Genomic DNA, 121,896 nt, shown 5'->3' with positions numbered 1-121,896 from the left:
TTAGTGATACCACTGGATGGACAAAATAATGAGGTTTGGAATTTGGAAGACCGAGTCAGACCTACCAGTATTCATTGTGTTTTGTTATTTAAGTCATGTTTCCCTCGTTTCTATGTGATTTACTGCATGGCAATTCGGGGCGTCAAATATCCTGAATAATGTCAATATTCAGTCTCACACACTTGACAGCCGAGCAAATTCAATTGGACTGACTCCGCCTTGCTCATGCGGGACTTGTCCACAGTCTTTTTCACACCGCCGGCTGCACGTCTGGTGCGCTCTAACGGAGAGAGCTCTCTTCACACTCTCCGGCCACTCACCCTCATCACCAGTGAGCAGCAGTCTGACGCACAGGACCAGCAGCAGCAGCAGCAGCCAGGACCCTTCCTGGAGGGGTGGGGGGGCGGAGTGTGTGTGTGCGTGTGCGTGTGTGTGTGTGTTGTGGCCGCCAAGCAACATGTTCCCATCGTGGAGAGGAGGAAGACGCACGGGGGGCTCGACGGTGCAGCTGCGGACCGCGGTTACGGCTGAACGGACTGGACAGGTCAGGATGGTGAGGGTCTCCTGTTGGATTCTTCTGTCCGCGACATGTATCTTCAGCGCTCAAGCTCAAGGTAAGAGATGCGCAAGTCACATTACACAGAGTGCATTGTTTGGTGCTACTACTGGAGCGCACAAAACTCTAGGGATGTCGGGTAAATGCACAGCATAGCCTATATAACAGCAACACAAAATTAGGGTTATTTCTGACACACTACATAGTTATTTTCCTGAAGGAATAACAGGTGAAAGGTTGAAGCACGTTACCTACTGTGAAAATAAGAATACCTGCATATTCCAGCCTGCCTTCACAAATACTGGGTGGGCTACATGAGCCAAGTGTTAAAGATGGCATGTAAGAGTTGTGTATCTCAAACTGAACTGATATGGAAACATGATCGTTAAGCAAATGAAGCATATTCATTTATAGATTCCCAGTACGCTTCATTAGTTTGGATGATTTCGTAAAAGTCCTCAAGACCTGTAAATGACAAAGATCAGTAGCTCTGACTGAGAAACCTCACTAAATTTTAGATGGAGTCTGTTCTGCCTATAGGCCTTCTTAATAGCCTTGGAGAAGCAGTCATAAACCTGCATGAATCTAACTGGAGGAAAACGAATCAGGGTCATTATTTGAATATTGTATTACATTTGCGTAATGCCCACTTTTACACTCTTTAACACGTTGAAGGTAATGGTACATATGGAATACATCACATTTATATTTTATATCTGCTAGCTGTGAACAGGAAATCTACTAATCATACAATTACTGTGAAACTAGTATGACTTGTTACTTGTCAGCTGTCGGTAGATGATCTGTGCCTCTTGACCGGAGAAGTGATAATGAGATATATAAAGACTGCTGAGAGCAAATCTTTCCTGCTTCCATTATTTTAATCATATTAAAAATTACAGTTGTGACAAGAAGTTAAGGTAAGTTGATGAGGGACAAGGAATATTGTATAGGCTTGCCTGGGTTATAAATTTCATCAGCAGTCATGATGAATAGCCACATTAAATTGGCGTTTAACCTTACGCTTCTAAAGTTAACAGCGAGTCTGGGAGGGGGGAGGTTATTAAAGAGGGACACGAGAAAGAAAACATATGTTAGACAGAAAAATCTCTCCGGCATTTAATTTAATGGAGAAAAGCAAGTTGATTCATATGAGAGGTGCCTCTCTTTGCTCTCCCCCATCTTCTAATCACAATGCTCAGTGCTCCAAAGTGCTAAAAGCAGCATAATCCCTTTGCTTGTTTGTCTCTGAACAGGTCGCATTGCTCTAAAGTGCTCCCAACCTTATCTGAAAGGAGTCTCAGGCGTCTCTTATTATGCAGGGCACAGTTCCTCTAGCGGTTATTACCATCCTTTTCTCAAGGTAACATGCCTAGAGTGTGTGAGGATATGTTGAATGCTTCTAGGCTACTTCACAGGGCTTTACCTTTCCCCCATAAACAGACCTCTTTCTTATCCCTGCAGTTGATATTCAGGCCTCCTTCAATGTTCCCGGCTGCGCATTAGCATTGGTGAGAGATGCGCTTCTCTGTCTGCCTGCTCTTTGAATTGAGAAGGACCTCCTCTATGGTGTACGATGGCTACGACGCTCGGTTCTGTATTGAAGACGCAGTCGCAGTCTTTGCAGGAGGTCCTCTCAGGAGCCACAGAGGTCTTGTTCTCCTGAAGTAGGAAGCAGATTTCATCCTCATGGGGAATACATGTTTGCAAATGACATGGCAGAGGAGCTGCGCCTGAGCATAAAGTTAGAGATGTCATTCCCTGAGTGCAGAGAACCTCTGAGGATGTCAAAAATTAGGCGACACGCAGTCACATGAGGCCCCAAGGGAACTGGGGGTGGCATGTACTTGTTTTTCAGCAGGTTCCCGCTGAGGCTCCTGCTGTGTTTAATACTGTTGGCTGCTCCAGTGCGCAAGAGGGTACCTGCTAGAGTCCACAGGGGAACCTTTCTGCTGCCACAGGCTGCTCTCAGCAGGTCATTTTAAGACTCATTTAGACCCCTCATCCAAATACCAACTAAATAGATTTGAGGTTTTCCCTGCTTTTTTTTTTTTTGGTTAAATCTCAGCGCTTTCTGTACCTCCTCGCCCCACCTCTGAGTCTCTCCCTTCTGAAAACTACTGCTGTGTGCTATGCAAGTGTGTTTCTATGCACTTCTGATTGTGTGTGTGTGTGTGTGTGTGTGTGTGTGTGGGTGCAAATGCGCGTGTGTGCTCGCTTGCTTGCTGGCGCTTATGTTCCTGTCTATTGAGCTTTAATCTAGATAGCAGCATTGACATTCTGCCAACCGGCATCTGTTATAATTTTCTGGACATACATTATTATGCTGCTTGACAGCTGTCAGCCATTTCCAAATCTTTAAATCTTATGATAATCCACCGTGCTTACAAAAAAGCATTTGTTTAAAACACTCTGAATCCTTGTGTGATTAAAACTCCCCGCTCTAATGCAGGCACCGGATCATAATTCATCTTCATCAGAGACACACTAACACGCGTGCGCATGCAAACACATCCACGGGAAAATAGAAAAATCAATGTGTACAAGATTATGCGACTCCATCAAAGAAATATAATACAGTTTTAATAGAACCAAAGGCATCTCCTAGTTTCAACAAAGACTGATGACAAACCCGATAGGCTGCGCCCACACAAACACTATCACAAACAATGGAAGGCTTAATCTGTTTCGCGTGTTGCTCGACAAAAGTAGACCTACATAGTCACATTGATGCCACGGTCGCCCCCGGGCATCTGATCTTAGACATGATACTAAATCCTGAGCCCTTCAGGTGATGAAATCATTGCATTTCCCTGAACTTACAGCACGTTCATCGTGTCACTTGTCCCATATGGTTCCTAGTGACACGAGAGTGGGCGTGTGCTCTCATGTCACTTCTTCAGCTACGACGCCGGATTGTCGCTCGGCGCATATTGATGCCATTTCAGAGTGAAATAATGAAATGTATCCTGCTCTGGAGAGAGCGGCAGAAATTTGGGACTAAATGCTTGTTTTCGCTGCGATGTCACAAGAAAGACCAGCAGAGTGGCTTGCACAGCCTCAGGTGAAACTCAGTGGCAGCTTGACTTCCAAATCAGACCCCTTGTGCGTTTTCACTGCTCACCCCCCCCCCCCCCCGCACACACACACACACACACACACCCTTTTTTTCTGGTTGGTTGCTTCTTCTCCTTTTCTTGTTGCCAAATGCTGTCTATACATGTTTATTCATGTTGCCACAGGATGCTTTCTTCACCAAGATGGAACATATCACAGCTGAATTATTAAAAACAAGAATCGTGCTCACTAGCAGCGACTTTGGGAAATAAATGACTGGGAAATAAAGCAACAAAGCAAAATGAGTAATAGTTGATGGTAAAGTGTCAGAGAGGAAAAGGAAAACAAGCGCTTCAAACCTGTTTAAGGGTGACAAATGATTACAATCTAGTTGATTGTTGAAGAACAACAGGGATGCTGCGCTGTCAACGTTTCTTAGCTTCAGGAGGCCTTTAATTGGCTTAGTCGAGCAGCGAAACTGTGTTCATAGTTCATAATGGAAATGTAATCAAATTAACTCGTACCACAGGGTTTTGGCATTCGCCCTTTGCCCAGTAATTGCCATTTGCCCAAAGCTCTATGGTAATGGCTCTTTGCATGGGCTGCATCTCTGACCGTGTGTTGAGATGCCTTTTGCTTATTATGCAGGTGTTTGGTTGTGTTAACTACCTTGATTCTGGAGTTAAAAAAAAAAAAAGCCTTTAGAGAAGAAGTAGACTAACTCTTTTCTAGTCTTACTGGATGATAAGTACCAGTTTGGTAACTCAAATGAGGTTTTTTTTTCAATAATAGCAACATTTTACTGCGGAGACTCTTTTGGAGCCTGTTTTAATCACATAGCTGAGAGTGATTTTTGCTACTATGTCTCCTGTTTACTGATGAGAGCGAAGGAAGAGGCGCTTCAGGGGTGGTGGTTGAGGGAGCAGACAAATACTTCACATATCAATCCTCCTGGCTAAAATACTAATCAATCTGACACAGTACTGGAAAGCATCTCAACCTCTATCAAGAACAAAAGCACGCGTCTCAAAGAGGCGAGCCGGGACAGAAACTGAAAGAGGAAATGACCTTGGAAAGGGAGGAGGATGCAAAAGGGACGTCGCTCATTTGATTTGTCTAATAACATTTTGACAAGGGAGCAAAGATGTTGTGCTGCTCCATCAAAAGCGTCTCTCTCTAAGAAGCCATTTGAAAGCCCTCAGAAATGGTGTCATTACTTTCATCCGGGGAAAAGAGGGATTGTTCTGAGGTTTGGACCATACGTCTGTCTTCAAGCCCCCAAGCTGTTCCGTGTAAACATTTAAACAACACAAAGGCAACTCAAGGAAAACTGTGGTGAGAAACAATGCTTTTTACAGCATAATGTGCGCACTGAATCTCTGCTTTCATTCAGTTTGCCCCTCCTGGGGACTGCTGAGTGTATTCTTGTGTTGTGAATAAAATGGAAAAAAAAAAAGAAAGAAAGGCAGACGAATGGAGGAGAATCTGTTTTGGGCCACATGTTATCTCTCCTTTCTAGTTAAAACAAGCTGTGGTACCAATCCATTTTCGTGGTACGTTCACATGAATTAATTAATGGGCTTGATATTCTGCTTCAGTCCGTTGACCTCAAGCCAACCACAACCTTTATGTTTCCCCACCACATATATCCCTGAAGTGAGTGATGATGTGGATATACATCAATATTACTGTCTCGCTCAGGAGAGTCAGCAGTGCCGATAATGGCAATATTTACACCATTTAAACTGAGTATTTTTTCTACATCTTGCACAAAAGTGATGTCAAGGGTCAGCAAGTATTTCGGTCCACACCCAGGTGGTGATTGGCAGCAATCTTTCCATTCGGGGGGTTTCTGTTTGGGTTTCTCCTTGTATCTCAATACCCAGCACCGTGTATTTAGACTAGTGCTGTCTCTCACCCTCCGTTGTCCCGGTTTTGGCGGCATGAGACCCCCACATTGAGTTCGATATCACTTTTGTTTCCCAAAACCTGCCTCCCTTCTCTTCGTCAGACAGGCAGAGCTCAACGCCAGAGTTTCCCAACTGCTGGACAGTAGGCTCCTCCTCAAGCTGTTCTCATTCCCTCCTTGTACTCATGAAAAGTAATGCACTACAACTCATATCATCCATGTTCTTGTGAGAGAGACACTTTGACACTTGTAGCTATTTTATTTAGATTTCAAGGGTTAGATCTTTCCTGAACCCTAACCAAGTGCTGTGCCTAAACCTAACCGGACGTCAACCGCAGTGTTACCACAGCTATCTTCAAATTCTGCATCTCGCACTGAAAATAAAAGTGATCTTTTGCTTGAGTTTGTGACTGCAGGGGTTTGTGCAGGAGTACTTATCACTCGCCTTGCTGGGCATTCATAAGATTATACAGAGAAATTGTTCTTCATTGTTTTGAAAGATTGTTCTTCACTGCAAATAAATGGCTTTCGAGGCCAAGGGATGTCACGGCAGATGCTGAGATATTTAGACCGAAAAACACAAAGAAAAACGCTTGGAAAAAAAATCTATAACATGTTTATAAGTGCCGTGAAACGTGAAGGTTGGATGAAAAACTTCTCTGTGGCAGATACTTGAATTGAAAATGGAAAAAAAAAAGAGGGTAGATCCTTAGTTCCCAAATACAATGACGAGTCTTTGCTGTACTTTCATCAAACATGACATCAAAAATCAATAAACAACGACTGAAATGACATGGCTGTCATATGGCGTGGCATGTACACTGTTCCCTCAGCTCAAGGTAGAACAACCCATTACAATCAGGTATTAATGGGTTATGTTGTGGTCAAACAAATCAAAAAAATGTTTTTTTCATATCCCATTCAGTTGCTTTTTATTTTTTTCAACAAGGAGTTGGAGGCCTGTCGGCAGCGCAGACGAGAGACAGTCGTCATTGTGGCATTGCAGCGCTTTAATGTACAAATATCTTTGATCAGTGTCCTTGCCTCTAACATCAGCACAGTGTCAGTTGAGAAGTGTGATGTTGATGGGAGCTGTCAGTGGAACTCGCGGCCTGGCTGGCTCATGTCACATCTGGATTCCCTTTCTTGGCCCCTCAGCTTTGGTCTTAAAAACACCTCAGGTGTGAGACTGAAAGCATATGGGGGGATTCAACCTCTGGTTAAAGCTCAGGAAAAGCTTTTGCTTAACACTGCTTTCTGCTCTTTATGCAAATTCCGTGTGAGACTCGTTCAAGCGCGCTTGGAAAAAAAAAACCTTGTACATTTTTGTCATGTCCGTTTGAGTTTTGTTTCGTTTTTTTTTTTTTAATATCCTGGTATTGTTATGGGGATATTTATGCAGCTAAATTTCTTGAGAACTATCCAGTGGTGGCATATTTGTCTGTAATTTCCTCCCCCGATAATGTCGTGAATCATTACGGTTTCATTTGTATTCTAAAGAGCGAATTGACCTGTGAGATGTGAAGTACTTAATCGAAACATACACAATGAATGAACCAAGGCTGTAGAAAAGAAAAAGTAAGGGTGGTCTGAGAGCTTGACTGTTTGAATGATACGAATTATATAAGTGTGCAATACGTGTGAAAATCAATACGGCCCAGCAGCCGCGTTTGAAATCAGCAAATTGTGAAACTTGTGGTATTCACCCTGCATCTACATACTTACAGGATTAATATGTGCAGGGCCACAGAGAGCCAATGTTTGACAATGAAGCATGAATCCGCCAATACACAAATTGAGTCCGCCATGTGTTTCTGCCTCAAGTGATTTAGGATCGGTTTGGGAGAGCTCCTTGGAGGTAAAGTGGGAAGTCTGTGGTGCATAACACCTCTGAAAGAAACCAATACTGACGAGGATTGAAGAGATCCTGTGCAGAAACATTTGTGTATTTGTTTAAATTGTCAAGACAGCTTGATTGAGGAATCCAACTAAAATGAATGTATTGCTTTAATGCGCGTTAGCAGATGCGCAACCACTCCAGTGTACAAACACATTTTCTTCCCCCTGCATCGACACCTCACATATTGTTTCATTATCGTTAAATGGAGCTTTCTGAAAAGACCAAAACAGGATTTGAATGCTGTTTTCAGCTCAACTAATGAAAGTGGGACACAGATGCGAACAGACAGCTTTTTTTCTGTGACGCGTTATGTACTGATGAGGGTAAAATACTTTCCAATTGAACCCGTCTCCCTGCCACATCGCAACTGCTGCCAGACTGCATGGAGGTGGTGGAGAAATGGGGGAACAGAGAGAGAAATGAATATTGTTATGGACATTGTGAGGAGGCATAGGCAGGCAGGCAGGCAGGCAGGCAGGGAGGGAGGGAGGGTGGGTGGGTGGGTAGGGGTTGGGGTGGTGGCTGGGGGGGGCAGGAGGGTGGGGTATTGATGGAGGAGAGAAAGGAGAGCGCTGCATCAGTGGGGTAGAGATTGCTGTGGTGAACAGTAGCACAAATCCTAAATTCTGTGCAGATCTGACGGTAGCTAGGAAACAGCTGACAGTAAAATGGGGGGGATCAAAGGGATTAGTGTGTCCAGATTGAGCCCAAACAGTAACCCCTTCCACTGCCAGCCTGTTTATACATTCACCCCTGCATTTCAGTGGTGTGCTTGGCCTGTGAGACACAACCTCATTCCTTGTTGGCTAATTTTTAAACTGCGGATCATATTTTTTTATTCACTATTTAACTCTCTTAGGAACTCTCAAGGACAGGAAACATGTTGAAAAAAGACCACTAAAAGGCTGCAGTTGCTATTGCAGAGATTGAGGTTGAGTGGAATAAGGTACCCCCATTCCAACACACACGTAGAAACATAAATGCCCACACACACACACACACACACACACACACAAAAGACATTGCATCTTTGGGAAGAGGATGCAAATGTCAGACACAATCAGTGCTGCCTTTTGTGATCTGAGTGAGATTTCCTGTCACTGGGGCTTGAGACACAGCCTGTTTAATTCTGCAGGGGACTGCCATGTCCCAAATACCACGGTCACTGTCTCCTCTTGTCTCAGAGCCAGAGAAACGTACCTAAACAAATGAGCCCAAGAATCCCCTATTGGGGACACGCTCTTGGAGGACATCTGACAGTGTTGCCCCCCCCCCCCCGCTGCTGTTTCCATATTGGAGATGCTGCGGACATGCGAACACACTCCAGGCTGACACAGAGCCTTCCCCAAGAGAGGAAAGCCAAATCGGATCTACATCACATGTGACGTACATATGACGGTTCAAAACTGATTTGTGATGCCTGACTTGGGTGGGAGCATTGTAACAGCAGCAGCAGCAGCAGCAGCAAAGGCAAGGATGGCTGGATGTCCTTGCTGAGCAGATCCATGCGGACACATGATGGTTGCAGCTGCTCTGACTTGTGTTGTTTGTGAAGCTTGCACAAATGTCTTGTCAAGCTATTTTAATTTAGAAGAAGGAGAAGGGAGGGAAAGGGGGGTTCAAATAATACATTCCTTGTTCTCTAAAAGGAAATGTTGGAGTGCGTATCTTATTGTAGCAATGTTGGACATGTTCTGTGCCTTTGGGTACAGCGGAATTTGGAGAGTCAGATGGATTATATCAGTTTAATGAAGTTGCTTTGGCTGATGTTTAATTTCTTGAAATTCAATTAAAAAGCTTTATTTCCGTTTCTGTAATCATTCAATGGGTCACCGTCATTAGATTATAGAGAAGGAATTGTGAGAGAATAATTGAAAAATGATTTCTTTGAATGTTTATTATGCAGATGCGTTTGTGTCTTTCAAATGATTTAGTCTGACAGCGAGAATTTAGACTTTACAAGAGAGAAAAAAGACCTGGCTGCAACGTAGGAGGGAGAGGGTTGGAAGAGACAAAATAGAGGTTTGTAACCTAAAATATAGGAAGGAGTCTAACTGTTTGACCTAGACAATAGATGCAATCACTTAAGCACAAGACCTACCTTTTCTCCTTTATCCTCCTCTGTGGACCCTGAACTTGATGATCTGCTTTTATTGTTGAGGCTCCTGTTATTGCTCTCTGTGTTAAAGTGGACCCCGCTAGTTCTTTTTTTTTGTGTTTTGTTTTGTTCTTTCCCTCACTGCATTAGGGTGGAATATTGAGGAAGAGAGAAAGAGACAAGGCAAAACGGCACAGCGAACATGTGTCGCACCAGCCTACTTACAAACACGGACTGCCGAGCTGACATATGCAAACTCAAAGGGTGGCGGTGTTTAAAAGCTTTAATCACACCACTGCGCAGAGCCCCAATGTGGCGCTGCACTCTGCATCATTGAAAGCTTGTTTTATTAATGTTGTCCAGAGTGAAGTGCGTGGGTATAGTGGGGTTGGGGGGGGGGGGTGGAGGGGCGGGGAATGCATTGTGCTCTTGATTTAAAGTGGGGTGGAGCAGAAACAATAGCCATGAAAAAAACATGGCGAGGCTGTGAGTAGCAGCCCACTTCCATTACTTTAGAAGGCACGGAGCCCAAAATGGTGTGTGAGATGGTGGATATTCAATATAGAGAAAAGCATTTACTCGTGACAAGTCTTAATGATTCTTAAGAAAACTTTATTGTTTTGTAAAAACAATCATGTTAGTTGAACATACTGCGTCCATAATTCTCCGCTGATATATGGGTTATGCCCCCTAGTGTTCAAAGCAAAGAAACACATTTCTTTATAGATGAGAGGGTAATTCAGGGACTCTCTTTTTTATGTTTATGCCGCATAGCTGTGTGAAATGGAGGTGACGGATATCAGGTTTGTAATTGTGTGGATATCTGATATGCCGATTTACTTGTCGCATTGTTTCATTGTCTTAAAACAACACAAGACAAGCAAAAAACAACTCATTTAAATACTTGGTGGTAACGAAATGTTGTTTTTTTTGTTTTAAATGACCAAATCTGCTGATAATGATGATGTATCCACCTTACTGTGCATCCCTGGAGTAAAATATGAACCCGGAGCGCCACGGAGGCTGCATTAGGCTTTCAGCCAACTTGTAGCACGGAAGCATCTTTTCACTACCACGTGAGATTTCATCAAAATTTATGACAAATTTTCTTAAGTTTAAGGTAAATACTGGGCCAAACATAAAGTGAAAGCTTTGTTAAGGTTTTGGATGTCGAGGACATTCCCGCAGGAATTAATGGACTTGGGGGAGAAACATTCACAGTGATATGTAGAAACAAGGCCTAATTAGGAGAGCAGATTTCTCCCAGATATCTGTCATAAAGGACGGCTTGACTCTTGAGCCTCTGGTTTACACTATAGAATATGTTCATCATGTGCTTTATGACACATACAGCCTAATCAAGGCAATGTGTGCTGTCTTTTAACGAGTGGGTGAAGTTAAATCTCGTGTGAGCACGATGCCTAATTGCTCTCATTAGCAGCCGACGTTCACACCAGATATTCCGCGCAATTAACCGGCTGCCACCAAGATATTATGAGGCAGAATATTGCAGCGGGTCAAGAGGAGAAAATTTTTTTTTAAAAAAGGTTGTAATTAATTCTCACTTAAATGAATGATTTCATATAGCAAGGGTTGGTACACTGGCATTTTTGCTGAGATTCCCCAGGGAGGACCACTGATGATTGTTGTTTTTTTCCGCATGTGTCATGTGGAAATGAGGAAGTCTGCACAGTCGATGGAAATCAGAAGCCATTGTTGTTTGACGGTAGGCACCTTTGCAGTGATTGCCCGTGTTATTAATTTGTGAGATGAGAGAAGGACGGCTCCTCCACCTCTGATGGTTACGCACCACATTAAAGAACTGCTGCTATGAATGACACTCAGGACTAATGAATATGAATACATTTTTAAAAATAGGCACGGGCTCCCTTCTCATTGCAGATTGGGAGTGACAGTCACATTGGCTGGGCATGGCTGATGAGAGGGAACTGCTGTCCCTGGAGATGGAGGATGTAGCAGGGATCAGACAAACAACCTACACACACACACACACACACACACACACACACACACACACACACACACACACACACACACCTGCTCGAGCATGACATTCAGAAAACCTCCAACATATAAAAATGTCATTTTGTGATCATATATTGGACACAAACTCATGTGAATACCTCATCTTCCTGAGATAATAATTATCCCAGCAGCCATCACAAAATAACTAAATGGTCCATTTTTGCTTCAAGTCACAGAAAAATACATCATGCCCATTTATGATAATATAGAACTGTAAAAAAAATAAAGCCCAGAAAAAGTTATTTTACTTTTAAAAATCCACAGGTGTCATATTATTAGCTAGTGATTTATTTCAAAACAAGCAAAAGATTTAAATTCCCCTTCAACCAATTTACAGTGTTTCCTGAGGAAACAAAGTATAGTTACATCATTGAACCAGTTCATTATTTCCAAATAACTGTGAGGGCAGGAACATATGTCAATGTATTCTTTGTAGTTTGTTTGGCCTTTGAGCAAAGTCATTACCTCACATGGTCATTTATAAAATACCAACAGGAAGGGATTTGTTCTTTTTGAATGCAATTTAGAAAAGCTTCATTTTGTTTTGTTTTGTTTTTTAAATTTTGTTTCCAAAGCTTTTCTTCTTGGTTAGAAACCATCATTCATCATACGTGCAGACGATTTCACACAGGCTCGTTTCACAAAAGATGTTTTTCAGTTTCCGATTTAACAACAGCGAAATCATTCCACCATGCAGAGAAACCTGCTATCAGTGTTCTTTTCCTTTACCACAAACGAGAGATGAGAGGCAAACAAGGATATGCAAATGTGTTCATCTGTTTCCCTCGGTAGGCAACAATTTTAATTGATTAATTGAAGACGTTTATTTGATTGATTGCGGCTCAATAATCCAAGATGTTATTTGTCAAGCTGTTTGGTTTAGGTACCATAGTGTGACGCAACCCCCGCCCCCACTACACACACACACACACACACACACACACACACACACACACACCAATCCGCCTGTATGCTATTGTCTTTATTTCTTTAAGTTCCAAGCACAGGCAGGACAGATATTACTCGATGGCTTTGATGGACGTAACCTTGGTGAGTGTTCTCTGGCTGCCACTTGACGAGCATGGCGGACTGTGAGAGCCGGACATCGGGCATGACTTACAGCACGGTGTTAACCTTGAGCAGGGTTCCTGTAGAGCTGCGGCTCAGTGTTTAAGGCCCAGAGAAAACTCATTGAGCATCTGACTTAACTGGGTTAGACTGCACCCGTGGATGCGAGCCATCAAACTGAACTAATTAACAACTGAAACAACCTTGAAAGCTGCAGACAACAGTGTGTTAGCACCCCCCCCCCCCCCCCAATCAATCCCAACCTCAATTTCTGGTGACTGTGGTATGCTACTCTATTTATTTTACAATTTCAAAAAATTAGAGAAGCATAAAAGACAGGTAAAAGTGCTATGTTTTGCACTTTAAAAGTTTGGATGAGAGCGAGAGTGTGAGGAAAATGTTCTATGATTGTCATCAAGAGCCACTTAAGAGAATTATTTAATTCTCTTGTTATTTGAGTGTTAGCCATTCAGGATGTTGTCCAAGTGACAGACTGGGAACATGATACAGGTTCATGAGGCTTGCCTTCCACTAATGCGAGCAGGCAGATTTACTCAAAGGGGAGCAACATCAAATTCTGTCAGATTTGAACTCACTGAACATCCCGATCCTCCGGATTCAGCAAGGCAGCCATTTTCTTCTTAGGTTAGTTCGGCGAGAGCTGCTGCTCAGGGTCAGGGGCCAATTTGACATTATTGAATAATAAATAAATAGAAATGTGTTCCGGCTGTAGCTGATCCCTGTTGTTTCTTCTTCTCTCAGCTCCCCAGGCAGACAGACAGCAGCTGGGGCCTTGTATTCACTGTAATGGCCTGTATATATGCAGGGTTTCATATTTCAATCACCGCCATGGCAGCAGAAATTGGTGGTTTAAGATGAAGTTGAAATTGGAAAGTGGCTATCGTGTCTGCATGAGGAAACACATTTGAATCCCGGTGGAGAAGATGCTTGGCATGTGGGCCGCAGACTGACTAGTCCCCAGGAGTGGAGTAAAAGTTAAAGACGCGAGTGCTCGAGTGCTTTTCAAGCCTTAGCCAAATTATTTTCTAGCAGAGGTCGGATCAGGGACATGAGATTTGAGGAAGTATTTCATAATAGACCCATAATCAATGATTCATCTCTGGAAATATTAATGAGTCATAAATGATGTATTGGACTCTGATGAGGTAGATCACATCGTTAAATGTCAACGGGCTGTTCATTCATGATAAGGTATTTATAATAATTAATGTTCTTTGACTGTAAAATAAAATTATATACTAGTGCGCACTCATTTGTTTTTGTAGTAAAACTGTTGAAAATGAGAGGTTCACCTTCCATTTCTTGCTGTCACCATTGCCCACACACTCTCTTCTCCCTGCTTCATTAACCGAATATTCATTATGTTGCTAATAGTGGCGCCTTTGAAGAGGAATGATCATATTTAATTTTCTAGCTAGAGAAGGAAAAAGTAAGTGAGGAGTGTGTAAGAGAGGAGTCTTTTAGAAAGATAAAGTAGAGGAGAGTGAGAGAATAGAATAAAGTGACATGCAGGAGCAGTGGAGGGGTTTCTGGACGGGGGGGAGCTTGAGTCAGTCTCCAGATCACAATATGATTATATCAGTCTATCTGCCTGATAGCTTTGATTGACCCTGCACCTGTGTCTCCAAAACTCCTCCATCCTTCAATGCCAACTCCTGCTTCTTCCTTTCTGTTTTTGCCTTTACTCTTGGCATGGGGGGGGGGGGGGGGGGTCAGATTATGAAGGGAGGGGGGAGATAAAAGCCCTCAACCAACGGCCACAGCAGTATTTCTTCGCTCCAGCAGCCGCAGTACCCTGGCTGCGTTTATCGCTTTATCGATTACCATCTCACGGCAGTAATTTGCCGGGACTTGCAGGGACATGATTAAAGATCCGCAAGCGATGCATGGTGGCTCAAGTTGATTCTGGGGTGTCATGTTGATGAACATGCGCTGACACACTTACACAGACACCGACATGCTAGGAGGTAGGGAGCGCTCACAGGAGGGCGACGGTGTGTGCATTCCTGTCATAGACATCAATGGCTTTAATTCTCCCGAGCTAACCTTTTAATGCTCTCAGATGCTTATGGCTGGCTGGATAATTGATTGTGTTTGGTCTAATGGGATTAAGAGGCAGTAGTGGCCTTGGGCTGGACACGGTGGCAGCAATGGCAGAAATGGTAGTGGAGTGCAAGATAGAGAAGTAGATAGAAGAAGTGAGTGAATGGTGTGTGGATTGACTCGAGGTATGAGTGTACGTATATGTGAGAGAGAGAGAAGAGAGGAAGAAAGATAGAGTAACAGACACAGGGAAAAGCAGCCGTTTTGAAAAAAGACAGAGACAAGGGGATAAAACCGGGGTGGATAGATAGCTGCAGGTCTGTTTCTTCGTCCATCCCTAATTAGCTGTATGAGAAAACCAGGGAGCTGATGGTATCCCCAAGTGGAAAGATTGTTAGCGTAAGAGATGCTATCTGGCGGCTATTGGTTTTGGCTGTGTGTTGCTCACCGTGTGAGTCACTGGGTCTGCAGCGTGCAGAGAGATGAAAGCAGCAGGGAAATTAGAGCCAAGGTGGTGAGGCCCCAGCCCTCTTATCACCTGGGATAAAGCCTGTCCCATCTAAACTTATCAACAGCCGCTGTGCTTTAGCTTCATCCTTTACACCACAGCTTGTTTGAATGTGTCAGTCTGCTAGCCCCCCCTTTCTTCTCTGAATTATTTTTAACATCGCTCCTCACTTGGGATGAGATAAAAGCAGAAGTTTGTGTGGGAGCACAGTGAGGAACGAGGCTGTGATTAGTACATTTTCACTAGAGTTCTGGTTTTTTTTGTCGCCTTGTACATTGCAGTTGTGTGTCTGGAATAGCTGGTCTCTTTATGCAGCGCCGGGCTCTATCATCATGAGGACACCCACAGCACAGCGCTGTCATCACCAGTCAGCCAGTCCATCAGTGTTGTATGTGTTTGAGGGTTAACAGGGTCTGTCATTGCTGGATTGCTATTCACAAGTCCAGCCAGCCAGATCATGCACAGATCCAGTTTTTGTCTCCAGTGAATAGAGAGGCTGCTGCAGCCCACTGGCCCTTTATACTGGGCCACCTTTTCACTTTGGCTCCGAATATGCCAGGTCAGGATAACTGTTGCCATTTTGGTGGGTAGCACAAGGCATTTTGCCAGCTTCCTGTGGTGAGAGTAGTAGAGCTAAAGTGTGTTATCGAGTGTGCATCAGCGTGAGTGTTGGTGAATGAAAGACAAGAAAAAGCACAGCAGAGAATAGAAGAGAGGGCATGAGGGATGGCGGATGATGTATTCAGTGTGTATAGTGCAGGCAACGTGTGTGCTTATGTACCGATGAGAAGGAAAAAAAGAGAAGTGGGGGACTACGCAACACATGAAAAATCCTCCTGTGTGTTTGTAAGTTAGAGAAAATGTGTCACTCTGACCTGGCTGTCTGCCTATTTCTTTCAAGGAGACGACAGGTGAGGGGTTGCTATGGTTACCTGGATAGGGGTAGGGTAAAAAAGCATGTTTTGGGGTTCTTTTTTTTGCCTCGGCCTTGCAATTTTACCAAACTTGTTAACACTTCACATTCTAAAGTGTAGTGTAGGTGATGGGTGATATTGTATCGCCATATGGGTGCAGCAGGTGTTACTCGTAGCGGAGTGCCAGTCTGTGCGCATAGTGGGTGTTAGAAAGAGCCATCAGTCAGACCCTTTCTCGCTCCGCAGAGACTTCTCGGAGAGCTGTGTTGTCCCTACACCAGCCAGATGCTGCCTCGGTTTGCTCTGCTTCCCTCTTTTCTCTCTTCCCTCGTTCCCAGGCCCACATCAAACATGTGCAGTCCATTTCCCCCACAGCTCTAAATCTCTTTAATTCTATCATCTGTTGCCCATTGAGAGCAGCAATTTAGTCTTTACGCAGCATTTTAGTGTGCCATTAAAAATTCTGTGAGGTTGGTGGCCAGGCCCTGTAGCAGAGAGGTGGCTAGTCCTCAAACTGTGTCTCTGTGTCTAACCTCCGCATTGTCGTCCCCCAGGACACATCCAACCATAAAGATGGTGTTTGAACAGCTCTGCCCGGGCACATAGAGAATACATTACAAACGCTGCACACGCCAGGCTCGGCAACTCCATCATGACGACTGTACGACACCATTGGCTTATTGTGATAACTAAACCGTCACTATGGCGCACTGCTGCATGAGTAGTTATCACATACTTATTATTTTTTATTATGGATCTTCTTAATCCCAGAGGGGACATTTGATGCTACATTTTTACTCATTCTTTAACAGGGAGCAGTTAGATGCCTTGCTCAACATAACCGGAGCCTTCCGGGAGGGGAAAGCGTTGCTCTTCCACTCCCCCGCCCACAGGTTTCATGCTGGTCCAGGGGACTACTTCAGTAACTGTTCAATATCGGGCTACCATATGAAATCTGACCTTAACAAACATCTGGAGAGCAAGGTTATATATTTAGAAGTACAGCAGGGCTTTTATAGACACCAGTTTTATGTAATTTCCAGCAATTTCACCATTACTTTTACAGTAATTGGAAACTGGCTGTGCTCACTTAATGACTTCCCTGCGTCTCTCCCCAGATGGAGAGCGACACCCACACTTTAAACAATGACAGAACAATGACTTGCACAATAATTCTGTCACACAGAATTATACCGGTATGAATTGTTTAAATCACTACAGCAGCATTACTCCAGACTAACCTGAAGCAGCTTAATAAGCAAGCAGCTTTGCCCTGGATTGTGTCAGGGGTCTTCAGAGGTTACATTTCACTGGTTCCCCCTTAATAATGGAGGGTGGAATGAACCGGCGTTGACCCTCTGCTACTCTGGCCGACCACTCTCCTCCTCCAAGGTGAGAGAGAGGCTATGTCCTTAGCAGACCTGACATTGACACTAAGAGTGATTGGCATGTCTTAATCAGCAGAGTGCCTTGTGGCAGCAGCGGCCCTATATGCTTGACTTGACCCGTCCTACTGCCCTGCTACGCTGTTCTCCTACTGAGTAAAACCTCCTCTTGAGATCCTAAAAAGCAATAGCACTGCACTATAGTCTTATTCCAAATGGCACATGATTGGAAGTAGGGTCACAATGACCAGATCAGTGTCAAGTGTCCCTGAAAGGTACAAGACAACCTTGGAACAATCAGTGACTGAGACATAGACAGGCACCATAATCAAATAACAAATAAAACACGGCATGTATTCCTCAGTCATGCGCACATGTATTCATGGCTACTGTCATGCATGTTTATCACGTTCTAGTCCCATTTCTAACTCATAGCATTCCTGCCTGACTAACACAACAGAGAAGATGCTTATTGCTGAGAAAATAGAAGCTCCAATTGTCTGTTTGAGGAGATTATTATCGGTAAATATTTCTTGTCTACCTATTTACTCTGGTATCTCAGCAGCAGCGGCATGTTCCCAACTGAGAGTGTTTTTAGCCCTGTATCTCATGGACAAACATAAACACGGGTGTTGTTTGCTGGTGAGCCAACGTAAACACTGGTGATGTCACTGATAGCTGTTGTAGCAAACAAAACCGTGAAACAATGATACGAGATTAGCTGCCCGCCAATCGGGGACAGCCCAAGGGTAGCTGAGAGATATGGGTTTACCACATCCTGTTGACAGCTGTCTGTCCACATGTCATCCAGGGAACCTAATCCAAGGCTGCCTAACACCTCTAACATACAGAAACAGTTAGAGCAACAACACGCTCCCCCTCCCTCTCACACTAGAAATGCTAGGTGCTGGATTATTTGTTGTGTGGCAGATCATCCGCAGCCTCTCACCCACCCAGTCAGCCTCAGAGGTGGATTAGAGGCTTGATAATCTGACTGTGTGTGGTGACACATGTCAACCATGGAATGTCTGGAGAGAGGGTGAATTAGAAATGGCTGGGTAATCCAGACGATACAGCCCCCAGAGTCTCTGAGTTCATAGTCGCACCCACACGGAAATGCACACACACGTATGTCTGCACATTTTGCACACAAACACTCATGTACATGGGCCCGTGGGCTTCCTTGACATTACCTCCTCAGCACAAACCCAGTCTGGGATTCTTGTCACATCCTTCTATGGGCAAGAGTCACATTTTCATTATGGTGGAGCCAGTGGCAGCGCACAACCTTTCTTTCCTCTTTTCTTTCCCCTCTCCATCACCGCGTCAATCATCACAACGCTGTCACTTTGGATCTGTCTCTAAGCTAAGCCATCTCTGAGCTAAGATCCAGATGCTCTTGAGAGACTGAAGCAGGCTACTCACTCAGACGCATCTTTCTTGAAGTTCTACCAGTATTTCACTCCTTTCTGCCTCTTGACACTTCCTCTTTCCTTCCCCGAGATTTCCTCCAAATTTCTTTTATTTTCTACTGATCTAATTTGCAATATTTCCACATATTAGATGAAGCCTGTACATGCGGAACGGAGTACACATAGCCTGGGAATTGAGAAGTGCAAATAATTCCCTCATGTGGAAAGGCTGCAATTAACTGGGGATGTCAGCCTTTGTAAAATATAATTGAGTTCAGGACGAAATGAACGTCTCTAATCCGGCCGACAGAGCACTGTCAGTCAGCGTTCCTCGCATCCCCAAAACCAACTGTCATGCTTGTTTATGTCTGTCCCCCTACAGAACTTTTGGACACTAATGTTCTGGCAGCTGCTCTTTTAATGTGTGGGTGACTAGGTGACTTTATGCATGTCCAATGAGAGCTGGATGCTGCACTATGGGAGACACTGGACATCTGTTTTCTCCGGTTGGCCTGGAGATAACATTGCGCACCCAGGCATGATGTCAAACACCTGTGTGATTGCAGAAACATTTTCTCTGTTGCTGGGAATGAATTGCCTCTTGTGACTGATAGCAACAGGGAATGCAGCTATTAGCATAGCATGTCTGCACCTCAATTCAAATAACAGTTGGATGTTCAGGTGTCTTTCTAGTCAATTGACTTCTCTCTCTCCTGTAGAGGCTGCATATGAACTAGCCTCCTTCCTTACCTACCTACCTACCTTCATTCCACTGCAGTGAAAGGTGTCTTGAAGACATTCCCCTAGAAATGTCAAGCATTTATAGCTCTCAAATATTGCCTGTCAGGGCATAAAGATGTGTGTTGACCTCACAGTGACTGGATAAATGAGTGCACTTAGAGAACAATCATTTTTTTGTCCTTTTAAACTTCTCGCCACATGGCATAACTACTTCAAGCTCTTACCTATGACCTTTCCTTACTGGGTGTAAAAGACTGGGATCCCATCAGGTACCTCGGTGTCACTGTGAACATGTTGCTGTATCTTGGCGAGTGTGTGTTCTGTTTTTATATGTCTAATCATTGTGAAGTTCACATAGGAAGCCCTTAAAAAGACAGACTCCCAACAGGCTCCAATGGAAATGGATTAATTACAGGGCGCCTGACTAATAGCTGCCCACAGTTGTGGCAGATTTGTAAATTCTCTTGACTAATCAGCAGAAGACAGAGCCTGGTCACTCAGCATGACTTCATCTCCGGCCTAACACTGTAGCTGAGGCTCAAGGACCTCTAATCAGAGATTAATTGCCCTGAACTATCAGTGGTGTTCTTCACTAATTGATGCTGTCATCTCAGGGCTGCCGACAAAAGGAATCCTTCTTCACCCCTTATGTCTTTCTAGTCTTCTTCAAACCCTTTGTTTGCAAGAGTTTTGATATCTTAATGGAGTAGATTTAAAGTCTCTACGACTTTATGTGCAGACTGTGCTCGCTACATATACTTCATATACCCATAAATTGCAATGCACTGAAATGCGTACTTAGGCCTTGTAATTGTGAGCCAGGAGCAAGACCTCAGGACATTTATCTGTATTTTAACCCAAACCACAATCTTTCCCTGTCCAGTGTTTTTTCTTCTAAACGAAAAGAAAGAAAAAAAATCTGCGAACTGTCTCACTGGAATGTTTTCAATTTATACACACATTTCAGTCCATCTGATCTTCATCAGATTTAAGGACAGCATCACAAAATCTGTACAAGTTTGCACCTTTCTGTGACAAGCCTGCCATACTCAAGTGAGTACAAGTCCTTAGGGGACATGCGCCTAAACTGTACACCAAACTTTAACCACAGTGTTGTCACAGCTATTGTTAAATGGTCAAATTTCCACTGAGAAAAAAAAAAGAAAAAGGACCATCCTGCATTTGGTTTTCACTGCACGGGTTTCGTGGGTGTTTAGGATTATGCATGAAAAATTGTGCATAACTTATTGTAAGATATCATACAAGTGTCTCATGGAACTACCTTTATATTTCTGTTCTCACATGCTTTCTCCCTGGGATTGTTCAGCAGGTGTATGCAGTTTTTTGTTTTCCTCTGGATTATCAAGATTAAAATAAACATTGCTCTTAATACAGCCAAATGAAGCTATGTCCCAAATGCATAAATATTCTCCCCTATTACAGTTATAAATAGATAAATGTGATTTATTACAAAAAAGTGAAGAGCAAATATCTCAAATGATTCCACTTATATCCCTAATAAACCACATTCAGCGTGTTGATTCCTAGATTTCACACTTAAGTGTCTTGCGGTCTGTTTTCTCAGGCACTTACCTCCCATATGTTTGTTTTGGAAGTTGCGCTTCAAAATTAGGTGCTCACAACTGAATATTCATTTAATGTATTCAGTCTGAATTTTTCAAAATACAGTGAATTGCCTGCAGCATTGTTTATGAATTTGAATAACCCTCAAATCATAAAATACAGAGCAATGCCCCAATGTACCTCCAAGAACAGCTTTGTAAGTACTGTAGATATGAGTGCGTAGTGAGAGAGAAAGAGAACAGGAAGGCAGACGAGAGAGGGTTGGTGGGGTGTTGGGCATGCGTGATCCCCTTGACTGGGATCCAGATCCACAGGCGGAGAGCATGGAGCCCCTCAGTCAGCACATCACATAAAAGCACCAGGCTTTGCAGGATTGCAAAGTGGGAGTTTATTTTTTCCTCAGTTGTTTTCCTTCCTCTCAATGAGGACAGGTTTTCCACTATTGTGAGGAGTACACAAAAGAGTCTACCATTATCACAGCCGTAATCGACCATTACAGTTTCTCTCCCACTAGAGTGCTCGTTAACTGCAGGACAAAAAGCCTCCAAAACAGACAGCGTGTTCTGGTTCAAACAACAGGGTGGTTCATCGTGCCAGCTTAAACCAACAGCTTGTAAATTGAATCCTGTGGCATACAGTCAAGTTTACAGTGTTCAGTGGAGCTTTGCCACTATCAACCAGCCAGCAGAGCCCCAAACTGACCCCGAGGCTCAACAACACCTGGCTCTTCCCTAGTTTATCACAGGCAGGGATCCAATCAGAGGAAACAAAAAAAAACCAACGGTGTCTGCATGGCAGTCGTCTCATGTTTGACATGAACCGCGCTTTTGTTACTGTTTTGCTTCAAACGTAACAGTTTTCCTTCATATATTTTACATCTTTCAATTCTACGTCTGCTGTGCGGCATTGAGTATTTTTCAAGTCTTGTCTTATTCACAGTGATTGCAGATTTTTTTTTTGTTCCTTTGGTCAAAACCTATTATTGACGCTGATGGGTTCAGATGACACACATGATTGGAACTGTCAGCATCTGGATTCGTTGTTTTCAAGTATGCGCAAGTGTGTGTGTGTGTATATGTGTGCGTAGTGGACAAATTGTTACCTGTGTGCATGCAACTTTACCTACGCTTGGGTGGCTCATTCGGGGGGTACACCCGCGACAAAATGCACTTGCATCAAAGAAATTACGCGCGACAGCAATCACTTTACATTCTCAGAACAGAGCAGCTGGAGCGTGATATACAGTGAAATAAACACACTGTTGAATGTAGCACTGGTAAAATTAAGCCAGCTTTTGGGATGGGGATGGGGGTGGGGGGTAGCAAAAAGGTCAGGGAGAAAACAAGATTAGGCAGGGCTTTGTTCAAGGAGGCCTACTGCGTTGATGGATTTAAGGTAGAGAATTAATCTGTTGATCAAAGTAATATTTGTCCCTAACACCATGTCATCCGGTTATTTCTCAAACACATACACACATCTCTCCATCCTTCAGATGTCTTCTACTTTTTGCGTTGTGGCCAAATGGGATTAAGAGGGACTGGACCACATATGGCCTGTACTGACCCCCATCCTGACTGTGGATGTTAATCCCACCCCAACCCCTTCTGTCCTAACTCTTTATCAAATGGTGAGCATGTGATGTAGTCGAACGCCCCTTCCTTCACCTTAGACTCCGTTGAAAAGTTTAATCTCCCTCAATTTATGACTGACCAGCATGTTTGATACACGATATTTGGTGGATTGGGGGACAAAGTGGACTTGCAAGGAGATTACAGTGAGGGAAGTAGAACAACAATGTAAGGATTACAGGCAGGATTTGTGTGAGGAACACATGATATCCTCCCTCATCCCTTTATCAGATTGGCCGTGATGGAGAGGCAGGAGTGGCTGCTGGGACCAAGAGGAGGAGGAGGTTTGGATTCATTAGGACAGAGCCAGATCAGGAGTGACAGTGTTGATAGCACTTCACGATTCAATAGAAGATCACAGTCAGATGACGCAGCTGGCGGGGAAAGCTCTCACGCTGGAATATATTCTCCTAAACAAGCGAGTAAATTTGACAGTTGGATTAAACAATTGCAGCAGCCTCTGCTACACATCCTCTACTGTATGAAGTGCAACAATTTCACTTAGAATGACAAGACATGAGAAAAAAACATTGTTTTTTATGTTGTTGGGTTTTTTTTTTGTGGCTGTCATTGTTCAATTTCCTTCTTTGTTTTTGATCTGTGTTTTGGTTACAATAGCCGACACTGGAGACCTATTTATTGGAATCGAGGGATTTCTGAACGAGAACTAACAAACCCGCACAGGATTCACTTTCCCGGAAATGACTCCCTCCCAATTATCTCCCATACTGAAATAAACTGGAGACGTTTCAATTCACTTTGCAACAGGGAATGAATCCATTTTATTTCGTTGTGAACGCGACACACATCAGCAAACTTTGAAAAGAATGAATTTTCATAGTTGACTCAGATTTGGCAAACCAGTACAATAGTTTGAATATTCCCTGCTGGCTGGAATGTCTGTAGTAACCCCTCAGAACTCACATTCTATGGCCAACAACAACCGGACATCAGGTCGACAAAAACTGTCGGACTTATCCAGATAGACTTACCACAGATGAAAATATTACAACTTACACTGGCACTTAAAGAAATGGAGCCTGTCCTAGCTGTCTTTTGGCCAGAGGTGGGATAAAACCTGGGTGGGTCACCAGTCCATTACAGTGTGGACACATAAATAAAACTTTCACCTTTTTTCCACACCCACTTACAATTTAGAGTCTCCACTTGACCTAACCTCCATGTTTTTGCTAGCTACCCAAAGAGAACATGCAAACTTCACTCCTAGTTGATTTGAATCTGCGAGAACTGGTGAACTGTGAGACGGCAGCGCTACCTAGTGCACCGCTGTGCCACCACAAAATATGCAGGAAATATACATAAAGAGTAGAGGTGCAGCAACAGCATCAGTAGTGCTCATCTTCCTGAGATAACTTCTCCGATGGGAGTGACAAATAAACTCAAATTATTCTGCAGCCAAAGACAAGCTTGTGGCAGGTCTGGGCTCAACTTGAAGAACCTCAGTCGACTCAGGGGTCTGCCAAATGACTATTGGAACAGTGACTGCTGTCGGGCCCTCCTACCAGGATCGTGGCGCTGGTAGAGCAGCATTTACCAGTACCCAACTTCTGTATGTTGCCACCCTTAATTGAAGGATCACCCTTCAGACATTGGACACCAGTACAGTTCTTTTAATTCTTGTTGCCACTTACTTTTAGCGACAAAACCAGAAAGGTTGTTCCCTCCAGCTATGAACATTTACAAACTGACCTGCAAACCGATTACAATGCATCAAAGCCTCCTTTGGCTTCGGAAAGTCAACCCTTATTACATGTGAATTTAACAACTGATTAACTCCGGCAGTGATATAAAGAACTCTTAACTTGTAGTTAAGACACTACAGCACACAAAAACAAGAATTTACAGTAATTTAAGAGAACACAACCACCATTTTTCTGCACTTAAGTGGGTCACATAGTTGTTGGATGCATCTCAAATTTCAGCAGTGAGGGAATTAGGATTTAATCTCTTCAGACAGAAAATCTATTTTTTTCTCCCATGAATACAAAACAACATTTTTTTACCTTCAGTTATCTGTATTGACCGAGGGGAGAATAAATAAAACAGCTCCCTGTTGTATTTATGGCCCGTGTTCAAGTGAACCCAGTTCTGACAGCATCAAACCGACAAGGCTCGTTCCGTCACTAGTCACAAACTGACACACCTTCTCACAGCGCTGTCCTCCCACAACTTTCTCTCCGTTCGTGTTTGCTCAAAATAGCCACAGCTGACGCTTCCTATGCATGCAATTAAAGACAAAAACTCCCTAAGCTTGACTTTCTGCAGTGAGGTTCACCCACAATACCAGACAGAAAGAGTCGCACAAGACAAGGCAAATGATCGAGGCGAGACTGGAAATAGTGAGAGATAAAGTAAGTAAAGGAAAGACATGAAGGCATAATAGAGTGAGGGGACCGGGGGAAGGAAATGGATCCAACAAGAGGATGCCATGACAATTACAGGCAACAGAGCCCCTAACGTAACAGTGGAACCCTATTTCTGGGAGCTGTCTATTCTTTCCAATGCGAGACAGTAAATACCTTGTTTCTATCTTCCCCAGACGTCATTGTAACCACCAATGCCACAATAGAAACCCTGATGAGGAGCGCATGCAATTGCTCTCTTAATAAAATCTCACAGTTCTCAATACACCCCGACACAATGGGCTTCTCGCCTGGCCGCTGATTGAGTTCCTACTCTGGGAGCTATAATAGCCCTCAAGCCCCTCCCTCACTTCCCACCATCCTTTTTACACCCGCTTCCCTTCCCCACCTTCATCAACCCACGTCCAGCTCCTTCCCTCTGCTCGGGCTTCGCCGTACGTCACATGTGAATGAACTCGCATCAACTTCTCTTCCTTTCTCTCAAATGAAGGAAGAGAGAAAGAGAGAAAAAAAAAACAGCTTCATCGGCTGCTCGAGTTGTGATCGATAAATGTCTACATTTTAAGTGTTCCCCCTATATTATTGACGCAAGGCACAATTATAAGGGCGGCCTCAGATGGTATACATGCGGTCTGTCGAGGAGCAAAGCTAATTGTGAGAGATTTCAAGGAGGTTGGTATAAGAGTCACGAGGTGATTTAGATTCCTTAGCAGGGGAAAGGGCAAGAAGTGGGTTGGGAATTTATTTGAAGTGCCTCCTTCTCTATGAGTATTAAGCAACACACCTTGAGGGAGAATTCAACCTGAACTGTGAACACAACCATTGAATGCTGGGAACAGTGACTATTTAATCCCTTTGTAATATTCATTGTTTGAATTAGGTCAGTTTCTTTACAAAGTTGCATGAAAAAAAGTTTTTTTTTTATTAGTAGTCAGCTAAAGTCATAAAAAGGTATAAAAATGAGTGGAACCAACCATATAATATACAAGTAAACATTAGTCCTCACCAACACCGTATTGGTAAAAGTATTAATTCTTCTGTGACTACAAAGTAATGTCAACACATATTTGCCATCTACCCCATTTCAATCCACCACATGCGGCACATGTCATCAAAGTCTTTCTAATTACAACAAACCAACAAAATAAACACTCACAAATATACTTCCAGCTCTAAAAGTAAATTATACTCACAGACGCTGCCAATCAAAAGCCAGAAAATGCAGGATGGACACTGATGAGATTGTATTTTCCCTCTAATGGAAAACAGCCATTTTGGTACAAAACAGGAAATGAAAGGATACAACTTCCTCTCATGCATGCTGCTCTCATACTTGGGTGAAAACTGCACTGCCAAAACTCAACACTGGACGGATGACAGCCAGAGTTTGACTGTTTGGGAGTCACCATCTTGTTTTGTTTTTTGGTTGGTTTTTTTTGTTTGTTTGTTTGTTTGTTTGTTTTTGCCAAATAAGGACACATTGGAGCCTGGAGAGGAATCGAACAGGGATACGGATGTGTCAATCACAGGTACCCACACCTTAAAGCTCACTCTGCCTTCTATTTTACTCTAACTGCTGAAAAATGCTTGAAACTAGCGACTGAGACCATTCACTTGTCAGGAAACTGTTGACTGAGGAAACAAATCAACTGAGAATTAGGATCATTTTCACAACCTTGCTATCTAAGCTGACGATCATCTGTTCCAAGCCAGCCCACCCAGTTATCTCCTTCCAGTTGGCTCAGCTGATCCGCTTCCATGCTCTCGATCATTCAGGGCGCCTTATTTAAGCTGCCTCAGTCAGACTGTTCTTATTGTTTCCTCTGCATGCCATCTTGTAACCCACCTCCAACCCCCAACTCCTCCTTCCATGCTTTATCAAAATCAATCAAAGTCACGTCTTTTCAGTCTGTTATTTTCAAGGAATAAAAAAAGGATGCATCACATTTAGCAGGAAAGGTAATTTTGATCTTTTTTTTCTTATACAATAAATAGAAATGAACTCAAATACAGTATAAAAGGCACAATTAAAGTGAGCAGCAGAACTACAACCACGGAAGTCTCCCCTCGCTGGTCATTCTGGACAGACTCACTTTATTGCCTTAAAAAAAATCACAAGATCCTTTAAAGCCCTTTATTTCTTAGCCTCTGTAGCAGACAGAAATGGGAAATAAAAGCTTAGACCTTTGGCTTGTATGTAGAATGACTTACTGTTCATTGAATATTTTTTCAATCAATACAGTGGAAGGTCTTAATGGGTAGGCACTTCCGCTTCACTTATCAGAACATGGGGATTCACACACTCATCATACACTCTTTGGTCAATATGAGACATCCATAAGTATTACATTGACCATACATAAATCTTCTTTAGGACAGATTTTTAATTCATCATGGCCTCATTTGACCTTTACAGTGTTTTGAACATTGGCTGAGTTGTGTGATTACTGCGACTAAAAAGACGTACATGAAACTAATATTGCATTTACTGCATTCCACTGACTAACACCCGCGTTGAGGGTTGTCACTGCATAGCACACATGTGGTGGATCAAAAAAGGTAATTTTCTGTTCCTTGTTGACTTGTAATGATGTAATCATATTATATGAGCATATGCACTGTGCATTTTATGTCCGCACAAACACACACACACACACACACACACACACACACACACACACACACATATATATATATTGTGACCTGGCATATAAATACACACACAAATACCCTCGACACAGGTGGTAACCCATTAGAGACCTTTTGATTAGCTGTTTTTGAGATATGAGTCAGGTGATCTCAGGTACTCCCTGCTGCTATGTGACGCTGGTAAAGGTCAGCAGCTGGTGGCTTTGCCTCCATGCACAGACACCCCTGGGAGCAAGGTTTGGAGAAAAAAAATTAAGAAAATCACTTGCTGGTTTCATGTAGAGGCAACACATGTATCCTCCAGAGATGACATAGGGAATAGTAAGCAGGCAATCTTTTAAAAACACATGCGCACGCACGCACGCACACACACACACACAAAAAGATATGTGTAATTTTATGCGTTACACCACTAAAAGTGTGGTTTTTGGATATCACTTTTATCTGGCAGGGCTGATTTGAGATTTCTAAACTTGGCAGGGTGTGTTAAAGCGAAGAGGAGCGATAGAGTGAAAGAGAAATGTTCATTCCAGCTCTGTCCAGTCCTCCATTTAACTTCAGTGAAGCTGTTTCATCTTGGTCAGAGATCTGGATGCGGGCTTTCTCTCACTCTGATGCTCGATGGGCCTGGCATCAGCTGCTTATGTCATATTGATTTCATATGGACTGGTAGATGGGCAGTCTTTGATGTACTTCATATTGATATTTGTGTGTTACTTATATTTGATACAGTTGGTTGACTTGTCTACGTGTTAGGAGAGTCATACCATGAAGATAAGGGTGTCAGATCAGGCGGGTGCCATGCTTTATTTCCCCCCTCGACAAATCCGCTGAAGTTTTCACATCTCATCCCTGCGCCACAATGACAGCCCAACAGGAGGGGTCCGGCCCAACGCACTACACTGATAGACAGCTCATGCTGATATTAATTCCTCTGTTGCTCATGTTGATGCATGTGCACATCTCTTTTCATTTTATTGAGAATGTTTGGAGAGAGAGAGGAAGGAAGAGTGAAAAGGTGGGGGAAAAAAAGGACGCTGACAAGCATCCAGTCATGCAAAAAAAAAGAAAAAAAGAGCGTGATGGTAATCTTAAGCAACACCCTTCTGCTGCTGCGTAGGTAGACTGTCACACACACAACACAAGAGTGTGGAAGCAACTTGGAAACATGCTGCACAGTAATATTTTGACACTTCTAGCAACGTACAAACATATTCCAATACAAATTATAGAGGTCGCCAGGATGTGTGTTGTCTGTTAGCAGTGTATCTCTGAATTTGGGGTTTGATTTGATTATATTAGATAGGTTGACAGAAGTCAGGTTGAAAAATGAATCGATTTTGGAGCTGATCTGGTCCTGATGACAGAGGCGTCTCTTATTCACTTCTTTTTTGTGTTGCACATCTAAAATCACGTCAGATAAACAATCGTGCTAAATAAAATGAGAATGTAGCGTCAACCTTTTTTGAAAAGGTTGTTATCACCATCCTCAACTCATTAATATCTAGATGACAAAGCAGCCAGAGAACTCAAACAGACCCTCAACAAGGAGAAAAATACCGCTCTTTCTTGCAAGAGAAGTCTTCAGTAGCCCGGATCTACAGTTTGATCCCGATAGCCTCCAAAGTTGGTACCAGGCCTCTTTCCAACTTGCTAAAAAAAAAAAATGCTAGCGTACTTGTTCACTCACAGTTCACTCACAGGAATTACCAGCTCCAGCCTAAATCCACTAATTTGCTAGCCAGCTTCCAGTGCTTGAAATCTCCAGCCCAAGAGAGGTTCACGATATCAACAGTATACAGTTGGCAATGAAAGCTTGTCACCCCATGCTGTTTTTGTGATTGTGTTCAGTGACTTCCAACATGACAACAACAGAAAAAAAAACAAACAAAACCCCCCAAAAAACAGTCAGGCACCTCCTTGACTACTCTCAGTGGGAATGGGACAAATGTGTTTTTTTTTTTTTTCAAGCCCTTTTATGAAACATGCGTGTGTGCAGTGCATAAACGATGTTATACCCTATCTTTCCGCCAAATCTCAGCAGAATCTGTCCATTTGTTTGTGATTTTTTTTTTTTACTTTAATTTGCCAGAAGTTAGAAATAAAAAGCCAGCTACATCAGCTAATACGTGCTGGAAGTTCTTCCATTTTGTTTTACTGTAACGCTGACTCCTAGGACAATAGCCAACAATCCCCTCTGTGCACCAACGGTATATCACACATCATATCATTCCTATATGGAAAATACTGAAAAATAATCCTCTGTTTAGCCTACCTTATACCGTTGGAACAGAATTGTCAAGTCAGGGCAGGTTTAAAGTAATATATCAGAATATTGCGTAGGATACATTTGAGAGTAGTGAATAATGAATATGATCTTTGCGGAGATGCCCAGCAGTGTTAAAGACACACGGGACAGCTCAGCGCAAAGTTCTCAATATATAAACATGACATTCCCAGGCTGATATGCCTTGGATTAGATCAGAGTGGATTAGAGGAATGTGGAGGCAGGTTGGTGAGAACAGATCACCTAGATTGAAGAGGGATTTCTAACACTTCTAAATGAGATATGGGCTTGCATTCGGAGATAAGAAGCCACATATGAAAATGGGTCAATTGTTCTGCAGGTTTAGCTTGTGATTAAGAAGATTACGTTGCACCAGTGAATAACAATGGCAAAGTTGACAGCGGCCCAGTTGTACTCAGCCACTCCGTCAGCCTGGCTGATCCCTATTCTGTCCTTTCACCAGAATTCAGACTTTCATGTTTTGAGCGATGGGACTTAAGTACTGAAGCTGTGCCTGTCAGGCAGCAGATTTTCAGAGAGAACAGAACATAACAAAGCACAGTGTAATTTGCTTCATTCTCGGAGCAAAGGCTGGTTTGATGAAGGTTTTTGCAAGTATGTTTCTGGTCCCAACATCCTCCTTTTTTTTCTGAGGAGAGTGATTAGAGCAGGGGCACTTAGGCCGGAGCTAGTGGACTTCTATTGATTGATCAAACCTGGCCTTTCAGTCCTGGATAAGAGGCAGCGTTTCAACACAGTATTCTGTGCCTCTCTAATGAAAGGGAGGCAACGCTTGCTGCTTCCTTTGATCCATGCGGGATTAAAATAGTGTTGCTTATGGCAGTGGAAAGATCAGGGCTGTCTGTTTCTGTCTGTCTGATATACAGCTGGGAAAGATATACAGTCCTCTGTTGGGGGTGCAGAGGGAGGGTCAGTTCACTTAAGGGCTAGGAGTTCTCATTCACTACATGGTCAGACCACCTGAAATCACCATGCTTTAACCACAACATCTCTTGCTCATCCTTCTTGTTTTCCATCTACTGTTTTCTCTTTACTGTAGATTCTGACATCTTGAAATATGGGCTGTTCTTCACTTTCTCTATTTTTCTTTTCTTTTCTGTCCGGTTTGTGTTGCTGCTATTGCATGTTTCCTCAACAGTTGTCTTTGTGAAAGGCTTGTGATGCATTACAGAGGGCAACAGATCTGAGGGTTTTGACAGTCCGTCTGTTTCGAAACAAGGCAGGTTAGAGTCAATAAGATCATTTTTGATATGCGCATCGACGCTTTTGGACGGCAATTTGAAGGAAGTCCTGAAAAACACTAATAAACTTGAAGCCACGCTGTCAATAATTAAAGCGGATTTTCTCCGAGAAAAAACATTTTCGAGGGAGCTGGTGAGGTGGAAGGCTTTGATATAGCCAAGCGGCCTTCATAAAAGTTTTACACATAGGGAGAGTAATTGACATTTTTCGCAAGTTGGCAGTCAGAATCACATATGCTTTGCCAAGTGGGCCCTCAAGTCTGTGCGGTCAGTCTTTCTCTTTCTCTCTCTTTCTCTCTCTCTCTCTCTCTTACACACAGACACACACAAACACTTGCACACTTTCCGTCTGCCTTTTCAGTGTGATCTTTTTTATGGATTTCTCTCACAGCTCAGTTGAAAAATTCAATTAATTGAGCCATGCTGTGAAATACCTATCAGATCAGAATACAGTCATTTTTCACAGTGTGGACCATATTCGTGTGATGCACCCGCTGCAAAAACATAAACCGGTTGATTTATGCACGTATCTGCAGCACAGATTTATCTGTATTGTAACACACATGCACACACACACGCGCACACACACACACACACACACAGTCAGGCACTTAAGGTGATGAAACAGGCAACCAGATATTTACATTTTCAAGCTCCTAGGCATTGGAATGCCCAGTGGTATGTGCTGTGACATGTGGCGCCGCCATTAGCTGTATACTTGCTGTTTGCCCTTGTGCGATCACTGTTTGTGTAGCCTTCAGGCTGTTTGGAATTATGTTATGCTAAAGCCAGCCACCAGTGTTTTCTTCTGTGGCCACTTACACACACACACACACACACACACACACACACATATAGAGCAGACTTTCCCATATATGTTACCACAAAGGGAAGTTGGACTTGTTAAAGAGACACTGATAGCCGCTGGCAGAAGCTGTAGCTTTGTCTGATCTCTCTCTCTTTTGGTGCGTTGTTCATGAGAGAGCCAAAACACAGCAAGTGGCATCAGACACAGAGAGAATGCTGCTTTTTGCTGCATGCATCCAACTACCAACTCTCCCTCCAACTACCTGCTCATTAGGCTGGAGACCGGAGCTGCATAGGACCCTTTGTGCCTTCCAGTGAAAAGCTTGACATTATCACCTATTTATTAGAAGTAGCGGAACTCGTCATCAGCCATCAATGGATCATAAATCACTTCAGGCGGTTTTGACGTGTGTAACATTCCACTGGCTTGATATATTATATACTCCTTTTTTTTCCCTTTTTTATGTGCTGGATTGATGTAGTTTATTGAGATAGTTACTGCAGAACATAAACTAGAGATTACAACCTGGTGCATAAAAAATGTGCCCCAGAGAGAAATGGAAGCAATCTGTTTTTAATATACCATACTTCTCTTTCTTTGTAGTTTCTACGCTTCCTTTTCCATCACTCAGCCTTCCCTTCCTTGTTGTCTGCAAACGTATGCAGAAACTGGCGGTACAACATTGTTTTTATATCCTATTATACCCCCCGCCACTCCGCCCCTTACCTTTCTACCGGGTAAGATTTCCCGAAGCAGATGCTGTTATCTTCCAGGCTTTCAACAACCTGTCACATCCACTCCCTCCTTCAAAAGCTTTCTCCCAATAGCTCACTGGATGCCCTCCCTGTAGAGGTGCTGCTGGTCATGTCAAATCTGGACAACTGTGAAAGAGTGGAGGAACTGAAACAAGGGTCAGAATGATGGAAGGAAGTAGGAAGACTATAAGTGAAAGACTGAGGGGGGGGGGGTGCCACAATAAGGTTGTTATTTATTTTTTTTCTTTACTGTTTCCAAAGCTGGCTTTATTGATTTTTCTAACCTGACACACAGCCACAGTAGAACCTTCCATCGTCCTATAGATTGGAATTGATTGCCTTGAGGCTCTCTTGTCCTGTAAATATTTGCAAGGCTTTATTGATTCCATTAGTGGCTGGCAATGTTATATGGTATGTGACAATGCTATGGATGGTTGCTGTTCGTTAGACTAAACTAATGCTGCGAGCTCAGTATTTTCTCTTTTTTTAACAGCAAATTAAGGTCTTGTTTCACACATGTATAGCTGTATACGTCCTGTCCTTCTAACCATGATAGACACATGGTCACCTCCTTGATTTATATGTAACTTTTTATAAAGTGAGCTATTCTGGTGGATGATTTACTCACATGACTTTTTTTTTTAATTCATCTTCAGAGGCATCAAAACTACATTTATTGCCAAGATGTTTCTCTGTATGAAACCGCAAGAACAGTTTTGAAAAATTCTTAAATCCAAAGAAAACCTTGTAGTTTTTTTTGCATACCTCATATGGCATACACACACACACACACACACACACTCACACTCACACATATACACGCTTAAGTTTGTATAGGCAGTCTGGATATTCTGCTAGTTTCAGATGGAAAATATTGATGCGGCAGCAGCAGCCGATCTGATGTTGGCACAGTCCATTTAATTGAGGGTTACACTGTCCAAAATGGTCAATAAACCTCTTGTACTGTAAAACAGGTGCAGTGGTCACTTCCTTCAATCCCCTCACATGGATCCCCATCCTCTTTTACTCATAGATCCAAGTAAATTACTGGGAATATCTTCGGCACCAGTCGTGATCCTCCAGTGCAGCTCCATTCCAGAACATTTCTGTCTTGTGCCTGTTCACACATGACACGGCAGCGCAGGTAATAGGTGACGCAAGATGTTCCCTGTGGAGAAAAGTGATAGTAGCATCTACAGTACACTACTAAATCCTACATGGAATGAGTTTGATGTGCGGGGCAGACGATGTCAACAACACAGAAGAAAGGCTGTTTTTTATGCTTTAATGTTTTCCATATTCAACACAAGACAAACTTTATTTTGTATCATTTGAAGTTCGACAGAAGTTGAAACAAATCGCCAAGCACTGCTGTAAACAAGTTACAGATTGTGAAGAAGTTATTCATCAGTTGCTCGTCACTTTCTCAGTAATTTTCCCTCCTTCTCTCACAACACAGCCTTCCTGGAATATATGGTACACTGTTTCTCCTGTAGTTCTTAAAGTGATACTTCACCAGAAAGTGTATTTGAGTACTGACAAACGGATGGCAAGCTTAGAAAGATGTGCTTTTTCCCTCCTGAATGATTTCTTTGTGACTCTATAATGCAGAAACAGCTTGCCACATATATTTAGCTTGCGGCCACCGGTGACCCTGGAACACCAGCTACTCACAACAGCCATTCGCTTCAAGCTAAATATACGTGGTTTTGCTCTTTGTGCAGCCTTACAAAGAATGAATGTAGCAGATTAAAAAAAGTGTCTTTCTGAGCTTAAGACACCCTTTTGTGAGGCAAAATACACTTTTTGGGTGAAGTATTGTTTTAACGTAGTTGTACAGGTTCCCCAGAAAATCTATATTTGGCTCTCATTGACACATGACTCTTTTCACATGGGAAATTCTGTGTGTGAGAACTCGGCTTAAGATGCTGATGATGAGATGGGAAAGACCTTCGACCAAGTTTTGGTTCTGTAAAGAGGGAGGCAGGAGGCCATTTCCTCAGTAAGAACTGAAGTCTCACTCCACTAAAGCTGAGACACAATTAGGCCAGTGATGTACAGTGGATACAGACTCTAGGTGTTTCAACTAATCTGAAGAGAGGCTTTGGGAGTGCTGCTTAAGAGCAGTGAGGAGAACTAGTCGGACCACACGCTGCTGCCCTGTTAACCCTCATCTCCTCAACTTCACTTCCTCCCGCATATTCTCCTGGAACACAAAGACTATTTTCAGGCATCGAATCCACAGAAGAGTGGGAAACTGCAGCCCTGCAAGCCCCTAAAAGCCTTCATGACTTTTTAATCGGTGGCTCAGGGCTCTGCGTCCAGCGGTTGGAGAGTGGACCGTACTGCCAGAGCTTCGCTCCATGGAGGGATCATATCCCCCCTGCCTGAATCTCAGGCCTGTCAAAGCAGTCAGGCATATAGGCAGCGGATGGGTGGTATCTGAAGGTTGAAGAGGGAGGCAGAGACTTGGCAGTAAAAAATAGTGGTTTGCAGTGGAGAAGGGTGACTGGTAGGAGGTAGCATGGAGGGAATGTTTGTAAAGGGAGGAGGAATTTATGGGAAACTGTTGAGAGAAGGTATAGCCTTGCACCGAAATATCAATTTCTGAGGTGAGGAAGAGTTTGCTCAGTGGCGTTGTAAGAGAAACGTGTGTGTGTGTGTGAGTGTGTGTGTGTGTGTGTGTGTGTGTGTGTGTGTGTGTGTGTGTGTGTGTGTGTGTGTTAGCGCGTGCGCGCTTGTTACGTTCAGTAGGGGCAACATCGTATTTGGAAGTGATGGATTGTTACAGCATACCAAACAGAGTGGAAAAGGTGGGTGGTGGATTTTATTGGAGAGCTGGAAAGGTTTTGTGATGAATAATAGTCATGAGTGAATTGGTCATTGTCAGAGCCCTCCAGAGCCTATTGAATCAGCAAGGCTAGGGTTTTACAATGAGCTTCAGCCATGAAGATCAGCCTGTTGGATCGTAATAGATGGAAAGTGAGTTGATGGAGGCAGGAGGTACAATAGATGAGGCTAGCTCTCACTGCTGGAGGGGCATTTGTCTGTGGGGAAATGGGCCTCAGGAGAGACCTGTAATCCTCCCACACACTGTGCAGAGATCAGAGAGCAAAATGGATGCATTTGATGATCATGCGCGCGCACACACATGCACAGGTGCATGCCCACATAAGATGAGCAGAGTAAACATACCGCGCGAGTAGCATGCGGGCTAATGATGCCCTGTTGACCCATCACTAATGATTTCCCTCAACTCAACCAGGAACATGATGGGCTTTGATCGTCTGTCATTAAGGGACTGCAGAGTGCACGTACATCTCTTTAATCTGTTGAAGTATCTAAATATACATGCATCAGTTTCCTGCGCTCATCCATTCACAAGCGGGTGTCCATCCATGTAAATTTACATCCAATGAATAATCATACAAGCACAAATTACATCTGGATGCACTCATAAACATCTGCATTTAATGTATGAAATGGTCATGGCCACGCACATACACACACACACACACAAACACGCATTTACTGTATAAAATGGTCATGGCCACGCACTTACACACACTCACACACACACGCACGCGCGCGCACACACACACACACACACACACACAAAAACATATGCAGGAAAGCACAAAAACCCTCAAATCAATGACAGAGATTAAACATGCCATTTACTCTTGATGCTAAAAGAGCAGTAATAAATAAAACAGCTGATTTATTAAAATCCAGAGTTGTAATCCACTGCATTATATGTGTATTAAAGCACATTACTTAGCATAGCATGGTGAGCGTTAAAGTGCTTCTAATAAAATTCTAAAGTGCCTACAGGCACTTCAAAGCAGCAGCAGATCTCTGAGCAGTATCTCCTCAGTGTCTCACTAATGGGACTGATGTAAATATGTTCATTTGTGAATCTTCCCTCCAATTTAGCACTGCTCATATTGTAGATGCAGATTATCCAGGGATTATGAGGCTTGAAAAAAAAACTGTATTTGATGTGTATTTATGCACGGCTTATAGATGTAGTAATATGGAATTAGGTCCCATCATGGGTGGAAAATACAAATGTGCAAAAAAAAAAAAAAAAAAAACTGTCACTCCTTCCTAACCATCTGGCTCCCTGTCAGGTTGTCATTTGGTGATATTCATTTCCAAAAGTGGAAATTTAACAGACGTTTATGATGCAAATCACAGGCTATAACTCTGTGTGGTGTGGAGGGCTGCATTAAGCCTTCAAATCACTCATGCCGCTGCTTGGGCGCCAGTAACATTAAGTCATATTTGCTTCATCGTTCGCACATATTTCAACGCCAACAACAATCAGCGCCTCTGGTTAGTGGGTCCTCGGAGTAGAGAAAGTTCAGAGAGTTACCAACAATTGTCTTCCCCCCGGTTTACTCTTGTGTGTTAAGTGCAGTGGTGGGGACGTTTCAATAACATAGCAGAGGGAAAAAAAAAAGTTTTCACTGAATACATTAACTTGATGGAAGATGGTGTTCCTATTTAAATTTATGTAATGTCTAACGATAACCTCCAGGATATACCTGACATTGTGTGAAGACCAAAATTGCTGCGGTTGTAATTTCTTTCATTATATATAAAGAGCTCGTGCATATGTATAAGACCATGTCCAAAAATAGCGATAACCTTGGTTTTTACAAATTCAAAACTTCTTCGCACCTTTCTCTCCCCCCCCCCCCCCTCCGCTCGCACTTCACATTCTCTCGCTTATAAAAATGGACACGTTGAGATTCAGTAGAGTGAATCCAGGATGGGACAAGGTTGATTTTTCCCTCAGCAAGGTTCTTAATCTTTGCTCTCAACCGAAATGGAGGAAAACAACCCTGCCAACCTCACTGCAGCAAAGCTGACAGCAAAGTTAGCCCGAGTGCAGGCTTAAGATAATTAGAAAAAACATCATTAGCCTCGTGTATTAGATGGCATTGTTGGCACCGGGTTCTGAGCTCTAGTCTGTGCCAGTGTTATGATAACAATTGACCAAGAAGCATGGTGTTCTTGTAAGGCTGCTTGCAACTTCTATATCAAAATGACAAAAAATTCAAAGAGGGAATGAGGACAAGTTTCATTAATCGTGAGATGAATAGATAAAAAGCATTTTGGAAGGAGAAGGAAGATTAGATCTAAAGAAAGGCTGATATTTTTAATATAAAAAGATCTAATTTAGAGAAATTTAATCACCTAAATTTGGCACACTTAACCAACATGCAACTAGAAAACACTCAGAGGGCAGACACCTTTGTCAAGGCAAACATTCAGCCCCAAGCACTTTTCAAGTTCAGCCCCTAATTAAAGCTGCTTGTAGCAATGAGCAGACCCTCACACTCCCGAGTGTGTTGGAGTGTGTGGCTGTACTCTGAAGTGACATAGAGGTAAAACCTGATAATATTTAAATTTTGCATGAAGGAGCAGGCTAATGTTTTCACTGTGGTGCGTCCACTAGGTGGCTCTTAATTCAGTGTATAGATGTCATCAGGACAGGACTCTTGTCAAACTTTTGAAGTTTGGAAACGATTGGAGTCCAATTAAAACAGTTTTGTACCCTTCAGCGAAATATCAAAGTGGGACAAATCACCACGGTAACATTGTCAACAAAAACAACACAGTTTTCAAAGTACAAATCTGAGTTGGACCAGGTTTACCCACTTAGAGGAGTGCATCACTATCTAATTAAAAAAAACAAACAAAAAAAACATGTAATTTCCTGTTACCGCAAGGTGGTGCACTGACTAATCAGTGCCAAAATTTGGGTGGCCCATACTACACCCCTCTCTCATGTCTGGTGAAAACCTTGGTTTTGTGTAATTCTGCTGACAGACACACAAACAACATCAAAAGCAGGACATCCTCAGCAGATGTGACCAGGAACAAAAGCACAAATCTTCACTTCTGTGGATACTTTTTTGTTTTCTCAACATGTTTAGTTTCATAATCTTCATATAGGATGTCCATCTATCTATCCATCCATTTTCTACTGCTTATCCAGCGAAGGGTTGCGTGGGGCTAGAGACTTCAGCTGCCTTCAGATGAGAGGCGGGGTTCACCCTGGATGGGTCACCAGTCCATCGCAGGGCCAACACATACAGACAGACAACCATTCACACTCACAGCCACGCCTAGGGTCAATTTAGAGTATCAATCAGCCTCGTCCCCTCTCTTTGGACTGTGGGAGGAAGCTGGAGTACCAGAGAGAACCCACGCAGGCACAGGGAGAACATGCAGACTCACACAGAGCCGGGGCTAGAACCTGTAACCTTCTTGCTGTAAGGCGACAGTGCTGACCACTGCACCACCATGTCACCCCATATAGGATGTTATTGCAAATCTAATCCAAACAGTGTTTCTCACACTAAACTAGACTAAAGGATTATGTGAGGAGAGCACAACAATAGTTTATCTGACTGAGATTTTTCTAGTTTTGTTTGAGTTGTATGCGTTTCACTCAACACGAGTTAGTGTATCCGATAATTGAGATGTGCGATGTGGTGTGAAGTCATGTAAGAAACAGCGAAATGCTACTATTAGCATAATGTCAGGGCGTTCAGATCTTTGTCTGTGGGTGTTGTGAGCTCGTTTTCCTCCCGTGTTTCTTCTGCTTGAGAGAGGTCGCTTGCATCTGTGTGGATCAATCAAAGGTCAAAGATGTGGCAATGTGGACTGCTGGGTTGGGAGGGCTTCAAGGTTTCCATCTGAAGGAAGTGATTTAGAAGGTGGTTATCACACTCAGAGTGGGATTGTAGCATGGATGATGGGAGAAAATAGAGGTCAGAGGCGCCTTTTTGTAATGTGGCGAAGCGAGGCGGTGATGTGACAAGCTCCATTCTGGCAGCTCTCACACTCCACAGTTCTCAATTAGGAACAAGGACTCTATGCTCCCACAGGCTGTCCTGATCACCCAGGTGATGATCTAGCTGTATTTTACTCCATACCTCTGCCAAAACAAGAAAAAAACATCCATCATTCCCGCCATAGGGACAATGTTCCTTATGTATTATTAAATCTGTGTAACTGAACTTAGCGAGATCCAAATTCCCAGAGTGGATGATGCATTGACATCAAAGGAGGTGTTTGTCTTCTGTGAAAGGTAAAGAAAACACTGCCAAAACGGATTGCTGTTCACACCTGGGTTGAGAGAAAGGGAGGGAGACAGACAGTCAGGCCGCGTAAATGTAATGAAGGGAGATAATAATTCTTTTCTCTGTCAGCTGCTTTCTGCCATTAGCATTTACTGCCAGATCCAGCCACTCACTGCTCTGCGCCCATGCACTCTGCCACACTGATAAGAATCACAATCACCAGCCATTCCACACACATATATTACAATGACAGGCAGCCTGATACCTTGCGCCAAGCAAAACGCTATTAGCATGCTAGTGGTATTTTCTCCAATTCAGACATTCAAAGTGATTGGCTGGAGGGAATCGCATGGATGACTGTTTGAGTCCATACATTTTGCCTGATAATATCCCGGCACACGAGTCACATATCTGCCAAGATGAGCGCACATGCACACACGTATGGAATGACGGATAAAGGTGACGGGTTGTCAAAAGAAAGGATCTCTCTCTCTCTCTCTCTTTCTGTCTAGCTCTCTCGCTCTCTCAACTATTTTTCTCTGTCCCTCTCTCTCTATTTCTCTCCTCCGAAAGAACTGTATGGATTTTCATGTGGTGCATCAAGCAATTAAATCATGACCTGCCGGAGAGCTACATCATCTACACCCGCAGAGGTCCCAAGATGGACAGGAAGCACAGGCATTGCAGGTGCATTTGATCATCTCCATCCCAATGCGTGTGAAATAATGTTTCCCTCACCATACCATCTACTAATTAGGATCTAATTATCCAGGCTAGTGTAAACAATCGCGGCAGATGGCATAGCGCGCAGTATTAACTCTAATGACCCGGGGCCCTGTGGAATTAACATTTCAGCGCGTTTGTTTATTTTTCTCCATTAGTCTTTGCCCTACTTTCTAAATTCACCGAGGTCTATTTCCAACCTTCACATGCCTCAAGAAAAAGCTGCCCGCCTCCTTTTCCCGACGTTGCTCCCGTTGTTGTTTTTTTTTCTTTCCATTTGCGATTTCTCCTACTTACTGTCGTTTATCTATTTTGTGTTGCTTTCTCGTTTTCTTTTTTCCCTCAAACAATGTCAATTAGTTCTCACAAAGATCAAGTTGAAATTTGTAACTATTTTTTCCACCCACCCAGCCCCCCCCCCCCCACACACACACCCCCCACACACACCCCCCCACATACACACCACCACCACCACTACCTCCACCAACACCATCGCCAACTGCTACCATCTCCAATCTCTCTGGTGAAATACAGAAAAGAGGAAAGTCAAAAAAGATGTGATCTACTGCACAAAACCTTACTTCTGGCTCCAAATTGTAGAAGCCATCTGTCACACTGGGAAATAATACTGCTATGTCAGTTGCACACGCACTTTAACGGCTGGTAAAGCCTGGATCTTTTCCCATTGTTTTTTTTTGCCTTTTTTTTCCCGTTGTCCATAAGAACTCTTCAAAACCTTTTCTTCCTTGAGACAAAACGTCTTGTCGTGAGAAAGTAAAGAATTGCCATCGAGCTCGGACAACATTTCTAAGTAGATACATTGATCTGTTTGCTTCAAAATACAGGACAGATATCTTATTTGAGTGCCTGACAAAAATCCCTGGTTTATCAGTTACAAAGCTATGATTCCCTCTGTGTATCCCTCTGTGATTAAAGGTATAACTTTCTTACATCCAACTACACGAGCTACACTTGTTCAGCAGTAGTTCTCTCCACATATCAGACGTGCTGATGGGAGACTTGACGCTGCGGAGGGCATGTAATGGTGGCTGTTGGTGTGTGAGGTCTCATTAATTGAAAACATGCCTGTGTGCCGGTGCTCTTCTTCGTGCCATGTTCTCTGCCAGGAGCTGGACTTGCTAATTATGCTCCTGGATATCACAGACACATCCCTCGGTACATTATACAATATGCAGCTCGTGACTCAGAGACAGAGTGCTGAAGTGAATGAAAGAGCAGGGGCGAAAGGATAGAGGACGTGATGGAGAGACAACTCAGCAAGAGGGGACGCAGAGAAGCAGTGTATGAGCGAGATGACAACTGATAAGAGAGCATAGAGAGAGAGAGAGAGAAAGAGAGAATGAAACCTACTGTATTGGGAGTGATCAAGGATGCCAAAAAAGAGAGACTGCCACAACACAGAGAGGGGAAAACTGTTATTGTGGCAAAGACAGAAGAAGTTAAGATGGGAAGATAAAAAAGAGGAGAGAATCATAAAGAAAAAGATAGTTTGAGACAGGCGGAGCATAGCGGAGAGGTAGAGGAAGCCACTCAGAGGTGCAGCGAGGCAAACGGGGAAGAATTCCAAAGAGAGAGAGAGTGTGTATGTGTGTGTGCGCGCGCGCGCGCGTGTGTGTGTGTGTGTGTGTGTGACTGTGAATTTTTCTGTCCTGCCTGCTGGAATGTGTGTCCAGATAATTCAATCTGCTGCCCATTGACTGGCCTCCCCGCTCCGTCTTCACTCCTAATTAAATCTCCATTTGTTGGCTGGATGATACTGCTTCTAATTGTGTTGCTGTAGCATCAGATAGACACACTTTTAAAAAAAAAAAAGCATGAACACACACACTCACACACACACGCACCAGCCGTCGAAATGGGATCCCAGACACTGCACCGCTGTACTTTACACCTCAATTGATCGCATCGATTATACATCAATTAGCTGGTGCTGAGCTGCAGGTGGATTTCATGTGATCCTAGGACTTCTTCTGTAACATCAAAGAACTTTTTTACACATCTCAACATAAAAAATCCACAGCTGTACAAGCTTTTTAAAGCATGGAATTTAGGCTGTGAAGTCTCTATTGCCACAACATATAATAAGAAGTCTTAGAGAGCGTGTAGCCTCACGGAATGGTTGGGAAACTTGATTTAGGGGCTATAAATACAAGGGGCATGGGTGAGCTGTGATGGACTGGTACTCATATACAGCATGCAGATGCTGATCCACGGGTCGTTTCTCTAAATGAATGTAGGGCTAGATGGAGGCTTTCAATCTCTCCAGCCCTGTCTTTCAGGCCTGGTCTGCTTATTTAGTTTCTGCTGTAATGGGTCACTTCACCTTGCTGCCTAGAGCTGGAGGACGCCCCCTTCTTCCTTTTCATTCCTCTACTTCTCACCCCCTCTGAGTCACTCGCCCTCCTGCCTCACTTCTCAATCTCTTTGTTTTTTATCATTAAGCCCGGCATTTGTCTCGCCATCTGTTTCAATGTTGCCCTCTCTTCCCTCTCTCCGTCTTTTCTTGTCTGTTGTCTTTTTTAATCCCCTCCTTCATGTCCGACTGCTTTCAGACTCACCTAAGTGATGGAGTGTAAATCAGCGGGTGGCTGTTGTCACGGTGTCAGGAGCTGGTGACAGAGTGACAGATCATCCTGACCTTCAGGAGTGTTTTCACGGGGTGTGGGGGGGTGAAGGCGTGAATGATTGTGTGTGGTTTTTGTGTGTAGTTATGTGTTGTTTGTTTTGTTTTTTATGACAGCTCTTCATGTCCAGGTTCAAACATTCATCCTGCATTGTGCTGTGACAAAAATGATTTTTGATGCTGACCAGTATGCATGAATGTATCTGTCTTACTTTTTTATATATGCTTGCATCTATAAGGGAGTTTCCTCTTCTATAAAGATGAACCCCCCCAACCCACACCTTCTCACCGACCCATTACGAGGCCAAGGTCACCTCCATGACTGCTGCATAACCCCCATTAGAATGGCTAACCATGACCCATCTCGCACGTTAAAGTCCAGCTGGAGAGGCAAATGATAGCTCTAAATTTTCCTGGATGACTTGATGCACTGTGCATTAGACTGCAGTTGGTAGACGGAGTGGGGAAGTTATGTGCATATATTTGTATCTGTGAAGTGAAAAAAGAGATGGTGTGTGGGGGGGGGTATAGATAGCGAGGTGGAATGAGTGACAGAGAACAAGAGAGTAGATCTTCAGATGTTTGGATCCACTTTATCGTGCCATCTCAGTGATAGAGTTTTGCTGAGTGCCAAGCTATCATGTGGTTGCATATAGGCTCAAACACAGGTGGATTAAAAAGAGGGCAGGAAGAGCTCCTCGCTGCTGGAGTGGAGCTGGAGTAAGGAGGCGAGGCACAAAATAAGCAAGAGGCATGAATACAAGACAAAAGGCGAATGTGAACACCGTCCGTGTGATTGCATGCCAGCATGGAGCGATGGGGAACACAATGGGTCTTGGTTTATAAAGCTGCTCTGGTGTTGTAGTCTTTGTCTCGCAGCCATTAAAATTCTGTGTATGCAGCAGGGGACCTGGCTGGAGCCATGCCACCATTCAACCTCAGCTGTCAGGTTAGAATAAGGTGCTTTTTTTTTTTTTTTTTTAACCTGCGGTGAATGGGCCGTGGTGGTATAGCCTAACTGTTGGGGGGGGAAATGTTCCACACAGCAGCCACATCAAAGCCCTCCTGGTCCTACTTTGACAGTTTTTGGTCCTCCTTAGATCTGCTGAGCTGCTTCAGTTGGCTTTTATCAATGCTGCAGGAATTCCCAGTTCCAGAAGGACTTCCCTTTAGGTTTCCAATTGGATCTGAAGCCTACGGCACACATCATGCACCTGCCAAACCCGCTTCTGTCCCTTTGTTCCTCAATGGAATGGAGGAAGTGACAGTTCCTTCTTTTACTGTGAAACCAATCACATTTTCTGGTCAATTAAGTGACCTTCTGGTCTCTTATGTGTATATATCTACAAGTCTAATTGTCTGTAAACATGCATAATTGTAGGAACAATCGGTTTCGTTAAATCAAGTACCACTCCTGACACTTAATACAGATCAGATCAGTGCTGACGATAACAGCAACAATTCTCGTTTACATTTCCTCAGACACTGAATAACAAAGCTTTGTTAGTTGGAAGTTTGCCGCTTGACTAAAAGAATAGACACAGGTATTCACATGTAGTTGTACAAACGGAAGATTTACTGTATTTACCTGCAGTTATGACACACACACACACATACACACATACTCCCACTGGTGCCACATGCGCCACATCTACCACGCACACAAACAAACCTGTGTCAGTTTGGTTTGACCTCAGCAGTTCAGTTCAGTCCAGCAGAGGATCAAAAGCACCATGATGAAGAGGAAGGAGAGAATGAGGGTCAGACTCGAGGTTCTCTGTTGGAAACTCATTAGGTCCCAGAACCCAACGTGCAAAGCAATTGGCCCTGCCCTCAGATGCGAGAACACTTTGCGGTCATCGGTCATTTAAGTTCCCGCTGAGTCTAGAGGATCTACTTTGTGCTACAGTACATTCGTTCTACTACAGAAAGGGGATGTTGTTTCTGCTTTTCCTCTCATGTTGAACATTTTTTTCCTCAACCCCAGCTGCTTTAATTTGTTCTTGAAAATGTGGGCTTATAAAAAAGAATTTGGTCATGAGAAGTACATTCAGGGATTCATAATTGAGACCAAACTGGAAGGGTCATTTGAATCATGCAACCATGAACACAAGACTTACTCTATCAGGTAACCGCAGCGATGATTATTACAGTGCAGTCAATTCCCTGTTCTACAATTTCACGTAAGAAAAGTGTTATGCATATTCCTTGCCTCAGACAATCAATGCTCCAGTCTGGGTTTGTGGGTCTCTAATGGTGGCTTGTTCACTGAGCTTCATTGCTAAGTGCATGTAGGGACTGAGCCCCTGAACCAGTTGGAAGTAGTTGTATGTTGCTTGTGTGACGCATATATTGTGCGTGTGTGTGTGTGTGTGTGTGTATGTGTGTTTGTGCTCCCGTGGATGTGTGTCAAGTGCAAATGCATTTACTAGTGGATGGAATTACAGCAAAGCCACCCTCCAGTGGATAGTGCCTGGCAAAAATAGGGATGGCTCTTGTATGTGGGCTCAGATGGGGGATCATTTTCAAGGGTCTGCTGGGGTGGGAGTGATTGTTTTGGAGACGCTCAAGCAAGGATGGCAAAGAGAACAGATTATCCAGGTAGTGAAGTATTGTTTTCACCAAATAGGAAAATGTAACCGACTGGTTTTGGAAACAGAAATTGATGAGATTGCTGCTGTTTGTTTCCCTGGTTGTAAGAGTGGTGTGTTTGTGGGTGATAGAAAGACTACAGCTGCCAGAAGGGAATTTTGTAGGTCTGTCGTGTATCTGAGTTTGTGTATAAGTACGCTGTTCTTGCATGACTGCTAGTGTGAGACACAGCGGTGCAAAGTCATTCTTTTATTTACAGTTTCAAGCTGGTTCAATTTTTTTTCATATCCCGACTCCCGCACGGCAAAGCTGCCCTCACATTTCACCCAGTTCCACCATATCGTCCTCTGCCATAAATCTCTGGTGTGAACTCACGTATGGGCGTGGAGGGAGTGGAAGAGAGAGGCTCCAGTAATCAGCCATGACAATGAGTCAGCTAGTGCGGTAGATCTAGAACCGGGCGTGCTTCGGGCCTCGGCGGCTTACTGCAACTATTAATACAGACTTTAATTAGCCCACCACAAACACCGACACAATCGGCTCAGTGTCGCCCGTGGCTGGTGAGGCAGACAGATCAATAGGTCCGATCGTGCCTTTTTCATCAGCTGAAATGAAAGCGCTTTGTCTCCGAGCTGAGCCCTGGACCCTGTGTATCACCTTAAAGGCTTTCTGTAGCAGCACTGTGCAGTGTTGTGGAATGGGCCTGTATAATCTGGCTGCATTAGGGAACTATAAAGATAAATAACAGGGGGCACAGAGCATAACTCATCCTGTCAGAAAACGGGGTTTTAGCTGGGAAACTTTGTGTTTTTCAAAGCAGCCCCGGCCACCCCATTCCCAATGGCGTCCTTGTTTCTCACTCTCGTCCTCTTACGTGCCTGCATTCTTTTTTCTCCACCTCCTCCTTTTTCTCCATCTGCTTCCCGCCCTCCATTCTCTCTTAACACCTCCCTCTGTGTCTTCCCCTTCCTCTTTTACTGATCTAGAGGTATGGAAGTGTTCATTTACACTTCCTCTGCTGCACAAATTGCTCCTTTACTTCTTTGCCAGAACATTTCAATTTGAAATAAAAGAGTAAGCTGCATTTGCAGTAACAACTTATTCTGCGTGCTTTTTTGGCAGGCTTTTCTGTTGACCTTCAAGGTCCCAATCAGTGCAGAAGAAAAATGGAAATAGCCTGTTCTGAGACCTCATTTCCTGTGAATTGCTAGAATTGTATTGTATGTCTGCTCACAGGGGTTACTGAATCACTGCCTTTTTACCAACTAGCCCGTCTCACAATTTCTTTCTTTTTTTTCTCTCTTCTCTCTTTGGTTTTCTCCTTGTTTTCCCCCTCCTTTTTCTAGATGATGTCCCACCTTATTTTAAGATGGAGCCTCCTCAGACTCAGGTTCATCTGGAGGGGAACCGTCTGGTCCTCACCTGTATGGCTGAGGGCAGCTGGCCCCTTGAATTCAAATGGATCTACAACGGTACTGAGCTCACACGTTTCTCCTTGGAATACAGGTAAGGAATGCAACCTTGCCTGCCAGAGCTGATTCCATTTTGCGTTATTCAAATGTATTATCATCAACTATAATTAGCTCACTACATCTGGATATTTTAGCGTCATTTAATTGTAACTAATAGCTCGATTGCTCATTTTTATTCATATTCCAGGCTCATTTCTATGGATTTATTCAGGACTGATTTGACTGCATGTCTCCCTTAAGACGTAACATCTTGTGTTCATGGGATTGTCAAATTTATTCTGATTTGTATCTGGAACTGTATTGCAGAGTTGGAGCGGACGACTCATCTTTCTGCTTTGCTTGTTTGTTCAGAGCATCATCGCTGTCACAGAAATCATACAAAGCATATTTTTTCATCAGTGTGGGCCGGCTACTTTGCTCTGTCAGCAGTAAGACGCTGTTTCACTGACCATGGAGTTCCTCTTCTTATTACAATCCTCGGCCTCTAAACACAGTGTTGAACAATTTGCTCCAACAGAACAGGGTGGAAATCCTCTGCTCGTGCTGACACGGCCTCTGTGTGTACGCCGTCTCCTTGCGTGCCGGCGTGCCTGCACGTGTGTTCACAGGTCACAATTGCAGAGCACGTTGAAAGTCAGTTTCTATCTAATTCTAGCCTTGTTTTTTTTGCTCTCTACACACAGTCTGACTAAGACATGGACAGGCACTCTCAGGTGGCACTGTCTGATTGCTATCAAACGGGCTACCTCCCCATACACCTCTCTCTCTCTCTCTCTCTTTCTCTGTCTGTCTCTCTCCCCCTCTCACCCACCCTCCCTCGCCCCCAGTTTTCTTCTTTCCCTGTCTTTGCTCAGCATTTGGCTGTGCTCTCACGTGGCTTAGTCTCTGGGTCTGCCTCACAGGCCAGCCCTCTGCTTGTTATTCTTCACCAGCCCTGATCAAAGAAGAGAACTGGAATCCATTTAATCAGAGCCCCCCACCCCTCCCCCTTTTTCCCTCCCACCCCACTCTCCCCTTAACCCACCACCACCAACCCACCCGGAATTGCAGTGCAGGGGCAGCACGGCAGAACTGGACTCGACACTCTTAAGTGGCTATAGCAAACCAATTAAAAAGGGACTCTGCTCTGGGGTTATCAATCTAGCATTTCACACACACCATTTAACATGAATGCACATCAGGGGAGAAATGTAGCTATGGCTGCATCTTGTATGATTAGATTCAACTGACTGTATGTAACAACTGACTCCTGCTAGTCAGAAAATAAGCTGCCTTCGCTGCATAACTTGCTACTTTGTTTGGTGCTACATCAGCATCAACACTTCCCTATGTTTTTGTCTCATTTCTAGTTAGAATGCCATTTAATATCTCTTTTCAGGAGCCCAGCGAAACATCTCAATTAATTTAGCATATTGAGCGCAGGATATAAAAGCAGCAAGATGACGAAATGTCACCGTTTGTCATGTTGATGATGATTAATGGCAACTTTGCGTTGTGTCTGATAGGTACCTGATCCCCTCACTGGACCGATCACATGCTGGCCACTATCGCTGCATAGTGAGGAACCGAGTGGGAGCCATAATGCAGTGTAGTACTGAAGTGCAAGTTGCTTGTAAGTGCAAGTATCTTTCCATATATTCTCAGTTATGACAGAAAAAGGGGAGGACACTGTTTTGTGAAATGCTTGTCATGCACAGTATGTGGATGAGTCACTCTGGCTAAAGGAGCTTAGCTTTAGAAAAAAAGGTACCCTAACGTCGTAATAATAACATTTCTTTTTATCTCCTTTGCTGCTGGCATGCCTTTCCAACATGTTTTCCTTAAATATAATTTTTTTCACTTTTTTTTTACTTGACGTCCTTGTCTCTTCTACTTGCGTTTCATTTCTCCTAGATATGAGTGGTTTTGTGGAGGCTGAGAGGTCTCAAACTGTATCCCAGGGTGAGGGCGCTCTCATCTATGCACCACAGATACACAGCTTCCCCAAACCGCAGATCACCTGGTTCAGAGATGGACGTAAGATTCCTTCCAGCAGCCGTATGTAAGTCGAACTTCACGTTAACGAGGTTTGATTGGTTTGAGCAGAGTGCGAATGCGTGCTACGCATGTTTCTCTGTGTTTGAGCATGTCTTCTTATATATGAGACATCGGTGAATACTCAGCTGCGAAAGCGGAATATCTTTCACTTCAGAGAACTCTAAAAGGTTTCTCCAATCCCCCCCCAAACTGTACAAGTGAAGTTGAGCAGAATAGTAGATGAACGAATGTTGGCGCAGGCTCTGTGTTCATCATTGAATCACCTCTCGGTGATAAAGCAGGTTATTATATCGCCCCTATTGACTTTGCAAGCGGAATGATTGAAGGGTAGAGATAGAGCAGGCAGCAGGGGAACCAATTAGACAAAATTGGACAAAAGGCCTCAATTGATGATATGTTTGACTGACAGCGCTCACCCCTGGGTGGATTTGTGTGCTGGAGCGTTTGTGTGGTACAAATTTCTGAGATCTATAAATCTGTACAGGCTGTTGTGCAAGTGTGTGTTGCTCAGCCTGTTTAGTTATGCACTTTTCCTGAAGAGTCAGTGTGAAGGTAATCACCTGAGATTAATTTTGCCATCCAGACAAATAGAGGTAGGGGGTTGTGCTTCTTCATTCTGCATCCATTATTTAGCAGCTAGTGCTACCATGTCATAGCTGACATGAGGAATTTTACCATGAGTCTTCTTAAAAGAGGAGATTGGTGCATATATCCTCTGCCTGCAGGGCTTCACTCAGTTGAGATTCTGTTGGAAAATCTAAACCTTTTTCAAAGAATGTTCAACCAATTCGAGAGCTGGTTAGTGTGCAGCCGACTATTATCAGAGGAGAACTGGTGAAGCTTTGCCGTGTGACAATAAGAGGCATTGGCTGAATGCTCAGCGTTTACTGCTCGTATGCTCGCTTTGTTGCTGGACCACATTGATATTCACGGGCATGTGTGTGTATTAGTGTTTGTGCTTCTGTATAAGTGTTTGTTGACTCTGAGAGCCACGTCTCCTAATTGTCCAGGAGTGTGTCTGTTTATCCTGCACCCATCAGACAGATGCTGGCAGACACGGAGCGCCTAATCTGTCCGTGTGCTTAACGTCAGCTCTCATTTAATGGGCCCGTCTCACATGAGACCATCAGCCTAACCAGCATTCAGCCATTCAGTGTTGGGTTCAACAGTCGCAAACAAGATTTTAAAGGGATAGATTGGAATTTTCCACACTAGTTGCTACAAGGATAGATGTCATTTCTATACCCATCTGTTTTTTTTTCCTCTGCATGTCATAATTATTGTAATTTTTTTAAAAATCCGTTTTCAGTGAGAACAACATTTCACAGAGCAGCCATACAGACAAGATCAATTAGTTTCAAAGGCTGCAGTAGTGTAGTGTTTTTGGGTTGTTGTTTTTGTTTTTTCTGTATAATTAGGGACTTAATCTGCTTGTCCTAGTTGTGGCCATTTTAAGCAATTAGTAATTTCTATATACTAGGGCTGAACAATTAATCACAATATTATCAACAACTGTAGCACGTCTGAGCACAATATCCAAATTGTAGCAGCAGTAATTGTTGCTAACAGTAAAATATGTCACAACTTACAATTAAAATGAAGCATAGCGTCTCGTTACGAGACACTCAGACTCCAAAGATCTACAGAATGAGGGGACATGCTTGTTTAGTTCAGACCCCAGCAAAAATCGCATCAACCTTTCCATATTATTTTTGCAACACTTAAACGCAACCTTTACCATCCCTACTGAGTCATGTCACATATGTGTCAAAATATTCTCAATATTTTTGCACACTATTCACACACACTGACTCAAGTTGCACTAAAATTAGTCTTCCTCAATGTGTTGTACAAAACTGTTGTTTGTGAGACAAATTAAGGAACTATAAAGATGTTTTTCCACTTCAAAACATGGCCAACTGAGCACCTTCTTCCAGGTAAGTGTGGCCGACAGCATCTCACTAGAGAGCAGAGGGAGACAAAGGAGCTAAGCTAACCGCTAAGTAAGCTAGCAAGCAGATGTAATTCGAGTGTAAACAGCTGTGAAATTAACACAAGCAAGAAGGAGCAATTTGTAATTAGGCAGGACTACTGTAGAGTTGAATTTATAGTTGGCTATTGAGTACTGAACAAAAGCACACAATTTAAATGATTTGAGTGGGAGAGCAGAAAAAGCCCAGCTTACTGCAGTACCTGAAGTTTCACACCTTCAAGAAATAACGGCTGTTGATGTACACGTGCTTGTACTTTTCCTTGGGTTTTAATGTGTGTGGTGTGTTTGGGGACACATTGTGGAGTATACACAAGTTGACTGGGGATGCCTCTTTAATTAGGAGTCAAATCTATTTCATTTAACTACATTTAACACCACGTGAGGCTGTGTGACTTCAACTTGGACTGTCAGGGGTATGTCGAAGCAGGATGCTTAGCTAATTTGAGTGTTTTTCATTTATGTTCACTCAGTGCCATCACCTTGGATAACACGCTGGTCATCCTGTCCACGGTGGCCCCTGATGCAGGACGCTACTATGCACAGGCAGTCAATGACAAGAATGGGGAGAATAAAACCAGTCAACCCGTCACACTCACAGTGGAGAGTAAGTACACGTGCAGTCATAAACCTACAAACACAAACATTTAAGCAACAGGCTTCCTCGCCCACTCAGCAGAAGACACAATTCACTTGCAGATTGTTTGTCATCAGTAGATTGCAGCAGGCTTTAGCAAATGTAAATGTAATTTTAAAAAAGTGAACGCAGCAGCCACACAACAGGTGGCTCAACCAAAGACAATAAAAACAGACAGAGCGCCCTCCACTGGCATGCCCATCCCAGTCATGCCCGTCTCAGTCCTCGCCGCACTGCTCCTTTCCGGCGAACATAATCAGATTCAGACTTCCACTGGATTACTTGTCCTCTTGTTCTGTTGCCTGTTCTAACCCCTGGCTCTAAGCACTGGATTCCAGTGACAGAGGGCCTTATTCATGAAATGTTCTTCAACACAATTTGGTTCTTATGGAGCTTTTTTTTTTAACCCTCTGTTTAGTCTTTCAGACAGACAGGTAAGCCTGAGTGTATTTGGAACTTGTTGCTCCAGATAAATACTGTGTTCATCTTGTGAGATTAAATTCTTTGCAGGCCTATTGTGTTTACAGCTGGGAATACGTCGCGCAAGGACTGATCATAGTGCGGTCAGCTGCTGCAGACCAGCCATCCAACATTTATTCTCATTACAACGTCAGACATTATAACAGTGACTCGCCAGGATCAACAGCTTGCTTGCCTGTTTGATGCGTCTTCCTCCTTCCAACAGGATAGACATGATGAAGAGAAACGTTTGCATCAACAACCGCTTCTTAAACCTCTTCTTAGAGTTTCATGCAAACTTTTTTGGGAAAAAACTCTTATGTCTATGTTTTTTTCAGTGTCAGACAAGCAGATAGGTACCCCTCGTTCCTCTCTGTGTGCATTATTGAGCTCCAGACCCCCAGCGGATGGCTGACTGGCGGTTAGCTTAGCTGCATCGAATGCTCGCGGTGGGGTGTGGGAGCAAATTGTCTCAAAAGTCAAATACACTTTTCTCCAAACCTTTGCCTACATCAATAGAACTAGGGTTGAACTAGGGAGAGAAGGGTCTCTCGGTCAGGACATTAATAAAGATGGAGAGGACCCTTCATTCTGGCATGTTCCTCAAATAAATATTCAAATGAATCTTTGTAGAGCTCCAGGTGCCATGTGACTCGTTTCCACCATGTTTGCAGGAAAAAGCCCAAGCAAAAATGAATGGCAAGACTTCTTCATGTTGAATCTTAAAATGCCCTGAATTGCTTTCATGAGTTTTAAAACCCTTGGAGGAGACCGCAATCCAGATCTGCAGTCTACATTTCCTACTCCCAGTGTCCTTTCAGCTTAGTTACGTTTGCATAAGAGACAGTGTAATGTAAGGTATTGAGGTTAGGTTTAAGTTTGTACCTGATGTGAAGTGCAGGTCGTTTCCCAGCATGTTGTTTTTTTCTGCTTGTGTTCCTCTTTTTAGAGCAGTAATTCAGTTCTGTCGTCTGTTAGGATCTTTCAGAATTGAATAAAACACTGGCCTCTTAGTGTGTCCTTGACTAGTCTGCATCCTGGTGCATAGCAGCAATCCACCATGGGCAATTTTGACAAATGCGGTAGATGAAGAGTGGGGTTAGTTGCTAGGATTGTATGCCTGGCATGACTGTTGCATGCTGGGATTGCGTGACTTCAGCTGGCGGAGCTCTGTTGATAGTTACCATCAGCCAGAATGATCTGCAGATGCATACCAGCCACCAACATATAGAATATGGTTTGATACCCAGCCCATTCATGATTCCTGAGCTTTTAATTTGCTTTAAATAGGAAATTGTTCAACATGAGATCAAATACACAAAACACTTCTCATATAATGCTTTGTGTTTCTTCTAAAAATGATAACCGTGTTTCAGGTGGAGCTTCAACTGTACCTCTCTGACTGGTGAGATGTACAGACTCATAAATTAGACCTTCACTTTGAGTCACTGCCCTCAAAAGGCAGATTTATGAAAATGACATTGTGCAAAACAGGGAATAAATAATCATACACACACACACCTGCACAAACACACACACACGCACACACACACACACACACATAAAAAAAGACAGGTGGCCTCACTTCGTGTTCAAGTTTAGCCTTGTTCAGCCAAGCATGGTCACAGCAGAGCTGGACTCCTTCCTGCCCTCTTGTTACTAACTGTCATCTTTAAGAATAACACACGTTCTTTTTCTGACTCTGACTGAGTATTAAAAAGCATAAAGTGAGTGAGGTGATCTGATTTCCCATGATTTTATCAGACGGGGGTCCTTGAATCACATGCGGAGGTTCAGTTTTGTTTTACCATAGCACGGGTTTATTTGGTCAGCATGTTAATACTGTGTTTGTAATTCAGTGCTCAGTACGCATGACACAGCAGTCTGTGGGGATCAGATATCACTGAATATCAGTGGACCTGACCTTGCAGATCACGCAACCGTATATCCATCTGAAAGTCAATAAGGTTTTTACTGCTGCATTTGTTCATTTGAGCAATTCTGTGGAGAAAAGGAATAAAAATATGCCGTTGAGGGAGAATGTCTTTTTCCAAAGGGAGCATACAAATGAGTCAGAGCTGAGTCTGTGAGTAAAAAAGCAAAAGTGACAATAGGAACCACTTGAAGGGGGCATACGTATTGTTTTCTTTATTCTATCATAGTGTGAAATACATCACAGATAGCTTGGGTTATACCATTCTCTTTGGGCAGACAAATCCAAACAATAAGGTGACATTAATAGTAAGAATTTGCTATGCAGGTCACCACGTTGTTTACTTTTCCCATTTAATAAGAAGATTACACACTTGAGGTATTCTCAACGCTGAGAATTTATGAACCGCAATACATTAATTACTGTCTGCCAAGGAACCAATCATGTCTCCCAGAAAATAAAATGAGTTCTAGTCGAGTCAAATGGATTCACAGTTTTCGGGGCATCAGCGGCAAACAGATCTTTTTTAAACTTAATTTCACAAACCAGTTTATTTTTTTTAAGTTTAAAAAAATTTGTAATATCAACCTAAGCCACTTGTACATAAATGAAAACATAAGAATGGGGATCATTACAGTTTTCAAGAGGTTCATCGTGGTTGCACTGGCAATTGACAACTGACTAAGTCCTCAGTTCATTTGCTCTCTTAGAAATCAGGAAATATACCACTGTAGTTAGTGACCTTGGTAACCACTTTGGCTACTCTCCAGCTTTTACTCTGCTTGGAGGAATATCGATGGTACAATTCTTCTTCCTCTCTCCATCAATTACCTCTACCTCCTTTTTCTGTATCCAAATAACTGTCAGCAACCACGCAAGCGCCTCCAATGAAACTTTCCACATAATTTCATCCGTTAATTAGGCAACACAAACCTACATCGATCGGGCTTTTACTCGAACCTTAAATTTTAGCCAATAACTTTTACCTCGTACAGTATTTTTCAAGGATTTCATTTGACCTGGAAAATCATTGCAAGCTGTTTAATTTTGTCAATTTTTTGACAACAGTGATAACAAAGGTAATTTTTTTCTTCCTTTTTTACCTTTAGAAATGATTAACCGGGATGTTGAAAAAGTATTGTTACTGTAAACCATTCATTGTGCAAGGGTGGTACAAAACACGTCTACTTACTGAACAATCAATCCATGAATCATCCTCAAAATATTTTCAAATCCTGAAAAGGACAGATAACACTGTTCTCTCTCCAGGCTGAGTTGTTTGGACCATCCTGTAGTTCTCCTGCAACATAGTTGACAAAGGCCTCTAAATCCACTTTTTGTCCACAATTATCAAATGCCGTGTCTCAAGGCTGTCACTATGATTTTAGTCTGAAAGAAATATATTAAATTACAAATGTCAGTGGCAGCCTGCGCGTGAAAAGTCTGGAGAAAACATCATGAACAGCAGATCATTTCTTTTTTAAACTAAGCGATTGTAGTTATCAGTGTGTACTTGAATTATTTTGCGTCACTCTTCGCCATGTTTCTAAATACTGATTCGAAAATGTAAACCTTACCTTTTGCATTTTATTATAAAAGAGAAGAAGAAAGGAAGAAAGAAGGGTTGTGTAAATACAAACTTGTTCCATGTGGCTTGTATAATAAACTGACAAAATGACAATACTGCAGTTGTCTTGAAGAATGAAAAGCTGAAATGAAAAGGGGGAAAAAGCTCACACCTCTGGTTACATTGTTCAACAATGTGCTGTTAAACCAAATTTGACAAATGTTTACATCAGCATATATCAAATTGTTTCAACCCATAATATCACAACATCCACTTCAGTCTGCATCTTTTAGCAGCATGTGAGTAAACCTGTGTGCTAGGCTAGCAACAGAACCCTGAAACACTGGCACTTGTTCTCAGAGGCTAAGTCATCAGAGGTACCTGGGTTCTGAGATTGGACTTTTTGCTTCCTCAAACCCATTTTTTTTACCGGACTGATGGGTTCTGGGACTACATGGAACACAAGATTGGATTTGTTGGTCTTCTTGATGTCAGTGTTATGCTAGGCTTTGGATATGCCTGCTTTTCACCTTTCTAATTTCCGCTACTTCCTCTTACTTTCCAGCTTTTTATCCTGTTTCAATCGTAAATATGTCAAAATACAGCAGCTAGACCCTCCAAAAATGCCCTTCCAGCTTGACTTTAAAAGCTCACTTACTATAAATAAAACAAGCAAAGGGCTGCTTCTTCATTCAGGTTGTCTTTGTAGAGGAAATTTTGTCATTACACTACTGAGATTCTACAAAAATAGGCCCTGTAAGGGGTTGACTCGCATTGAAGTGGTACAGAAAAATAATAATAATAACAAAAACCTGCTTATAGACCCTATTAACCCAAGGCAGCCCTGCACTAAACTTTATAAATGATTGTAGTTACCCGCAAACACACATGCACACACGTGCAACTCACCGTAAATGCACACGTAAAATCACTCCAACACATCGAGAGCAATACTCAGGGGAGGTGGAAGAAAATGAGATCAGATTCAGAGAGAGATCACTGATTGAGGGCAGTGAATCGATGGTTGGCTGGAGGCTCTGTGAAACCTGTGAGTGATGGTGCTGCATTTAATCGCCTTTTGTGTTTGTCTCAATTATGCTACATAATGGCTTCTAACACCTGGGCTAACACCGTATTGGGGAAACGCTGTGTGCTCTAGAAAAAGGTTCCAAAAGTAAGGACAGGGGTGTTAATAGTTGGTTGATAGCGTGCTGAATAGCTGCTGGGGATGGTGACAGATTGTCAGTCTCCATGTAAGTATCTAGTCATGCTCAGCGGGTCGCATCAGGCAGATGCACCAGGCCTAATCTGAGGTCTGCATATAGCTTATAGATTTTCACCGTTTTCAATCTACCTGTGTGTTTCTGTGTTTGATAGATGTGGGAGGACCTGCAGACCCCATCGCCCCCTCTATCATTGTTCCCCCTAAGAACACCAGCGTAACTGTTGGGAGAAACGAGGCCATCATGGAGTGTGTTGCCAACGCGAGGTAAAAAGACACATGAAAACACACACACATGCACGTATTATCAAAGCTCTTCCATTTCCTCTCATCTCCGCTATCTAATATTTTGTTATTTAAATGAATCTGCAAATCTTTTGTTTGAACATGATAGAAAAGTGTTTTGTACATCTCTTATTTTGTACCTTTCTTCCATTCTTCCCTTTGATTCAAGGCTTCACTCCCTATCTCACGCAGTCCCAGTCCTGAGTTCTGACTATTATCTCCAATTCAAAGACTTAATCAGAATGACAGATGTATCCCATTGCTCCCTCAACGCTCCGTAACCTTGAAACAGAATATGAATTTGTATTAAAAACCACGCTCCCTGTCTCTTGTTCTCTTTTTCTCCCTTTTCATCTTTTTCTCCTCCAGACCACTTGTCAAAATGAGTATTACTTGGAGGAAAGACGGAGTGGTGGTCAATACAGGAATCCGAGATTTTGGTCGTAGATTGGTCATCAGTTTGCCTGCGGTCAGTGATAGCGGCTACTATGAGTGCGAGGCAACACTCCGCAGTAGCAGCGTCCCGTCAGTCGCTGCCGGGGCCTATCTGCATGTTCTTGGTAAATACCTTACGTTTAAAACTCATGGAAAGCAACTAAGCTTAAATTATCTACATGTTATCCAAATATTGCATCAGTATCATTAGAGCAGCAACTCCCGTGTTGAAAGAACATTGTGTTGCTTTTACATATTTCACTATTTGACTGGTAGTTCAAACGAGAAGGTTGGAGAAAAAAAGTGCAGATGGTTTGTGAGTTGTTTTTAAATGAGTTTTGTTTGGGGTTTTTTTGCTCCAGAGTATCCTCTATTTGTAAAAGAGCCACCGAGTCACATCACTGCAGAGATGGAAAAGGTGGTGGATATCCCTTGTCAGGCACGAGGTTAGTGGTGGGTTGTATCCGTGTGTGTGTGTGTGTGTGTGTGTGTGTGTGTGTGTGTGTGTGTGTGTGTGTGTGTGTGTGTGTGTGTGTGTGTGTCTTTGTGTGTGTGTGTTGTTCCTCATGTAGAAGAACAAGAAAGCAGGACAATGACTAAAAAGAATAGGGTCACAGTGACATAGGGTAAAAAAAAAAAAACATCCTCTCTGTTGTCTGCAGGCACACCACAGCCTGACATAGTGTGGTATAAAGATGCTCTGCCCATCAGCCCTGTGAAGATCCCCAGGTACAGGGTTTTGGTCGGAGGCAGTCTGCAGATTAACGGTCTTCTACCAGATGACACGGGGATGTTTCAGTGCTTCGCTCGCAATCGCGCCGGGGAGATCCAGACCAACACCTACTTAGCCGTTACGAGTATGCCCCCTTGAAATGTTTTCAAAGCTATCTACTGCTTAATTCTGCTCATATCCTGTCTCTCTCTCTCTCTCTCTCTCTCTCTCTCTCTCTGTACCCTCCCTCCCTTTTTATACTTAAATCCTCCCCTCTGTTTTTGTTTCTAATCCTCTTTTCTCCCTCTTTGTCTTGCCTCCTACACCCATCTATCTATATATCTTTTTCACAATGACAGATTTGTCACCTTGGATGCTCGGGCAATTATTGGCTATTTTTGTGCCAGAGAATGTGCAGGAGAGGCAGAGAGATGGCGTCGCCTTGTCAATGTCTCAAAGCTGTCCCGCAGAATGAGACCTGACAGCCGCCCCTTTTGTCAAGTCTATTGAGCTCACAGCTGCCATCTGCTTTATTAAGCAGAAATCTGTTTATGTCTGTCATTATCACCTCGGTTTTACCTAAATTTTGTGTGTGTTTGTGTGCGTGTGCATGTGTGCGTTTGTGTATGTTTGTGTGTGCGTGTGTGTGTTTGTGTACATGCACGGCTGACCCCACCCCTCTCAGGTATCGCTCCCAACATTACCGCTGGCCCCACTGACAGCGCAGTGATTGACGGCATGTCAGTCATCCTGCACTGTGAGACCTCCGGAGCCCCAAGGCCAGCTATCACCTGGCAGAAAGGTGCGTGGGCTAACAGCATGAGCATGTGAGGAAGGGGTGGGGGGCACATTGTGCTGCCATTTGGATCTGTCAGTTAAACAATGGAAAAGATTGAGAATATGCATTTTCTTTGAACAAACTTTTTTTTTAGGGGGGCTGTTTTTCCTCTCATTTGTTTTTGCTGACATTTCTCCAATATACTAATATACCTCCCTTCGTTATACATCTCCCGCCATCCATCACGTCCACCCTGCAGGTGAACGCGTCTTGGCCAGTGGCTCGGTCCAGCTGCCCAGGTTCACCCTGCTAGAGTCGGGCAGCCTGCTAATCAGTCCCTCCCACTTGTCTGATGCTGGTACCTACACCTGCATGGCCAGCAACTCCAGAGGTATTGACGAAGCTTCAGCTGACCTAGTGGTCTGGGGTAAGCATCACAGAGATGGAATACACAAGATACATCATTCATGTTGTTTGCATATTTCCAATAAATAAACCGATTCTGCATATAAATACAGAATCTGAAGATAAGGGAGAAAACATCCTGACAGGGAATCTTCTGGTTTTATGTTTGAGTTGCTCTGACCAATCACGTTTGAGCAGGCCTCGGTTGTGTCCACGTAAACAGTCTGTGTGGAGTGCAAAAGATACAGAACCCATTATCTGAAATGCCAGATTGGAAAAATGGCTGTTGCCTGACGATTCAGCAAGCTTCTAGTGGTTTTAAACTGTTAACTGAGTGGAAACTACTAAAACAATCTGCTCATATTCTTCATCTTTCATCTCAAGTTGGATGGAAAGAGGGAGACCGGATAGCTGCTGGCTACATCAGAAACACCGAAATACTGGTCCTTGTTCCCAGAGGCTAAGTTGTCAAACATAGCCGATAAGTTCAGAGATTGTTATTAGCATCCGCCAACATCTGGTAGAGAAACAGCATTTTGACAACTCATGAGTTAATTTCATTGGAAATATCAGTACCTTGCTCCTGCAGGTCATTATCAAAAAATGTTCTCCCAATGTCTAATGTTCTCCCTGTCTGTCTAATGACTCATCCGTATACTTATTTTCTGTGGACAGATTTCTACGACTAGTCCTTGAGAGCTTTGCAAAAAAAAAAAAAAAAATCCCATCTGAAATAAAGTATGATTCACCATGTTTCAGACGGACATCGAGTGAAATCTGAGACCAGTAAGCTCAGTTCAATCTGCTGTTCAAACACAGTCCCTGAATAACAACCTGTGTGTGTTTGCAGCACGGACGCGCATAACTAAACCACCACAAGACCAGAGTGTCATCAAAGGGACCAAGGCTGTTATGACTTGCGGTGTGACTCATGACCCCAGTGTTACTGTCAGGTAATGATTGCGTTGCAAATAAAAATTTTCGTTCTTTATTTGTTTTGTTTAAAACATTTAGTCCCGTTTCATCCATCACAGAACTTTTTGTAACAACTTCCCGATGCGGTCTAGAAAACAAGCTTAGTTATCAGCGCTTCACTTAATGAGTTTGTGAAATCTGCACCATCTCTTAATGTTTATCCCCCCTTAGACGACCTCCTATGGGAAAATTTTGAAACTCTTAGTGTCAGATTGACAGTCTTGAGCCTGATAGAGTGTGCGTACTGCATCTGCCTCACTGGGAGGGAAGTGATGTCTATGGAGCCCAGTGATTGGAGTGCCTGTCACCTGTGGGCCTCGCAGCATTGATCAGATCGCAGGGTATACAGCGCAATATCTAAACAGAGTAATAACTTCAGACAGTGCTTTTAATTAAACGCAACACAGAGGAGATTAACTGGAGAGCCCAAACAGTCGCAATTAATCACCGGAGCTCCTAGAGTGTGCATGATGGGGGTAGGGGGTGTGTACATATGTGCAGTTGGGTGTGTGACAGGAAGAGAATCTCATAAAGGAGAGATTTAGTAGAGTATGTGTGACACTGAAACATGGTTTTCAGATTCAAATCCCTTTGCCATCACGAGGCTTTTCATCGATGTCAATGCGGACACAAAGGGTACGGATTTACTGTCACAACCCTCACATACAGAGTGTTAAAGTGCTATGTATGTGCCGTGTGAACATATCCTCAGGTACTTGTGGGAGAAGACCGGCGCTGTGATTGACGTGAACACATCACCCCGACTGCGCCTGGATCCCGACGGGACCCTTCACATCTCCCAGACGTGGTCAGGTGACATCGGAACATACACCTGCAGGGTGACCTCAGTGGGTGGCAATGATTCCCACAGTGCCCACCTTCGAGTCAGGTCTGAATATTTGCCTCACATTCCCCTCCCCCATCATATTGAGCTCTTATTTCTGTCTGATAAGGCCATGATGGATGGATGTTTGCGGTTTATCAATAGGAGACTCTCAGTGTTGTCTAATTCAATTTGTTTTTATTATCTTGTTCCTGGCATATGCACACCCAGGCAACTTCCCCATGCGCCAGAAAATCCAATAGCAGTTCTGAGCACAACAGAGAAAAGAGCCATCAACCTCACATGGGCCCAGGCCTTTGACGGCAACAGCCCCCTGATCCGCTACATCCTGGAGGTGTCAGAGAACAGTGAGTGCTTCGGTGTCACCATTTGGAGGACATATAGCTTCAAAAACGTTTATTTGTTGTCTTTGCTACTGTTACTTTATGGAAGCTCACAGTGGTGGACGAAGTAAACAAACTTCTAGTACTTGAGTAAGAGTACAGGTAATCTTAGCAATCTGACTTACTTTTAAAATACTTCCCGGATTATTTATAGCGGTTCCTTTATAATATCATTGCATTGCCGTATCATATTTCATAATATATTTACAGATCTCGAATGTGCTTTTTCTGCTTGGATGTACTTTGTTCACAGGAAACAGTAAAAATTTGAAATGAAATGAATCCTTTTTTCACTGACTGAGATATAGCCGCAGGTGCTCGGGTTCGGAATCGTTGTAATTTTCTGCCGTTGCTGTAATCACTACCTTTGAAAGTGGATGTGCCTAAGATGTGCTGTTTCACACCGGAATGTTTCTGTTTTTAAAACAAACTAATTTGACAGAAGGGACTTTGATTGTTTTCTTCTTTTTCCACAGCTTGTGATCCATCACATTTAAAAAAAAAAAAAAAATTTAAATCAGCAGCCGACTTCAAAAACTTCACGTTTAAAAGTAATGACAAGCTTAAATACTCATAAAAATGTACTCAGAAGGAGTACTCGAGTAAATATCCACTGCTTGAAACATGGATTAATATAAGCATTTGCATACTCTCTTACCTCCTGAAATCAATGTTACTAAATAGCCTAACCTGTGCACTTGATTGAGAATGATCGAGGGAACCAAACTGTGTCCATGTCCAATGTTCTTATCTTCCTGTTGTTTGATAAAATCAAATGCTTCCACCCATGGAGAGCAAATCGTTCAGCCATTGCTCATCCAAGCTCTGGCTAACTGAGAAAGATGACAACTCATTAAGAGGAAAATTAATCTGAGGATGCAGATGGGAGATGGTTTTTTTTTTTTTGGGATAATTGAATTTCACTCTGAATTTTTTTCTTTTTTTTTTGGGAAGTTGGAGTGTACACAAAATAAATCAGTTGCTATTCATCAGAAGTTGCAATGTTATTACTGAAAATGAACTGAACAATAATAGTCGGGAATAATTATATATTTTCATGTTCTCACAAGGTCATTGACTGTTTGTGTTTATCTCAGACGCTCCTTGGACAGTGCTGCTAGCCAACATCGAACCAGAGTCAACCGGGGTTACCGTCGGTGGCCTCATCCCTGCACGTTCCTATCAGTTCCGCCTGTGTGCAGTCAACGACGTAGGCAGAGGCCAGTTCAGCAAAGAGACTGACCGGTGGGTACTTAGCTGTTGTGCATTTACTAAACAGACGGCATTGCATTTTGAAGGCTGTCACATTCCTGCACCTTTCTTTTCTCCCTTGTCTTTTGCAGCTGAGTAGAAAATACAGTGATTATTTCCTGTAAGTCCACTTTTAGGTCTTCACTCCAGTGGGAATAAGAGAGAGATGAGCTGGCTTCGGGATGGGCCTTTTCAAGATAAAGCTGTGAATGAGCTGAAATTGCGCTTTGTGAAGACTTGATGGGAGCGCTGACCCAGCTTCATCTCTCTCCCTCCTATTAACTCGCCGTGCTTCCTGAGTAAAATACGTAGAAGCTTGAAAGAGGCAGAGCTTCACACAGACTCAAATCTCGAGTGAATTCTCTTGACTATCAAGACCACGCAGGAACACCCACCACACATTGATGTATACACACGAACACACGCACGCATACACGCACGCACACACACACACACTATTAGAACACCGCTATTTACCTTACGCTTCCCACTGTCTGAGCTTGTCCACATCAACACAATCCATTTGCTGCTTTTACACCTGCAGTAAGGAACTCCCTCAAACTGAAAGCCATCACTACGCATCACATGCACGCGCACAAACATTCACACACACGCACACACACACACACACCCCTTTTTCACAAAACAATTCAGAGCTGAATTCCTGCGTGATTGTGCCCAGACAAGAACACACCACAGGAGGGTGGCTGAGCGTCGGTGAGAGTGCAGGGCTTTTCTGAGGCATCTCCGTGGCACACCTCTTTGATCCTAAACACTCTGCTTTATCTCCTCCAGAGCAGTGCTTCGGTGCACTGGGAAGAAATCAAGATGTCATCTTAAATTGTCTTAAGGGAAAAGTCTGCCTGGATCTCTCTTTCGTGTTCTTTTATATCTTTCTCTCACTTGCCCCATCTCTCTCTCTCTCTCTCTCTCTCTCTCTCTCTCTCTCTCTCTCTCTCTCTCTCTCATGTTGCTCCATTTTCGCCCAGGCGTCTTTGATGCTTGTCATACAGATGCAAGATGTCCCTCTGTGGACAGTATTACAGAGATTTTTTTTTTTTTTGGACAAAGACGCAACATGATTTTGGTGATCTAAAGAATACAAAAACTAGCTTTAGTATCATTTTTTGATGTCTATGATGAAATGGGATAGAAAAATGCAGAAACTGTTGATAATTAATGCATGGCCTCACTTTATGTGCCTGTCCTCTCACCTCTTTTTTTTCTTTCTTTCATAACTGCGCAGACTTTCTCTCCCTGAAGAGCCTCCCAGTGCTCCCCCTCAGACAGTCATTGCAAGTGGACGTACCAATCAGTCCATCATGATCCAATGGCAGCCCCCCCCTGAGAGCCATCAGAATGGGCCACTACAGGGCTATATCATCAGGTGAGAAGACAACGGAAACCTGCCTGATTTCTTCCTACTCAGCGGGCACACAGCTGTCCACCTGTGTCATTAATGCATTGATCCATCCATCCGTCTTCTACCACTTATCCTGTTAAGGGTCACGGGGGGTGGAGCCTATCCCAGCAGCCTTCAGGAGAGAGGCAAGGTTCACCCTGAAGGGGTCGCCAGTCCATCGCAGGGCCAACACATAGAGACAGACAACCATTCACACTCACAGTCACACCTACGGTCAATTTAGAGCATCAATCAGCCTCGTCCCCTCTTGATGTCTTTGGACTGTGGGAGGAAGCTGGAGTACCAGAGAGAACCCACACAGGAACAGGGAGAACATGCAGACTCCACACAGAAAGATCCCGTGCTCGAGCTGAGGCTCGAACCCGGAACCTTCTTGCTGTGAGGTGACAGTGCTAACCACTGCACCACCGTGCTACCTATTAATGCATTGATATTTGTTTGAATTAAAGTTGGAATGAAAAGTGACAAAAATTCAAATTGCAGGATTTGGTTAAAGAACATTATCTCTAGAAGAGCAAAAATAAAAAAAAGTTTCAGCTTTTAATGTGTGAATTTGAAGTCAGACAAACGTTTGATATTTCACATCAACACTATTTTCATTTTAGGCTATGATTTGACATTAAATTGATGTTTGGTGCCAGCTGGGCAGGAACAGGTGTCCATCTGGGCCATTGCTGTTCAGATGTGATAATAACTGATGTGTCATCTCCTGGTCTTCCTTTCCATTTTGCTTCATTCTCACCTTCCGCTGCAATAAAATAATTGGTGCCTATTAAATGTTCAATTCACCTTTTGGTTCTTTTTTTAACAGACATTTTAAAACTTTTCTCCAGGGTTCCATCACACGAGAAAATCTTGTGGTCTAATATCATCTGTTTTTTTCCCCCCTCCCCTGTCTGCGTCTATGCCTCCCTCCCTCTATCTATCGATTACTCCCTCTGCTGTCAGGTATTGTTTGTCAGGGCTTCCAGTGGATTGTCAGCTAAAAAATATCACCAATCCAGACCAGACCAGTTTACTCTTGGAGGACCTCATCATCTGGACCAACTATGAGATTGAGGTTGCAGCCTATAATGGAGCGGGCAGGGGAACCTATAGCCATAAAGTGACAGAATGGACGCTACAAGGAGGTATGAGAAGCAAACGCAGGCTCTTTTTTTTTCCTATAACACACAAGTATTTAACCCAGGCAAACTACCTTAACTGAGAGTCTTAACATCCGGTTGTGGATTTCAAAAAATACCCCCGGCTTAGTTGCTGTAAGTACAAGATGGCTTCATTTTCATCTACCAAATTCAATTCATAACCTGCAGCCTTGCCGTGCTGCTCCCCCGGCTAATGTTAAGCCCGAGGCATGAAACTTGTGACTGATGATACGTAATCCAATCACTTGTTTTTTGGGTCTTTTTTAACAATCAAATTACAACTTGTACATCCATGTTATCTCCACAGTACACATTTTTACTCCATGGCTAACCTTAAAAAGCAATTTACAAGTGATGATTTTACTTCTGCCTCTGTCACAAGTGTTGGAGGTACATGTTAAAGGCTTTTAAAGGTATGTAAAGAGAGATATGGCCGGTGCACTAGGTGCCACTTGCATTGCTTATTTTTTTCATGCCAACAAGTGGTTTCTACAAATTGTGTTCAGACATGAGCTGATAATTTAACCAGAGCATTTTTTTTTTAAATCAATCCATGCATTTGCTTCTTCCTCTTGTCCAGAGAGATGGTTGCGTTCCATGTTTTTTTTATCCTCCATTTTTGAATTTACAAAAAAAAAAGTACTCTATGATTCTCAAGTACAAGAGAAGAATTGATATTAACCACCAGGAGACTCTGGTCAGCCTATTCTATTACATATTTAATTGGTTCTGCACATAGATTACCAGGTGGTGACGTGAGTCTGACTTCTGACATACCTTTTGATGTTTCCCAAGGACCCTACCTTGCTTGATTTCTTTTCTCATTGCACTTGCTTCGTAATATAATTGTGAACCTTCCCCGCATGTCAAGCAGCTACATTAGAAAGTAATGGAATCTGTCTTGCCTCAAATCCCTCTCCATACAGATTATTTTTGTCAGCAAATATGAACGCGCATTAATATTCAAGGTTTAAAATCTTGTACCTTGGAACACACAGAGGTGAAAAGTGTGATTTTACAATGGGACGTAACCTTTTAAACCACCTATTAACATGCTGACTTTTTATCAGGAAATATAGCCAAAGTAGCCTTTAGCCAAGGTATCAGCATGTTAAAAGGTTAATCCATGTTTCTATTACATAAAGATTGAGTCATGTGCACTTTACTGCCTTCTCTAAAAGTCAATTCATAGATTGGAGTCAGTTTGAGGTGCTGCTGGTGGTAAATGTGCAATGCCCTGACAGAGGTTTGATCTAAAATTCTTTGTATGTAAAACTTCGTAAGGCTTAAAATTCTGACATATCTCATTTTTGTGTTCGTCATGTCAAATCCACTCCGCGCGCAGACATACTGTACAACAGACCCACTACATATTCTCAAGAGCACTCACAAGGAATTGGAAGGATTATTCCGCTCCATTCTTTGCTGAGAGTGGTGGAGGTGCTGTGTCTACTGCTCACATACTCATCAAAAACACATATATCATCTTCAGGTTTATTAACATATCTTTTTGTGATGCTCAGGTTGAAAAATGGACAAAAAAGACACTTAGATCATCAGCAAATCATAAAATTCTTGACTGGGGTGAACAGAGAGCTTTTCCCCTAAACCAGAGGGGTCAAACCTCACCTCTCGACCCACGCAGCCACACGCATAGGCACCCCGCTACAATAATTACCGCTCGTGTAAACTTCAGCAGATGCTGAACAGCTTCTGTAAAGTTGTTTTCTCATGATATGATTTAATCACGAGCAAATGTGTCCTTCTACGTTTGTCACTTTCTCAGGAAATAGCGTAGCTTGTTTGATAGCTGATAAACAATTAATGAGCAGATCCAATTCAGGCTGTTGGCATTCGTAAATGATTTTTTTTTTTTTTTTTAAAGCTCTGGAGTGTAATTAAAGGAAATGGCTCAATATGACTTTTTATGTTCTATAGCGCAATTGAGTACCTGTATAGATGGATGGATGGACAACATCAAACTCAGATATTCTACTGACAAAGAGCTATAACTCACAACGTGACTTGTTTCTCCACACGCGGAACATGCAGAGGTATTTTTGGTCCGTTTCCACCTGGTCCAAACTTTAAATCTCAGTGTTTAGAATAACAAAGGCATTGTAATTTAGTGCAAAATACTGGCTATAACTTCCATCCAGTGATTTTTGTGTGTGTGTGTGTGTGTTTGCAGTATCGGATTGACGCATCCCTAATTATCAGCAAAATTTTGTAACCTAGAAGGTATGGCAGGCATCACTATTTTATTTTCATCTCACATCCCTTGCCAAAAATAATAAACAGTTTCATCATCCAAGTGGCTGTCAGTGAATAACGACAGTCATATTGTGAAGCTCGACTCATTAATTGGTGGTTTCAGTTGTTCAAGCCATTAAAAACACAACAGCAGATCATAATATGCATTTAAATCCATTCAAAGAGAATTAGGGTTAGTATGAGAGATATGGTGACCAATACTGGTCAGTCAGCTTTGTTAATGTGTGACTTCCCCAACTGTTTTCCGGTGTTACATCAGGATAGCATGCTCAGTTCAAACAAACTGCTGCAGGGTTCACCTGGAAAGCGCCTGAGGCAACTGCTCTCACACCCAGTTTGATTGGCATGTTCTTAACTCTCCAAATGAGCCAAAATAAAAATGTTTCAGCCTGATTCTCATAACCTAAAAGAGGCTCTTGTACTTTTTAAGGATTTTGCTTTCGAAGTCTCATCACTATTCTCTCCTCCTCTTCCTTTCTTTCTAAATCTCTTCCTCTATCTGTTTGTTGTTGTTTCGGGGGTTTTTTTCCCCTCTCTTTTTTCCTCTGGATCAGTGCCCACTGTGCCACCAGGAAATGTTCAAGCTGAGGCTGTCAACTCCACCACAGTGCGCTTTACCTGGAATGCCCCGAGCCCTCAGTTTATCAATGGAATCAACCAGGGATATAAGGTGGGGAGACCCTGTCTGTCAATTGGTGCACTCTAGTGGTCAGAGGTGAAAGAGCACCCTTTCAACAAAAAAAAATCTCATTAGTGGCAGCATGTGAAATGGATTGCACAGAAACCACCCTCTTCTCTCTGGATCATAAACTTAACAGAGGTTCACAGCGTTTATGTGAACTATTTTTTTTTCTCCTTTTGTAGATTAAATTTTAAACTTCTGTGACTAAAATGTACTCTCTATCTTTTTTCTTTTTTTTTTTCTAGCTGTTAGCATGGGAACCAATGCGTTCAAATGAGGTCACCGTGGTAACGATGCGTCCCAACTTCCAGGACAGTGTTCACGTTGGTTACATCTCAGGTCTTAAAAAGTTCACAGAATATTACACATCGGTGTTGTGCTTCACCACTCCTGGAGATGGCCCACGCAGCCCGCCTCAGTGGTTACGCACCCATGAGGATAGTAGGTGTCTTCTTTCAGCTTGATATATATTTTCTGGTTATTGTTCTGTTCGTTTAACACTTATTTCTTTATCATTTTTACAGCCCCCGGTGCAGTGGGACACCTTAGTTTCACAGACATATTGGATACCTCACTAAAAGTCAGCTGGAAGGAGCCACAAGAGAAAAACGGTGTTCTCACAGGTCATTTTAATTTTAATAACAATAGAATGTTTACTATCAATTCATGAGACATCAAGCTGTATTTAATATGAGCAGTGTTTACTATCTGGAATTTGCAACTTCTTCCAGGTTATCGTATCTCCTGGGAGGAGTTCAACAGGACTAATACTCGCGTGACCCACTATTTGCCCAACTTGACTCAAGAGTACAAGGTGACAGGCCTCACCGCCCTCACCACTTACACCATTCAGGTGGCAGCAATGACTACTAAAGGTCAAGGTCAGCTCTCCGCCTCCACAATATCATCTGGTGTCCCCCCAGGTCAGTTCAGAGATAAGAAGTGAATCAACTCCTAAACACAACAACTGGTCATCTGGTTGAGTCTTTGCTTAGGTAACAATACTGATCATCTGTCGCCTCCGTCATCTTTCACAGAGCTGCCTGGTCCCCCAACCAATTTAGCCATCTCCAACATTGGCCCTCGCTCTGTCAATCTCCAGTTCAAACCTGGCTATGATGGCAAGACATCCATCTCCCGCTGGCAAGTGGAAGCCCAGGTGAGATGCTTATTTAATAATATATATATTTTTTATCATAAAAAAGTCCATCTGGTTTTCTTTTATAATCTGCTCGATGTTTAAATGCCGTTGCTTTATTAAAATTCCACCTGTTTCTTTCAGATCGGTGTAATAGGAGAGAACGAGGAGTGGCTAATGGTTCATCAGCTAGCTAATGAGCCTGATGCTAGATCAATTGAAGTACTGGACCTGAACCCTTACACTTTCTACAGGTGAGCACCCACTAGTACACGGTTGTAATACATCATGAAAATACTCCAAGTGTCCTCTCAGCCATATGTTAATATGTCACTAATTGTTCTCTATCTTCAAGCAGAGGTTCTATAAATGTGATTTAATTCCTTATTAAAGCAGCTATTTGCTATTCAGTGCAAGTACGCAGAAAATGAAGTCACACCGTGTATGTTGTAATGCTCCAGGTTCAGAATGCGTCAGGTAAATATTGTGGGCACCAGTCCACCAAGTCAACCTTCCAGGAAGATACAGACCCTGCAGGCCCCTCCAGACATCGCCCCCGCTAACGTCACCCTCCGCACAGCCAGTGAGACCAGCCTGTGGCTTCGCTGGGTGGTAAGTTTTCAATGCTCATTTCACAATCTTTTTTGTAAAAAGAAAAAAGATTATGGTGTTTATGAGATAAGGCTTTGTAAACATTTCAATATGATGAAAAAAAAAAGTTGATGACAGGTGCATGACATTTGCTTTCAACTCAAATGAGACACAAGTATTCCCTTTCATGTAAAACTTCAGTTTAGAGTTTTGCTCACTGAATGATGTGCGGGGGAGGGGGGGGGGTCATATTGCAATTATTTTGACAGATAATGTGAATGTGACGTGACTTGTAATTTTCGTGGGAACAGTAATTTTTCCATTTCATTTTCACTGAAAATAAAAAAAGAAAAGGATGATTTTGCTGTAAGCATGTTCCTATACATGTAGACATCTTTAACTATGCAAACATTCCTTTATAATGACATGTTGTGGCATAGTTTCTACTGTGATCAAACAACTGGAGCTGCTTTTGTTTTACTGTAGCACTTTATAATATTTTCAATTCAATTATCAATTGTGCAGCCCTGCTTTTAAATGCTTTCTTTCCATACCGTCGTTTTTCTCCTGTACAATTGTGTTGCGAGGGATAACGTGTTTAACACAACAGTGCATCACAATTTGGCTTCATTGTCCCTTGTCCCTACATGAGGGGAGTCTAGCAGTGAGACATAGAGGATCTTTTAAAGGAATAAAATGGATGCATGTTACCTGGAGTTAATAGCAGGATGTCAGCCGCGTGATATGTCTCTTCAAGTTAATGACACAGCTCAAAGACTGTGGTCCTTCCTTTTTAATGCTGGTTGTTAAACTGCGGTATAATTTTGTGGACAGCTTTGTGGCTGTGGCAGCGACATCTCAGTATGAAATGAGGCAAGAAAATTAGCATGTTCATAGACATATGCTTGTATAAGCTGTACATGCATTTGTGTAAAATTGCTCAAGTGTGAGCTTGTATTAAATATAAAGTCTCTATAAAAAATTGTATTTTCAATTCAGACTGACTGAGTAACTCTCTAAGTGACTGAGGGGTTATAAGCACCATCAAATCGCACTTGTGATGGCACAACACTCCATTTAAATTGATTAATGTGCTAAAATCACTCAAAACTGAACTTGCCCCTCACATAGCAACCATGATTAGATTTTTTATTTTTTTTGGATAGATTTACAGGAAGTATATTTCCTATTGGAATACAAATACTTGAATGTTTATTTATGATTATTGATTTAACAAATATGTGGCCAATTTCTCTTACAGTGCAGTACTATCATGTTTTATTAATGCAGTACTAAGTGCTTAGAGGGTTTAAATGCTCTTCCCATATCGCTTCGCACCGTTCCTGACAATGCATCTTAGCTTGTCTGAAATAGCTGTAAAGTACCACCTCTCATAACTTATTGCTTCATTATGCACCCAGTTATGATGCCATTTATAGTAATCTTGTTTTTAACTGGGGGTATAACAACAATCCCTCTTAGCCTCTTCCGGAATGGGAGTATAATGGGAATCCAGAACTTGTTGGATATCGGATCCAGTACTCCAAATCTGGGGCGAAAGGAGGAGTTCTTTCACATGTCATCATGGACCGGCTTGAGAGGGAATTCACTATTGAGGATCTTGAGGAGTGGATGGAGTATGAAGTCCGAGTTCAGGCCATCAATGGAATTGGTTCTGGACCCTGGAGTCAGCCTGTCCATGGCCGGACCAGAGAGTCTGGTGAGGTAGAACACTCTGCATGTGCATCACTGCATTCTTAGTTCCACAACTAACTCTGTTCTTTACCTCTCGTGTTTTAGTGCCATCCAGCGGCCCCACCAATGTCTCAGCCTTCGCCACGACCTCTAGCAGGATCCTGGTGCGATGGGGGGAGGTACCAGACACTGATCGCAACGGACTCATCCTTGGGTACAAGGTCAGCCGTCTCTAGCAAGTCAGGCCATCATAAACCTTGTTTTACATCGATGTGCAAAATGCAATGAAGCCACTCCTCTGTGTATTTTAGGTGGTGTATAAAGAGAAAGACTCAGACACAGCTCCCAACTTCTGGACAGTTGAGGGGAACACCAGTCACAGTGTCCAGCTGAGTGGTCTGGGCAAGTACGTCCTGTATGAGATCCAGGTCTTAGCCTTCACTCGGATTGGAGACGGAAGGGGAAGCTTGCCGCCCATTCTGGAGAGGACCTTGGATGATGGTAAATGGCAGCTAAATTAGTTTATGTCACACATACATTACTCTTGCTGGGTTCAGACTTTGCTCATTTTCTGTACGATAGTTCCAGGACCTCCAGTCGGCATCCTATTTCCTGAAGTCAGAACCACCTCAGTCAGGCTCATCTGGCAACCTCCTGCACAACCAAACGGCATCATCCTGGGTCGGTTACAATCTCTTTCATCTTTGACCTTTGATAGACATCAAATAAGACATTCAACTAATGACTGACATTGTAGAAATTTTTGGACAATATTCAGCATTTTAAACATGTTTGCCTTTTAGCCTACCAGATCACATACAGAAGAAACTCCTCAAGTAGTAACGCCGCCACCGTAGACGTGTTGAGCCCCAGTGCGCGACAATACACAGCGACTGGACTCAAACCAGAGCTGGTTTATATATTTCGACTCACCGCTCAAACACGAAAAGGTTGGGGTGAGGCTGCTGAGGCTTTGGTCGTCACAACAGAAAAAAGAGGTAAGTGCTGCAGCTCTTGGTTAAATTATTCACCTCTAAATAATAAGTGTGAGAATTACAGTTTGTGTTTGCCCTTCAGCCCGACCCCAACCCACGAGCCGTCCTGTAGTGCCTCAAGAGGAAGTCCAGGCTCGCAGAGTGCTGTTGTCATGGGAACCAGGCAGCGACGGTCTGTCCCCGGTCCGTTACTATACAGTCCAGTATAGAGAGCTGCCAGACAGCAACTGGACAGTTCACTCTGCATCAGTCAGTCATGAGACACACTCCTACTCAGTAGACAGGTAATTAAAAACCTCTTTTCTGTTTCATATCAACACCCTGATGCTTCACATGAATCACACTTTCCTTTTTTCCTCACTCTAAAGATTAAAGCCCTTCACTTCTTACCAGTTTCGTGTGAAAGCCACCAATGACATCGGAGATAGTGAGTACAGTCAGGAGAGTGAGGCCATCACGACGCTCCAAGATGGTAAGGACAAAGAGAGTAGACACAGGCAAAACATGTCACCTGCATTAGCAGCAGCAGCACACGCTCATTATCTATTGATTTTCTGTGGAGTTGCACACCATGTCTGTAGCGAGTGAATGAAGATGCCCGTGCACTTTGGACGCTGGACTTTCACAGAGAATACTTGATGTCAGCAGCACTTGTGTTTACTCTCAGGCTGCTTCATCGTAGTCTCCCAGTGTTGGTTTAATAAAATAGTTTTCTTTTTTCTCTTTTTCTTTTTAGCTCCAGACAAAGCCCCAACAATCCTATCTGTCACCCCGCACACCACCACATCCGTGCTAGTCCGCTGGCAGGTACGCTGTGGAAAGAGTGTGTTAATGAAACATGAAAGTCACTGACAACACAGCTTGTGTTTCAAGTTTCATCTCCTTTTTTTAGCCTCCATCTGAGGATCATATAAACGGAGTCCTGTTAGGGTTCAGGGTCAGATATCGGGAGTTATACTACGACCGGCTACGCAGCTTCACTGTGCGCACAGTTAATAGTCCCTCTAACTGGGCCGATCTCACTGGTGAGTTCCCCGTCTTTTGTAGAAAGTGATCCATCTCTTAAATATCTTTTGGCATCCATGTATAGCGTCACTGTTTTGCAAAATCTGTGGATATGTTTGCTAATGTTCCTATTTCCCTGTCCCTTGAATCGCTCTAATTCTCCCAACGCTTCCCCATTCCTCTATCCAAACTCCAGCTCCTTACAGCATCAGGAACTTAAGTGAATCCTCACTCACCCAGTATGAACTTGATAGTAAGTTTTAATCCTCCTTTATCATTTTCTTCCATCACTCTCTGTCTGTTTGCATGTCATCCACTGTCTTTTATTTCTACCAAGTATGTTATTTGTGTAATGATATACAGCATGCATGCGTCACGCCACCCTCCCACTCAGCTGTACCCGCTGAGGAGCCTCTACTGATTCTTATGATGTTTATATGACTTTAATCTCTCCAGGCTGCCCTGTCGTTATTTACTGTGTTTTCTTTCTTTTTAATCACTGACAAATCTTCCCAGTGTCCCCACAACAACCTCGTCTTTTCATCACTTTGCGTTCTAAATTCACTCCTCTTCCTTTTTGTTCAATTTGCGATGTTGTCTTGCCACAGGCATCATTACGACTGTGCGTCTCTCTCTCTCTCCCTCTCTCTCTCTCTCTCTCTCTCTCTCTCTCTCTCCCTCTCTTTCTCTCTCTCTCTGGAGTAACATGTTTCTGCTCTTTTATCTTAAACGTTCTGTTACAATGCTGCTCTGGGTCCTTTTCCTCGCAGATCTGAGTAAACACAAACGCTACGAGATCCGTCTTAGTGTGTACAATGCTGTAGGGGAGGGTCCTAGCAGTGCTCCACAGGAAGTTTTTGTTGGAGAGGCAGGTGTGTTCATTTTCATGTAAATCTCTAATATTTCTAAAGTTGTTTTTTTTTTAGAGCATATCAAATTTTATTATTTTTAACATTCTTCCCTATTGTGTTCCAGTCCCGACGGCTCCGCCTCAAAATGTGGTGATTCAGTCTTCAACCGCCACACAGCTGGACGTCATATGGGACCCTCCACCTCTGGACGCTCAGAATGGGGACATTCAGGGTTACAAGGTAATGAAAAAAAAAAATCCTTTGTGTGTGTGTGTGTGTGTGTGTGTGTGTGTGTGTGTGTGTGTGTGTGTGTGTGTGTGTGTGTGTGTTACTGCACATCGACCGAACTTACATCATACTTCTTTTTATTGGAAAAATACAATGAATTCTGCATCCTGAAAATCTTTTATTCTGTTTATAGATCTATTTCTGGGAGTTTCAACTTCAGAATGAGACCGAGCGTCTGCGTACTCTGTTTCTGCCGGAGCTCGGGGTGAAGCTTAAAAACCTGACAGGTTACACCACCTACATGATCAGTGTGGCCGCATTCAATGCTGCAGGGGATGGACCCCGATCCCTGCCCACCAGAGGGCGCACTCAGCAAGCAGGTGAGTAACAGTGAATCCAGATGTGGATAGGGAAATTAGAGTGATGTTAAAAAGACCAGTGATAGCGGGGACTACTGCAAGCTAGAGCCATCCAGCATTTCACAGCTTTTGTCTGTGCTTATTGACTGCATTATTATGGATTGAAAGAATTACTATCTCAAGGTTACTCGCCTTTTAAACTACTAGATGAAGTGTGCTTTTATCTCAAGTCACTGTGTCAAACAGAACTGCAAACATCACAAAAGACAAATAATGTAAAAACCAGCAAGGAATATTCTCATTAAGGAGTTTAGTTTCATTCTGTGACATATTGCGTAAGAGATCAGAGTCTTCTTGGCACCTCCTCCGGGGTAAGCCATGGGAGTGGAAGCCTAATGACAGCGGAGGAGAAATGAATACAGAGTACGAGGGACACATGTAGATTAGTTTTTTGGCCGCAACTGCACAAAGACGTCTCTGTTTACCAGCTAGTGGGAGTCCCTCCTCTGCGGTTTCAGCATAAAAAGGGTTTACAGTATAAATGTCTCTTGTCTATTCCACCCCCTTGAAGGCTGTGACATTGGCGAGAGGTACAAAGTGCTGAGAACTTAAAAACACAGGCAACAATTTTGGCTCTCTGCACTGTAGGGTACTGGGAAGACAGCCAACACAAGCTTTTGTGAATTTTATGCAGAACTGTGGCTAAATCCCGACACTTAGCTGGATGTGGGATGGGTCAGCAGACAGAACTCTCACAGCTCAATGCAGTTGAAGGTCACAGAATGAATTTCCACACATGTAGTTTGGTTTTTATTGACACATTATTTTTTAATTTACGCATATTATTGTTCCTGTCGTGTTTTATTTTTTAAATTTCCTACTATTGCTGTCTCTACCGTCATCAACTACCATGTTTTCAAATGAAAATATCAAATTGCCTCAAATTGCCTGCTGCAGACCACCAGAACGGCTGTAAAGCACTGCAATTATATTTAATTGCGTGTGTGTATGTGTGTCTGCACTCAAGGGTGGCATATTCCCTTCACTGCCTTGCATGTATGTAGTGTTATATAAAAAAACAAAACAAAAACCTGAACCTTCTCCTCCCCTGTCTCCCCAAAAAGCACCCAGTGCTCCCAGTTTCATCCACTTCAGTGAGTTAACCACCACCTCAGTAAACGTGTCCTGGGGAGAGCCCAAACACGCCAACGGCATCATTGAGGGCTACCGCCTGGTTTATGAGCCCTGCACGCCAGTGGATGGTGAGAAACTCTGCCTGGAGCCTAATCACTCTGCCGTGTCTTGACATTCCTCACCTGGCTTTCTCAGACAGTGATTTAAAACTTGAAGCCTAGTTACCATATTCTGTTTTAACTCCTGCTGCTTCAGCTCACGCACTAATCTGCTGCAGATGAGAAACATCAAATAACAGAACATATATGGCTGATAACACATGTTGCAATATCCTGGTTAAAAAAAAAACAACTTTACACAAGCTTTCCTGTTTCCCACTAAGGGGAAACATGGCTAATAGCTGGCTAAATGTAGTTGCCTGGACCAGGTTGTTAAGTAATTGGGTGCAGAGGTGGAATGCTGAGCTGAGGCCCCTATGGTCCCCCAGCTAATGGACTCTGAGAAAAGCTGAACAGAGCTGCAAAAATATCATATCTGGTTTATTATAAAGAAGCATCCTGATGTCTTTCCCTATCTAGATATCAAGAAGGCTGCTGGGAAAACACGTAAAGATGTGTGTCTTTGATAATCTGTCTAGTTATCTAACACTGTGGTTGTGAATGTGCTTCTGTGTGTCACCTCATTTGCACAAAGCTTGGCTATGTGTCGCTTGTAGAAAGCAGCATCTAGAGTCTTAGTGTTTTCTGTACAGACTCCTCTCCTCGCACTCCAGGTGTCAGTAAGATAGTGACTGTAGATGTCAAAGGCAGTGCTCCTCTCTGGATGAAGATCAAAGACCTGGCTGATGGCGTAACCTATAACTTCCGAATCCGGGCTAAAACGCTCACTTACGGCCCCGAGGTGGAAGCCAACATAACTACAGGACCTGGAGAAGGTGGGACTGTCTAAGATCTCATGGTATTCATGGAAATACATATGAAACTGTCCTTTCTGACAACGTTTGTCCTCTACCCCTTCCAAGGAGCCCCAGGCCCTCCTGGAGAACCCTTTATTTCTCGTTCTGGCACCGCCCTCACGCTGCACTGGACTAGTGGTGATCAAGGCCGTGCACCCATCACCAGATACGTCATTGAGGCCAGACCCTCTGGTGAGCCAAATGAGGAAAACATTCTTGGCTGTGCTTCCAACATCTGCAGCTGGGGTTTATGTATTTTCTCATTTTGCCTTTAGATGAAGGATTATGGGACATTTTTATCAAAGACATTCCTAAAGAAGTGACATCATATACACTTAACCTGGACATGCTTCGGGAAGGGGTCACCTACGATTTCCGTGTAATCGCAGTCAACGACTACGGCTATGGGTCGCCCAGTGCCCCCTCCCCATCCATATCAGGTTGATTGTACTTTAAAGTGAAGATACACTGCATCATTATATGTTTTGTCAGGTAATAATGTGTATTCTCTGTTTTCAGCCCAGAAAGTGTCACCATTCTACGAGGAGTGGTGGTTCCTGGTTGTAATCGCTCTTGTAGGCCTCATCTTCATCCTCCTCCTTGTTTTTATCCTCATCATCCGAGGCCAGAGCAAAAAGTACACCAAAAAAGCAGATTCAGGTAGGAACGAGAACTTTCTGCTTTGTTCACCAATAATTCTCAGCAAAGCAGCATTATGTAGTTTTACTGAGCAGCAGCGACCTCTGCTCCCTAAATCCAGGAAGGTAATTCATTCACATCTGCTAATCGGAGATTTAGCACTGTTGGAACAGGATTTGAAGGGAAACAACCGCTTTTGATAACAAAACTGAGACAAAGAGGAACCTAAACACGTTTTAACACTACATTTAAAGAGCAGCAAAAGTTGTCTGTGTTAAAAAGCACTCTTGGGCTCCTGGGCATCCAAAAACAATTTTGTGCTTCCGTACTGAGCTAAAGCGCTTCGTAGGCGAGTTCCATGTCATTGGCTCAAGTTATGTTGTGCCTGAACACATGTTTGAGGCATTAAATAAGCACCATTCTCTGTACTGACAAGTCAGTATGTCATGAAAATGAGAGTTTAAACTAAAATGCTGCATAAAATTGCTTTATTAAGCTACTGGCTGTGATTAGTCTTCATCGCGGGCAGCTGAAACTTTTGTTTTAATGATTGCACATTCAAAGTCTATTTTGGAAAAAGAGAGTGTGAAGGCTATTATTTGCTGACATTATTTGGATGGCAGCAGAAAGAAGAGCATAAAGGTTACAGCTGAATTTATTGAATGTATATGAAGATGGATTGCAGTTCTTCACTTCCTCCCACTCTGCACAAATGAAGTGAAAATATCCATAAATCTTTTTTTTTTCTTTTTACAGTTTGAAAGAAACGAATGTAGCTCCTCTCAATGTGCAGTTCTCAAACAGGAGTCTACAGATGCCTCTGCAGCTACCGCTACTTCACTTGCAGCTGCTGTCAATCATGAAGTCACACCCACTTGTTATACATTCACTGTACTAATTCAGAAAAATGAGCATCTGAATACAAATCAGGGTGATAATCTTCGAGGGGGGAAAACGGTTTTATGATCTGTGCTACAGTCACAGCTACCAGCAGGCGATGAAGATATTTTGGCATCTTTTGGGAGCTGAAACAGACAGTTGGATAAATATTATTGTTTGTATAAAACTGCAGTGAAGACTCACTGCTGGGATAAATGACTTGACAGTGGTTTCATGTTCAGGTCATTAGTCAGACTGAGCGCTACACCACAAGTGGCTCTCTCACTGTATCAAGAAGGCAGTTCTCATAATTGTGGATTATCCGAGGTGACATCTCTGCTCCCAGAAGTCTTTAGTAAAGATTTTCTTTTCTTAAAAAAAAAAAAATAGGAAAGGTAGACTTATTCTTAATACTTCACATTGTGGTCGATGTGCAAATATTATATAAATAAGATATTTGTGCAGTAGTAGAGGTAGACAGTGGAGTGTAAAGGAGGGAAATTGTGGGGGGATACCCTCTTAAAGTCTTTGGCCATTTTTTTTTTCCTTTTGCTGAGTCAGCAGTAAGCGTGGTGCCAAGGTTACCAGGGTCAGTAAACAGACAGTACAGACCAGGCCTGTGTTGGTGTGTGGACATAAAGAGGGCTTTAGCCCCTGTCAACCCCCTCCCTGAGTGCTGTGAAGCAGGACCGGCCAGCTGTTTGTTTTACCAGGGGCCTGGCCGGCGGACTGTTGATCTACTGACCCAGTCAAAGTAGCAAAATTTTGACTAAACCGATCATTAAAAACTGCAAGTAGTTCAACCCTAGTAAGATGAAAACTTAGTCAAAAATGTGATCTGAACATGATTTCAAGCCTTTATACTTTTCATTGTGCTGTGTTGAATCAACCCTAAACACAGCTTCTAGGTTCGATTTGGGATCACAAATCCTTTATTTCATCCCATGACCCACACAGTGTCGTCCTCATACCCCTGTCCAGGCAACCACTCCAACTGCACAGCACTGCCTCTGACCCACGGAGAGATGGTGCGCCTGGATGAGGGGCGCTTCCCATCCCTGGAACTGAACAATAGACGCCTCTCTGTGAAGAACTCCTTTTGCCGCAAGAACGGCATCTACACACGGTCAGTCACCGTCATTGTGTGGTGATACAGTAACAGTTGATTACTGAATTCATTTCCTGTAACCCTCAAGCATATTGTAATCCGAGTTTTATTTTCCAGTTGACTATGCTAGTCATGATACTGACAGGAATTAATTACACGGTGTCATGTGTCCCCTCTCGCTCTCACAATAGTCTGTCAGTCTTGAGAGAAAAAAGAAGAGCCTGAAGGAGTCCGGCTGCTGATTCCAGCCTCCATCCGCTCCCATCATAGATATTCTGCGTTTTTAACAGTTTATATAAGAGGACAGCACAATACCAGCTAATTAGCATGCATGAGCTTTAGCTCCGTGCTCTTTGTCCATCCATCACTGCTTTAGAAAATCAGCTCTTTCGGGTCGGAGCGAACCGTTTTCCTTTGGCCTTCAGCCCAGAGTTTCTGTGAGAGCAATCTCAACTCGAACGGAATGTGAACATGTCCTTCAACCCATGAGCAGGACTTTGTCAGAATGACTCTTGGATAATGTTTAAGTAAACATGAGATAAGAGTAATAGCATGTAGAGAATGGTCACATGTTTGGGGGGGGGGGGGTTGGAGGGTTTAGATGCTGCTTCCTGTCACAGAACAGAAGGTGTTGATTCTGTCCCATTAAAAGCAGCAAAATCTATGCACTTTTCTCCTTGTCCAATGAGGCCACGAAGGGGATCAAAGAGTCCGGAGTTGCTTCTTCTCTTTGAAGAGCTCCAATCTGGTACTGTGCTCTTTGCTAATGATGTGTGGACTTTTAAGGAGGAAGAGTAGAGGGGCCTCCCTGTGGGATATTTGAAAGGGTGAAGGAAAAGAGGGATGAATTAGACAGATAGGCAAAAATACAGTGCTTCTAAATAATTCAAAGCTCGCTGGCAGTATTTTAGAATGTGATCTGTAGCAGAATCATTGCACCTCCCCTATCGTTTTTAATGTCTGACTTGAAACTTGTCTGAAGAGGGTTTTTTTTTCTTGTCTTGTCTTCGTCCACCCACTCACATAATCTCCTTTAACCTGGAGATGTCTTTGTTGTGTCAACCCTTTCATTGTCATGTTGTGTCTTCTACGCTTCCTGCCATTCTCTTGGGATTTAGCCCCTTCGCTTTACTCGGTACACATTACAAGTACATATATTTGTTTGAGAGGTAGTCAAGCTTTTCTGCTTTGATATTACACTTGACATCACAGCCTTTATACACTTGTCTATCCTGCCCCCACGTATAACAATTGCCAATTTGGATCAGTTTACTTTCATCCCGCTCCTAATTTATGAATTTCTTTGGTCTTCTTCAGAAACCAGCAGAGCAAGCCCTTCTCTTTGTGCGGCGTTGCATACTGAGTACACTGATGTTGCTCAGTGATGTGAGGGCACTGACCCTCTTTTGGCTCCCCGGCCATCTGATTCAATATCAGCAGACCTTGAACAGAGCAGCAGTCATTACTGCAGAAGAAGAAGAAAAATAACACAGATGTTTCTCCCTGTGCTTCACTTTATGGACTTAATGACTGGAGCAAGAAGAAGCAAGGGGTCTTTTTACTTGACCTGCACTCATAAAAATACTTTGTAATACTTTGCAGAGCTCAGGGCCATGGTAGATTTTCTGCAGCAGGTCTAGATGTTTCACTGGTTCAATCTGTGTCATTCAGCTTTAATGTGCACAAACAATTCTTTCATGTAGATGCTCAAATATTATCAAATTTTTTATACTGGATTGTTTTTGTTTTTTTGCATCTAATGTAGGGGTTCAGGTGAGTTGAACTCTTGCAGAACGTACCCAGTGCCCCCGCAGTCTCTCTCCAATCATCAGAAACGAAAGAACGAGACCAATTATATGCTCTTTTCATCATCTATCAATGTCTTCCAGGAATTTACGATAACAAAGTCTATACTTGTTTGAACAATCTTTTTTTTTTTCAAAATCAATTAATCTGAACAGATTTGTGCATGTTTTTGAATCCTTGTGGGATTTTGAAGCTTTTCGATTTCTGAAGTATTTTTGGAGCCTTTCATTTGTCATCTGTCAGTCACAGGAAAGACAAGGCCCTTTATGTAGCTCAAGCATATTCTCAAAAAAAGAAATCTCTCAAAAATCTCTCTCCCCAAAGGATACCCTTCCAATATCACCATAAGTTAGCTTTATTATATTTTGCTTTCGTTATGACTCACTTACTTGTTCTCTCATTGTCTTGCCTTTGTTCTCCATCTGCCCATTTGGCCAGGTCTCCACCAAGGCCCAGTCCTGGTAGTCTACACTACTCTGATGAGGATGTCAGTACCAAGTACAATGACTTGATCCCAGCAGAGAGCAGCAGTCTGACTGAGAAACCCTCCGAGATATCAGACTCTCAGGTAAGCCTGGTCAGCACCTTATGTCCACACCATGTCTGGAATGAACTTAGATTTAAGAGTAAAAATCAACAGTTTGAATTTCTTAACAAAGTCCCTCAAGGTAAAGTCATAACCTTTCCAAACTCAAAAGTACTTTTTTTTTCTTTTTTTTCCCCCCATCATGATCTCTCTGCAAAAAGTAGATAGCTTTTGAATTAGAAGGCAGCATTTCTGACAATAAACTAATAGCCGTTAGCCAGACATTCTGTCTCAAGAGGTGGAACCTTGAAATTGTGCAGTATAACCTCTATTAGTGTGAGCCAGTCATGGCTGATGTCTCCGGGCACGGGTTCTACAGTGATACTTCACCCATTAAGTGTATTTTGCCTGTCAGGTACCCACTAATAGGTGTTGACCTCACAGAGATATTTTTTCTTTCTGTATTACTGTTCCAGAGACTGAAGTTTGTGTGAATTTCACAAACATCTTGAGTTGTTCTAAGAAAAAAAGTTGGTTGAACCGAATGCGCCAGCAGGTTGCGCCAAGCGTTACCATAATTGAGCGCCAAACTGGACGAGGAGTGGTATTTATTTTATTTGTGGTCAAATCTATGTGTGGATAGCTGCAAATGCAGTTGGACGAATAAGACATAGGTTATACCGTGCCTGAGCATTTGTAAACAGATATTTTTGGAAAGTTTTGCTGTTGATTGAGTCAACATTAGCATCAGGCTAAATATATGTGGCTGGCTCTTTCTGCATTCTGAAAGTCATGAAGGAGTAATGCAGCTGTCAAGACAGCTGTTTGTGGAACTACAAAGGAAAAATACATTTTTTTTGGGGGGGGGGTGACATTGCTTTAATACTCATTACTCTCATGGGAAGAAAGAATATTGACAATTCTTATGTGTTAAGTACCTTGAAATATCTTCACAACTAATTATTTTTCTTCAAACAGGAAATGTTAATCCAGGTTTCTAGGTTCCAGATTACTGTGTTTGTGGAGTAGAGAGGTCCAGCTAAGAGCCTGGGAGGTCAGGAGAGAAAATGGTTGAAGCTGAACATCTGTCTTCCCACACCACGCCGAATCTCCCTGGCCAATTTTTCTAGTACCTGCACAGTCAAAACATTGTTCAACCCAGTTTGAATGAACTGCTCTTCCGGGAGACACGAATGGGTGTTATTCTTTTCCTCTGCAAAGCCTCCCACTGTTTACCTGCCACTTGAGCAAATAAATGGTGCTTCAACATCTGTTAAGCTGTAGAGCCTCAATAGAACAGTAAAAGGGCAGACGCTTGACAGGCACACACATGAACCGAGTGCATAATGTTGAGAGCTATTGCTCTCCTATTTTTTTTTAACTGTTTGTGTTTCTCAACCAGCACTGGAACCACAGAGAAGTGCCAAGATTTGTCCACATAAACATTTGTAACTCACAAAGATGGATGATTTACTATCATCACGCAAGCAAATGAATCCTGTGTACGCTGTCTCTGTCTAATTCTAGGACACTCTTGTGTACACTTATCGCGTCTGTGTTCCACAGAACCGACATGGGTGAGCTTCTGGGTGTGGAAGATGTCTTAATAGAAGCGTTCATCTGCTCCGTAGAAACGTTGGTGGAACGTAGATGTACACTTGGAGTAGCTGTTGCTCAGTAGATATTTCCTCAAGTGTTGGTGCGATAGAAGTAGCTTTGAATCGAGAGCATGAAGACGTAGTTGCGATTACGCTCTGTAGTATGAAGGTCTGTCATGTTCTATAACCATGCTTAGATTGTTATGTAGCTATGGGTTTGTCTTTATATTCTGTTTCCACTTGAACCTGCAGGGCAGCGACAGTGAATATGAGGTGGATCAGAGCCGGCAGAAGACCCACTCCTTTGTTAGCCACTACATCAGTGATCCTACCTACTACAACTCCTGGCGACGGCAGCAGAAGGGCGTCTCTCGTCCGCCGGCCTATGGATACTCTCAACCCGAGGCCCTTGTGGAACAGGAATCCCGGCAGCACCCACCACCTGTGCCCCCACTGCCCCCTCTCCTCCCCCAGAGCGCCCCATCCCCACAACCCCAGGGTCAGGGCACTCTGTTCAGGCCTAAGGGAAGCCGGACTCCCACCCCCTCCCTGCTGTCCTCCGAGCCCCCCAGCCAGCACAGCACCCTCTACCGGCCCCCCAGCAGCCTGGGTTGCGCCGCACAGGCACCTACCGCTGGATTCTCCTCTTTTGTTTGACACACAGCTCTCCTTCCAATAACAACAGGACCCTGAGGACGCGTCTTTGATTTTGTTGTTGTTGGTTTATTTGTATTTTGCTCTTTTTATTATCTTATGGTTTCTTTCTGTCATACTGACAGAGTTGTTGCTCAGTATTAAGCATTGCAGGCATCTTGAGTAGCGCTTTCTTCTCTGTGAAGAGTGTATGTGTGTGTGCGTGCGCGCGCGCGTGTGTGTGTGTACAACTGTATGCAGCGTGTATGGTTGGTTAATCAATGTGATATGTATTTTATGAAAAAGACAATCATTTGAAAGTTTTTATGTGTTGCTTGAGTAAATTTATTTGGTGGAACTACCACATATAAACGAGGGAGAACAGGACCTGAGGTTCGGAAAAAATAAACCCTCGTTTTAAAAAACTGTATTATTGTTTATGAGAGCTTTATGGGAAAACAACCACCATAGAACCATGTAGAGTGTGGACCACTTGGATTGCTGAGATTGGATGATGGAAAAAGCAACTCTAATGGAATAATGACATGTTTGAATAAAGGACAACCAGATGAGAAATGGACTCTGACCTGGAGAGAGAGGCACTAGCGGTCACCGCGGCCCTCGACTGCCTTTCACTTTCTCACTCTGCCTAATCATTGTTGGAACAACATTATGTGTTTACTATATGTACTTGTCTCATATTGTTTACCAGATATTTATATCAATCAACTTAAAGCTCAACATTTTCAGAAGATCACTAGTGACAATGTTATGAATCACATTAAAGCATTGTGGCACCTTTAGTAGTCTGGGGAATGTGTTGATTGTGTGCTGGTACAGTAGATTTACAAACTACTTTCTTAATGTGCATCCATTTGCCTTTGTGTTACACACAGAACACAAACCAAAAGCACAAATCATCTTGGTTCAAATTCTATTATCAAACATGTTCGTGTTGGCTGTCAGAGAACTCACTTGGATCAGGTTGCTGAGGCATTAAGCACACGCGTTAGCAAAGTAGATCTACTAGACGTTAACCAGTGTAAAAGCTACATCAACATTATTTTTAGGAATGTGTTTCTGTGACAACATTATTGGGCAGACAACAAACAATATAAAAATACACACACACACACACACACACATATATATATATATATATATATATATATATTCCACATAAAAAGCTGACAATGTATTTTACAAACTGAATGCTTCTCTACCATGCTTTCATAAACGATGGACAACAACAGGTTGCGCACAGAATGCAGCAGCGTCACTGTCATGTGAGATGTGTTCAACATGATCTACTACAATCAAAGTGTAAATTGTAAAATGGCACTGATATGATGAGTGAAACCGTGTTTTATGCTCACAGTACATATGGAATGGTGAGATGTTTTCTACACTTTTGTTTTGGGTTTTTTTTGTTTTGTTTTGTTTTTTTTTTTGTTTGCAGAAGTTAAATGGGACATTGCTGCCCCATAAGATCCATAGTGTATAATTAGACTGCCTGTTAAAGCTTCAATGTGAACATCACTGTATACATCAAACCTTATGAGTCTATAGCTCTCTAAAATAAATTATTCTATTTTGTAATGTCTTTTCTTCATGCCTCATCTGCTATATTATATAGAATAAATATATTGGGAAATAAGGCAGGTGTAGTATTTTGAGATTTTGGCAAAGCTTTTCAGAGTTTTTAACTAAAGTATCGGACCTTCATCGCACGGTCTGGAAGACAAAAGTGATTGCAGGTGACACTCGATCCTACAGTGCAAAAAAAATTGACCTGGTTCTCTCAGCCGACACAACACAGACATAATTTGGATGCGTAAGAGCATGAGATACACGGAAGAATTTGAAGAAGATCTGGTGCAAGCATGCTGAAAAGCTGGGGGTGGGGGGGGGGGGTTGTCTGGGTAATCTCCTTATTTCAGGCTGGAAAATATTGATCTTAAGCAAAGCAGAAGTGAGGAGGGGAAGAACTGAGGGATCAAGCTGCAAGCTTTTAAGGACAAGTCAAATCAAGGGTGCACGGATGGCTGTTGTTCAGACATCTATATTTACTGCTGATAAAAATTCATTCTAAAGGGTTTTAATAGTTGAATTCACAAGGGCGTGAGGATCATTTTTCGTGGATGATCAATCATTTAAAGAACTAGTGAGACTACTCAAATGGAGCGATCCAGTGCCCGAGACTGTTTGTATCACAGTCTAATTTGTTTGACCAGTGTGATTGCCTCTTCGGCGCTGGCACTGTCAGAACAGTACACTGGCACAAGCGTGATCATGTACACAGAAGGTGGATGATGTAAACTTGTAGCTCAGTGAATGAAAAGAATATTTTTTTCTGGGGATTCTATGGCTGTTGACAAAATAATTAGCCTTCATCAAAGTAACCTACAATTTCGGCGGCCATCTTTATCATCAGTGCTGCAGAAGAACATAATTGAAGCTCTTATTGGCATCATTTTCTAAAACTGCTGAATAGGAACAAATGTTGATGACATAAACGTACTTTGTAAGCGATTGGTCTATGTGACCATAGACCAAGGGAGTGGGATGGCGGGACAGTCATGGTTGCTCGTACCCTGTGAGTGCACACTCAGGACTTTTCCACTGACACGGAGCGGATTTGGTACCCTTTGCAACCTCATTTAGAACTGTTCCAGAAATTCTCACGACAATTTATCTGAACCCTGAAGTCAGGTGTCGCACCCTGATTGAGGCACAGACGCAGTGGGTGTTCTGCACAGGTATGCGACTCCCATGGTGCATTGTTTAACGTCCTCCATCGATGACACAGTGGTTAAGCTCAAATATGGTAAGAGCACAAACCGGTTAAGTTAAAATAACCAGAGTTCAGAAAATCTTGAATGGCTTTAATTATCTTCACCACTTTAGAGAATTAAGGACTCCTGTGGCATCTAAAATGAATGTTGCAGCCAACTGGATGCCCCTCGCCTCAGCCTTCCCTTTCCAAGTGTGCACGAGATCCTACGCTAGCCTTCAAGCTAATCTACGTGTTTCATGGAGGTCAGATAGTTTCACTCTGAAAATCATTGTACCTCATCAGTAATTTCCATTCAGTTATTTGTTTTCTGCTGCTTCTGATGCAGTCGCTTCTTTCATGATGAGAATTCATATGCTCTTTTTTATGTACAAAATAGTAAATATGATCATTCAAATGTCCAAATTTGGGTTGTCAAACTTCTTACAAGAAAAAAGGGTTGTCTGTATTTCAGATAAAGCACATTCCTTCAGCGAAATTCAAGCTACCAATTAAATGTGAAAGGTGAAAATACAAAAGTGTTTTGTCCTTCCTGGGCTACAGTAGACACGTGGGGGTGTAACGTGGTTAGGTCCTGGAAACGAGACCTGTAACCTGTATAAATATGAAGGGCTTACTTTTTTTGTTGGATTTGATCACGATTCTGAAAACATTGTCATGCTACACAACACCAATGACATGCAGGGATCTTTCGAGATGAATGTCTAATTAAGCACCACTGCACGTCTTGCAGCCACCTTTGATGCAAAAAAAAACCTTACGTTGACTTCTGCTCACTCCAACACACACACACACACACACACACACGCGCGCACAAATAGACAAGAAAAATAACACAGCTGCACATCAACACATCTGTCACATTTCAGTTCAGTATCCTCTCCTGGGACTCGCTTCTACAGAGCACGTCCTAATTCTGACTGCGCTTGTTAGAGCATCAGAGCACTTTTGCAAAACAGCTAACTCATCTTGACTGGTGACTCCAAAATTAGGACAAACTCACATACAGAAGAAAATTGAAAGTTACAGCCTTGAAAAAAAAAAAGTTTAGATGAACAAAGAAATTTGTCAGAGAAGCAGGATATAGCAGTCTTCTGAGTTATTACATTTACCTCAGCCGAGGAGGTTACGTTTTCACCCACGCCAGTTGGTTTGTCTGTCTTTCTTGGTGGCAGGTGGATTATGCAAAAAAATACAAATTGGATTTTCATGAAAGTTGGTGGGGGGTTGAAGCAGATGGAGCAGATGTGTTTAACATGGCAAAACAAAAGAAATGGTAGAACCCTGGGTGGCTGTCTAGATCATATTTGGCACAGTGTTCAGTTCAACAAATCAAGTCAACTTACTGAAAATTCTGTGATAAAGTGTCGTGCAGTGTAACTCCAGTTCTGTGAAACAGGTGAGGTTTTCAAGTTGTCTCTGGTTTGTTCATTCCTCTGCAGAGCAGTGCTAAAATTTCACAAGTGTTAAAGGTCAAAAGTCTACCTTACAGGGTTTCCTTTCCCGGACACAAAAAAAACATCAAGTTGTAGAGAAGCTGAGCAGGATCCCTCTAAACTGGGGGAAAAGATGGATAAAACATGACAGAGCTCCTTCTCTGTTGTGCTAAAGAGCTACAACAGTGTAAACAACTGCCAACTCTCCGAAGTGAAAGTTCTGAAGGTTAGAGGGGCCTCCACGTCCTGTCTGGAGAGAAACCTCAACATCCTCTGAGTAAATGTGAAACAGAGGTCAGCTTTTCCTGTTGGTCCATACTGCCAGAAATAAGAATGGACACCAAACAAAGCTGCAGCAATGGGAGCGCATGTGGCTGCTGGATAGATTCTGGCGAGGAGCAGCAACAGCAGCAGTGTGTCACTCTGAATTTCCATCAACACCTTTAGACGCAGATTTGACAGTAAAAAGATTGATAGAACTTTTAAAATCTGTTAAAAGAAGTCAACCTCAAAATGAAAGTTGGTTTGGAAAAAGAGCAAATTGCAAAACTGTGATTTAGCGAGTCTTTAACTCACAGGATTGACCGGCTGCTTTAACGTTTTCTCAGATATTCCCAAACAACACAATAACACAACACACATACGTTGTCCTGCCTTATGAAAAAATACATTCTGAGAAAGTGGTTTGGTTACATTACATCTGCCTGACATGTTTTGAGAGCGTCTTTAAAATGAACATATCCTTGCAACGATCTCCAGTTGCAGAGGGTTGAATGCATTAATGTGGTCTTATTCTACAGTACTGAAGAGGAAAATACATCTGGTAATGCAGGTTTTAAAGTAATCAGGTTATCCCGATACTTGGGAATGCATTCTCCTATTTCCTGCCTTAACCGGATTTCAGTAACCAGGTTTGAGGGTTGGAAAGTCGTCTCTAAAGGACCATCCAGCAATTCTGAATATTTGTTACAATATGCCATCAGCTTTGGAGGGAAGTAGTGCAGTGGTGTAAGGGGATTTCACCATGTCAAAAAAAACAAAAAAACAAATTACTCTTGAACGCAGCTCGTTCGTGGACAAAAGGCCACGGCATTCAAATTCCCATCTTAAAGATCTCCACTCTCCCATCAGCTGGACCATACTAGGAACAAAGCCAGAGGCAGGAAATAACTTTGGGATGAGTGTGACGTCAGTAACTCCACACAGCTCACAGGATTCTGTTAGGAACTGATTAAAAAACTAGATTACTGCCAAAACTGAGGGGCATTAAAAAGACACATGATTAAGCATTCATATCCAGGTACTGGAGGCGGGTGACATTTGTCCTTTGATAATTATCCAGCATTCACACATTCCTTTCTGTTGAGCACAGAGCACACAGCCTCACACTCATTACCATAGCAAAGGTTTTGCCTCCCAGTAAGGTACTAATGGGTCATGAGCAGAGGGTGACTAGAATACACAAGGTCAGACAAATGGTTCACTCACAAAAGTCTTCAGATGATGTCAGACAGCAGGACAAGAAGGCTTTTTTGTAAGATGGGTGCAATTTGAAAAGGCAGTAACTGACATTAAATTTGTTCCGTAGAAACACATCATCTTGATTTGCCCTTAAACGCTCCTTTTTAGTTGCACCTTTCAGTACTCAGGCTCGGAAGTCTCACTTTTTCATTGAACTTTATCATAATTGAACATTTTTATTCTTTTACTTTTATAAGATTCCGTAGCTTCAACTTCCACCTGTATAAATACAATTTAATTGGCTGGCTTATTTTGATCGAAGTAGGTTTATTTGAGGAAATGTTCCAGGATGTACAGCAAGAACATGACCACTTGTGTAAAAAAAGAAGCATTAGTCTTACTTGTTATCTGATGAGTCTCACCTTCCCTGTGCTTGCAGGCAACCCTCCTAAAACCTACTGCAGCCTGCACCATTTGTATGCTTGAGCTGCTTCCCACTGCTTCCTTTATTTTAAGTGTACTCTCAAAGATGACCATGCACATTCCCTCTCTGTAAAACATTAGCGCGGGGGGGGGGGGGGGACTAAGGAAAACATTTGACTGTTTCAATATTCCACCATTTCTAAACGAGTTGTTTCCTTCTATTTACAAATCCGGTTCATTCATTGGGAACATGATGTGATAAAGTTTTAGTCTTCCCGGCGATCGTGCCCCCCTCCCGGCCTCTCCGAGTGCAGTTGATGAGAGAAGGCCGTCTGAGTGCCCCCACGCTGGCAGCCTGTGTCTTTAAGGAGCCATGTCAGGAGGGCGTGTCCACGCGCACCACTGAGGCAGGAGGCATTGTACTTGAGTTATTGCGCTTCAGATCAGCAGCGTCTCTACCCAGCACGAGGTGCCTGCCACAGAAATATTCCTCAGAATAAACACCCGCTCGTCTATGTAAAAGTGCTGCTTTTGATTCCCGACCGGCGATCTGAGCGTCTCTCATCTCCTTCCCTGTGATGAGCGCACACCCCCATTGTCAACCTGCCTGAGGGGGCCTGAAAGTGGAGCCGGCTTTTATGAATGGGATGCTCGGTAAGTGCGTGTGTTTGCGCGTTTGTATTTGTACTTAAACTTCACCTCGTGTAACGTACGTTTAGTTTGGTTCACGAGGCTCAAGCGTGCGTTCGATTAAAGCTGGATTATTTGGCGTTGCGGTAGGAGCGCACGGTGCGTGAGCAGCTGATGCTTCTGTAGCTACTTATTGTTCTCCTGCCACTGACCCACCCAGAGTCACAGCTTTATTGTGATGGGATCACAATTGCAAAGGCAAGGGTGGATTAAACGCTATGAAATGGATTGTTTTGAGTGACTGGAGCATTTGTTTGTAAAGGAGAATCGAGTCCATCCCATTCGAAACAAGAATTTATCAAATAAAAGATTACCTTCTTTGTTTAATTAGCTTATTTGGAAGGGCTTAATTAATAGGTTGTGTTTCTTCTTTTTTTTTGCAAGTCACTTCCCTCCATAGTAAAACTGAAGGCCTAATATGAGAGCAGATGCAGAAGTCAAAAAGGGGTGTTTAAAATGTGCTGCTGGATAAGGAGGTTGGCTGGATATTGAACATAGGACGGTGGGATGTCCATTCCAGTACCACTGCCCATAGACACGTCCTGAATGAAGATTCCTCACCAATCAGTCGAAGGATCTAAAAGTTAGTGTTTATCCCGAAAACCCCTAGCTTCTCTCAGTGGGTTTACAGACCAGTGGAGCCATTACCAATATGGCGGCTGTGTCTTAATGGGTTCTTTCTTTTTTTTGCCCCTGTCTACCTGTCCAGTTTGTGTTCCACTTTTGGCCCAGACCCTGTTACCCAGCCAAGGCCTGGCTTCTCCTATTAAAAGGAGGGGACTTCCTGTCCGAATGGGTCATCACTCACTGTATGTACGAAGAACAATAGTGTGAGGTGATGATGTCATCTAGGTGTGAAGCAGTTGGGTGCCTTCCTTTTGTTTTCTACAGATTCAAACGTGACATTTGACCTCCCTTATCCACAAACAAGCAGAGGCCTTTTTAGAGACTCCTCCGTGATGGATTTCTGTGGGCAACGCTTCAAGTAAACAAGCATCATATGCTTAGCTTGTTTACTTTGTCCCAGGAGCGCATGTGAAATCCCTTTTCAGAACCCGTTTTAAAACCGGTCCACACAGGTTTGGCTCTATCTACTTTCCTCTGTTTCTTAAATTACAAAGCACCTCATCGCCTGCAGGAGACATGTGCTTAGTGCCTCAAGGTGAAAGTTATCCCTCCTCCACGCGGTGTTGGACACCGTGCCAAACACTCTCTTATTGGATGGTGTAGACATTGAGCTGGAGCAGAGCCCTGCAAGCACAACCTGCTTAGAATTTCTCTTATAAAAAAGTGTTATTTTTTGACAATAATAAGCATCTTTAACCCCCTCTCTGCGGTGGCGCTAAGAGAGCAACTTTAGTATGTTATTTGTGGCCAGTCAATGTACAGTCCCGCTTCCATGTTTGAACATGTTTGTGTGCACTTTCCAGGCAATGTGTGTGTCCTGTCCACCCTCCACTTCACATTCCAGGAAATACCAACATAAACTGTTATTTGTTATCCAGGAATGCCTCTGAGGACGTGATTGTGAGCTGCTGGATTGTTCTAGAGGGCATGGTGTGTTTTTTAGAATAAGATACATATTTCGTTGCTTCATGTGACGCTCATAAACTCCAGGAATGATGCATACTTGTATGAAACCCTCAGAATTCCCGCATATACTCGGCGTGTTTGACTTAGTAGTGTTATATTGCCTTTTTTATGACGTTGTTGTCCCACCATCAAAGTCTTACGGGTTCTCCAATGCCAGTGTGTGAATGCTTTGTTTGCTGCTGTGCCTTTTTTGTTTGGTAGCTTTGTTTTCTGGTCTGCATCGTGACTCATCATGCTGGGGTTAGAAGCCAAAGGAACTGTTTATTCCCCTGTGCCATCCTGTTTCCTTGTCACTACTCATGCATATTGAATGACAAGAGTATTCAATCTGCTCAAATGTTCCCATGTCTCCCCGAGAGGTGGATTTATTTACTATTAACTTCTGAAACCATGCAGACCCGGCTCATTATCTACTTAAAAAAAGTGAGTGTAGGTTTCACGTCTGTTGGCATAATTTGTCACACACACACACACACACACAAGTCAAGTGGTTTCTTGATTTGTTTTGTGTTTTTATAAAGTCTCTGACAAAAGAGCCATCAGCTGTTTTAATAGTTTTTGCTATGGCTTCCCTCTAGTTTTTTCTGTGGCTTGCTCTCAAACTATAATTATGGCACTTTGAAGCAAGATTCTCTGCATCCCATAATTTTCCCCTGCATTCCTTCCATGGAGGAGCACAGGTTTCTAACAAGAGTGTGTCAAAATGTAAACTCACTCCCCTTCAGAAGCTCTTAAGAGACACCTGGTTGGTCTTTGGTGGTCTGTCAAAGGTGACAACATGGACACCTGGACCAGAGCTGTCATCGGCTGAGATTTCGGCTATGGAGGCGATCCAGGTGATTCAGCTTCTTCAATAACTGAACCTGGTTGTGCCAACAGCCACCCACAGGATTATTACAATATGGTGATGGAGTTGTGAGCTGTGTTTGTTTGCTCAGCCCGTCAGTGATACGCTATGATGGAGTGCAGTCTTGTTTAGATAAAAGGGTCTGCCTGAGTAGATTTCCGGAGAGATGAGAGGCTGTACTGGCTGATTTTCTCCCAGCCCTTCCTGCAGACGTACGCCCAACGTTCCAGCGTGTCTCCACCAAAGTCTGCCGTCACGAGTCTGCCCTTATCTCAGCGATAACTGATCATATTCAAGCAGCCATGTGTTTCTGCACGGGCTGCTACCACTGCCCTGATGCTGATAGTTGTCGATCCAGAATGGGGAAAAAAAACTGGTAAAGATGTAGCTGCGTACCAGAGACATGCAGGGTTATTGCTCGATGCGTCCAACTGCTGCTGTCATCCATGTATGCAACATTAATCAATAAGCTGCAACCTGTGTGGAAGAGGCAATTACTGGAGTACTACTACTACTACTACTACTCCTACGAGTACAAGCAGTGTCAGTACTAGCCTAAGCTTTTCTAACCCGAGACAAAATAACAGGAAACAAAATTATCAAAAATATACATTTCCTGACTTTATTATTAGAATGATATATAAACAAGAGCATGGTGCAAGTCAAACTTTTTGAAACTGCTGAGCTTTATGCTTTCAACTCTCCTTCAATAAAAATGTTGACAGCACGATGCTGATGATGCTGATGATGCTAATGATGAAATCTGCATAATTTAGTCTCATACCATGGAATGGAATGGAATAGATTGGCAGCTATTAGTGTTTTGCTGATATCTCTATCGGATTGGTGCAATATCCAAAATACAAAACCAGGAAATATGTTCAGAGTACGTGGGATGAGAGATTGCATTATACCCTCTCACAGCTGGTTGCAATCAAACTTTCTTCCGGTTCACTTTTTACATTTACAAGTTGGACTTAAATTAAAAAACTACCATCAGTGCGTTTTAGGACATTTAACCCCTCGAACGGAGACAGCACCCTTGTTTGACCGTTGTTTTTATCCCGGCACCAGCCATGTCTCCTTGACCGCATGCGGTGTGTCTTCTTGGTTGGATAAACCTCGTAGGGATCTGCAGAACATTCGCAGAAACCTGGACTGACATGTTGGGACAACGCGTTGTTGGTGTTCATCCCTCCAGTAAAGTTCAAGAGACACCGAGTATCACTGCCATGGCTCACCGAACCATCGACTTCGTCCAACTTCACACGTCAACCCCCCTGAATGTCACCTTTTCCTCCTTTTTTCAGAGGTTGTGTCACTAATGGCCTTGAGTCGTGATGGCTGCAATGTCGGTAAACACTTCCATTCTGAGAAGCGCTTTTTAGGCATTGTTTGTATGAAAAGACATTGTAGTGCCAAGAAAATATTTATCAGTCATGAGTGACGGTGTTGAACCAGAGCGCAGTATTTTTTCCTGCCATCCGCTGTTTGTGTCTTTCGTAAAAAGCTGTCAGTTTGGGCAAAATAGCAGGACGACCAAAAAGAGAGAGATGGAGTATCGTGTCTGGAGGCTGTGTTGGCTGTAAATGTAAAAGAGACCAGTCATCTCCTCTCGGGTATCAAAGGTCAGCTGGTACATACCGAGCAGACTCGCTGCAGGCCTTTTTCTCTGCCAGGAACCCTTTCATTGGCTGTTGGGGAGCTTTTGAAAGCTGTAGTCTCAACTCTCTCCTGGTCTGTCCATCATACATCCTTTTTTTTCTTTTTCTTTTTATTCTCTCTTTTTTTTTTTTTTAACCAGCTCGTCTGATCCGCTATGGAACAAAAAAAAACAGGGTCTTTTATTGTTGATGATTGGGATTCTTTGAAGGTTGAAAGGGTGTTCCATTGGTGTAGGTACTGAATTTAAACTCCATTAAATTGCTAAATCTTTTATCACTATTGGATGTTATCTTTTTGGCCACAGCTGAGTTCTTGTAAATTTCTAATGTGCAGCTCTCTGATAGAAGAATAGAGGCAGATTCAGTACTCTCCCCAAAACCTACAGGCATCTTTATCAGCAGGAAGCTCTAAAACTCCCTCTCTCTTTTTTTTTTTTTTAACCAAGTGGAACACCCTGCTGGCGAGGTGAAATGTTAGCAGAACAGGTCACCTCACACTAGCCTGCCAGGTATGAGTGGAGATAAAATGCTGTTTTGTATTTTTGAGGAATGCCTCTTTTAATTCCTTCTCTTGAACTCACTCACATAGTGTCTCAATGTATTAATCCTAATTCATAAATAAGAAGGAAATCATATGAAGAACAGCATAATCCAGTGTTGGACAATAGCAACATAGGATTAGGGATTAAATCGGACAAAGGCGTCAAACAGATTCAATATTATCGATGTGAAGTGAGGATTTATTGCAGGGCTCTTGGATTACACTCTTGTATTATAATCTAGTATTATCCACGCCAGATTTCCAGGTACTTATACTTCATTCATTTCTTTGTTTTTCTTTTTCTTTGTGGAATGACTACAATCGCAATGGATCAGTTGGTCAATGAAAACTAAAACGCACTCTGTGTAATGTGTGAAAGTTGATTTATTGTGTTACTCTGAATAAAACTCAACTTTTAAATTACATGCAGAGTATTCACTCTCCCTCACTGAAATTGTACTAAGTTGATTTTTTTTTTTTAATGTTGGACCAACATACCTGGATGATGTGGTTAGACCGATTTACCCCAGTGTGTAAGCACTTCAATCTGGCCCCTATTATCCCACACGGGTTCTGCGCGTGTTCTGTAGGTTCCACTGGTGAGATGAAGGAGGTGCTGGGGTGAAAATCATGCATTTCTGGACAGTTGAAGTTGACAGTTGAACTTTGTAAAAAATAAATGGATGCTCGTCTTTTGAGTTCTGTGGTTGAATAGGAATCGCCGCATGTGAACTCGTCTGGTGTGTGATGCAAAATGTAAACCAGGAGAAAGTCTGATTGCAACCAGCTGTAAGGGGGCATAGAGCCAAGACTCCAGTTCTCTACACTGGGACAACATGCGTAGTTCAATTAATTGTCTAATTGAGATATCGCAAATGCAACTGTGCATGTAAACCCACTGAATGAAATGCACACAAAGGCCAAGGTTGATGTTGAGGTCGCCACTGTGTTGATGTGCTCAGCATTGCCTCACATTTCACAGCTACAGATTTTGAATTTGCTCTGCTCCGTGGGCCACTGAGGATTTACTCTTTGATCCAAATTCACCCTCGCATTTCTTGGTGTATTCGCTGGAGAAAAGTATGGGAAATGCTTGGTGGGGCAAAAGGGCATAGAAGATACCCTGTAGGTCAAAGGCTTGATCCGAATCCACAACACAACAAACAAATGGCACGGCCCTTTTAATACCCCCAATGGGCCGTTGAAGCCCTAAAGCTGGTTTCTGCCTAAGTGGTGGTGGGGACGGCTGTATTTGTGAGTTGTCATTAGATCAGTGTGTTTTCTCATCGCTGTGTTTATCTCAGAAGGCAGCATCAGCTTGTCTGGGTTTCCCTGCTGTGTGATTGAGAGATAATGTGATTTCCACTGCTTGTCCTGGGGCTGCTCTCCTCTAAATGAGATATTCAGGCCTGTTTACGGAGTTGTGTGGCAGATACCTATCTACGAGAGGCCATTTGTCTGTCTAATTACTGGAACGCCTTTGAATGTGTGTGGTAGCTTTTTATTACCAAACAGCCGAACTCTCGCTGATGTCACATTTGGAAAAAAGATTCTTTTCCGCAAACAAATTGAGACGTTTGTGAATGTTTCCAATATCGAGCTCGTTCCCTTGTTGCAATATCACCAGGGCTTTTTTTTTTTTTTTTTTTTTTTTTTTTCTCACCAAGATTTGCGACCTCTCATACCCGACTGTCATTTCACCCTCGGGTCATTCACTCATCCATTCAGGTCAGTGACTTTAAATGGCTCAGACACAACACCCCCACCCCCACCGTCCTCCACGCAGTGCTGCAGTCAGCCTCACCCAGACAGCAGAATACATACTGGATAAATTAAGTACAAAGTACATGCATCAATACTCAATTAGGGAAATGGGCCATTAGTCATGTGTTTGTGTGTGTGTGTGTGTGTGTGTGTGTGTGTGTGAGTAATCTCTTGTGTATTACTGGCCTTGTGTGAGACTATTGACAGGAAGTAAAATGTTATGTCGGTTGTAAACGCAAATTATCCAGGAAGTCAATATTTTCCTGTGATGTTTTGCTCATAATTTCCTTTTTGAAATGCTTTTAGTTGAGCTGTAAATGTAAATTATTTGAACCTTGTGTTGCAGCCCGTGTGTGTTTACATCTTCTTCCACCTGTGCAAAGAAAAACCTGCTATAATATGCTTTTTTTTTTTTTTTCAAATTAGAAAAAAAAAAATCCTGGCCACATGTCGAGGTTACTGTTTGATTTTTGTGTTTTTATTTATTTATTGCACTTATTCAGCAGAAAAAGCTGTTTCTATTTACTTCTATATGTTACAACTTTGCTTTTCCTCTCCAGAAGATTGGGGTGTGTATATTTTCTTCCCACAAAGTATTGTGGTTTTAACCAGCTCATATTTAAACAGATTTAGAACCCTCCTTAAACCCAGGCTAGGTATTAATAATAGTTTCATACGTATGTATGTGTGTGTGTGTGTGTGTGTGTGTGTGTGTGTGAGAGAGAGGGATCTATAAAAAGCGTGAACATTCTATTCCCATGGCACAAATATATCCGACAGACCAGGGCTGATATGTCAGCAGATGTGAAAAGACATGTAGTAAAAAGCAACATCGGTGTTAGTTCATAAAAAAGTATGTTTATGCGTGCGTGCCTTTCACTCAGCAGCATAGAAGTACCACATCAAGACTGGTCGTTCATCTTCTCTACATATCACTTAAAGGGTGTGTGTGTGTGTGTGTGTGTGTGTGTGTGTGTGTGTGTGTGTGTGTGTGTGTGTGTGTGTGTAAACTGATTTCACTGTTGAGATGAAATGATGCAGATGTGCTTGGTTTGCTCCTGTCCTGTCTCTTCCTGCTCCACATTCTTCATCCCCAGTGGGGTCGCTTGCAGCCAGACCCGGAGTGTTGTGAAAGTCTATTTATAAAGTCAATCCCTCTGCTGTGACCCCGCGGTTCCCACGCTAACTGCAGCCTTCTCAGGCCCCTTTCCGTTTTTTTCTCTTTTTAAATTCACATATACACCCACACATGCATGCACACATATTTTTGCAAAGACATGCATAAAAACATTAGGGGTTAGCTTGATTCAGGTTTCGAATGCCTGTCGTGCTGGTGGAACTCTCTCGTTTAGATACAGCTGATGAAGAGAGAACCTGCCTGGTGGTTTGCAACACATTTCTGGACCGTGTCCCTGCAATGGACACCCGCTTTTCCAGCTTGATCCTGACCCGAAGGGGGTTGAGATGAAGCAGAACCAGGCAGGCTTTTAACTGTCACCGCTTGTGTCTTTCTTTTTTTGTTGTTTTTTTTTGGTTTTGTTTTGACCCTGTTTATGCCATCCAGAAGTCAGAAAAAAAATAGCTGTATATGAATTATCTGCAGCCCCCCTCCCCCCCCAAAAGAAAAATATATCAGAGCTGCAATAATAAACATGTTTTTGTGAGAAGAGTGATTTTTGTTTGTGTGTTCTGGCGTGAAACCGGTTCATGGAAAGTTTTCACATCGTTCCCTCGGTTAGTACTACTGCAATATTACACATAGGGTCGGCTGATATGTCAGTATTTATACGATGGCAGAAATGTGTGTTCTACCCGTAGACGAGCGGTAATAAAGCGTGGGAGCTGTCCCTCTGAGTCTCTGCTGTATTGTGGTGAGTTATTGAGTAAATCAGGGCTGGATTCCCATGTGATCTCACACAAATCCAGCTGCCCTCCAAGGTAATGTGATTTGGACAAAAGAACACCAAGGAGGAATCCCAAGCAACCTCAGGGAGAATAAATGGTTTGCATTTATATCGAGTTTTCCTAGTCTAGCGACCGCTAAAAGCACTTCATAGCACATTCACACAAAGTTGGCAGAGGCGCTAACTCGCTAACGTACGCTGATGACGACACCCGGACTTGGTGGTGTCTCATGACTCGGGTTGCTTTTGTTGTAAATGGATGAAGTAACACGTGGACAAGATCAAATAATTGGTTGAATTATTGACGTTGGCTGATGGACGAGCTGATGAGGCTGGTTAAGAAGCAGGCACATCCGCGGGCAGCCTAATTTTACACCGTTCTGAAGGGCAGGCTTACTCTCTGTGTGAAATCACTCACCAGAATAATCAAGTTCAAGTGTTAAATACACTGCTGGGTGCTACTGTGTGCACTATTAACACTGTTAAGCACAATTTACACATCTTTGCTGTCTCTTAGCAGCATCTCCTTGTTTCTACCTGCCGATAAACGCTGCTCAGGGGACTACAATTTTATTATTCTTCAATTACCCAGGGTGATTTATTTAGTTGATACATTTTCTTATTTGCATACATTTTATCACATGGCAAAAATAGCTCCATTTGCACTGGCCATGAAGAAACCCATATTGGTCAACTGGTATGGTTATTGTAAAACAGTACAAAATATCATTGCATCACTGCACTGTGATATAAACACTGTTAGATTATATAAAAATTATAGCAATGCAGTAATATGTTTTGGCTACAGTGCCCCGCCCCATTTTGTTAAATAAACCCACACGCGGATGAAACTGTTGAGCAGTGGAGCGACGCAGATGACGGCCATGTGTTGTAGGCTTCTGTGAGGCTCAAAGCTTCTCCTGCAGCCCTTGACAGGAAACGCTGTTGCGAGCAGGAGGGTGTCACCATGGAAACCAAGGCAGGTAACTGCATGAACAGGAAGCAGGAGGAGAGGCTCAGCTGGCAGAGACTGTCAGATTTGAGACAGAAGAATGAGGTCAACGTGCCACATTTAACAGCTGATGGTCTCCCAAAGGCCCCCTGAAACAGCCCTAACTTCACTACCTGTTTGAAGGTCTGCCCGTCGAAACCTGTAGAAATCCAAAGTGTGGGTGCTGACTGTGTTGTTGCTCTTCCTGTGTAAGAGTGAGTAAACATAGACAGAGGCAACAAGTACAGAGCTGAGCTCCTATCTCTGCAAGGTCAGCACTTTCCTGAGATCTGCTCACACGCAACTGTGGATACTCGCAAGTAAAAGTTGGACGTGTGTTTTGTTTTTTTGTGTTTTTTTTAGATTTTTGTATATAAGCCTCTTTAAAAAAAAACTGCTTGTGCTCTTTTTTTTTTTCTTTTTTTTTGGCAGACCACACACCAGGGCAGTATTCCTTTCATGTGTGTTTCACGTCAGCGACACTGCGTCCCCTTCGTGCGGCGCAGCACCTGAGGAGGCGACTCACTGGCTGGGGTGTTTCCTCTGTCTGATGTGTTTCAGTCGTACGTTTACAGTCAGCCGTCAGTCGCAAACCTCAAGGGTCTGAAACTCTGATGTTTAAGAGGGAATATTTTCTGCCATCTCTTCCATGTACATCTGTCAAAAACAATGTTAATTGCTTGCCCAGTTGACAGGGGTATTATTGTTCTCTGATGTTTACGTAACTGACTCACTCACTTTTGGGAACATGCCGCAAACTTCAGCTTTGCATCAGGAAAAAAAAAAAAACGCCGGCGGCTCTTGACTATTCCTCTCGGATTTATGTCGCTTTACATGCAGTCTGAATTATATTCGCAGTTTTCAAACAGAATCCTGTGGCGTTCCCCAATCCCCTTTTCTTTTTTCTTTTTTTCTTTTTTGAGTGCGCGTGCGTTTTTTAGAGGTCATCTCACATTGATGTTGGAAGAGTGCTGCTTATCATTACGGAATTGCATAATTTATAACTTCGGCTCTTGTAATTAGCGGAGCATTTGAAATTCCTCATGTTGTTATGTACTTGATGAGATTTAAAGTCAATGAATATTCTGCATAACATTGTGGCGGAAGATGTGCAGTAAATAGATTAAACTACTTTAGGAGCCGTAGTTGGTTTATGCTGCAGCTTATTTGAGCCTCTTTAATTTCATTCACAGTTTGAAGCATCTAATTCAAATTTAAATCATGTTTTTGACTCAAAATGTATTTTTATTTAAATGTGTTTTTCAAGCAGTGGTGGATATTTTTCATTATGCTAGTTCACAGTTCTGAATAGATTTTGTTTATTTTCATTTTTAGGTTCTCAGTGTGACTGAAATTGAAGATCATCAACCTTTTGAGGACTGAACTGAAGACTGGAGTTCTTTTAGCCTGACTGACTACCTCTTTTTCCTAAAGCATCTCGCCATCAGCCACCATGCCGATCCTGAAACAGCTCGTGTCTGGTTCCACCCAGAAGCGTCGGTCACGTATGGACCTGACCAGAGAGATGATCAGTGCTCCTCTTGGTGACTTCCGCCACACCATGCATGTAGGCCGCAGTGGAGATGCTTTTGGTGACACCTCCTTTCTCAGCACCCGTTCGGGGGAACCCCCCTCTCAGACCACCTCCTTCCCCAGCTCGCCCCGACCTGGCCTCCTGTCACGCACTTTCAGGAGCAGCAAACGCTCCCAGTCAGTAACCAGAGTGGATCAACAGAGAGACAACTCCATGATGGTCCCTGGGGGGTCCCCTACCTACGTGAAGACCGCCATGTCTCTCCCCTTCCTCAACGATGAAGACAGAGGGGACAGTTTGGTGGCAAAGAGTCTGTCGTCTAGTCCTTTGAAGCAGCAGGTGGATCTGGATGGGAGGGGCGCCACTGCAGCCACGCACGTCCTGGAGCTGGAGGAACGAGGTTTCGGTGAGCTGACAGAGCTTCCAGAGAGCTGCCGGCCCTACGGAGGCGGAATGAAACACGCCGAGTCCGTTATGTCCTTCCATGTGGACCTGGGACCCTCCATGCTGGGTGACATCCTTGGGGTGATGGAGAAGGAGGATGATGATCTAGGCTATGAGGAAGGCAAGAGCAGCGAGGGTCGTGCCTCACCACCACTCAGCACCCACGGGGAGGAAGAGGACATGTTGGAGAGGGGAAAGGATGGAGAGGAGCAGGCAGTGGCAGAGGTAGAATCAGCAGAATTGCAGACATCATTGAACCCATGCAGCTCTTTAGATCTGGAGCCTGAGAACGTCGGGCCCTACAGCCCTCAGTACACTCCTGAGACCCGACCCAAACACTTGAAGCATCTAGACAGCTGCTCCGTGTCCAGCTCTGGCTCTGCTGCCCTGGATGAAAAACCAAGCAGCCAAACGTATGCAGGAGACACAGACAGCGCCACCTTCAGTGCCCCACCAGAGGAGGAGAGCAACTTCTCCTCTTTCTTGGAGGATGAAGATGATGAGATTCGCGTATGAGATTCCTAAGCCCCTGTTTAAAAAAAAAAAAAAAAAAAAATGGGCCAGAGCTCTAGAAGGGCGTGTATGTGAAACGTGCAAGTCCTTTGACAGTGTGGATTTGCACTTGAACAGAAACAAGACACAGTAGTTGGATACTGGGGGAATGGGACTGTGAAGAAGACAGAGGGACTGTAACTTTGTAGGTCTGCAAAGAAGAGTCACTCCTCCTGAGCTAAGAGCCCAGCCTCCATCTGTCAGAGAGGCTTACCCTCCATTTTCTGTTTGTCTATCAATCCTCCTCTCCCTTTGAACACAGAGGGAGCTGACATGGAAGAGCAGACACTTTTTGAATATGGAACATTCCAGAAGTAAGTGGGGAGACTGCAAGGACAGGGTAGAAAGAAACTTTTGTAGGGGAAAAAGTTTTCCATAACGAAAGCAAGGTTCACGCTCACCCCCCCCCCCCCACACACACACACACTTGATGTGTCACATGTGCTTTATTCATTTGCTTCACTTCTCTCTTTTCTCTCTATTCTCTCTCTCTCCCTATCTGTCTCTCTCTCTCTCTCTGTCTTTGTGTGTCTGTGGGACATTACGAGGTTTCAGCTGAACAGAAGGCCTCTGTCACCACAGGGTCACTCGTGGGTATCTTGTCACAATAAAGGGGGGGGCTGCATTTGTCACCGGAGTGTGAAGTCCTGCCTCCGGCCTCCTTTTCATTAAAATATTAAAGTGCCATTGAGCTGTCAAGAGTTCCCTTCCTTATGTAACTCAGGATCCTTGTGACAGTCCAAGGCTGACGTTTCCTGTTGTAAAGCTAAACCGCAACGCCCAAACCAAACCTCTGTCAGAGGCACTTGGGCTTCGAATCAGTGTAAATTAGAGCAAAGAAGGGTTTAATGGAGCTTCATAGGCCTGCATGGTAACTAACGGGAAACCAGAGTTTATAAAAAAGAGTGCGCTGGCTTTTCCAATGAAGTGCTTCTTCTTATCCATTTAATAATGATGATTTCGCAGATGAACTCGCTTTTAGCGCCCTGTCGTTTGAAACTGAAAAACAACCACTTCCTTCCTAGTCAGAGCAACAGCTAGTGGTGCAACTGATGTCAAAAGATCTGAAAAATAGATTGAAAAAAGTCGCCGCTACTACTTATGAGAAGGGCTTCGTGTGTTTGGTCAGCAGGCCCAATTAAATCAGACACTACTAGTATTCAGTGTACAATATCTTTGTGTTCAAATCTCTGAAGAAAAAGATAAATCTGTTAATCAGTTTTGGAGGGATTGGAAGCTCAAGGATTTTTTTTTTTTTTTTACTGCAAGTTGCATTGCTGCTTGACTGAATCTCTTGCATCATTAAAAAGCCGTGGCCAGGAGTATTGAGCTCACTTGTGCTGATTGATTTCGTTGCCTTAATAGAAACTGACAGATGTGCCAAATCATAACTCTCTAGCCAAAAATAATTTAGATGTGAGAGACTTTTTAAATCCGTCTGTCACTTCCATCTCTGTTTGGGTAAATAATTTGAGTGCTTTTTTTTTTTTTAGCTTGCAGAATAAAAGGAGGGAAAAAAAACAAACCCAAAATGAGTCTTAAGATCTATCATGCAGAAAATAACTGGATATTTATGTTTCCAATAATTCAAACACTATGATGTATTCAGGTAATTTCTATGATTTTGTGCGATCGGGGAGTTGTATGTGTTGCCCTTTTTTGATATATGTTTGTATATTATGCCTCTATTGTATATTTACAGCTTCTTTCTGTGTTATTACCAAAATAACCTCTATTTTTCAATAAAATAAATCATGAACATCTACTATTGCGGTGTATTATTGCCACATTTGCACATCAGAAGATAATTCTGATTTACAACTCAATCGGTTGCCTTTTCTCTCTTTTTTTTTTTCCAAGCCATTCCTTGAGTGCCTTCTGTTTCCTGTCACTGTTCTTTTTGGCTCTTGCAGAGAGGAAGGAAGGAAGCAATCGGTGCCTAGTTGGATGTGTTTCGTAGCTGTACAAGCTGAGAGTAATGTGATGACTCATGAGTGTGTGAAGGAAGGAAGAGTCAAATCTTCCTCAAAATGTTTATTGATTACCACTCCTATGAAGGAGTAGAAGTCATCGCTGCAGGTGTGCACCGATGGCACAAAAGTTGCCAGATTCATTAAATGGGATGCTTTTCACCCTGCTGGTCAGAGGATGGTTCATGTAAAGCCAAGATCTGACCGACTTGACACTCCCTGGTAAATCCCCTGGAGACCTCGGAGCAAAATTCACAGCACTCTGTTTTGTTCACACCGACTGGTGACGGTTCAAGCTTTCACCCTGCACTCTGAAAACACCCCTCCGATTCCTCTTTGAAGGGGAAAAAAAAGATGCCAATCGTTCATGTCCACTTTTGTGTAGATCCTCAACCTATTTCCACTTTAGGTTTTTCAGCATTATACCAGTATCCGATTCACTAGAAGACTTGTTTTTGGTTTTTATTTTTTCACTTGTGGTATAAAAAACAGGCCTTTTATATTGATCGCTTTGGTCAATACAAACCAGTAGAGCTATCAATCCTCTTTAGAATCTTTATTTTCTTCTGTAATGTTTTTTTTTGTTTGTTTTTTTGTTTGAGACGAACAGACTAAATCTTGACTTGCTGCTAATTTTATGTTTGCATGTCAAATTGTGTGTAAAACGGTCATTTCTGCTAATGTTCCCCCTCTGTGCTGCGGAGCAGTTCGGTTTGTCTTGTCATCTACTGCCATCTAGTGGTTGCATGAGGCTTAGAGCTGATGATGGGTGTGTCAGTGTCTTCTATATCTTTGTATCAATATATCCCAAAAATATGACCTTAATCATTAAGTTATACATGTTTGAAATGAGTTTTTAGTATTCTATCTTACAGAACGCTGCCGTATGAGATTATCTGGGTGGTTTGAGTGTGAACACAAGCTGCTCCTCACATTTGAACTTGACACTGGTGATTTGTTTAGGATCGGCTCACCCTTCCCCCATTGACACCCATTGTAATCTGAGTTGGACTCGCAGCTGTTTCTCCCTCTCAAACACCCTGGATGCTTCAGCGTGGCTGTCAAAAATCTTTTTCTCCTCTGTTTCCAAGTTTTTGTATATCCTTTTTTTTTTTTTTTTGAACACTTGAACCACCAATGGGAGGCGCTCATTGCCTTTAAGTTTATTATATCAGGATCCCCTGCCTGGTCCCGCAACCTTTTCCGCCAAATTCCATCAGCAGACTCACAAGTCTTCCAGAGGCCAACGGCATGCTGAAATCTGGAAAGAATTAAACAACCTGCTGGTGGAGGGGACTTGGGAAGGGAAGGTGGGGAGGGGGCGGATGAAGGGGAGAGAGACAGAGTGAAAGAGGGAGAGAGAGAAGGGAAGTAAAAAGTGGGGGATGGGGGGGAGAAAAGAAACAGAATACTAAATTGTTCATATACCGCCCTTTTGCCTGGCGCAGCTCCCTTTCCCCTCCCACACTCCCCCAAAAATCCGGACCACTTCCCAAGCAACTCCTGCATTTTTCTTTTATGTTTACACCAGTATTTTACAAGACTTTTTTTTTAATGGGTCATAAACAAACAGTCAAATCAGCTATGTAATTCAAAGGGGGGGTGTATATGTGTGTGTATGAGAGAATTTTGTCTGCTGAACAGAGCCAGGAGGGTGAGCGCCATGGTCAAAAAAAACACCCAACTGTACATTTGTGGTTTCAGACAAGAATGAAAAAACTGGATAGCCTCCAAACATCCTTTCCCATGCTTTCATTCACGTATATGTGACCTGATGTATGCTCAGTTGCTGGGAGGGCATACTGTGCCTGAGTGAGAAGAGGATGTATAGAATCTGAACCAGACCCAGATGTGTGTAAGAGCGAGTGAAAAGGAAATTCATCTTCCCGAGAGTGAGATGTGTCCACTCTGGGAAATGTAGCTGCACACAGTGATGTGCTCTTGCATCCACTATGATAACATTTAGCAGTGTTCTTCAATAATTTATCTTTCAAATTCAACGCTGCTGCCTTTTAGTTCATAACTAAATCGGTCCAACAAACGTTATCTTCATGAAACATTTTTTGCCTTCATGTCCTCAAAGACAGGCCAAAGTATCCCTCCAGGATTGCATGATCCAGCAATACGGATATTAGTGTTAGCAGGAGCAGCTAACATAAACATTCCAGTACCCGATGTTGACCTCTTGACCTCTAAACCCTGGAACTGCAGGGCCGGCAGCAGGAGACCACACACACGTGGAGGGGGAGGAGTAGGGGAGGGTGCAGGACTTCTCTGGTGTCCTAAACGTTAAAGACCTTCAGATGCCTGTGCCAAAGACTGTGAAAAATTAGCCCATCCTCTAAACAGCAGCAGCACTCCTGCTGTGGGGGCGGGGGGGTTGCTTGTGCAGGTATGTCAGCATATCTCTCTCAGATGGAAAAGTGATTCCAAGTAAAACACGTCTCTGTCTCTTTCATTCTTCCTTAGCCGTTGTGCAATGAGCAGTTTCCTTTATAAATCTGCAGATTGTGTCATAACTTTCTTGGGCTGGACTCAAGTGTTCTGGAGTAAAAACTGTTTTTCCATCGAGCAAAAAAAAAGCCGCAAGTGCTAAAATTGCCTTCAACTCAGCAGCACTGAAACCATGTCTTCACCAAGTTGTATAGTTCATACGAGTGCGTAAACATAGAGAATATATTCCATACATTCAGGAATCGTTATTTTTTTGTGCGATTTCAAACCTCACAGTTTAGTCATGTTTTACTAACATCTGAGCACGGAGGAATCACTTTCACCAGAAGCACAGAAACAATGATTCACCCCCTCATTTTCCATTCTTCCCCTTCTGTGCTATGCTGTGCTGTCTCCCTCCGCTGACGAGAAGAGCAGTCCCTGCAGCAATGTGCATCCTCAGGAGGTCTGGCCTGGCCTCCACTCAGCCATGACCACATAGGATAGGGCTATGTGTGTGTGTGTCGGGGTGGGGGGGTCTCTCCTTCTCTCTAGCTCCCTCATCTCGCTAGAGGTTGCCTCCCCTCCGACGCCTGTCCACGGCTGGCTGGCGCTGAAGAGCACTCTATATAACTCCTCTCCCGCTCCTCCGCCCAACATTTAAATCAATATCCTAAAATCCAGAGCATCTCACACATTACATCAAAACACTCAGATTGAGTAGAGACATTTTTCCTATATCAGTAAACACAGGATTGATAAGGAAGTAGCTCGGACGATCCCACACAGAGGCTACATCCTTGCCAACATCGACATGGCGCCATCCCAACAGAGGCTGTATATTCCTACAATACCCTCCTTGTTTAATAGACACTGCATGCCCACTCAGGAGTAGAAAGCTGACCAGGAAGTGAGGGATCAGAAAGGGTCATATCCCACAGGCCAACATTAAACTTTGACCTTGTAGTCCTTCTTCAACTTAATCTTCTCTGGCAACATACCAGTGCTACCCTTTCACGGCAGGCGCGGAGGCAACTGAAGGACAATCTCAAAGACTGATCTTTTCAGAGATTTAGTAAGGATTATATGGAAATAATGGTTCTTTTTTTTTTTGGTCAAAACTGGTCTTATATCCAGCGCCCAATTTTTCAAAGCCTAAGTTATACTTAATATGTAATCGACTTGTATTTAGGAAGTCAATTTTGTAATCGTTTCAATGTATTTCAAATTCAAGTTTTGATGTTTAAAAATCTTCTGCAAAGATGTGCATGACTTCTAGTAGTTGGTGGTTCGTCCCAAAGTGCCTTAGATTGAGATTCAGAACCCCTCATCATTAAGGGTGTATGAGTGTGTTTACAAGTTTGCATGTGTACTAACAATGGATGACTCTTATAAGTGCTCAGTAGAAAAAAAAATACTTCCGTATATACGATTAAGTACACGTGACAATGTTTTTTCCTCCATAAAACATTACCACATAGTTAAATACATTTTTATGAATTTCTTTCATATTCAACTTTTTAAAGGAACATGCAAATTTTTTTGGGGAAATACACTGTTAATAATTTTTCTAGCCAGGTAAGCAGATACATAAGCTTCCCTTCTGTCAGTGTGACGTGATTACAGAGCCCCAGACCCCCATCGGATGGCTGAGTGGGTTCAGGTAGCTGCTTTTTTGTCCACAGTTCTACTGATACAAACGAAGATCGTTTCAGATTAAGGTGTGTTTGACTTTTGGGACGCTTTCTACTGCCTCAGTGCTCGTGTTCATTGCAGCTATGCTAACTAACATTCAGCCATCTGGTGGGGGCCTGGAGCTGTGTAATGCATGAAGAGAGGAGAGAAGGGTATCTCTCTGCTTGTCACGCTGAAAAAATGATGAATAATAAGGGTATTTCCCAAAGAAGTTCACTTTCAGAGTTCATGCACTGGAAGCTTCAAGTTTCTAAATCTTACTTCCAAATCATTTGTGATGTCACACATCCAGCACATAGGCCTGCCTCTTCGAATCAGATCTTTATGGAGCAAAGAGAAATTTTAGACGATCATCAATATGAATGCGAGTGAGCATTTGTGACTGGTGAAGGGGCTTTAGGAATTCTTTTTAAACTTATGGTTTAAGTGTCAGAAAAGGAAATAAATGCAGCTCCAGCACTAAAAAGTGACATTTGACTTCCCTGTACTGAAACCTTTTACCACAGTTCTCTTTTGCCTTCTTGCTTTCCCACTTGCGTGGATGAGATGTGTGCTCTGTTCTGGCCATGTGCTTTCCTCTGTTAGCTTTTTAAAACACAGTGTCCAGTGTTCACATGGGCCAAACCACAGTGATTTTGTGAGTGCACGTGCTAATATCAGCACTGGCAGAGCCAATCAGACAGACTTTCCATTACAGAACATCACTTTTCCTGTTTTCAGGCCTCTTACTGAAAACACAAGGTCTACCCTGACTCGTGGAAACACAGACACAGCTTAAAGGCTCGCTCGCTTTCCTCCACAAATCTCAGCAGCATCATAAATCAGGGTGTGTCTGGAGATACAAAACAACACTAGGATGAAGAATCCCAGAGCTCCATGGAGAGATGTCTTTAAAACACACTGTACTGGGTGTTGGTCCACCATTTAACAACTCCGTCATCTAGTTTATGCTCCCCTCCCACTGGCCACGGTTCCCTCAGGGCTGAGCTGGAGAGGAGAGGGGGAAAAGTCCGGCTGATGCTGGCTCTCCTCATCCTATCAGCCAACCTCTGACTCTCTCTCCTCTCCTCCTCCTCCTCTTCTTCCAAGTTCACAAAGCCAATCAGAGCCAACAGACCATAAACACTGCCTTGTGTGTGTTTGTGGTTTTGGTCAAGGTGTATTTTTTTTCTTTTTTTCTGATCATTCAGTGATTATCATAAAGGTTATTTCCCTTCAATAATTCAAATTAAATGCTTAAAACGTCATAACATAAACATTTTGACTAAACAAGCACATGATGTGCAAAGTGACTTGAATGAAAATGATTTTGACAACTTAAATACAAAAGGAAACTGCAGAGACAGCTTAAGCTGCGCGTAAGTCATTCGTGCATATTTGTTTTGCAAGAGTCTGCAGACATGCAAACACGTAAAGCACCTTCCTTGAATGCAAATGGAAATAAAATACTGGATTAAAACCAGCATTAAAACGTGCGATTATTCTATCTAAGAACCTTGCATCTGTCATGAGATATTTGTTCTCTGTGGGTGGATGTAAGCTTGAAATTAAATCTATCTGTGGTGTTTATTTAAAACATAAACGCTCAATTGTGACACTTTGCATGTGACTCAGAGGCGTGTCTTGCTCTGAGCTCGGCGGTTGCAGGCGAACATGAGGCCATTCTAATTTTTCAGAATCAGACAATTGCCTTTTGGCTGTGTTTTTGTTGCATGGCAAAGCTTGGTTGAAACGCTCTCCAGCTCACAGGGAAAAGAAAGTTGTTCTTGATTAATCTCACTCAAAGCACTGCCTGGCTGCAGAATCACGTCATGTTAAAATTCTTTGGGAACTTGTGCATGTGTTTGTAGGAATGCGAAAGTGCTTACGTGGGTGTTTGACCAACTGTGCGAGCATGAGAGCAAAGATGGATAAAATGTAAATCAGAGAAGGAGGGAACAAAAAGAGAAGGAATGGTTAAGTAATCATTTCTTTTTTTTCTTTTTCTTCACTATTCTCCTGTTGCATACTCCAGCTGTGCTGCAGCTTTGGGTCAACCAGGAAGTGTTGAAGGGGGAGTGAGAGGGGTGGAGGCAGGGTGAGGTCACTGCGTCGTTGGCCCTTGGGAAGGGAGGATAACTGAGAGTAGAGACACTTTATAGCCCATTACAGCTCCAACTCATCATTCTTGATGTAATTATTAGCTGAGCGCTTCATCAGTGACAATCCAAAACACACACACACTCACACGCACCACATCTAGGCAGCCATTTTGAAAACTCTGGCCTCCTCTTTCACATATGCGCCCGCAGACATGGATAGTGAGAGTGAGTCAGCCACGGCGTCGTCATATTTAGAGACCTCTGAGTGAGTGCCTGGCCCTGCGTGCTTGGGATGCCTTGGGTGTGACCAGGGTGGGCTGCAGTGTGTATGTGAGTGTGCGTGTGTGTGCGTGCTGGTGTGTGTGTGTGTGTTTTGCTTTCTCCAGCTGCCTGTTGTCTGAAGCCTGTCCCATCAGTGAAGGAAGACAGCCAGCTAGACAGTGTCTCCAGCAGACACCACACTCACAGAGGAAAGGCTACTCAGTGGAAAGAACTGATGATAGATTTTGGAATTTCCTGGTCACTAGTAGAAAAGTCATTTCTGGTGGTACCAGTGATCCCACAGTGCTCATTACAACTCTAAATTTATGAGCCACAATCAAACTAAATTGTGAGGTATTACTACTACTCACAAAGTCAACACTCCATGATAGTGAGAGGTGAGATTTTGAGTCGTCTTTTGCATGAAGTCTGGTGATTCTCAGGACTTGGCTAACATGGCCTCCTTGCTCCTCCCACATCCATGTGTGTAGCTTGACAGAGAGATCTAACCAAACCAGAGAAAATGAAATATTTTCCCTGTAAACCTCCCACAGCTGCATTCTAGTTACTACACATACAGTTGTCAGTGTGTGTGTGTGTGTGTGTGTGTGTGTGTGTGTGTGTGTGTGTGTGTGTGTGTGTGTGTGTGTATGTGTGAGAGAGAGTCAGAGAGAGATGCAGTTAGTGGCTGAAAACATGTGAGTGTTTTCCATGTGTCTCTAACTTAAATACATTTTTTTATATTATCTACATTACATGAAACCCCAAAAGTCTGACATGAGATCTTGTAGAAGGCCAGATTTTTTTTTTTTTAAACAAGCTGAAACGTGGACTGGCTGTAATGAGAGCTCAGGTAATTGTTTTGAAAGGGTAACTTTATAATGGAAAAATAAAAAAACAACTCCTGCTTTCAATTAGGTCTTTCCATCCCATCCCCCACACAACTCTGAAAATAGGGAGGGTTCAATCCGAGCTGCCATGCTATATTTTCTTCACTGAATCCACCACTTGCCTTCAACATATGGCCAGATTTAAAGTAGTTCTTCAAAACTTTTCATCTCAGAAAGCTCGAAAAGTAATTATCAGAATGTATTGGGTTTTTTTTTCTCTCTCTCTTTCTTTGCAGGAGTGTTTGATGCATTTGACCACACCTTTTTTTTTTTTTTTTTTTGCTGTCAGGAAAGGGTGAAGTTCATTACATAAAGGAACTTAGGGGAACACATGTTTTGAGACTTTCATATGGGTGGGGGGAACAGCCTTAAGGACTCATCTGGAATGCATAAAGCATAACAATACAGCCCAACATCTCTCATCACTCTGGCTCAAGAGCGAGGTCAGCCTGGGATGGGAGTGGGTGGGATATACTATGTCTTAAATCCTGCTAGAGTAGTATATGCTGGTGCTCTCTCCTGTATAGATCACGCTGTTCTTCCCCTGTCTTCCTTCATGTATGTGAAAAATGTACATTTGGGGGAGGATGAACACTTCAAAGATCATTTACAACATCTGTGTTTCATGAGAAATATGGACACATCTTTCATGATAAGCTGTTTTCTTTATGCTTTTACATTTTTGTAGCTATCATCCTACGGTCAAACAATGTGACCATTGCTTTGATAGATTTCCCAACATTTTCCCTCCAACTCTGTGCATTCAGGCAGCAGGCTTATAGCAGTTATCGCTGTTAGCAGAAACCACATGATTGCTTTTCTATATTTACAAATCGAATTATGTTTTGTACATTGTAGCTCCCTGTCCCGAGAAACCTGTTCTCTCTCTCAGCGCCTGACACAATCAGTTTTATAAACCTTGTGTGTCACATTGCACAAATCATTGAAATAATGAGTTAAAAAGAGACAGGATCATTTGTTTCCCACAGATTTAAAGTCATGGTCAAGCACATCACATTAATATTTGTTAGTTAATGCTTAGTTACTTGTAAGAGTGAAGAATATGCCTAACTAAAGTATAAATAACCATTTATTCATGATCTTTTGATCTTTAAAGTGTTTAAGATGTATTATTTTCCATCCATCTTTGCTTTAACCTGTAAAATTAGTAAATAATGACAAGCCACATTAATTAATTGTGATGTAATGTTAACTAAGCATTACTAAAAGTTAACTAAACATTAACTAACTGTTATTAATGTCCGGTGATTGCAAAGTGTTGGCAGAATGTGTTGGGGGTGAGGGACTAGTTGCCAGAGTAGTGACAAACATTTTGATGTTTTTTTTTTGTTTTTTTTCATGTGCAGGGATAATACATTTATTGATTTATAACACATGGTGGTGTGTCTCTCTGTGTGTCTGCCAGAGTTTATCAATCCATCTTCACCTCCTCCTCCACTCTGCCACTGAGAGGAGCTGTCAGTGGGTTCGATGCAGTGCCTGCATGTGTGAGTGGCTGTTCTGGGATGCAAGCCAGACTGATGCCGACGGATGAGCACACACAACACAAATTCTGTGCTTCAAGCCAGAAAATGGCCACAGTTTCCTTTGGGCAGACACCAGACTAGCCATTACATACTGGACGTGTATCATCACATTCTCCCAAACAAACCATCTTTGACCAACCGCCATCTTTCACAAATACAGAAAGCAAACTGTAACATCAGTTTAGTTTCGTTTCTCAGCAGCAACATGACTCATAAGAGATCAAATACAACTTGTTTATCCGCATACCTGAGAAATATCGTGTCCTGTCGTCTCATGTCTCCTTCCTCTCACACAAGGTAGCAACATGATAAAAAGTTAACAAAAGGACATTTGCAACTATTTGAGTTAGCAGTGGGAGTGAGGTTTAACATTAGCATACCATGACCTTTGACCCCAGAATCAGCTGTGTAAATCCACAAATCTCAAACACATACTTAAAGAGCGCACTTCAAACCATTTAAAGGAACAAGCATTGGGGAGGTGAGACCTGCTAGTTAGCTTAGCACAATGAATTGTAGTATATGGGCAGGTTGGCATTCCTCTGTCTTACCTACTCAGCTTCCAAAAGTTGTGGCTCCTCCTCTCTCCTATATTGCAATTGAAACAAGTAAGGTCCAGGATCTTGATCTGTCTACTTTTATAAGTCTGACTATGCATCTGATACCAAAGTTAAAATATCTCCCAACTGTTTTTTTTTTCTTCTGTTTGCTGTATATTAAACGCTATGCACAACCCCAGTTGTGTTAATGCATCACATACAGGTTTTGGAAGCTGAGTGTGCAAGACTGGCTAACATGCCTATCCACTAACATTCAGCGCACAAAGCTAACAAGCGGTCAGCAGGTGTTTTAGATCTATAACGCACGAACATACACAGAGGAAAGGAAGCCGTGTATTTTGCTAGACGGCAAATGAGCATATTTCTCAAAAAATGTTGCTGTCCTCCTTTGAAGCCATCTTTTTATTCTTCATTTAAAAATGCTGCAATGTTGGCAACGGGAAAAGAAAACACGCTGCCATCCTATTTCTGTCTTCACATTAAGTCTCAATTACAAACCTGCAAAGGAAGTACTGCAGTATTTGCTGTCAAAGGAACACATGTAAACAGCAGCAAAGCAGATGGAATTAACAACTATACAAGAATTATTTTCTTCCCTGGGAGTAGTTGAGGATTTTATCTGCAGACCTCAAAGCAAATGAATCATATGAACATGAAAGTCAGATTTGTTTGGGATTAAAAATAACTTGAATGGAGTGTGTCTCATGCAGTCTAGTTAGTGCGCTGTAAGTGAAAACTGCGCAATTAAAATTGAATTCTTTCATTGCTTTTATTGATTCATTTTGAACCCCTGAAGCTAGTATCAGTGTGACTTGAAGCAACAGTTTGCATGCTGGCCCTGCCTGTTGGGATGTTTGTGCTGATGACATCGCCTCCAACAGGAAGCCAGGGGCTAATGATTAGCACATGTTTAGAATCACTGGGGTGCCACAATGTGGAGTTCGTCATGCCGTATGTCTCTGATTTATTCGCTTGTTGTTGCCTCAGAGGGAGGGACAGGCCATTTCTGAAGGGAAAAAAAACTAAGCCTTCTCCCCTCTTGAAATTCTTGGCCCACATTATCTGATTCAACACCCAGCCAATGAAGATCTCTGCCTCGGTCATGGTTCATTTGCTAGCTTTGGAGTTTAAAATGGGAGAGGTGAGATGAGGCATGCACGGCACTGATGCCCTAATGTGATCCTTCTTTAGAGTGGATATTAGGTTCCTTTCACACACACATAGATTTTTGATAGTGCAGCCTTGCAAAGATAAATTGCAGACATTTATTTGTTGTACAAAGTTGTTAAAGTACATGAAGCCAGACATTGAATAGATTAGCTTGTCTTTGTGTACGCATTCTGTAGCCTATTTAGTCATTGACGTGTCAACATGCATTCTGTTATCAGTGTCATTGTGTGTGGACAGTTTTAAACTGCCTTGGTAAGCGTGCGGGGCTGGGGCTGGAGCCCCCTCGTGCATGGTCTGTAGGATGTTATCTGATAGTCACTTAAGTGGCGAAACACAAATACTAAGAGCAGCACAGCAAGGCCAGTCCAGCCCTGAGGATTGGGCCGCACAAGGAAGGAGACATTCACATCCTGGATAGGAGAGAATGCATCTGCAAAAGGAATGTGTCTGTCTATGGTTTCAAAGAGAACTGAATTATGCATTTGACACTGATCAAATCAGCCCACAACACAAAGCAGAAGAAATATGAGGTTCTCTGTGCAGCTTTAATGTCCTAGACAGTTTTCTTTTTGGACAGCTACTCTTGGCGACATTTGACCTGGCTGGCAGAGCGTGACTGTTCCCTCTTGTTTTGGCCACAGGTGAAGGATCGGGGCGTTCCGTCATTCCTTCATATTCCCACAAGTAAAACTGCCCGTCCAGCTGTTTCACTAAGTCTTCTTCGAAGTAGCTATAAGCCAGGGTTTGAAACTCAATCCCTAATTGTCTCACCCTTCCCTCAGTCCCAAGTTTGCAGCAATCCAAGAGCCATCTGGATACTCCTGCAGGTGGAGCCCTGTGCTGTACGCCAGGGCTGGGTTTGAACCGAGGCTGACTCATTTCTCTCACAAACCAAGGAGACTATTCCAGCAGTGACTCCGATACAACTGCTGGCTTTTGCTATGAGTGCTGGCAAAATAAACACACACCCAACAACTAGAATGTGTGCCAAAAAAATAACACTTTTTTTCCCTCTCCATGACCTTTACCAAACAGTCCACTCTAGAAATGGACACACATTCTCCATCCAGTCTATACGGCTTATCTTGTATTAGGTGACAGGGAGCCAGCTGTGATTGGGTGAGAGGAGCGGTTCACTCCTGGACTGGTCACCAGTTCAGTACAGCGCTGAAATATTAGCTAACCATTCACGCCCATGGATGCATTGGAGTCTGACATTAACCAAACTTTGGCTAAATATTAATAGACTTTACAAATCAGAGTAATCAACACATCAACTGTGACATCTCTAGTCGATGAAAGAGTCTGTCTAAAAAACTAAAATCTAAAGGTTTCATAACATCATGATTTGTATTTTCACGGGATAATAAATGTTTCTATGAAACTTCTGTGGTTTAGGTCAGCTGTTTGGCTTGAGGTTCGATTCCTGTAGCTCTTTTTTGCACACGTATTTTGAGGTTGATAACAGGAATCAGAATGTCCTTTTAAAAGCTGATAAACCTGGTTGTTCCGCTTTTTTAAAAAAAATGAAAAGAAAAGGCAAAAACAACATCTCGCCTGATGCATCCTTAAATAAAGCGGGGCCATGCCAGTTTCCAATTTCAGCTGCAACCTCGCCACAATAGCCGTCTCTATAGTTACTGGTGTCGGGCTCCTCCTGTGTGTTTTCATTGTACTCGCTCACATTCAAAAGATGACAAGTCGTGGGAAATGCTTTTTGGTTTGGTCTTCCATCCCGTCAGCCATGGAAGAAAAAAAGAGCTTATCTGCTTTACCTATCACTCAGAGAGACTGACACGAAGTAGAAACAGTTGAGTGTCTCGCTTCACAACAGATAAATAAGACCCTTTTAAAAGACCAAAGTGTGCATTCTCTATCTACATACTATAGCAGATACATTATTACTGGATTGAATTCAGTTGTAGTCAAGAAAGGGTGTGGCTGCTCCACTTGCCGAACAGTCTATACCAACAAAATAACTTTCTGTTGAAGTGTTCTTTTGGTAGTCACTTGTACCTCTGTTCTTCAATCCTGCCCACCCAGCACTGTGACATTTATAGTCTCCACAGACACCTGCTCTGGCTGGGGAGGCAGCGTTGACCTCTCACCTTGATGCTGCTTTTGGCATCGAGCTCTTTCTGACCACCGCACCAAATTACATCTTCATCAACAGCCGCAGGTCCAGCTGAGTGGTGGGTGGATTGTCAAAGAGCTTTCTTACTCTCTTTCTCTCTCTCCCTCCGTCTCTCTCTGTGTCTCCCTCTGTTTATCTCTCTCTTTCTGCACCCTCCAACTCTGCCAGGACACAAGGCACTGTCTTGCCCCGGAATCCCACAGTGAGTCTGGGCATCGGTCCACAGTTCCTCCCCTTGCCTGTTTACTAACACAGACCACAGGAATCCACCTGGCGAGCCAAAAACTCAGGGAGACGAGAGAGAGAGAGAGAGAGAGAGAGAGAGAGAGAGAGAGAGAGAGAGAGCAGTTGCAGATGATCACGTTTGGCTGTGCTGCGGCAAAATCTGTGCACTTTTGTCGCTGTTGTCATTTAAATTCTGTTTTGGTTTACAACTCGAAATGGTCTCAGACCACATTGTAATGAGGGCTGCAGGAACACGACAGGCTGTGGTGGGCAGTGTCACTCATCCTTGTACGTGTGGAGATTCAAGCCGTTCCATCAATTTAGCATGACCGAAACATTTCACCATGTTAACTCCCCTTGGCACTGGACACACTCTCCCTTCTCGTCACAGGCGCAGGAGTAAACAGAAGGCCTGTTTCACACACACGCACACACACACACACACACACACACATGCGCGCTCACACCGGCATTCTGGGCATACCGCGGGGCCTCCAGAGGGCTCGTCTGTTCACACACACACACACACACACACACACACACACACACACACACACACACACACACACACACACTTGGAGGCACACATTAGTGGCCAGATGTGTTTGATGAAGCCTAATGTGCACAGTTAAGTCGTAGCAGCCGGCAGAGGTGTGAGGAGTCAAAGAACAAGAGTCATCTCCACTTTCTTGACAGTTGCTGCTCAAATATTTAGGATTTCAGGCATGGCCGTCTGTGCAGAATGTTTAGGAGCATCTATAAACCTCACTGATAAAAGATAAATCACAGATAACATGGCCTCATTGAAATTTTGACAGGTTAACGATGTATCAGTGTGAAATAACAGCTGGTTTCTATGCATATTCTTAAAGGGAAAGCTGCACAATGTTCCTCAAAGTTGATGTATTCATGTAAAATTGGTAATATCACACACTTAGTTCCCAACATGACCTTGTACCAGCTGTAATTTCATTTTACAGCAAATGAATTATAACCTACATTTTTAATGGTAAGAACCTTGTTAAACAGTCAGCCAAGAGGCAAGTTTCCCTCTCTAGTCCCTGAATCGATGTTACAAAGTCACAAAAGATAATAACATCTGCAAGCAGATGTGACCAAGATTTCCTTGTGCCAGAGTCACTTCATCAAAATCAAAAATACTTTATGTATCCCTGAGGGGAAATTACACACTCAAGTTTGGAAACATCAATCGAAGATTACTAGAAGACAATAAGAATGCAGAGAATATCCACAATAATATTATGGCACTTGCATAATCTTCCTTAGAAAGTGAGAAATATATGAAAAAGTGAAATACTGCGTATTGGATAAGTGACTGAATTCTCATCACAAGAAAAGTTTCCAAATGTGTTAAGCACAAAAAGTACAACATTCTTAGAAAGTAGACATCACAAATGATTAAGATTCTGTTAGGACAGTTAGAAAAAGATCATGTGGCAGTAAACCTCAGGCGTACAAATGCAGGCAGACACTCACAAGCCTATTTTTTTATGACTTTGTACTATAAAACCATATGATAATCCATAAAATCCTTTGAGTTTAGTGCAATCCAGGCTAGAGGGAAAGGGTGTGTGTGTGTGTGTGTGTGTGTGTGTGTGTGTGTGTGTGTGTGTGTGTGTGTGTGTGTGTGTGTGTGTGTGTGTGTGTGTGTGTGGAAGGGGGGGGGGGGCGCTTGGAGAGGGACCGTGGTGACGTGCAGGGCCTGCAGGGCGGTGTTCTCAGGCGGAGAAAAAGTCTGACTGGGGTGTGAGAGCCACATCTGGAATAGTAGCTACAGAGAGAGTCGAGGAGAGAGAGAGAGAGGAGCAGCAGCAGAGAACCTCGATCGGTGTTACTTTCCCAATCTCAGCACCCCCTTTTTTTCAACGGAAACACTCCTCGTCTTGCTTTACCTTTTCTTTTTTTGTAAGTTGGATTAATGTTTTTGGGAACTTTTTTTTTTTTTTTGTCTTTGTGTTTCAGTAAAGAATGTTTGATTTCGCTTTGACAACAGGACTTCAACCTCTGGATTGGATTAATTTAAAACTTGAAAATAAGTTTGTGAATCATATGTTGGCGCTTTTCTAACCGACATTTGTTTTAAAAGGAGTAAGAAAGTGAAATAGAAATTAACACATGGCGGCGTTACGCTGGAATGTTTTCCCTGCTGATGGTTTCCAGCAGCATTCATTTGACTAGACGTGTTGGGGATTTTTTTTCTTTGTCATTCAGATGAACTTCTTTACTTTTCTTTGTAAACACGCATTTCCTCAGTATGTGATGCCGTCAAAATCACATTTTATCTGTAAATGGATCTTTATGCTGAGCTTCGACGTAGTTTCACACCAACTTTGAGCGCCGTTTCGTCCCACTAGGAAGAAAATGTGGTTATTTCCTTCTTTCTGTCTACGTTTGTAAGCGGATACTTTCACACTGAAGTAAACACTGCGGTCGGGGTGGTACAGGAGTGAGGAAATGTCGCCATCTGGCGGCCAGTTGAGTGTGATAGTCAAATATAGCCATGCTTTTTGATGGGACTCATGTGGTTTTGTCTTTTCTGTTTTTGTTTCTTTATTTCTCTCAGGTAGTTCTCCTTCTAGATATACTTGAAAATGCTGCTCATCCTGCTTGGAGTGCTCATCTTGCACTTGATCATTCTCATTCTTCTCATTGTATCAACAGCAGCCAGCGTAAGTAGGAAGTTTTCCCTCTTTACCTGGCTCCAGACGCAGGTTGCAATGATAGTGCTGCTTTACCGTCTTTGCCATCGCGCCCCTCTGTGCATTTTAATAACTCTCTTGTGTTTCCCAGGCCTGGTCTGTAAGTGGAGATATGAGCACAGATCTATGGTACAAGTGCATGACAACTAATGGAGGCTACCACTGCAGGCAGGCCAGCAATGAAGGTGTGTCTGCATTCCTGATAAATATAATATAACCGTGAAAAATGCATCAATAATCACTTTATTTCCTGTGCGTTTGTTGTTGTTGTTGTTTTGTTTTCTAGATTGGATCCAGGCGGTGCAGGCCCTCATGATCCTCTCCTTGCTCTTCTGTTTCTTCTCCCTCATTGCATTTGTGTATCAACTCTTCCGCCTGGTCAAGGGCGGACGTTTCTTCTTCACCGCCATCTTCCAGATTTTGGCGAGTGAGTATGACCTCATGACAAG

The 121,896-nt window shown here is 42.9% G+C and overlaps 3 protein-coding genes across 8 annotated transcripts in view; all 3 read left to right on the top strand.

The window, feature by feature from the left end:
• Positions 1-388: 388 nt before the first annotated feature.
• Positions 389-86,940, top strand: sdk2a (sidekick cell adhesion molecule 2a). 5 transcript variants are annotated; one of them, XM_086184313.1, is made up of 45 exons: positions 389-614; positions 47,421-47,580; positions 49,052-49,158; positions 49,440-49,587; positions 52,047-52,180; positions 57,547-57,658; positions 58,046-58,236; positions 58,474-58,557; positions 58,774-58,968; positions 59,509-59,625; positions 59,861-60,028; positions 60,857-60,959; positions 61,694-61,870; positions 62,036-62,172; positions 63,306-63,453; positions 64,706-64,846; positions 65,831-66,012; positions 68,856-68,971; positions 69,229-69,424; positions 69,508-69,606; positions 69,715-69,906; positions 70,021-70,142; positions 70,266-70,375; positions 70,583-70,733; positions 72,195-72,432; positions 72,513-72,628; positions 72,719-72,908; positions 72,990-73,088; positions 73,211-73,405; positions 73,485-73,686; positions 73,771-73,874; positions 74,139-74,209; positions 74,295-74,427; positions 74,604-74,660; positions 75,178-75,279; positions 75,383-75,498; positions 75,680-75,866; positions 76,970-77,107; positions 77,731-77,913; positions 78,001-78,126; positions 78,210-78,374; positions 78,454-78,594; positions 80,410-80,578; positions 82,805-82,934; positions 84,743-86,940. In XM_086184313.1, the coding sequence occupies exons 1-45, from the start codon at positions 458-460 to the stop codon at positions 85,145-85,147; spliced, it is 6,714 nt and encodes a 2,237-aa protein (XP_086040439.1). In that variant the 5' UTR covers positions 389-457; the 3' UTR covers positions 85,148-86,940. The 5 variants fall into 5 exon arrangements, with proteins under 5 accessions (XP_086040439.1, XP_086040440.1, XP_086040441.1 ...); XM_086184314.1 differs by having other exon boundaries at positions 390-614; positions 80,434-80,578; XM_086184315.1 differs by having other exon boundaries at positions 392-614; positions 77,752-77,913; positions 80,434-80,578.
• Positions 86,941-91,643: 4,703 nt separating this feature from the next.
• Positions 91,644-105,738, top strand: cdc42ep4a (CDC42 effector protein (Rho GTPase binding) 4a). Its single transcript, XM_086184457.1, has 2 exons — positions 91,644-91,891; positions 102,567-105,738. Exon 2 carries the CDS (start codon positions 102,685-102,687, stop codon positions 103,723-103,725), a length of 1,041 nt encoding a protein of 346 aa, XP_086040583.1. The 5' UTR covers positions 91,644-91,891; positions 102,567-102,684; the 3' UTR covers positions 103,726-105,738.
• Positions 105,739-120,495: 14,757 nt separating this feature from the next.
• pmp22a (peripheral myelin protein 22a) overlaps positions 120,496-121,896 on the top strand; it is a 2,851-nt gene continuing 1,450 nt past the window's right edge. The window contains exons 1-4 of one of the 2 annotated variants that reach the window (XM_086184383.1): positions 120,496-120,653; positions 121,316-121,417; positions 121,539-121,632; positions 121,734-121,874. In XM_086184383.1, coding sequence (XP_086040509.1) covers positions 121,340-121,417; positions 121,539-121,632; positions 121,734-121,874 — 313 coding nt within the window. In that variant the 5' untranslated portion in view covers positions 120,496-120,653; positions 121,316-121,339. Of the gene's footprint in view, positions 120,654-121,311; positions 121,418-121,538; positions 121,633-121,733; positions 121,875-121,896 lie in introns of both variants that reach the window. The other variant, XM_086184382.1, reaches the window with a different exon arrangement.

The sequence above is a fragment of the Aulostomus chinensis genome, chromosome 18 (assembly GCF_037954235.1).
Source record: "Aulostomus chinensis isolate RoL2024-O1b breed Wild chromosome 18, RoL_Achi_v1.0, whole genome shotgun sequence".
Classification (NCBI taxonomy): domain Eukaryota; kingdom Metazoa; phylum Chordata; class Actinopteri; order Syngnathiformes; family Aulostomidae; genus Aulostomus; species Aulostomus chinensis.
This window is presented reverse-complemented; position numbering and strand designations above follow the sequence as displayed.

What these genes read in the sequence shown, in the direction of transcription:
- sdk2a (XM_086184311.1), top strand. Translation starts at nt 26,546, where the DNA reads ATGAAAGGATACAACTTCCTCTCATGCATGCTGCTCTCATACTTGGGT. An exon ending in AGGGCGCACTCAGCAAGCAG is followed by an intron (nt 75,867 to 76,969) that starts GTGAGTAACAGT and finishes CTCCCCAAAAAG; the next exon opens with CACCCAGTGCTCCCAGTTTC. An exon ending in GCCCTGCACGCCAGTGGATG is followed by an intron (nt 77,108 to 77,730) that starts GTGAGAAACTCT and finishes TTTTCTGTACAG; the next exon opens with ACTCCTCTCCTCGCACTCCA.
- cdc42ep4a (XM_086184457.1), top strand. Translation starts at nt 102,685, where the DNA reads ATGCCGATCCTGAAACAGCTCGTGTCTGGTTCCACCCAGAAGCGTCGG.